Here is a 144179-nt window from a genome sequence, read left to right on the forward strand (position 1 = left end):
GATGATGCAGCTAGCTCAAAGCCGAAAGCACAGCTAGCAGCCAATGGTGCTGGTGGTGAACGACGAATCCGATGTTCTAAAGATCAACACACCATAGGAACCTGGAATGTAAGATCTATGAGCCAGGGCAAATTGGATGTGGTTATTGGGGAGATGTCAAGATTAAATATAGACATTTTGGGTGTCAGTGAACTGAAATGGACTGGAATGGGCCACTTCACATCAGATGACCACTAGATCTACTACTGTGGACAAGAGGACCACAGAAAAAATGGAGTAGCCTTCATAATTAATAATAAAGTGGCTAAAGCAGTGCTTGGATACAATCCAAAAAATGACAGAATGATCTCAATTCGAATTCAGGGTAAGCCATTTAACATCACAGTGATCCAAATATACGCCCCAACCACAGATGCTGAAGAAGCAGAAATAGATCAGTTCTATGAGGATCTGCAGCACCTACTGGATAGTACACCAAAAAAAGATGTTATTTTCATTACAGGAGACTGGAATGCTAAGGTGGGTAGTCAAACGACACCTGGAATTACAGGCAAGCATGGTCTGGGAGAATAAAATGAAGCAGGACATAGGCTGATAGAATTTTGCCAAGACAACTCACAGTGCATAACAAACACTCTCTTCCAACAACCTAAAAGACGACTTTATACATGGACTTCACCAGATGGTCAACACCGAAATCAGATTGACTACATCCTTTGTAGCCAAAGGTGGTGGACATCTATGCAGTTGGTAAAAACAAGACTGGAGCTGACTGTAGTTCAGATCACAAACTTCTTATTGCACAATTCAGAATCAGACTAAAGAGAATAGGGAAGACCCACAGATCAGGTAGATATGAGCTCACTAATATTCCTAATGAATATGCAGTGGAGGTGAAGAATAGATTTAAGGGACTAGATTTAGTAGATAGGGTCCCGGAAGAACTATGGACAGAAGTTCGCAATATTCTTCAGGAGGCAGCAACAAAAAACATCCCAAAGAAAAAGAAAACGAAGAAGGCAAGATGGCTGTCTGCTGAGCCACTGGAAGCAGCCCAAGAAAGAAGGAAACCAGAAATTTCCTATCAAGAGTGATAGGGGGAGATATGCCCAATTAAATGCAAAATTCCAGAGGTTAGCCAGAAGAGATAAGGAATTATTCTTAAACAAGCAATGCGTGGAAGCGGAAGAAGATAATAGAATAGGAAGGACAAGAGACCTCTTCCAGAAAATTAGAAACATCGGAGGTAAATTCCATGCAAAAATGGGTATGATCAAAAACAAAGATGGCAAGGACCTAACAGAAGCAGAAGAGATCAAGAAAAGGTGGCAAGAATATATGGAAGATCTGTACAGGAAGGATAATAATATCAGGGATAGATTTGACGGTGTGGTCAGTGAGTTAGAGTCAGACATCCTGAAGAGTGACGTTGAATGGGCCTTAAGAAGCATTGCTAATAACAAGGCAGCAGGAGATGACAGTATCCCAACTGAACTGTTTAAAATCTTGCAAGATGATGCTGTCAAGGTGATGCATGCCATATGCCAGCAAATTTGGAAAACACAAGAATGGCCAACAGATTGGAAAAGATCAACTTATATCCTCATACCAAAAAAGGGAAGCACCAAAGAATGTTCAAACTATCGAACAGTGGCACTTATTTCACATGCCAGTAAGGTAATGCTCAAGATCTTGCAAGCTGGTTCTAGAAAAGGCAGAGGAACTAGAGACCAAATTGCCAATATCCGCTGGATAATGGAGAAAGCCAGGGAGTTTCAGAAAAACATCTATTTCTGTTTTATTGACTATTCTAAAGCCTTTGATTGTATGGATCATAACAAATTGTGGCAAGTTCTTGGTGGTATGGGGATACCAAGTCATCTTGTCTGCCTCCTGAAGAATCTGTATAACGACCAAGTAGCAACGGTAAGAACAGACCACGGAACAACGGAGTGGTTTAAGATTGGGAAAGGAGTACAGCAGGGTTGTATACTCTCACCCTACCTATTCAACCTGTACGCAGAACACATCATGCGACATGCTGGGCTTGATGAAGCCAAGGCTGGAGTTAAAAACGCTGGAAGAAACATTAACAATCTCCGATATGCAGATGATACCACTTTGATGGCTGAAAGTGAGGAGGAGCTGAGGAACCTCATGACGAAGGTGAAAGAAGAAAGTGCAAAAGCTGGGTTGCAGTTAAACCTCAAAAACACCCAAGATTATGGCAACCAGCTTGATTGAGAACTGGCAAATAGAGGGAGAAAACGTGGAGGCAGTGACAGACTGTGTCTTTCTAGGCGCAAAGATTACTGCAGACGCTGACTGCAGCCAGGAAATCAGAAGACGTTTACTTCTTGGTTGGAGAGCAATGACAAATCTTGATAAAATAGTGAAGAGCAGAGACATCACACTGACAACAAAGGTCCGCATAGTTAAAGCAATGGTATTCCCCGTAGTAACCTATGGCTACCAGAGCTGGGCCATAAGGAATGCTGAGCGAAGGAAGACAGATGCTTTTGAACTGTGGTGCTGGAGGAAAATTCTGAGAGTGCCTTGGACTGCAAGAAGATCAAACCAGTCCATACTCCAGGAAATAAAGCCAGACTGCTCACTGGAGGGAAGGATATTAAAGGCAAAACTGAAGTATTTTGGCCACATCATGAGAAGACAGGATACCCTGGAGAAGATGCTGATGCTAGGGACAGTGGAAGGCAAAAGGAAGAGGGGCCGACCAAGGGCAAGATGGATGGATGATACTCTGCAGGTGACGGACTCGACCTTGGGGGAGCTGGGGGTGGCGACGGCCGACAGGAAGCTCTGGCATGAGCTGGTCCATGAGGTCACGAAGAGTCGGAAGCGACTGAGCGAATAAACAACAACAACTGGATACAAACATATACAGACATCTCGCGAAGTCTGAAAGTTGCCCACATGGCAAGATCTGGGCCTGGCCCCTTTGAAAAGTATTTGGGTGAGGCAACTGGGAGATGGGTATTTTAATGGCAGCTTAGATTCCAACAGTCTTCTCCAACCAGGTGCCCCCCAGATGCTGTGAATTGTAACTCCCTTCATTCTCAGCCAGCATGGCCAATGGCCAGTTGCTACTACAGTCCGGGGGCAAGTGGGGCTCTTTTTTTCTGCTTCTGTCTTTCCAGCTGACTGAGCATGAACTTTCAGAGTCCCGTACAAGCCCAAATATAATCAAAATGATTTCTAAAAACAGCTAAAATCAAATTAATAACACACAGTCGCACAATTGCAAGGAATAACACAGCCTTGAAAATAAGCCCCCAGAAACAACCAGCCCTGCAAAAAATGCCAAGTACCGCGCACACCTCGCAGCCTTATTTTAGCCAGGCCAACTTTTCCCCCACGTTTGGTTGCGTGGGGGCAATTTTTTCTTCCTGGAAGTAACTGAATGATTGGGCTATTTAAGCCCCCATCACCCCCATGCTGGCTGGGGGTGATGGGAGTCGCAGCCCCAGCACAGCTGGAGGGCGCCAGGTCGGGCAAGGCTGATGGGGGGCGGGCCTGGCCAAGCGAGGACCAGCCAGCTCTGCCCCGCTCTGCCCGGGCGTTGCTAAGGGAGGCCTCCTGCCGCGTCCACCAGGGAATCACTACGGGGGTGGTTGCTAGGGGCGGGGGCGCGCGTTGCTCAGCAGCGGTTGCCAGGGGGCGGCTCCGGATCCCTCCCCCGTCTCTCCTGGAACAGCTGGTCCTGTCGGGCTGTACCATTACGGCGAGCCGGGGGCGGGGAAGGAGAGAAAGAGAAGGCCGGGCTGGGGCGCCGCGGAGAAGGCGGAGCCGCAGCTTCGCGGCAGGCAGGGCTCCTCGACAGCGACGGCGCGGGGAAGCCGCCCGTGCCTGCGCGGGGCCCCTTCTCCCCCCCAGCTTTGGGGCGGTTGGTACGGCCCCCGTCCCCCGGCCCCCTCCCCGTCGGCTGGCCGGCGCTGGGCTGTCAGACAATGGCGCTGCTCCCCGCGCGGAGCCCCCTGCTTCTGCCCCCCGCCCGAAGGGGGCGCTCCAAGGCCCGGGGCGGGGCCCAGCTCAGCGTCAGGTGAGGGGAGGGGGCTTCTGAGCGGCAGGGAGGGCTGGTGGGGCGGGGGGGATTGAGGGGGAGACCCCTATGGGGCACATGTGGGAGGGAGATTGAGGGAGGGGCCTCTGTGGGGAAGATAGGGGGCGGGGACCCCTATGTTGAACATGTGAGGGGGAGATTTGGGGAGGGGGATCCCTATGGAGAAAATGGGGGAGGGGAAATAGGGGAGATTGAGGGAGGGGAGACCCCTGTGGAGAAAACCTGTGTGGGGAAATTGGGGAGGGAGACCTCTATGGGGGGGATGGGAGAGTTTGGGGGAGGGGGCTGCTGTGGGGATAATTTGGGGGGAGATTGGGAAGGGGCCCCTACGGCGAAGATGGAGGGGAGATTGGGGGGCTATGGGGAAGATGGGGGGGACTGAAGAGGTGGGATATGGGGAAAGACTCTATGGGGGATGTGGGGGGGGCTGTCCTGATGCAGATATGCAATGTGTGCACGCGCATTGGAGTGTTAACAAGGCTTGGGGTTAGTGGAGGGCTGGGTGGGGCTTCTGGGGGGATTAAGTGTAGATGAGCACTTGGGGGTATTTGATGAGAAAAGGAGGGGTTTGGGAGGGAGGGGTTGTGCGATGAAGTTTTAGGGTGCAGGGGGTTGCCCTGGTGCAGAATGTTTTGGGGTGGTAATAATGGGTGAGGGTGGGAGTACATGGGGGAGTTGAGGGTGGTAGGGTAAGATGGGGAAGGGGGCAGGTGTGGAAGGGGAGGGAGAGGGTGTCATGGGCGGAAGAAGGCCAGCGTGGTTCAGAACGTGCAGGGCAGGGGTGAGTAGTGGGGAGAGGGCTTGAGGGGCTTGTGGGAGTGCAGTGGCTGAGTGGAGGGCTTGGGCAGAAGCTGTGGGCTGAGGATTTAGCAGTCAAGGTGGGCATTGGCGCATGGGTGCAGGGGAGCGAAGCCTAGCAGGTAGGGGCTGGGACATGGCGTGCGTTGATCCTGAAGGGGTTGTGGGTGACAGGGGTAGAGTAGAATTCGGGGTTTGCCTCCACACAGAGTATACAGGGCAAGGATGGAGGTCCGAAGGGAGGTTGTGCAGGGAGTGGAGTATGGGTGGTGGGTGCATGAAGGGTTTGGAGCAGAAGCTTAGGGAGTGCAGGAAATAGGTGGGGAGTAGGGAGCATTGGGGGTTCCCGAGAGTGGGAAAAGTGGGTGCGAGTCTGGAAACGTTTATTAGTTTGCATTCTGCTCTCTCTGTGGGATTCAAGCTGGCGTCATGGCATTTCTTTTTAGAAACCAAATGACTAGTTAATTCCAGCCAAGGACACCTTAGAATGAAAAGTTCAGTGCTTGCTCGCCTAAGCATGCTTTGTGGAAACAGATCCCTCTGGTTATAATTCCAGCTCTACCAGGCAAGTAGTTTAGGATTGTAGGTCCAATTCGCTGTAGCCTGCCCTCCTCTCACAAAGTTTATTCAGAGGTCCAAGTCTTCCCAAGGCCCATCCTCTATGGGCATAAATAGTTGGGTTTGATCAAGAGGCTGGAGAGAAAAGGATAGTGTGATCAGCTGGGGATGTAAAGGTGTATTGAAATACAGGAATTATTGAAGGCAGGTAGTAGGATGAGGTGTCTCTGTAGGGTAAGGGGTGTTCTGTAGATGCTTTGGGACTCCACTGGCACTTTTCAGTGTTGGTCTAACAGATAAGGGCAGTGCCAGAGAAGAGGCTGAGAAAAGAACAGAGTCTTAAGACTGAACTGTGGATAGACAGCATGCAGTGCTGGAATCAAGAGTTGTGAGACTAAAGACTGAACCACTGAACAAGTGGTTCAAAGGCAAGGAGTGCTAAGAAGAGAGGCTGGTGTTGACGCACAGAATGCAGAGTCTCCTGAATGCCTAGAAATGTAATCCTGGCACCTCAGAATTGGAGCTATTTCCCATCCTTCTGATGAGGCACTTAGGGTAGATGAAATTTGGGGACATGTTGTTGAGCTGATAGAGGCTTTTTAGGCACAAGATGGCTTGTGAGAGATGAGAGGGTTGGATGGGCCAGTTTAGGACAGAGCAAGTTTGAAGTGTTTGCTTTGCAGGAAAGATTGAAGGAAAGATGGGCTTTAGGGTAGGATTCACTGGTATGAATAGGATGCAGCACGGATGGACTTGGGTAATGGCAGCTGTTTCTCCTTCATCATGGGGCTTGCTGTTGAGCAGTTGGTTGGGAGACAATGTTATGAACTGAAATACATTAGACAAATGAGGTATTTAATATACTCGCATAGAGGTGGTTGAAGCCCTGTACAATTGAGACGATACATTCAAGCCATTTAGAGAGAATAACATTGAATCAATAAATCTCAGATACCCTGCAACTTTAGATTCTAGAAATATGCAAAAAATATTTTCCATCAGTGTGTTCCATCGTGTGTTTGTATCGAGCATTCCTCCCTTTTCCTCGCAAATGCACCAGGCGAGAATGAGATGCTAATTCGTAAAGGGTGTGTGTGGTGCGTGTGTGCGCATGCCTCTTAAGTCCTCCAAGGCAGGCACAAAGAATAGCGGCCTTTCTGTTTGCGATGTATTTACACGGCTGTCTGTGTGAAGGTTAAATTCCTCTTCCTTGTGCAGTGGCAAATTAAATTAGTCACAAGTGAGTTGGGGGGGGATGACTGGGAGGAGGAATTAGGTGTGGGGCTGTGTGTTACAGCTGTTCATGTGGGAAAAAAAACACTGTTTTCAAATATTCCTGGGCAGTAATTATAAAGAATGCAATATTTGGGACCTGGAATTTGTTGTGAGTTCTGATGACTTAAGCATTTCTTGATTTTAAAAATAAAACAAATGGCTTCTAATGGAGCTTATTAGCTTGCAGGAATGAATGACCTTGGGAACTGAGCCGCTGTTTCAGAGCTACTTTGGGAATTTCATTCTTGAGAAACATCTGTAAGTGCTGAGCTCCATACCACATTTGCCCACAACTGTAACATCTCCTCTTAAAATGTCATCTGTTCACATTCTCCTACCAGCTCTCTTTGGCATTCCATTCCGATTTTTTTCCCATTCCTTGTTTAACTTAATGGTTCTTTTCAATTCAAATTGAGCAAGAGGGAGAAGAGAAGCAGTAGTTTCACTGCATACAGTGTACTTCCTGCATTGCTAAGCGATGCTTGCAAGATGCAAGTTACAAGTTACAGATACAAGTTTTGCACAGTGTGTGTGGAGGGGGTGGGACATTCCTCTGCTTTAAGGGGAGAACTATCCCAAGATAATGTTTTGTGTCTCTCCCAAGCACTTCAAAATGAGTGGGCTGATGCAGGGTGCTTGGAAGTTGAAACGCAAACTAGTAAAAGCCCTGGCTGTGTGTCAAAGGGAAGGAAAATAATGTTCAGTGTCCTCTAAATAAAAATTGCATAAACCCACAAAATGTGCAGCTCCCATGAAATACACACTGATATTTCTATATTTCCTCTTCAGTGACCATTTGAGCAGGAAGGATAGTAAAATGATTGCCATCGAGGGCAAGAGAGACACTTGGTGCCTAAGAGAACAATCCTATGGCCGCTAGACAGCCATAGGATATGTTTTTCCAGGAACTGACCTCGGAGCCCATGCTCTGAGGTCGGTTCCTGGAGAACCGACCTCCCCCCACTTCCGTGCTGCCCTGGAGGCAGCACGGAACAGCTCCATGCTTGCAAGAGGAGCACGGAGCGGCTGAAAAGGGGGGTTCCTGGAGGGCGTTCCAGGGCGTGGAGGGTGGAAATGCCTGTACAACACATCCAATGTGTCGTACAGCAGCCTCCTCCACCACTCTGCCCACCCGTGGCTAGACAGCTGTAATCAGCTGTCTAGTCGAAAATCCAGGGCAGGAGAAGTGTGGCAGGAACAATCCCCTGCGTTCTTCTCCTGCCCTGCATTGGATAGGCGGTCACCTAGCTGAATGGAATTGTGCCCTTAGTGGTGTGTCTCCTTCCTAAGCCATCCCTATCATCAGTTCCTGGAGACTCTTCCCTTACCCATTCTGCTTATTCCCATGATGTCAGGCTTGATTGAGTCTCCCTTCCCACATCTGCACTAGTGTGAAAGAACTCATATCTGTTGCAAGTCTTGGTGAGATAAAGTTAGTTGGCAGGTTGTGCTATATTTGATGGGGATGCCTGTGAAAATAACACCATTTGGGATGATGACTCATATAGGTGTGAGGGAAGTTGTACTTTCAGACTTATTATGTGAATCTCTCCAAATACATCTTCTGTGAGGATCTGTCCAGCCTGTGCAGCAAAGATTCTTTGGAAAGCTAGGTTTGAATAATCTGATGGGTTTTTACCATAAAGATGCATCTATGCAAATGTACTTGTGAGTAGTCCCATTGGCCTCTGTGGGTCTTATCTGCTTTATCTGGGTTGTGTGTGAGTGTCTGCTGAATGATTTGTAAACTTCCACCTACAGTGTGGAACTGGGAACAGGTAGTGAAATATTCTTGCATGAAGCTCTCGTGCTACAGGTCTACATGGTGTCTTGGCTCACTTGCTTGAGGTGCTGGAATAGGTGAACATAAGAAAAGCCCTGCTGGATCAGATGAAAAGCTTATTTAGTCCAGTATTCTGTCTCCTACAGTGGCTAACCAGGAGCTTCTAGGAAGACCCCAAGCAGGACATAAAGGCAATAGCTCTCTCCCACTGTTATTCCCCAGCAACGGGTAGCCAGAGGCATGCTGCCTCTGATCCTGAAAGTATTATATAGCCTTCATGACTAGTAGCCACTGATAGCCTTATCTAATCCCCCTTGAAATTTGTCCAAGTTGGTGGCCACCACCTCACCTTGTGGGAATGAATTCCGCAGTTTAACTATGTGCAATGTGAAGAAGCACTTCTGTTTGTCTGTCCTAAATCTCCTACCTTTCAGCTGCATGGGATGACCCCACTGGGTTCTAGTATTGTGAGAGAGGGAGAAAAACCTCTTTCCATTTTCTCCAAGCATGAATGGTTCTATAAGCCTCGATCAGGTCCTCCCACTTATTCACCTTTTTTTTTTAAAATAAGCCTTGAATGTTACAATCTTTCCTTGTAGGGGGGTTGCTCCAGTCCCCGGATTGGTTTGGTTGCCATTTTCTGCACCTTTTCTAGCTCTACAATATCCTTTTTGAGGTTAGGCAACCGTAAATGTAGATAGAATTCCAGATTATGATATTGGCAGTGTGGTTTTCAGTCCCTTTGCTACTGATCTCTAATATGGAATTTGCCTTTTTCACAGCTGTCTCACACTTGGTCGACATTTTCATTGAACTATCCACCATGACCTCAAGAACCCTTCGCCATCAGCTCAGCCCCTATCAGTATATATGTGACATTAGGGTTTTTTGCCCCAGTGCGTATTGCTTTACACTTGCTTACACTGTACCACATTTGCCATTTTATTGCCCATTCACTCCGTTTGGAGAGATTCCTGTGGAGCCCTTTGCAATCCCATTTTCATTTTTATTTCCTAAACGACTTGGTGTCATCAGCAAACCTGGCTACCTTGCATCTTCCAGATTGTTTTAAGGTTAAAAAGTTAAAAAGTACCGGTCCCACTCCAGGTCCGTGGACACCCTTTTGATATGTTCCCAACAGAGTGAGGCAGAGCAGCCGTGTATGTGTGCTGCCACTGTGAGAATCTATATTGGGCTTGTTCCGTTTGCACTTAAAGTATCTCTCCTTCAGACTGCCTACCACAGTTTTGGCACTAAATTGTGCTCTGAACATCAGGCCTATTCTGCTCTAGGTAGCCTCCCCCACCCCGACATATTAAGCCATTTGTTCAGATATGAAGAAAAAATCAAATATTGACAGTTCCCAGCCTTGCATCTCATGGAAATGTCCCTGAGGCCTACAGTGGTGTGGGAAACACAGCAACATGGTTGCTCCCATAAGGAAGCAGATTGTGTGTGCTTCCAGATGAGGCTTTTATTTTGCAGTTGCGCAGCCTCACTCACTGAGTTTTACAGGGGGTCCAGATGTCGCCTTCTACTTGCAACTCTCCCGTATTTTCCCACCACTCCTTCTGTCTTTTTTCTTTCCACAGAAAGTCTGTTAAGAAAGAAAAGACGGAATCGTCACACCATGCCTTTTGATTGTTAGCATTAGGAGACCTCCGCCTGGAAGCACCCTCTGGGGGTGGGGTGGGAGCTGGTGAGATGATTCCCTCCCATGGTTTTCGCTGTCATGTATCTTGGTGCAGTTTTTCTCTTGCTGTGTTTTTCTTCCCCCAGCCCCAAGTAATGTGCAGTCTTAACTTGGCATGAGAAGTACCCACAAACACACAGAGCACTCATTTTCATCCTGAGGTCCCAACGCCTGTGTGGCCAGTTCTCCCTGGCCACTGGTGCTGCGGTCTGTGTGCTGCTTGGCTGTCAGTCCCAACAAACACATTCTTTTGTGCTGTGCTTCCCACAGGATGCCGTTTCTGTGTAAACAGGAAGAGGAATGCCAGTGACTCTACACTCCTTCACACCGTGTGGCAGTTTATCCTATTGAATGACCAAACTTTTCAGTTAGGCTGGAAAAATCAGGCAGCCCCTTTCTTCCTCTGGTTTGTCTGTTTCAAGCTATTTCTGTTGGAATAATAGTGTTGTTTTCTGAATCTTATTTCATTACCCCAGTTGCAGATGAAATGAATAAATGAGACAAGCAGTTTTTGGAGAGGACCAAATATTGTCTACATTAGGGACCATGGGTTGCATATGTTCTCCAGCACACGTGTTGAGATCTTGGGTGCTTCCAAACAAGGCTTTTATAGCACCATCAGCCTGCCTCAGTTACAGAATTTTACAGAGGCCAGACATCATCTTCCACTTGTAACCCTTCCCTGTTTTCCCACTGCTGCTTCTGTCTTTTTAACTGCAGAAAATCTGTTAAAGCAGGGGTCCCCAACCCCCAGTCCACAGACTGGTACCGGTCCGTGGCCTGATAGCAGTGGGGCCACAGGGGTGTGCAAAACCCCCTCACCTTGGGTCTGCGCGGGGAGGCGATCCGTCCCTCCCCCCCCAGAAACCTGGCCGGCCCTGGCCAGCTCCACTCCGCAGCGAGTCCACAGAGTTGCCGGCCAGCTCCGGTCGCTGACAGACTTCCAGCCACTGGGACACAAATGGTGTCCGCATAGCGGATGCCATTTGCGTCCCTGTTCTTCAAGTAAATCTTTACATAGCCGATTACTGCAAAGAATAGGGACACAAATGGCATCGCCATTTGCGTCCCACCAGCCGGAAGTCCACCAGCGGAACCCCCCCCCCGCCTAGTCCGTGGAAAAATTGTCTTCCACGAGACCAGTCCCTGGTGCCAAAAAGGTTGGGGACCGCTGTGTTAAAGGAAAAAAAGACAATTATTTGTACAATGCCTTCTCATAGGTAGTGTGAGGAGCAAGGGAAGTACCCATTGCCTAAAAGGATAGGTGCCCTCACTGCTACTTTTGAGTGCCAAGAGCAGAGTGGTTGTGGGCAGGTCTGAAGAATGGTGGTCCAAACAGAGTTGGAGCTGAGACTATGCCACGGTAGCTAAAGCTTTGGCAGTGCTGTGGGGCACCATGATTGTGTCATCTGGGCAAAGCTTGGGTGCCATGTGGACTTAAAAAAAATTATACCCCACCTACTCTAACTGAAATTGTGAATGCTGTTTACAGTATATGTGAAATGTAGTAAAATAGGCAATTGAGCAGTTAAAGTCCCTTGCAGGCAGGGCTTCCTCACCCAAGCTGCCGATTATATCTCTTGTTGCTCCCAGTGGCAAGTGCAAGAAGTGTGGGAGGGAAGCAAAGGTGTTTGTAAGCCTTAGACCAGTCCTCTTTTGTTCCACCTTCTGCTTTGCTGCTCCATCTCTGGGTCAGAGAAATACCCCTGTCCCAGAAATGCTTCCCTAAGCTGTTAAGAATTCTTCACAGACTGGGACTTCCTCACCAGGCATCCGATGATGCCTCTCTGGCTCCTGGCTTCTGGTGGTGGACATAAGGAGATACTTGCTGCTGTTGGAAATATAGCCCTGTCCGCGTTGGGAAAACACCATTGTTCAAGTTGTATAGTCCAATCACGTTGCCCTGCAACTTGGGTAAAGCTGCAGCCTGGAACCGTCATAGTGCAGCTTTTGCTATAACTCTTTTCCTTGGATGTCTCTTCTCATGCCCTCGCCCACAAAAGTGTGATTCCAATTTACAACAGTCTGTTTCAGATACTTTGTCCTCAAGTCAAGGGAATAAGTTATTCAGTGCCGTCACGCTTCAGCTTCGCAAATAACAGAATAATAGTGAGTTGTGTACATATTGATCTAATGATTAGACATTGCAAACATAAGATAAGTTGCAGTCCCGAAGACTTCACAACTAATTTTGCATGTCTAGAATGGCTTTTGACATTTTTTCTTAACTGCAGGCCCCACATCATACAGCAGTCTGCCTTTTGAAAGCCATTCATGATGGCGATCTCCTGTTGATGGGGGAGAAGGTCCAGCTGGCCACACCCAAGCTACTGTTACTGTGGCTGATGAATGTGAATTGAATGATGGGCGTGACAATTTATGGTGACTGTTTTATTGGCTGCTCTTGCTCTTGCATACAAGTTTTTTTTCCTACTCAAGGGGTTGGTCATATGATCGTATTTGGTGTGTCTGTTTTAAACAGCAGTCATAGGAGGATTAGGATTGGAGCCGTGCCATGGGGGGAACCATTTTCCTCTGCACCACAGTCTCTAACCAAATCCCGCCCCCCGGAGCTGCTGCTGTTTTTTTTTTTTTTTTAAATAAAAATGCATTAAGTGCAATCATGCATTGAATGTAATGTGTCGTTTGACCCTCAGATGAATATTTCAACAAGAGAGTCCAAGTTGTATAGAATAATGGCTTGAGGGTTGCTGTTGTTTTAAAGAGGTGAAACGAACTAGAGGGCAGCCCAGGAGGATGGTACTGAAAATAACTGAGAACGTATTGGTGTGTTTCTTGTTGTCAGTGTTTCTTTACATACTTAACATAAGATAAAAGGTTTTGAGTGGGAACTGAGATGGCCTGCCTTTCGTTGTGGATTTTGGATGACAGATAGAAAAGCGTTTCCTCTTGAATACATTTTCCGAAACAAAAGTGGAGGCAGGGAGTGGGTGGAAGAGGAGAAATGCTACCATTTATTTTTGGCGAATGGCAGCTGTGAGGATGATGTTACCTGCAAGTTGAAACTGAAGAGCCATCTGCCTAGGCGCTTATTTAACTCCTCTTCACAATATGGCAAATGAGACCTGTTAAGGCAGGAGTATTCCTAAGCCAATTACTTTGGACTTGATGACAGCCAGTTTATCACCTGCTATCCCCTGGGTTGAGGTATCTCCTGATAAAACTGGGCATTTATTTTCCGTGAATCCATAAGGAGAAGATGCTGTTACATGTGCGGTTGCACAGTCACCATTGTATTTTGACACAGATACATGTGATTTTGCAGAGATCTTTGCATGCAGTTGTGTCCAGCCTGCCGTTACGTTCAAGGGTCTGTGGACCGGAGTATTAATCCTCTACTGGCATCGGAAGGGGAATGCAGCAGGATATCTCTAACTTCTTTCTAAAGCCACACACAGGGCAGCAGTTCTTTTCTGAATTGCCTTATTTATTAACATATCTTTAAGCAACCCTTCGTCAAATAGATATCAGGGCAGTAGGGCTGATGTCGAGGGTCCGCATGATCAGGCACCTGCCCAGGACCCTCAGCTTGTTAGGGAGCCCACTGCCAAGAGCCCCCTTGACCTGCTCCTCCTTTTCACTACTGCAGCCTTCTTGCTGATCCACCTCTTGCCCTGGCCCAGGGAGATGTGAAGAAACAAGCAAGCAAACAGCGGTGCTGGGGAGGAATAGTAGTAGCTGCCATGGCCTGCTTGCTCACAGGCTCTTTGTTTGGCAAACAAGCAGGTGGTAGCAGTGAGGAGCAGCAGCAGCAGCTGATGACAAGGGTGCTGAGGGAGTAGGCTCATTGAGTGAAGGGGGGGCATTGAGGATGCTTTGCCCAAGGGACCCACAAAACCTGGAGCTGATGTTGCGGGGGCAGCTCCAGCAAAATAGGACCAAAAATGGCCACAAGACCATAAAATACCAAAACAACTAAAATACAGTTGTAAAAACAACTTCAAGAAGGCAGTAAAATACAGTGGGACAGACTAGCATCTAAAATGCCCAGGCAAACAAACGTTTTAACCTGGTGCCGGAAGGATAGCTAAGCAGGTGCCAGCCGAATTTCTATGGAGAGGGTGTTCCACAGAAGGCTGTCTCCCTCCTTGACATGTATCGTGTGGAAGGTACTTTATGAACCTCCCTAGCAGGTCTTAAGACATGGGCAGGCTGGTCTAGGGAGAGGGACTGCAGCTCAGGGGTGGAGCACCTGTTTTGCATGCAGAAGGTCCCTGGTTCAATCCCCAGCAGCATCTCCAGGTAAAACTCCTGCCTGAAACCCTGGAGAGCCACTGCTGCTAGTCAGTGACGACAATAGTGGGCTAGATGGACCCACGGTCTGATTTAGTGTAAGGCAGCTTCCTATGTTCGTTTGAGAGGTGCTCCTTCAGGTATTTGGGTCCAGAGCCATTTAGACCTTTAAAGGTCAAAACCAGCACCTCTTATTGAGCCTGGAAGCAAATAGGCAATTGGTGCAGCTCCCTCAGGATCGGTGTAATGTGATCCCATCTGGTCACACTCATTAAGAGTCTGACAGCTGCATTCTGCGCTAGTTGAAGCTTCTGGATCATGTTCCAAGGGCAGCCCCATGTACAGTGCATTACAGTATCCAATCGGGAGGTTAGCAGAGCAAGAACTGCATGGCTAGATTATCTCTGTCCCTGAACAGTCGGAAGTGGCAAACTGGCCAAACTTGGTAAGAGGTACTCCAAGCTATCAAGGGTCTCCAGTCATGAGGCTAGGTCAAGGAGTACCCCCAGCCTACACACCTGTTCTCTCAGGAGGTGTGCAACCTCAGCTAGAACAGGCTGCATGCTCCATTCATAGACATAAGAGCCATCTACCCACAGCGTCTCAGTCATACCTCTTATTATTATTCTCATATTGCATCAGGATGATGGGGCAGTAAGGATGTTGTCATCCCTATGAATCCAGGATAATGGGGTGGGGAAAACACCACTGGCCTCAGGATCCTATCCCTTCCTGGAACTTCACTCCCCCTCTTCTAGTTGCCCATACCCCTTCCCTGAGGGGGGCACTCTACTGTCAAAGAAGCCCTGTAGTAAGGGATATATTTGGTGGCGATTGACCTAGTTTTGTAATGTACATTTGTTATTGTTACTTGTTAGAGCTATACATCTCTCATCACCCCTTGAATTTTTAAATAGGGTTTTTAAATTTAGGAAGTAACTAGGTCTTCAGTTCACAAGGAACTTCCCCATACTTAAAAGGGGGAAATAGAACATGGGAAAATTAAAACTTTCTGTAGACGTGGTGTGATGTTTTGTTTGTGAGCCTTTGAACCTTCTGGGATTTCCATTAGGTATTTTTCATTGAGAACAGAGGTCAGCCTGGATGGATTCTTGCATGTCCAGGCTTGCCTGTTTGACCACTTGGCATGCTTGTGGTCTGTTGACTGTATTACCTTGCATTGTGCTCTGCCCAGAGGGAATGCGTAGTGATTCAGACTTGGAATGAAACTCTTCTTGGAGTGCTCCAAGTGAAGTATGCCAGCACAATACTTTGCTGCTTGGTGTGGGTGGGGGCTCAGCATGAAACACAGTGTGCAAATGTGTCTTGGTGGCCCCACAATGGAGAAATTGTGTCTTGGTGGTAGCTACACTGCGTTCGTTATATCTGAAGCTGCATTGTGGAGTGCAGTGAATTGAGAGAAAGATGCTTTTGTTTCTAGCATGAGCAAAAATGGAAGGCGAGTAGGTCCAATTGATGGATACACTCAAGCAATTCGTGCAGAGAGCGATAGATGCAGAAATTGCAAAGAAAAAGTGAGTGGGCAGGCCACCCATAAGAGAGCATTTTGCAAAATCCTGTGGAAAAAACAAAGATGGATTTCTGCTACGTTTATGCAAGCACTGGCAGTGTTGGAACAGCTCACGCTTTATTGTCGGGGCAATCGGTTTCACCAAGCCCAGGTTCCATCAGCCTCGAATCCTTTTTAAGCATCACCTCTAACTCTGTCTCTTATTTCTCTTTTCAGCTGTAGCCGCCTTCGGCAAATTCAGAGCATTCTGACTCAGAGCAGCAAATCCCAGCCAGATGGAATACTGTGCATTTTGGGTAAATTCTTTTAGTTATTAATATGCCTTGACAGTTTTACTGAAATGTGCAAACTAGACTGAGAGGCCTGTGGAGCTTCAAAACTTTTTGAATATTCCCAGTACATAAGAGCTAGCTTGGTGTAGTGGTGAGAATGTTGGACTAGGGGCTGGGAAACCGGGGTTCTAGTCCCCACTCGGCCATGGAAGCTCACTGGGTGACTTTGGGCCAGTCACAGACTCTCAGCCCACCCTACCTCACAGGGTTGTTGTTGTGAGGATAAAGTGGAGAGGATGAGGAGGATAATGTAAGCTGCCTTGGGTTCCTTGCAAGAGGAAAAAAGGCGGGATATAAATGCAATGAATGAATGAATGAATGAATGCAGAAATATTGTGAGGAATGTGGCCCATCCATTAGCAGGCAGGAGTGTTTTAGTGAATTAAACATGGAGCCCCTTAGAAACAAATGGAAAGAAGAGTCCAAGAAGGCAGTCTTTAACCTGTGGTGGAGAGGGGCCTTATTAGATGTTTCAGAATCAACTATTTAAACCTGTAGCTAATGCAAAAGAAGTGTATGGTTTTTAGTATTTACTGGTCTTCTAAGAGGTATATTGAGGCAGGGCAAATGATGAGGAACTGTAGTTCAGTGGTTAGAGCCCCTGTGTTGCATGCAGGAGGTCCCAGGTAGTAGGTGATGGGAGAGACCCCTCTGCATAAAATCCTGAAGAGCTGCTGCTGGTGAGATGAGGCAACACTGAATTAGATGGACAAGGTAGTCTGACCAGCGTAAGGCAGCTGCCTGTGTTCCTAGGTGCAAGATAGAAATTGATGTTCCTAGGAGGAAGCCAACGGGTGTCTAACCACTCTTTATCTGTCTCTCGTTCCCCCCACCCACCTCCCACCCTGGGCTTGAAACTGGCTTTTCCTTATGACTCTTTTCTTTGCAGTTTGCCCAAGGAGAACAGTGTGGTGGAAATAAGTGTTTTGCTGCTTCATAGTGAGTAGGTCCCCAGATATGTTGCAATGTTTATATATACAAAAAAAAAAACCCACTCCTGGGCTGTCCCTAGTGCCTCTAGGTTATCTACAAACATTGCAGGGAGATAAGATACCATAGGAGATCTCTTCAAACCCTCCCTTAGTTGAGGGAGAAGCTCCTCCTGGCATTGAAGATGTTGCCATTGTCAACACTTCAGGAAATGCTCCCAAGTTTGGAATGCCTGACGAGGGCGACGCTCTGACTGCTGCTACTGCTCCCTCATGATATGCTTGCTGTAGGGCAAAGCCCTGGCTGCAGCATTCTTCACCCTGAGCATCGGGTCCTTTGAACTGTCCCTGCTAGTTCTCCTGGGCCTTCTGTTATGGCTTGGGTCCCATAGCTGGGATGGGACCCCTCTCCGTATTCTGACTTGTCTGGCTGCCATGAGCAGCAGAGTGAAGCTGGGTGCCTGTTCGTCCTGGCAGCCTGGCGCACCCTCATTTGTCCTACCAGCTTAAAGCAACACATGTTTACGATTTCTCCTAGAAGTGCCAGATCTACTTGACTTGTTCCTGCAGTCTTGCTTGATGGTCCAGTCCTCCAAGAATTGCAGGGTGATCAGGGGGTTTTGTGGGGAAGTAGCTTTGGGGATAGCCTGTAGCATATCTCAGTATAAGTGAGTACAACTGTCCTCTCAGACTCTGTGGCTAGGCCACGTGCTTTCGATGGGCCCTGGATCCATCCCATGCAGGCTGTACGCCCAGAGCATCCTTAGTTGCTGAGAGACTGATTCTGCAAAAGTAGAAAGAGTAACTCTTTTTTCTAAGAGTACTGAAGGCTGACAGTGCAGCTGACCTCCTTGGCTGTTCCTAAGAGATTTATCTCTAAATATGGAGGCAGGACTGACAAATTTCAAACAATCTGGTCATGCTTCCTGCATGGTTATGAGTAAGGCTGATGGTGAAGTGAGATGTGATGTGAGTTATACTTTTCTGTTTTTCTTTCTCTCTCTCATTTTCCCTTCCAAAGTGGATCATTGGAAGGCTTGTTTCTCTCTTTTCTTTCTTTATTTTGAGTTAGTAAGATTTATGTGCAAGCCTTTGTTGCATTTGATGTAAAGAGCCGTTGAGGACAGACCACATGAAAAGGCTATAGATAGGCTGGAAAAATGAGCATTAAATGAGTTGCAGCTTGGAAAAAAATGTGCATGGTTTTTCAGAGTCGCAAGCTGCTCACTATACTGGGCATGGGATATTATCCATCCCTGAGTCAAGGGGAAATCTTTGTGGTTAGGGAAATGAAAACAGAATAAGAAGCAATTTAGGAAGGCTTATGATGATGAGAAGAAACCTATCTGATTTTACAATATCCTGACATAGCAGTCTCGCTCTCTGTCTGGCCCATAGGCCTAGTGCGGCTGAGACATGGTCTGTCCTGTCCGGCCATGATGATTGATGCAGTTAGTGCCATTTCTGACTGGCTCTGGCTTTTTCATTGAAATCTCAGCCCTGCAGAAGGGCTGCAGTCTAGACCTTTGCCAGAAAGTTGGTGTCAGTTGGCTTAAATCAAAGTAAGAGAGACTTCTTGGATCCCTAAAGTTAAAACCACTGTGGATATGATAAGAGGCTGTGTGGAGACAGAAGTAAAACTCTTTGCCCAAAGAAATTCAGTGTGGTGAAACACAAATGTGTCTTCACAAGCTACATATATGATGTCTGGTTGGGGTGTGGGCAAGTGCTGCATGGAAAGACCACTTGTGAAAGACTACCTAAGGAACTGCATGACCAGTGTTAAATGACTTGGCTGTTCGGGTTATGGGAGGGGTGATAATCAGTCTGCTGCTGTCCTAGCCACACTTATGTGAGCACAAGCCCCATTGAACTCAGTGGGACTTGCTTCTGAGTAAGTGTGCATAGGATTGCAGCCAAAGTTTCTGGATTTGAAGAGAGCTGTTGACAGACTTGCCACTCCCCATGACCACAGGCATGTCTAGCTTCAATAATCTAAACAAATATATTACTAACATAAGCCCTATTATATACATAATGGCCTGGTTCCCATATCCCACATTTTACAAAATTGTCAGGGGAGAGACAAGCCAGAGGTCTGGGTTTGGACACAGTGCTAAGCAACCCATAGACAGAGTGTCCATGATTTTTTCAGCCGCTCCCGCTTGCAGCAGGAGCGATTGGACAGCATGCACCAGAGCACACTTCCTTGTTCAGGACAACCCACAATTAAAAGAAAGTGTGAACCAGGCCATTGCGTAGCAAAGATTCTTGTTCCTCAATAATGGCTTCTGGCAACCCTTCCCTTCTCCATATGAATAATGCTGGAATTGCCCATAGTGCTATACTGTAGCTTTCATACATTTCCATGATGGATGGAGGCCACACAGGTGATCAGAATTAATTTTCAAGGTTTGCATCCTCAGATCTGGATATTAAGATGCATGCAGACGTTGCTTAGGCCAGGGGAAATAGAAGTGCATGAGGAATCAGTTTAGGGGTCTCTTCCCTGTATTCCTGGAGGTGAGGATTGTGAGCTGCAGTATCAAGATGGGAGGAGCTCCTGGATGTACGACATCGATGGAAATGTAATTAAGACGAAGCTGTGTTGGCAACATAGCAAAAAGAGTGCTTGGCATATATATGTGGGAGTGTTTAATGGTAACTCCATTATATTCAAAGCTCTTAATTCTTTTATGATTTGGGGATTTTTCCCCTAAATTAAAAATTGCCAGGGGTAGGGGTGGGGGGAGGAAGATCAGCCAAGTGTCAACACTATTCCTGGGTCATGTGAATGAGCAGTATATAAATATTCTAAATTGTATGCTCTGCTTAACTTTACAAAGTACCCGAATGGCCTGGTTTTCTTTCTACAATTTCCCTGAGTTCCCAGATCTGGTCCATGCTTATAAATCTGGATTTGTTGGCCACCCCTGAGCTGTATCCCAGCATAACCCTGTGTGAAAGCTGAACTGAACAGTTACACCGGAAACCATGTCGTTAGAGCTGCAACCATAGTGAAGGCTGCCAGATGTTAACTGTGATCAGATCCTGTATGGCTTTAACCCTTTCTCAGGAAGCATGGGCTTGATGGGGCCTAATTATACATTTATGGTGGTAGGGATTACATATCTCAGATTTCTGTGTGATTGGTCCCATCTGAAACAAATTTGTGAATTTTAGCCCTTTTAATAAAGGCCCCTCAAATTATGCCTAATGTAGGATTGCTACAGTTCCAAGAAGCTACAAGGGAAACATTGAGCCAAGCTGGGAATGGGTTCTCTCTTTCCCTCGCCCCATGTGACATTTCTGCCCCCTTGCCTTTGTTTTTTCCCCAAAAGTTTGGTTTCTTTTTATCCCTTCCTTTTCTTTTCCTTGGAAAGATCTGCTGCTCTCTTCTGCCTTGTAGCTTCAGGGATAGGTTTTGCTTTAACCCCAGCTCTGAAGCAGAGCTGGGAAATAATTCAAGCATGTTGCCATCATCTTCAGAGTTTTAGGTTCTCAGGTAACCAGGTGCCTGGGATTTACCACTAGCCCTCATCAAAATGATTGCCAAGTTTCAAGCTAGTTATACTGCTCGCCTGTCGTGGATAATAATATGTTCTGGGTAACTTGGTATGGAGGTTTTGCAGTAATTGGTGGTTCTTTATTCCCTTTGGGCCACAAATTTAGATACATCAGTATATGTAGGCAAGCAGACTATTGGACCTATTTGTAAGGATGCTGTATTTCTGGGGTCCCTGGCATGGTGCCTGCAGACCTTGGCACCCACCAGGCTCCCTGCCCCTCCTGATTTTTAAGGTTCCTTAAGTTACTTTTCTTTTAGTCTCATCAGTTTGCCTTCTTGGAAATGGGCATCTTGTTACTGCCTATGTCCACCGCAGCAGCCATTTTGTGAATTGGAAGCCCTCCAATGGCAGCCATTTTGTGAGAATGCTTATGCACTGTCTCAAAATTCCAAATGTGCCCTTCGGCCCAAAAGGTTTGGGGACACCCTGCCATATTTGATGTTGGAGAGTGGTGTGTGTCTCCTCCTTGCAAGATGTGTGTCCACGGGGTGGACATGTGTGGTTTGACTGGCTTGTTTGAATGAATTATTTAGGCCAAATTTCGAAAATATTTCGTGCCTCAGTGATGTAACTTCTGAGCAAAAGTTGCAATGAAATCTAAGTAAACTAATATGTTCTGTAAGCATGGGTGGCCTTTAATCAATTGAGAACAATGATGGTTGTCCAAAATATTACCTTGGCTGCCATCCTAAAGCTCTTGGTAGAAGCTCTTATCTCCTTCTTCCCACCTTCCAGTTTAATGAGTAGCTTGTAAGCGTGACTGCCTCCCACCCCCAGGAGAGATGAAGCTTTAACAGTAGGGTGAAATATATCCTCCCCACCCACCCACCCTGCACTGTTTTGCTCCTGCTCTCCATTTATGATGCAGAAATGTGAAAGATAATGTTTAATCTGGAGTAAGAGCGTCACGGGTGGGACTAGCGCCCCTTTAGGTCGCTCTCCCAAAGCCTACAATTCTCATCGTGCCTCTCAGCAAGGCAGGCCTTTGGTATGATTTTTCTGATGGTTGCATCCTGCAAAGCTGAAGGTTATTTATTGGAAACCTGTCAACTCTCTCCTGCCATGACTCAGAGATTTGTTCCTTAATTCTTATGAGCTCGTGTTTTAATCACAAAGCTTGCTGCAGAAGGATTGGGTCGCCAGATTAGTTTATTAGGAACCTTCGATCAACAGCATATCAGTGAGAGAGAAATTGTATTTTAGAGACATATGTGGGAAGTGGAATTGCTAAGGAAGCACTCTCAAATCCTGCTGCTCTGCACTATGGTTTGGACAATCTGCAGTATCCCATTCTTCTCGCCCACCATATGGGGAATCAGGTCAGTGATTGGATGGGTAGCAAGTATTTAAACACAAGGATCCTGTGAATAACAAAAGCAAGAAGGAATGCATATTATGTCCTGTATATTGAAGTAGCAATTGATCAGAGAGGCTCGTTAATTGACATAGCTGTGAGATGGTGAGGTGTGAGTGTAGCCGAGTCAGGAGGGCAATGTACATAGAGAAATAAAAGGAAATAAGAGTGTTCAATATCATCTGCTACAATCGGTGGGCAGTATGAACCTTTCAGGTTGGCCAGGCCCGGTATAAATACTAGGAACCTGGCCTCCTGGCCTGATCTTCCCTGATCAGCAGAGCAAAACTTCTGCTTCTTGTGGCTCAGGTTCCTAGCCTGTCCAGGATACTGTTACCTGACAGTGATCATCCAGTGCCACTAGGAACTTCACATCCATCCCCTGTTCTTAAAGCCCAGCATCTAGTAATTGAGGAGAGAGGCTGCCATAATGGAGTGTCCCTTGGCTTCTAGCCACAGATAGGCCCCGTCTGAACTAGATTGGCCTTCAGAGAAGGAAGAGAGATCTGAGCACATAAGGAAACCAATTCCATGCTTCAACAGCAGCAACAAAAAAGAAGCAACAGTGGTTTAAACAAAGACTAAATATCTGGAATATGGGATGGGTTATTTATACACAAAGAAAGGATGTTAAGGTAGGGCTTGACCATCGTCTGTTGTGGGAGCAGCATTTTTTATCGTCCTATTCATCTGTTTCTGACACCATCTGTTGCTCAGTGTCCTCTGGGGCTCCCTAGTTGACCTTAGTTTCACAGTTCCCAATTCCACACTCATTCTTCAGATTAGTGTATCATAAAGGGATTTAAAACTGTTCCTCAATCGTTCCAAATCATGTGGTGGCCAGAGGTCATCTGGTATAAGCCATCCCTATCCTTTCTGGGCTAGTTTTGTGCTTTGTATGAGTGAATAGATGGTGCTCTTCTCATTAAGTTGCTTTATCAAGTCATTTCCACTAAAGCGGTCTGTGCTGTTTTAAAATTGTGTGTCTGTTCTAGTGTTCCCTTTCACCTCTTCTATCCCTCCTTTTGGCTCAGGGTCATCTATTATGAGAACCTCAGGGCTGGTACAAGTACTGCAGATACCCACAGGTAACCTGGAGGTTTGGCCAGGGTCTTGCTCCAAAAGAACTGTTTTTGTCATGACCAGGCATTCTGGGAATCTTGGTCATACGCAGTGGCTTGCTAGCTTCTTGCAGGTCTCTGACCAGCCCTCTTCTTTTCAGGGGCTGATTCCTGTTTCTCCACAGACATTGGAGGGCAGTTGGACAGTCTCACTTGAAGCCACTGGTGGAAATCCCCAAATTGCTTTGGATGCAAATTCAGTACCTTAAACAAGGAGATAATTGAAGAATATGAGATCTGTTCAGATGTGCATGAAGAAAAATATTAATTCCTAATGCAGAATTTTTTTCTCTGTACAAGGTGTCCCAACTGAATGCTCATGGATATGCTCAGCACCAGTTCTCATTATTGCAGTGGTTGGACAAATAGCCAGCTCAGTCACAGGAACGGTAGCTGACCATATACATAGTCATCCAGATAGCTGGTTACATTTGGCCTTGCAATTGTCTGCCCAGTGAAGTCTGAGCTGCTTACATGAACTGGAAATGTGTGGTCTAATTCGGGGTGGGCAGCATGTGGCCTGCAGGCCACATGCAACCCCCTCTGTCACTGAATTTGCTGTGCTGGCAGCAAAAAGCACCATGCTTTTGCAAGGAAAAATGACATGCGGAGAGTGTGTGCCTTGTTTGCAAGCAGAATTGCGCTCCCAGAAGGCTCCTGGAAGAAGCACAGTTCTGCTGCCAGTCAAGGTGCGGGCTCCCTGCATGTTCAGTTTCCTTGCAAAATTGTTGTGTTTTTTGCCACTAGGGCAGCAAATTTGGTGGCAATTGCAGCAGGGGTGGGCCAAAGTAGATTTTACATGAAAATACATGTAACTTTCACCTGTCTTAAAGGGGGGTGGGCCTTAACTATTTCCCCGATCAGTCATTTTCCCACTCAGAATTGCCTCCCGTAGCTGCTTTTCCCTCTGAAGGGGAAAAAGATGCATATACCAACAGATGGGAAAGCAGCCGCTGGGGGAGGTATTCTTGAGAATAAAAATTGTTGGCGGGGGGAAGGCTTATGCATGTCCCTCTACCCATGCTCTGCTCCAGGGTTGCTTTTGTTTGTTTGTTTTTAAATTGGAAATAAATTACATACATGGGTGCGTTACGACCCTTAGTTGAAAAAACGAATGACTCAGGCTGTCATGTACTTCATTTTCAATTGCATAACACTGTAATGTTCCAGATCCCATGTCAGAGTGGCTCATGTTAGAGTAACTCCAAGTAACTCAACTCCTGGAGTGGCTGAGAGCAAATGTTATCCTGCTAGTTTGGCAGCTGTAAAAAATATTTCTTGTCACCTTGGACGGACAGAAATATAGCTCCTAGTTAATCCAGATGTGTGTTCCTTGGCTATAGTACTTGGGTATGAAACAAATATGCTCCAGTCATGTGCGCAGTTCTCTGGGCTTGGAAATATGGTTGGATGGGTGGTCAAACTAGCAATATTTGGCCAGTCAAGTGTGACCACTGCTTCAGCCATGGTCAAATCGTTTAGAATGAAGAAATATCTCATTAGTTGTATTGATGCAGTGTCCTCAGTGCTTTCCAGCTTTAATATGATGTTCCCCTTAGTTATGGGTATCTGTGGGCATGCGTTTTGTCCTGCATGTTGTCCTGCCAATAAAAGAAGACTTCATTTTCTTTAAGTGTTGTTTCTTTTTTTACCCTTCAAGGTATATTGGGTGCCACCATTTGCTGCCAAAGCATAGAAGTCTTGGGAGGAGGCACAGAGTCCAGATGTCTTCATATTTTAGTCACTTCCTGAGTCCTAATGGGTCAGCCCAATGGGTTTTATTCTGTAATTGTTATGTTTTTGTTACATTTTAATGTGTTTTATTGTTTTTATTTGAAATTGTTTTGTAAGTCACCTTGAGTGCCATTTTTTGGTAGAAAAGCAGGGTATAAATCAAATAAATAAATAAAATCTTGAGATTTAGAATGAAATGGCAGGTAATGTTCTTTCCCCAGGATCTTACTGTGTGTATCTCCTTCTCCTGCAGGGATCGATAGCCGATATAATGAAGGCTGCCGGGAACTGGCAAACTATCTTCTTTTTGGCTTGTATAACCAGAACAATGAATTTGAAAGATCAGGGTTTCCTGAAGAAGTCCTTGATGGTAAGGAAAAGTAATGCTCTGTGCTACTTTTTAATATCACTCAATACTGGTGTTCCCATTTTGATAAAGCTTTTCCTGAATTTCTCACTGTGGTATAGGGAAGGAGGAGACGACATGGTATCTTGCTTATGTTGCTTCCCTGTAATATCCATGTGGAAAGCAATACAAAGCTTTTCGTGTGGGTTCTACAATCTCCAGGGCCAGGCCATAGAGCAGAAGTGCTAAAAGTGCAGCCCACCAAGCCATTTCTGGCAGTCCACCAGACCCCTGGCACCTGCTGCTTTGGGTTGGCACTTAGAAGCAAGGGATTCCCTTGGAAGCACTAGCACTGCCAAGGGAATCCCTTCCCTTATCTCTGATGAGAGATCAGATATAGCAACCGTGGGGGTACTGGGACAGGGAAGGAGTTGCAGCCTCCAGACCCTCCAGCACAACTGGATTTGGCCCTTGGGGCCAAAAAGGTTGTGCGCTGCTGCTGTCGAAGGTTACGGTGGGCAAGAGAGGAACATGCGAGAAGAGCCAGGTTCCTATTTTTGCTCAGTAGGCTTGTACGTTGAGCCGGGTCTTTTGTCCACCCAGAACTTATGAAGGAGTAATGGAGGAGAAGAATGCATTTCTGTTGCCCTTGGCTAACCATTGCCAACTCCAACACAAGGCCAGAAGGTGTGAACTTCCTTGAGTGACCAGCTTAAATTACCAGTTTAATTACCAGTGACCAGTTTATTAAATTCGGCGTTATTGGAACTTATCTCTTTATAATGTTTTAATTGTTTTAACATGGTGTTTTATTGTTTTATCCTTGCTGTTCACCACTCCAAAATCTTTTGATGTGGAGTGGTATATAAATATCGTAAATAAATTAATAAAAACCGCAGTCAGATTTGGGCCCCCGTGCACATCTCTGTAGACCACAGCTGCTTAGCCGTGAACTCCTTGGGTGGCCTTGGGGAAAGCTTCACGCAAGCTGGATGATTTTACACATGGTGGTGTGCACCTTTTTGTTTGTGGCTTTGCCTACACCTGTTTAGGAAAAATGCCCTTTTTCGCTTTGCCTCCTCTGTATTCAGGAGGGGAGGAGTCATAAGGACTTGAAGAACTGGTGCTTGAGTTGGCTTGCTGTTTCTTCCCTCCCCATCCCTTTTCCATTTTGTCTTTTAGACTGTAAGGGCAGGGACTGCCTTGGCTGTTATTTATGTATGCTGCTGTGGGAACCTTTTCAGCTGAGGAGCAGGGTACAGATGCCACCTGCTTCAGGGTTATATTATGAGGATAAACAGGTTTATTATGAGGATAAACAGGTTATCATTTAAAAAGTATTACTAACACTTGTTTTCAGATTGGTTGCTGTTCTCTAAAACCTTACTTCTTGCTCCTATAGATGTGATCCTACTAATAAAACCAGACAGCGTCCATCTGTATTGCAACCCTGTAAACTACAACTACCTTTTGCCATATGTAGCATTTTGGAAAAACTTGCATTTCCATTGCCTGACTGAAAATGAGGTGAGTGAAAGAGCAAGAAACTCATGAAGAGCAGTGTATGTCTGCAACAATCCATGTATGGCAATTTGGGCTTCCTGTGAAGGACTTTGTAACGATGGCAGGTCTCTTGCTCTTGTGGAATTGGTGTGATCTCTTCCAAGGGGATACTCGTGCAGTAGTCTGACAACAGTCACCCTGCTGTCAGATGGAACAAATTAAACACAGCTAAGAAATCAAAATTAAGATCTGCCTTACTTACAGCTTGACCCTCTGAGGGTGTTTGGACGATCGCGGGGGGGTCGGAGTGTGAGAAAGAAGCCATCGTGGCTTCTCCCCCTGTCCTGTGCATACCATGCATTCACCTATCATTTATATAATTACTTGCCTGCAGCACAGGTTGGCTTGACATCTGAACCCAGCATGCAGCGCGGCTGGCTTCGTGCCCACCCTGCAAACCCTACTGCAAGTTGTGGGTTGTAGGATGGGTATGGAGCTACCCCTGCTGCGCCAGGTTCAGACGAACGCCAACCCATGCTGCAACGCAGGTAATTATGTATACAATGGACGCTCAGGGGCGGAGGGAGAAGCCATGATAGCTTCTTCCCCCCCACGGTCATCCAAGCCTGGGACTATGCATGTTTACTTGGAAGTGCCACTGTGTTTGTTGAGGCTTCCTCCAAAGTAAGTCTGCGTAGGGGTGCAGCCTTAATCTTTGCTTTATATAATTTCTTTATCTTATTTTTAATCTGCCCAATAACGAAAGTTCTCCAGGGAATTACAAAAAGCTAAAAGAATAAAATACAATATAAAAAAGTGAGATATGTCAAGATGTTAGCTAAAAGCAAGGCATGCCAAGTCCCTTGCTTGCAGTTGGCTCACAGTACTTGCCATTTCAATGATTTTGTGATTAAAAAATAGAGTGCAAATTTTTGATTTTAAGGCTTGATCCAGTCTGATGCTCATGTTGCAATCTCCATATTGCTCTGTAGCTGTAGCCACAGGGCAAATGCATCCTATAAAAGTCAGTGGAGCATTCTCTTCCTTTGGTGGCTGCACCAAAATTCCCTGGTTGGTGCATTAGAGAGACCCGGATTTAGAATATCATGGCCTGCCAAAATAATCCCAGTGTGGCAGTTAAGCAGATGCTCTCCATCTGGAGATTAAATGACTTGCTTGGTGGACTAGCAAACTGGTAGCCTAGGAGTTGCTGAAAACCCTCTAGGGGTCTGTGTTGTCAGAAGAACAACCTGCTAATCTGTCATGGGGGATTTGTAAGAGAACCTTTCTGGAAGAAAACTATTGCAAAGTGCTCTGTGTGCATGCATGGGGTTCCTCATTGTGCCTGAATAGCATTCTGCTGCTCACAGAGAATGAGGAGGCCTTTGCATGGCCAGAGGTCCGCACATGCATAGCACCTCCTAGACTGTGGCACCAGTTGTTCTCCTCCTTAGCTTCAGAGGAAGGAGCTCCAGGCTTGCTGCAATTAGATTAAATGAAGAACCTCTTGCATAATTTTCAGTGCATTTGCCTTTGAAGTCTGATGATTCTGGATTGAATATGATTTATTGGAGACAGGGTCATTCACATTTGGTCCATTTGATGAAACCAGGTGTGTAGGCTTCAGGAGAGCCAGGATGTCATCCTCCTGAGTCTGCAGATGTTCTGCTACTCCTTGGATTATCCAGCCCTTAAGTGGAGTCTCCCTTGAAACTGGATAAAGCTGTTGATTGCTGGTGTTGTGCAATCTGGCTATGTCACCAGAGAATGATAACGCAGCAGTATCTGATTAGGCATGTTGTGCGTTCTGCTCCTCTGAGCTAGTGCTTCAGGTCTGTTCCTTGAACGTCATGGCAAGGAGGAGGGCCGTAGCTCAGTGGGACAGTGCTGGCTTTGCATGCGAAAGGTCCTAGGTTCAATTCCCGGCATCTCCAGGTAGGGCTGGAGGGGCTCCTACATGAAGCCTGGGAGAACTGCTGCCAGTCAGTCCACACCAACCTTCCCCAAGCTGATGCCCTCCAGATGTGTTGGACTGCAGCTCCCATAATTCCCAGCCAGCCTAGCCAATGGCTAGGAATTATGCTGGCTAGGAATTATGGGTGTTGAAGTCCAACACATCTGGAGGGCACCAGCTTGGGGAAGGCTGCCGTAGACATTACTGAGCTAGATGAACCTAAGGTCTGACTCCAGTATAAAGCAGCTTCCTGTGTGGCATGCAGAAGTGTTGCCAGGAGGCCCTGAGGAAGAATGGGATGTTCCTAGAAAAATAGCTGGTACTGAAGGAAGTGCTGAAGCACATTATAGACAAAGACATTGACTGTGGAAATTATGGACAGTGTATAGAGGCCAAGGGTGGGGACTCCTCGCTGCCATTTTGTCTTTGCCATGGCTTGTGAGCTCCTAAAAGGAGCAAAGAATTCTAAGCCACCTGAGTAAAAAAGCAGGGCAGGAAGGAAGGAAGGAAGGAAGGAAGGAAGGAGGTGGGCTTGTAGAGGAGCCTGGCCAGGCAGTAAAGAAGCCTCTCTTCACCCCAGACCACTGGGCACCTCTGGCTTGGAGAATGCAGAAGCCCAGCAAAGGAGAATACTTGTTGCACAAAAAAACAACTTGACATGCCCCTTCTCTCTCCCCACCCTTAAATTTTGGCTTGCGGTTGCCATCATCAAGGTATTTCTTCTTTGGCCAAGCGTACACGTTAGCATTTGTCTCTGTCTTTACAGGAAACCATTCTTTATCATAGTGTAATAGGTTGCCAGAAGGGGCTTTCTGGGAACGACTCACAGTCCGTCAGCTGCTTCCTTCTCCACTTCCAGCAGGCGGATGCCCTGAGCAGAGCTGCAAGTTGCTCTCTCCCCCTGCAACTTTATACTGAGATGATTAAAATCAGGTGGCTGTGTCAGTCCACTATAACAAAACGACTCTATGGGGTCCTATAAACCCAGCCATAGTTTCTTGTTTCTAAGTTCCTTTAAATCAGGGTTTCCACATTACACAAAGTTGACCTCTTGAAAGTGGGCAGGATCTATCTTCATTTTTATTTCAGAACAGAAGAAGTGCCGTGCTGGATCAGACCAAAAGTGCCTCTAGTCCAGCATTCTGTTTGCACAGTGTGGGAAACCCACAAGCAGGGCATGAGCGCAACAGCACCCTCCCGCCCATGTTACCCAGCAACTGGTGTACATGGGCATCCTGCCCCTGGTACTGGAGGCAGCACAGAGTCATCAGGACTAGTAGCCATCGATAGCCTTCCCCTCCATGAATTTGTCCAACCTTCTTTTAAAGCCATCGGAATTGGTAGCCATCGCTACACCTTGTGGTAGTGAATTCCGTGGTTTTACTGTGAGCTGTGTGAAGAAGTCCTTTGATCTGTCCTGAATCTTCCATCTTCATAGGATGACCCTGCTGGGTTCCAGTATGAGAGAGGGAGAAAAAATTGTCTCCCTACACACTTTATTTTGCAAGGCTTTGTTTGCGTGCCTCGCAGAAATGTTGTTGTTATTGTTATTTTGCTCCTTTTTTGTATGTCTCAAAATGAGCACCCATATTGGGTAGAACCAAGCTGATTGGTGGAGGGCAATGAAAATGTTTCTGCTGTGTCTCTTCTCCCACCTACACCCCCTTTCTGCACCACATGATTTTTCAAGTGGACAGACTGGATAATGAGAATGCCAGCACAATAAAAATGAGTTCTTTCAAGGGTTTTTGGCATCCATGAAATGGATATCCAGCATAGAAATAGACAGACGATTTAAGTGGAGAGCACTCGTGAAGAGTCTTGCAGCATTTCCCTGAAAATCAGAAATAGGCTCTTTGCCATTATACTTCTGAGTGCCAAGGCCCCTTTCTCTTAATATAACAACATTAACAAGGTCAGCAAAATAATTTCTTTCATATGGAACTAGGCAGTGTTCACAATGCAGTGCTTGAGCTTCTGAGTAGCCCAGACCTCTGAAGCTGGCTTTTACAAATGAAAATGCAGGGCTGGGTGAGGTTTTGCCTGCGAGCATGTCATTGAAGCCTTGTCTGCAGCTTGTTTTTCAGTCTTAAGTTAGAAATGGAGGAAGCTGTTTCAGACTGAACTAGAACAGAGTTGCGCTCAGAACTGAGGCCTCAAGTGATGGAGGCTGGCAGCCGTGGCTTTGAATCCATTTCTACCAACTTTGAATTGGCTGTGTGTATGCAGGCACCTCGTTCATAACTTCATCTTTTTGCATGCTCCAGGGAGCGCTCACAAAACTACTCCTGCTTCACCATACAGAATGTCAGCCCTGCTGTGTGTGGTATCAGCGTAAATGTGGTAATTTCAAGGGAAGGTAACCATGCTTGAAAGTCAGTGGGGACTGGCAGACAGTGGCTGCTGTGAGTTTAGAGAGTCATGTGTGGAATGACGCATGTATGGTGCTGTTGGGAGTGTTCAGACTGCTTCGTGTACGTTGTCATGGCTGTTCTTGCAATAACTGTGAGGCAGGTTGCTAGCCCCATATTGAGAGAGGTGCAGAATGAGTGTGGCTTGGTGAAGGCTCCCGAGTGAGTTCATGGCAGAGGCAAGTTGTGCACCAGGGGCTTCTTTGCAGCCCTAGCCACAACCACACCAGCTCTTAAGAAAAAAGGAGAGGGTGGGGGAGGCTTGAACTGAGCATGGATGGATTATTCTGCCTTCCCAAGCTGAGTGAGTAGGCTGCAATATGAGCATATGTCCTTCTACATTTTAAAATAGAGGTGCGTAACCAGTTGCTTCTGGACGACACCTCCCACTATTCACTATGTTACCTGGGGCTGATGGGAGTTGGAATCCAGCCACATCTGGAGGCAGGCTGCCCTTGTTTTAAAAGCTCTGACCAGAACCTGGTGGCTCAACTGTGCCTAAACCTCTGGCTTCTGAGAAGCTCCGGAGGTGCATAGCAGCAGAATGAAAAGCCCTTTACTGAGCCTCTTGGCCTATGTGGCAGAAGACGTCCACCTTTCCCCCTCCCCACTCTCGTGCCCATCGCTTCTATCTTAAAAGACTGTAATTCCTCTGGGCAGAGGCCCATGCCACTCTCGAGTGCTGTACAGCCACTGGCCCAGAGGTAATGCTACATGAATGTTAAATGGAATGGCCATGCACAACGGATCATAGGCTGGGGCCATGCATTGAGAGGCAGGATCATGGACTTAGGAGGGAGAAGATGGGTGAAACAGGGCTGTGGTTCAGGTGCAAATGAGACAGTAGATAGAAGGAACTGTGTCTTGTGCTATATGGAACTTTTGATATGCAGGGTTTTTTGGCTTATGAACTTGGACCGTTGCTGAATTAATATCTGCCTCATCAGAAGGGCAGACTCATTCTATTAGCTCTTTCCCTGGTACTAAGAGGCCTCTTGGGATTTCTGTGGAGTAAATGGATAGTGTAACTTGAGTACCCTAAAATGTAGGCTTTTCAAACACATAGACAGCAGTAATAAAATGGGTCTTGCACTGGCAGTATTAGGGCTTAAAGTCATAGTAACCCTGTTGGTATAATCATGTAAATGGAGCCACCACCACCACCACCACCTCTTTGTTTTCTGTTTGTTTCATCAGTATGAAGATGAAGAGGCAGCCGAGGAATTCAAAATTTCGAGCTTTGTAGATATGGTTCGTGACTGTAGTCGAATTGGTATTCCCTTCAGCTCGCAAGGTAGGTTTAAAGAAACCAACAACCCACAATTGAACTGCAGTAGTTTAAGCAAATGGAGCTATGCCACCAAAAGCTCATCTCTATGATCACCTCTTCTCTATAGACCAGCCTACCCCAACCTGGTGCCCTCCCAATGTGTTGGAGTGCAACTCCCATCATTCTCAGCCAGTATGGCCAACACATCTGGAAGGCACCAGGTTGGGGAGGGCTGGTCTATAGTTGTAAACTGGTGCAGACCAGTTAGAGTGATGGACTTGAGCTGAGGAGACCCAGGTTCAAATCCCTGCTCAGCCATGAAGCATTCTAGGTAACTTTGGTGCAGTCATGCTTTCTCAGTCTACCCTACCTCACAAGATTGCTAGGATAAAATGGGGATGGCGTATGTGACCCTGAGCTCCAGAGAAGGGGAGTGGGATACAATAAACTGCCATGGTTTACCAAGCCAAGATTCAAAGAACTCTAGGAACTGTAGTTTTCTGAGAAAACTTGAACAGGAGCCAGGATAGGCATGGAACCTGGGTTCAGTTTCTAATACAAAAGTGCCCTAAGAAAGTGATTTTAAAACTGTCCCCTGGTGAGAAGGGGGAATACAGTCTAAAATTAACAATTGAGACCATAGGCAGAGGAAATTGAGAGGATAGCTCCTACTTAGGGGGAGACAATAAAAAACACACTGTTTTTTCAGTCAAGCTCCCAAAGCGCTGGATTGTTATTGGATAAAAAGAGCTGTAGTAAAAGTAAAAATGGAGCTGGTCCCAAGAGTAGGGGGGAATCCTGGGAGAAGGCACTTTAGGGTTTTGCATATTGCAAGCAATCTGATCATGGTGCTTGCATCCTCCATGAACTCTAATAGGTAGGAAATGGTGTTCCTTAGCCATAATAACCAGGAAGAGGCCAGGATTAATTTTGACCTGCGTTCCATCAATTTAATTAGAGCGTGCTGCTTTTTTGCTTTTTTATGTGGGATTTTCCATTTGAATTTCTGAACAGATCTGAACAATTGAATTTCTGAACTATGTGTGATGAGGTGTTCACTTTAATGATCTTTCATAGGAAATCATTTGCGTGTTCCCTCTGAAAAGTGAGCAATTCGTGAGCATACACACACAAATAATTTGTGTTAATAGCAGTGTGAATGGTTAAAACACAAAAGACTGTCTGTATTTCACATGAGGGCTTCCTTCGTATAAATCCTCTTTTTGCGAGGAAAGAAGCGGCACCCTCCTTGTTATGCAGGTTTCCCTTTTTAGAACAGAAAAGATTGTACTCTGATTTCCTGTTAATGAAGCAAAGCCAGGATATAAAGCAGAACAATCTTGATTTGTTTTGCTGAGAATAACGCGCAGATGAACTGATGCAAGAAAGCTGCAACCCCCTTGTTTTTAATTCCTTTTTTTTTTTTTTTTAAGAATTTTTGAGCGAGAGCAGCATATTATAGTCACATCAGCTGTGGGTTTCCCAGCAACAGACTTTCCCTGGTGATCATCCTAGCCACGAGGCAGTGCAACTTAATCAGCCCCAATCCATTATTTTTTGGTTCTCAGAACAAGACCTTCCCTTGTTCTTTTGGTGAAATTGAGTAAAGAGAGCTGCTCTTTGTAATGATGTCAGAAGTGTACATTGACTTTATGTATGTGTATAGCCAGGAATACGGTTACTCTGTTGGAAGTGCAGATTTTTCCCCCCAAAGACATATGTGTAGTGATCTTCTCTTGTGAAGACAGCCTTCGCCAACCTGGTGCCCTTCAGATACGTTGGACTACAATTCCCATAATCTCCAGCTATGCTGGCTGGGAGATTATGGGAGTTGTAGTCCAACACATCTGGAGCGCACCAGATTGGGGAAGACTGATGTACCATTTGTGGTATGGGGCTCCTCTTTGCTATGTGTTAGCCTTTGGGATATACCTGAAACACTGATAGAAAATGCTTAATAAAAACAAAGTTAAAAAAAGACATTAGGCATCGTTGGCTTCAGAGTTAAGAATGTTCTAGTTCGATGGTTATTAAACCGTGGGCCTCAACCACTGGAATTGCATTTTCAAACGTTCTTTCAGACTGTGATGAAACTAAGAGGAAAATACTGTATGCCTTTCCCAGATCCAACAGATGGTGAATGAAGTACTCTATTACACTTGTGACTGACACTGAGTTGGTCTTAACTGACAAGACATCTCAATCCAGAATATGCACAAACTTAGTAGTGCCTTCCCAAGATCTAACAACATTTCTCCTTTCACTTGTTGCTCCACCCATTCAGTACAGCTGAATCAAAATGTGTAAAATCCATGTTTTATTTGAGAAGACTTGAAAAAGACTGTCAGTATGGCAGCCATACAGTAAAAACATATGGTTGACCATAGAGAACAAACAAACCAGAATGGTGGTCTATAATAAATTATTGCTATTCTTGTTTGTTGTTTATTCGTTCAGTCGCTTCCAACTCTTCGTGACTTCATGGACCAGCCCACACCAGAGCTTCCTGTCAGCCGTCGCCACCCCCAGCTCCCCCAAGGTCGAGTCCACCACTTCCAGAATATCATCCATCCATCTTGCCCTTGGTTGGCGCCTCTTCCTTTTGTCTTCCACTGTCCCTAGCATCAGCATCTTCTCCAGGGTATCCTGTCTTCTCATGATGTGGCCATAGTACTTCAGTTTTGCCTTTAATATCATTCTCTCAAGTGAGCAGTCTGGCTTTATTTCCTGGAGGATGGACTGGTTTGATCTTCTTGCAGTCCAAGGCGCACTCAGAATTTTCCTCCAACACCACAGTTCAAACACATCTATCTTCCTTCGCTCAGCCTTCCTTATGGCCCAGCTCTCGCAGCCATAGGTTACTACGGGGAATACCATTGCTTTAACTATGTGGACCTTTGTTGTCAGTGTGATGTCTCTGCTCTTAACTATTTTATCAAGATTTGTCATTGCTCTCTTCCCAAGAAGTAAGCATCTTCTGATTTCCTGGCTGCAGTCAGCTGCAGTAATCTTTGCGCCTAGAAAGACAAAGTCTGTCACTGCCTCCACGTTTTCTCCCTCTATTTGCCAGTTATCAGTCAAGCTGGTTTAACTGCAACCCAGCTTTTGCACTTTCTTCTTTCACCTTTGTCATAAGGTTCCTCAGCTCCTCCTCACTTTCAGCCATCAAAGTCTCTGCATATCTGAGATTGTTAATGTTTCTTCCAGCGATTTTAACTCCAGCCTTGGATTCATCAAGCCCAGCACGTTGCATGATGTGTTCTGCATACAGGTTGAATAGGTAAGGTGAGAGTATACAACCCTGCCGTACTCCTTTCCCAGTCTAAAACCAGTCGGTTGTTCTGTGGTCTGTTTTTACCGTTGCTACTTGGTCGTTATACAGATTCCTCAGGAGGCAGACAAGATGTCTTGGTATCCCCATACCACTAAGAACTTGCCGCAATTTGTTATGATCCACACAATCAAAGGCTTTAGAATAGTCAATAAAACAGAAATAGATGTTTTTCTGAAACTCCCTGGCTTTCTTCATTATCCAGCGGATATTGGCAGTTTGGTCTCTAGTTCCTCTGCCTTTTCTAAACCCAGCTTGTACATCTGGCAATTCTCGTTCCATGAATTGCTGGAGTCTGCCTTGCAAGATCTTGAGCATCCCCTTACTGGCATGTGAAATAAGTTCCACTGTTCAATAGTTTGAACATTCTTTAGTGTTTCCCTTTTCTGGTATGGGGATATAAGTTGATCTTTTCCAATCTATTGGCCATTCTTGTGTTTTCCAAATTTGCTGGCATATAGCATGCATCACTTTGACAGCATCATCTTGGAAGATTTTAAACAGTTCAGCTGGGATACTGTTGTCTCCTGCTGCCTTGTTATTAGCAATGCTTCTTAAGGCCCATTCAGCCTCACTCTTCAGGATGTCTGGCTCTAACTCACTGACCACACCGTTAGATCTATCCCCGATATTATTATCCTTCCTATACAGATCTTCCATATATTCTTGCCACCTTTTCTTGCTCTCTTCTGCTTCTGTTAGGTCCTTGCCATCTTTGTTTTTGATCATACCCATTTTGCCTGGAATTTGCCTCCGATGTTTCTAATTTTCTGGAAGAGTTCTCTTGTCCTTCTCTTCTTCCACTTCCGCGCATTGCTTGTTTAAAAATAATTCCTTTTCCCTTCTGGCTAACCTCTGGAATTTTGCATTTAATTGGGCATATTTCCCCCTATCACTGTTGCCTTTTGCTTTCCTTCTTTCTTGAGCTACTTCCAGTGTCTCAGCAGACAGCCATCTTGCCTTCTTCCTTTTCTTTTTCTTTGGGACATTTTTTGTTGCTGCCTCCTGAACAATGCTGTGAACTTCTGTCCATAGTTCTTCCGGGACCCTATCTACTAAATCTAGTCCCTTAAATCTATTCTTCACCTCCACTGCATATTTATTAGGAATATTAGTGAGCTCATATCTAACTGATCTGTGGGTCTTCCCTATTCTCTTTAGTCTGATTCTGAATTGTGCAATAAGAAGTTTGTGATCTGAACTACAGTCAGCTCCAGGTCTTGTTTTTACCAACTGCATAGATGTCCACCACCTTTGGCTACAAAGGATGTAGTCAATCTGATTTTGGTGTCGACCATCTGGTGAAGTCCATGTATAAAGTCGTCTTTTAGGTTGTTGGAAGAGAGTGTTTGTTATGCACTGTGAGTTGTCTTGGCAAAATTCTATCAGCCTATGTCCTGCTTCATTTTATTCTCCCAGACCATGCTTGCCTGTAATTCCAGGTGTCGTTTGACTACTCACCTTAACATTCCAGTCTCCTGTAATGAAAATAACATATCTTTTTGGTGTATTATCCAGTAGGTGCTGCAGATCCCCGTAGAACTGATCTATTTCTGCATCTTCAGCATCTGTGGTTGGGGCGTATATTTGGATCACTGTGATGTTAAATGGCTTACCCTGAATTCGAATTGAGATCATTCTGTCATTTTTTGGATTGTATCCTAGCTCTGCTTTAGCCACTTTATTATTAATTATGAAGGCTACTCCATTTCTTCTGTGGTCCTCTTGTCCACAGTAGTAGATCTGGTGGTCATCTGATGTGAAGTGACCCATTCCAGTCCATTTCAGTTCACTGACACCCAAAATGTCTATATTTAATCTTGACATCTCCCCAATAACCACATCCAATTTGCCCTGGCTCACAGATCTTACGTTCTAGGTTCCTATGGTGTGTTGATCTTTAGAATATCGGATTCGTCGTTCACCACCAGCACCGTCGGCTGCTAGCTGTCCTTGCAGCTTTGAGCTAGCTGCGTCATCACATCTGGGCTAGTTGAACTTATCCTCAGTTCCTCCCCAGTAGCATTTTGACCATCTTCTGACCTGGGAGTCCCATCTTCCGATGGTATACTGACATATCTCTGGTTAATACTGATCCATTTAGTTTTCATGGCAAGAATACTAGGGTGGGTCGCCGTTTCCTTCCCCAGGGATCATATTAGGCTGACCTTTCTGCCATGACCTTCCCGTCTTGGGTGTCCCTTCACAGTTTAGCTCATGACGACATTGAGGTACTCAAGCTTCAGCACCACGACAAGGTAACGATCTCCTTTGCTGGAGATTGCTACTCTAGCACATACTTAAAAGTTCTTTCTTGAAAAATCTGTATATTTTTTGTTTTAAAAGACAGGAACTTGGCAGGTGGCTGGACCTGGTGACCTTTGGGGGTACCTTCCACGTCTGATTCTGTTTTCTAACACATTTTTGAACCTCCTTTTTCTTAGCTTAGGGGAAACATTACTTGTTTGATTACTGTATTTATTTTAGCATACTTGAGCAGCAACTCCTTTAATTAAGAAGCATCTTGCATCTCAACTTTGATATCATCCTTCACATATACTCACACTTGCAAGTGCTAATCACAAGATTTTCTCTGCATATTGGTTCAGCAAAGTGGATAATTATTTTTCCTTGTACAAATGTATCTACTTGAATTTTATGTGCTGAAAAGTTGCATCCAAGGAACTTAAAATTAGTTTATTACAACCTAAAATGCTATAGAAACCCACAGAACTTGCAACAATAAGAGAATCCGCTCTGGATAATCCAAATAATTTCATTGATAAGTTCACAATGGTACCATTGCTTTACAAAAGCTGAGAAATTAAATACCGCCACCACCAATAAATGTTTGGTTTCTTCAGGTCACCTGCAGATATTTGACATGTTCATTGTCGAAAAGTGGCCAATCGTACAGGCCTTTGCCCTGGAAGGAATAGGCGGCGATGGCTTCTTTACGATGAAATATGAGGTAATGCATAAGGATTCCCTTGCTGAAAAATACCACTTTTCTCCCAGCTGTGGCTTATCAAGTGCTCCTGGAAAATGGACAAGAAGGTTGTGATGGAAGAGACCCAGCCTATCTTCTTTGCCCCCCAACGTTCCAGAACACCATGGCCTCCTTGATCCTAATGTGGTATTCCTTGTTTCAGACTCCATGCTCTAAAACCTCCTTGAGCTTCTCAAATTTTGATCTACCTCTTTGTAATGCAGGGGGGAGGGGGAACTTGTGGCCCTCCAGATGTCTTGACCTACAACTCCCACAGCCCTAGCCAACATATCCAGTGGTGAGGGATGATGGCAGTTGCAGCCCAAAACCTTGGAGGGCCAGAAGTTTCCTGGCCATGGTGTAATGTCTGGTTCATTCTTCCTGATCTGAGGAACCTTCTCTTGCTCTCTTTCAGTGTGTTTTTTACTCTTAAAGAGGATTACTGATTAATTTTGCAAGTTTGCTTAGTTTCCAAAATATCAGTAATGTTGATATTCTTTTTTTTCCCCAAATCGACCATCCCTTTTTAGCTCTCTCTAAGTATGGGGGCGGTGGGGGGAGAGAATAAAATAAATTAGGTTTTATTATTATGCTTCAAGATTGCTTTGTCACACTTGCATTTTATCTTAAATGTGAACCATCATGAAGGCCTTTGGTGGGTCTAAAAGGCAAGATATACATGTAATAGTTATCTTACCCAACTGCCAGGTGCTTACAGAGTGCTCAATAACACAATGGTGCCTCACCTTCATGGTACTATTATCCAGCCATAATGGCACATTGTTAACATTTGCAACTGAAAGGGGTGTGTGTGAATAGAGACTGTGTCACACACCACCGCACTTTTCCAAATGGAAAGCAAAGCAAATGGCTTCTCTTCATATGCTTTCTGTATTTCAGTAGGTCGAAACATTCCGGCATTGCTGACTGCTCAGTGTTAGGAAGAGCTCAGCACCCTCATGTTCCGGTTTCCAGTACTGCTCGAGAGTAGGAGGGATAAATCCCTTGTGCATTTGTACTCTTTACAAACTCTCTCCTCTTTCTGCAGTTAATGGATGTCAGTGTGGATCTGTGGAAAACTTACAGCAAAATGGATCCTGTTTCCTTGGAGAGTTTACTTTATGAGGTAATGTGACGGATATATTTTTGCCTTGTGAGTCAGTTTTCAGGAAGCAAACCCACAGCGTAGGATGAAATTTAGTTACATGTGCAATTAAGGGAGGAAAGCTGGTATTTTATGGTTCCTCATACCGTGGGTTTCGTCCTTCCCTTTTTAGCGTATTTTGAACTAGAATGACTTGCTGCGGAGCACCATTTTGTGACATGCGTAGAGCATTTTTTTCAAACTTTCTACTGTTGGGGAGACCTCATGCATTGTGGGATATATGGGGGCTGTTCTTGGCTGCAGTCAGTTCACACTGGCTGCTAACTAGACCTTTTGAACATCACTGTTGTCTTGTGTGAACTGAATGCCCTCCAGAACATACCCAGTGCTCCCCGATTACATGTACTGCAGGAGGAGATTGGTGGCGGTGGACAAGCTGTCTACGTAAAAACTTGTCCACTCATACTGATCTTATTGAGAATCCACTGGTAAGCATCCAGAGAACTCCCTGATTCCCTGGAATGCTCAATCATTCCCACATCCCATTTCGAGGCATTGGGCCAGTTCAGACGTCAGGATAAACCATGGTTCATCATGATGGGAATAAGCCGCAGTGAACCTTTGGCTTGTGCCCTCCCCCCTGCCCTCTCCTGGTGTGACTGTGAGGAGGAGATCAAAAACTTTCACTTCTGTGTTTTATTATCCACCACTGAGCATTCTCTCTGAACCCTAAACTCTGATTAATCTTAGCTGCTCTTTGTTTGAAACAAGCCCACTTCATAACTGACAGTTAAGGTTAAGAACGGTTTGTTGGGTTTGGACAAAACAGCAAGCTGCGGTTAATCCAAAATGGAAGCCAAAGCTCCCAATCTTGTGGCTGTACCTGAGAAGAGAGGGAGTGGGTATGCAAGTATGAGGCTCACTGTGCCTTGTTCCTGTCACAATGAACTACAGTTCATCATGGCGTCTAACCCCTGTGGTTTTTGCGCCATTTTTAGACAGCATGGGTAAAAGCCACCAGGATGTCTTTTTCGCAGCTCCTGTTGGAATCAATAGACCATGCAAGGAGGTGTCACCAGGGACTTGTCCCCTGTCGTTCTCAGAAGCCGATTGTGTGACTAAGCCCTTTACTTCCCTCCCACATATCGCAATAACCTTTTTTAAGGTTAGCATATGGGGATGCGTTGGAGTCTGATCTCTTGTGACTTGCTGGGTTGCACTTTTCCACCTCTTCAGTTCCGCGTGTGTGGTGGTCCGTGTGCTTTTCATTTCTTTTGTGAATCCAGATGCCTGCATGAACTCTTATTTCTGTATCTTAACAATCTGGGTCCTTTTGTATGGGAGCCTGGTAACAGCAGTTCAAAAGAAAGTTGAAAAATGGGCCTCGGCTGACACATAGTGGCCATCGGTGGAGTTGCCTAACAATGGCTTGCCCACTCTTTTGGCTTTAAAGAACAAATCCTGTCCTGCTCCCATAGAGCTCTTTTGGCACCTTAATTGCAGGCACCCACAACCGGCATGCAAAATGTAGCTGTGCAAAAATCGCAGACACATATTGGTTAGTGATAAGTGATGTGAGCTGCCTCCTTGCTCTGAAGCTTGTACCAGTTTGTTTTTTTAAGAATTCACATACACCTTCAAATGTGTGTTTAATTAGATTTCAGTGTATTGTTCAGTTGCTTTGAGTGTGTTTTTTATTATTCGATTTTTCTGCTGTGAGCCATTTTGTTTCAGTTTTTGGTTCTGTTGAGACTTCCAGAGTTTTAGGAAAGCTGGGGAATGCTGGGAGCTTTAGGACTGATTTCTGTCTAAACATGCATAGTATTGCACCATTAGTTGTATAACTCAATCCTTTCAGTCATGTAAAAATAGGATTTTACATCTGCAGTGTGCATACATTCCTAGCATTTGGTATGGCACTGATGGGGCCACCAATGCAAAGTGCAAAAGGCATCGGGATTGATGGCAGATGTGTTTCGCTTTTCTAGGATCTGATGACTTTTGAACATCAGTGGAGTAACTTCTTTGCCAGTTTTGACACTGAAATTCCTTTCATCCTGGAGCTGTCGGAGTCTCAGGCAGGGGAGGTATGTGTCTTATTATTACATGAAAGGGAAACTTTGTTTTCCATTTCTAATGTTTAATTCTTCACAGAGTTCATCAATATGCCAAATGGAACTAGTTGCATGGATGATTCCTTGAAATGACCCAGTTTCAAGCTTGTCCCATGCTTCATTGTGTAAGTCATTTCACATTCAGAAAAACTGGCTATGAATCTATCCAAGCAAAAACAGATAGGTTGCAACTCAGTGGAAATGTCCCTTGTGCAAGCAGTCACAGATCTTCTAGTTGGTCACAGGTATGTGGCATCCCAGAGCTAGGGCAAAAGGCAGTTTGAAGGGCATGGGTTCCCAGATCACTTGGGAAGAGAGAGCAGTACTTCAGAACCCACTACAAGGCTTGGATAGGTTTGGCAGCTTGCAGAGCCAGGCTGACTGTCTATAATGTAGACTTGGTTATAGACACTTAACTGTTCACTTATGGTAAGTAAAAACAGCTTCCAGGTGACTATGCAGGGAAACTTTACAAAATGTATTCTCTTTGCAGGCCAGTAATGTAATATCTGTAATATAAACTACTGATTATTGCTTTTGCAGGCTGCTGCTTATATAGAATTAGCATAGACACCATATATGTTGCAGCAAAATTGAGGAAGAGGGCTACCTCCCACTGTTGACTTTGTGGAGCTGAACATGTTGAGGTGGGCAGGGTGCTTCTCCTTGAGCCTAGCAAAGCTTTCCAGGAAGTTCTGCCGAATTCCTCTTCCAGGGGTTGGATCATCCAATCCTTTTTTTTTCTAGCTGGGGCTAGTTTTGTACTTAAATAGTTATATATCAAAATCAGATTGATTATGTCCTTTGCAGCCAAAGATGGAGAAGCTCTATACAGTCAGTAAAAACAAGACCTGGAGCTCACTGTGGCTCAGATCATGAGCTTCTTATTGCAAAATTTCGGCTTAAATTGAAGAACATAGGGAAAACCACTAAAGCAGAGCTTTCCAAACTTTTTGTGTTGGTGACACACTTTTTAGACATGCATCATTTCGTGACACGGTAACTCAGTTTTACTAGCAAACCGGAGGTTAAACTAACCCGTTATAAGAGATACGGACACATACATAAATTGTAATAACAAAATGTATGGGGATACAACATATATCATGAAAACCTTTCATTTATATTTTTAAAAATATATGATTTGTAAGATAATAACATACACTGTTGTCATTTATGAGTAACAGGATGTAAATATGTGCAAGAATTTTAAAAAGTTGAATAACACCAATAACTACTTACCATTTTAATGGGATGTATGAGGTTGATGGGATGAACACAGCTTTTCAATATTTGGTGGAATATTAGATAAAGACACTCGCATTTCGTCATCAAGCATTTTTAAGCTTCCACGTTTCAGTGTCTTTAAGTTTGCCATCGTTGAAAAGGATACTTCACAAATGTACGTAGTACAGAAGAATTTTTTACGCTTTTTTAGCTAGGTTTGGATGCATTTTTGAAATGTGAATCCAAAAGCTGTCTAAGTCACCCTGTTCATGCATCATTAACGGATTTCGATCATTTTTTATGTCAGCTAATTCTTCTTCAGTAACTGAAAAATTCCTCATTGCAGTGGAAAGAAATGGATTTCTGATCCAATCATAGTCTTGGATTTCAACATTTGGGAAGTAATGATGAACTTTCTCTCCAAGCAATGTTAAACGGTCAACAATTAGCGAGCTGATAATTGTTTTTACTTTCCTTTTCCAAATTGCTATTTTGTCTCTCATAGCACAAATTTTATCTACCGCTGTTAAGATATTTTCTCCTTTTCCTTGCATACTGGTGTTTATTTTATTCAAATGTTCAAATATGTCAGCAAGATATGCCAATTTTGTGCACCAAAGTTTGCTTTGAATTAGATCGCAGAATTCATTTTGCTGATTTTCCTCAAAAAGTTTAAGCATCATTTCCCTCAATTCATTTACACGACAAAGCACTCGACCTCTTGAGAGCCAACGAACTTCTGTGTGTAGTAGAAGCTTTTTAAACCTTGCCCCCATGTCTTCACAATTATGAGCAAATAATCTTGATTGAAGAGGTCTACTTTTAATGTAATTGACCATTTGAACCACTTTGTCCAAAACTTTTCTTAATTCATTTCCAATGGTTTGCGTGACTAGTGCTTCGCGATGTAAAAAGCAATGAGTAATTATAATATTTTCATTCTCTTTCTTTGCTAAAGCTATAAAACCTTTTGTTGAACCAACCATTGAGGGTGCGCCATCTGTGCATATTCCTACACAATTTAACCATTGCAAATTATTTTCCTTCATGAAGCAATCAAAAGTTTTAAATATATCTTCACCTCTAGTTCTTATTGGAAGTTCTAGACAACACAAGAATTGCTCAATAATTCTGTCAGTATGAATGAAGCGTATAAAAACCAATAATTGTGCTAACCCACTGACATCTGTTGCTTCATCTAATTGCAATGTAAAGATCATATTATCGTCTTGAAAAATATCCTTCATTTGCTGCTTAATGTCATCAGACATGTCTTGAATACGTCTTCCGATTGTGTTATCTGCCAAAGGGATTTTATTAACTTCTATCTCAAATTCGGGCCCAAACATTGTTCGAATAATAGCACAGCAAGATTCCTTTATGGTGGTTTCGGCAATAGCATGTGGGTCCTTGTTTTTGGCAATTATTTGAGCAACCAAGTAACTTACCTTTTGAGCTTTTTATGATGTCTTCATTCTCTTTGTGAATGATGCAGACTGCTTCTTTATAGATTTTGAAAGCTCAATAAAGTATCCTACTGGTTTTTCTGACAAATGACAGTGTTTTGAGGTAAAATGACGCTTTAATTTATTTGGTACCATACTTTCATTTGCAAGTATATCCCCACAAACTAAACACTGGGGACAAGGATTGTTTTCATTACCAGAAAATGTGAACCCCAGTTTCATACAATCTTTACTATATAAACAAGGCTTGGAAATTGTTCCTTTACACTTCTTACGTACTAATACAGACCATTCAACAGTTGATTCTTGCGTAGCTTCCTCTGTAGCCGCTACATTTTGTTCATTGCAAACGTCATCTTCACCAGCTTTCCTTTTCTTAATTAGAAAGGTATCCATTTTACGGGTAATTCAACTGCAATTTAATGAATAAATCTATGCAAATTTATTTCTAGGTTTTAACATTAACTAAATATGAAAATAACAGGACTGTTTTTAGTGCTTACCTTTCTCTGTTTTTTCTTATGAAAATAACAGCACCTGTGCTCCACTCCCACAGCGATAAAGTGAGATAAAGATAGGAATCAGGACCAGGAGAAAATGTGAAAAATAAACAAAATTAACTAAAGTATTTACAATACATATTAGGACACATAGGTCCAGGTAGGAGCTCAGCTGCAAAAACACATGAAGTAGAGAAGCAAAAGTCCAACAAAAATGGTGTAAATATATATGTCTCACTACAAGGCTATACTGCTTTAAATATTTGCAATGCCTATGTCCAGAGTACAGTTCTAGCACTCTCCGGTGGTACACTGCCAGTGGGTGGTTAATCCACAATTACAGCAGAGTAAAAATAAAAATAAATGGCAGAAATCAACTGAGCTCCATTCCAACTGGCCAAGATGGCGGACGGCCCGCTCGGTGCAGTCCCAGGTGGCGTTTCCACCTGTGTGCTACTTTGGCCTGGCCGCGCGGCAGCGCAGTGCAGAAGTCCGAAAGAAAGTCCGAAGGGCACGCCCGAAACCACGCAGGGCTGGTGGCCGCTGCCACTTCTCCGCGCCAGTGTCGGCCGAGCTCTGCTCCCAGGGCAGTGCCTCCCTTCCCCTCTCTTTGCCCCGCGCCTCTACCTTTCTGGGGAGCGCAGGCTCGAAGCTCCACACCTGCCCAGCACAGCCCTCCCTGCTCTGGGGGCGTCCAGTGGGCCGTTGTTCTCCCCCGCTGCCCTGCAGCTGCACCAAGGATGTGGGGAAGCCTCTCGCCCGAGCTGATTGCAAATTGCTTTACTAATTGGTCTGCTAACTTCAAATTCTCCACACTCCTCGTGCAGCCAGCGTTACCACACTCCTCGCCGTACCGCCAACACCGCCAATCACATGCGTCCTGCATCAAGACGCCACGTGATCCTAAAGCAGCTAATGTTAAAGCACCTAAGCCTTAGCAGCTAAGCTGCTTTAACATTAGCTGCTTTAGGAAGTTCCAGGGGAGGGACCAAGTGAAGCAAACGTGAGTAAGGAACTCCGCGGTGCCCTTCCGCACAATTTTCGCGCGACACACCTACACACTGCCGGCGACACACTAATGTGTCGCGACACACAGTTTGGAAAGCTCTGCACTAAAGCATTCAGGTATGACCTAAATCATATCCCTTATGAATATACAGTGGAGGTGAGGAATACATTTAAGGGATTAGACCTGATAGACAGAGTGCCTGAGGAACTATGGACAGAGGTCCGTAACATTGTTCAGGAGGCAGCAACTAAATCCATCCCAAAGAAAAATAAATGCAAGTAAGCAAAGTGGCTGTCTGGTGAGGCTTTACAAGTAGCTGAGGAAAGAAGGGAAGTGAAAAGCAAGGGAGAAAGGGGAAGATATATCCAGCTGAATGCAGACTTCCAGAGAATAGCAAGGAGAGACCTGAAGGCCTTCTTAAATGAACAATGCAAAGAAATTGAGGAAAACAATAGAATGGGAAAGACTAGAGATCTCTTCAAGAAAATCGGAGATCCCAAGGGAACATTTTCTGCAAAGACGGGCATGATAAAGGACAAAGAAGGCAGGGACCTAACAGAAGCAGATGAGATTAAGAAGAGGTGGCAAGAATACACAGAAGAACTATACAGGAAAGATCTGAATGTCCCTGATAGCCATGATAGTACAGTCACTGAACTTGAGCTGGACATCCTCGAGAGTGAAGTCAAGTGGGCCTTAGGAAGCATTAGTAACAACAAAGCTAGCGGAGATGACAGTATTCCAGCTGAGCTATGTAAGATCCTAAAAGATGATTCTGTTAAAGTGCTGCACTCAATATGCCAACAAATTTGGAACACTCAGCAGTGGCCACAAGACTGGAAAAGGTCAGTTTACATTCCAATTCCAAAGAAGGGCAACGCCAAAGAGTGTTGAAACTACCGTACAATTGCGCTCATTTCACATGCCAGCAAGGTGATGCTCAAAATTCTACAAGCTAGGCTTCAGCAGTATGTGAGCCGAGAACTACCGGAAGTACAAGCTGGGTTTTGAAGAGGCAGAGGAACTAGAGATGAAATCGCCAACATTCGCTGGATCATGAAGAAAGCAAGAGAATTCCAGAAAAATGTCTATTTCTGCTGCATTGACTACGCTAAAGCCTTTGATTGTGTGGGTCACAACAAACTCTGGCAAATTCTTGAAGAGATGGGAGTACCAGACCACCTTACCTGTCTCCTGAGAAACCTGTATGAGGGCCAAGAAGCAACAGTAAGAACCAGACATGGAACAACTGATTGGTTCAAAATTGGGAAAGGAGTACAACAAGGCTGCATATTGTCGCCCTGCTTATTTAACTTATATGCACAGTACATCATGAGAAATGCCGGGTTGGATGAATCACAGGTCAGAATTAAGATTGCTGGGAGAATTATCAACAACCTCCGATATGCAGACGATACCACCCTAATGGCAGAAAGCGAAGAGGATCTCAAGAGCCTCTTGTTGAGGGTGAAAGAGGAGAGTGCAAACGCTGGTTTGAAACTCAACATTAAAAAACGAAGATCATGGCATCTGTCCCCATCACTTCCTGGCATATAGAAGGGGAAGAGATGGAAGCAGTGACAGATTTTATTTTCTTGGGCTCCAAGATCACTGCAGACGGTGACTGTAGCCATGAAATTAGAAGATGCTTGCTCCTTGGGAGGAAAGCTATGGCAAACCTAGACAGCATAGTAAGAGGCAGAGACATCACCTTGTCGACAAAGGTCCGTATAATAAAGCTATGGTTTTCCCAGTAGCAACTATAAGGACTATAAGGAGCTGGACTCTAAGGAAGGCTGAGTGCAGAAGAATTGATGCTTTCGAACTGTGGTGCTGGAGAAGACTATTACGAGTCCTCTGGACTGCAAGGAGGTCAAATCAGTCCATCCTAAAGGAAATCAACCCTGGCTGCTCATTGGACGGACAGATACTGAAGCTGAAGCTCAAATATTTTGGCCACCTAATGTGAAAAGTCCCTGGAAAAGACCCTGATGCTGGGAAGGATTGAAGGCAAAAGGAGAAGGGGACGGCAGAGGATGAGATGGCTAGATAGCATCACCGATGCAATGAATATGAACTTGAGCACACTCGGGGAGAGGGTGGAGGACAGGAAGGCCTGGCGTGCTATTGTCCATGGTGTCACGAAGAGTCGGACATGACTTAACGACTGAACAACAACAAGTTCTATATGTGCCTGTACAAGAAGCACCCTATTAATTTATTTAAGCCTTTTGCCTTTTCCAGGCACCAAAAAGATATCTGGGTATGGAAGGGATTTAGTCTATTCTGGATTAGTGGGGGTCATTTACAGGAGTTACTGTCGGACAATTTCTAAGTGCAACATCCTACAAGCTCCATTTGCATGAGCTTTCCCCCAAAAGCAGTCAGCATTGGATGTGAATTTTCCTAGGCAGGGAAATAATGCAAACCTTAATTAAGTGTATATCTCAAGTTTGAAAAGCATACACTAAAACATAAACCACGTAAATTCCTTCTGTGTTTCAACCATTACCTTTTGCTAACATACTATGGAACACAAGCAAAACGATTCCGTGGGCATCTTAGCCTCATCATTACGTTGTGAACAGTTCTGCTAATTTTAATGAACTAGTTATGCTTGTCTCTTGACTTTGCCAAAACTAACTATAAGATCAAGACTGATGAAATACACCAGCTGATTGAGAGGATAGAATAATATTACATTGTCATAAAGAGCAAGCCTTCCTTCACCAAGGAGTCTAAAGAAAGTACCCTTTTAGGTATTAAGATCTGTAAACAGCATGTACATCTAATCATTTGATTGATCATCCATGAGCCACACGTGACTTATTTAAAGGTTATGCCATCAGTTGCCATACTTAATATTTCGATCAGTAATTATATAAATACAGGTTACCATAATATAGTTGGTGATTTAATTTCTGTTAGCTATCTTTGAATAATAAAGTGGGGATATAAACTTGTTGAAGAAAAGATATAATCTGTAATAGTATGTAGTGTAGCACTACATATTTCTGATGTCTCTTTGGTTTATTGTTGATCTTTTACAAGTTATTTTTAGCCACCGTGTTAAGATTATTTTTCAACGTTGGTATTCTTTTTTTAATATTTAATTTTCTACCATAGCCATTCCGAAGTTACTTCAGTCATGGAATGATCTCAAGCCATATAACAGACAACAGGTACTTTTACTTTTACAGGTTCCTATGCAAATACAGTGTAATATATTGCATGAAGCAAAGTGTGTAAAAATAATTCAAAGAGCAGGCAGTACTTTGTACCTATAATAATAAAAAATGTTGTGGTACAACTCTGATGAATACGCATTTGTTCCTCTAACCACTTCATCCTTGTTCCAGCAACAGCAAAAGAAGAGAGAGGGAAAATAACCATTAGCTTGATGATTCTAGAGTTTTTTTCTCCCCTACAAATAACCTCCAAGAATATTTTTACCTTTCCACTGACAACATTCCAGAGTACAATTATGATAACAACTGTGTCCCTATGTGCCTTCCCCAACCTGGTGCCCACCAGATATGTTGGAGTACAACTCCCATTATCCCCATCCCCTTCCTCATTCTCTTCCTCACAGATGCATGCAGACAGACCATGCTTGATGGAGATCGTGGGACTGTAGTCCAGCAAATCTGGAGGGCCCTTGTTGGCGAAGTCTGCCCTAGTCGATTGCTTTTAATGGGAAGGATCCAGTGGTGTCCAGCCATTAGTGCCATTTAAGCTGCCCTAGTGGAAACCAGTGCTTGTGCAATGTCAGTAGAGCTAGCACGACGGGTTTCCCTATGTGTCCATCTAGCCTCATATTAGGCCGGTTCGCACTATCAAAATTTTTCTCTTACCACCTTCTTACATGAGTATTTGAACTGGAGACACTTGGGATTAAACCTGGGGCCTTCTGCACTCAAAGTAGGTCCTCTACCACTGGAAGATGCTCTCTCCTTTGTTCAATTTGTGTATGTGTGTTTAAAAAAGCCTGAAAACTCTGTGCAAACTAAAGGTGATCCTGACACTTGAATGATTTATGCAAACGGAACTCTTTTTGCATGCTATCTCTGACTTAAAATAATTTATTTTGATATTAACGGGAGGGTCTAGGACACTGAGGCCTAGTCCTTAGCTACATGGTATGTTCAGCAGCACCTCTGGCTTCGGAAATCTTAATGGCCGTTGCTCGTGCATTTTTTAAGCCTAGCTTTGCAGTTCTAAAAGCTAGAAACTTGCACATTTATGTGCTCTCACTCTGAATATGAGCACATTCCATGCTCTTTCTGCTCTTCTGTGGAATCCTAGCATACACGCACCCTGGCAATTACTGTGAGCTGTACCATCCCTCCCCCAACAGTAAGGAAGCGAATGAATATTAACTTTGAACTTGTGTTCTCTGTTGTCATTGTAACGAAGTACAGACAGCGTTATCATTTTAAAATTCTGTTATGGTTCTCATTTAGAATGTATCAGCCCCTTGTTAACACTTCAGATAAAACTGTCCCCCGAAATCTGAGTTGGTGGTAACTTGTTTTTCATTGTGTGCGGGGTCAGCCCCAGCAGGCAGCCATTCGTACTGTTTGGCACCCATTCCTCAAAGGAGAACCTGAACTCTGGCAACTTCAATTTTCCCTCTGAGGGGCACCTGCTCCGCAGCACGGGCCTCAGTGGGAGCACTGCCAAGCACATGGTAAGCATAACTCCGTGTGAGTTTAATAAGCCCCTGTTAAAATAGCAATATAATACTGCCAGTCAGCAGGTCTGAGCTCAGAGTTCTTGAGATGTGAGAGGTTTCCTATGGAGAGGGACAGTGCTCCATGTGCACCCCGACTGCTGTGCTTCCCTCCACACAATCCTCAGTGGTGAAGCCATGCTCAGGTAGTCCGTGAGACTGTAGCCAGTATTGGTTATGCACATTACAGGCTGGGGCAGGAACAGCTTTCCTGCTGAGGTGACACTAGGTGTTCACTTAGGGCTGGGGTTGATGCAAGACGTTTTGCTGCCTCGAGCAGCAAAATCTGGCTGTTGTACCCCTGTCGCCTCTGTGACATTGCGAGAGATCCGAGGGCACTCCACTCAGCTGGCACCCTGCTTCATTGATTCCCCTAAACTTATTGCTTCCTTATTGCTCAAATTATTGATCAACTACTTGGGTTATTCATGCAGTCGCGCCTGCTCTGCATGGAATTATAATTCTTAGTTTCTCAGGGTGGCCAAAACCATAAGTGGAAGGGATTCCCTTCTTCCTCTCGTTGCTTCTGCTGCTTAAGGAGGGCAGGGGCAATGGCAGGGGCAAGAGCATGTGATGGTATGTGGAGACGAGAGAGCCCAACAGCAGACAAGGGAGCCAAGTGTCAGTGGGCCTGGCCAGGCAAGGAACTATGGGCCCTGTGAACATAACGTAAGACCAGCCCTGCTGATCAGACCAAAGTGGTTCCACCTTGACCCACCATCCTCATTCCCACAAGCACATGCTTCTGAGAAGCCCACAAGCAGGCTCTGTGTTCTCTGCGGATGAGCAGCTGGAATCTAGACTCAGAGGTGGGTGAGCAGCAGCCTTGAGTTCCGAGAGTCCAGTGAGAGGCAGGGGGCGGGGTGGGGCAGCATGCAGCTCAAGGAGCCCAGCATGAGGTGTCGGGCTTGCTCTATTGGGAAGTGGCAAGAGAGTTGCATGCAGAAACCTTCATCTTGGGGCTCAACAAATCACAGGTCCAGGTTAAATGAATGACAGGATAAAGTCCCAAGGAGCTATAGCCCCTCTGGTCCAGGGCCAGCTCCAGAGGGTGTCGGGCATGTACCAGAGCCCACCATGCCAGTTCTCACTTTACCTCAGCCTTCCCCAAACTGGGGTCCTCCAGTTGTTTTGGGCCACAACTCCCATTGGCCATGCTGGCTGGGGCTGGTGAGAGCTGAAGTTCAAAACAACTGGAGGGCCCCAGGTTGAGGAAGACTGTTTGACATGGGGATCCCAGGGAATTCAGAAGTGCAGTGTGAGAATGTTCAGTCTGTAAGCCTGCCTCCTCTTGGTTAAGTCAAACCACCGAGACCCTTCTAGCCTACAAATGACAGGTGTGGCTCTTGAGGATCTCACACAGAGGCCTTTTTCCCAGCTAAGTTCCCCGAGATCCTTTTGACCTGGAGATGGCGGACACTGAAGCTGGGATCTCGTGCATGGAAAAGCATGAGTTTTGTAATTGGGCTTGGAACCGCTCCCTGCAGGGAGCAGCTGCATGGAGCCACTGTATGGGGTAATACTTAGGGTGCAGAGTACAGAAGAATATCTGTGCTATCCACTGTCACTCACTTGCGTGTTTTGTGTTTACTGGCAACTAGGTAGTACAGTGTGTCTCTCCAAAGGGACCTCTGGCTTGCTCAAGGACCTATTTCTTTGGAGCCACTCACACTCCTTACCTTGGTAAGTCCAGCATTGATTGCTGTGTGTGTGTGTGTGTGTGTGTGTGTGTGTGTGTGTGTATTTGGCCTGCCTCATTCCTAGGGCTTGTGGTAGACTGCAGAATGTAAAAATACCAAGACAAAAACCAGGAGGACCAGTAATACTCAGGGGTTTAGATACCATAACCGTCTATGCGATGAGCCAGTGGAGAGCCAGTGTGGTGTAGTGGTGCAGTGTTGGACTGGGAGCCGGGAGATCTGGATTCTAGTCCCCACTCAGCCATGGAAGCTCACTGGGTGACTTCGGGCCAGTCACAGGCTCTCAGCCCAACCCACCTCACAGGGTTGTTGTTGTGAGGATAAAACGGGGGAGGAAGAGGATAATGTACACCACCTTGGGTTCCTTAAAGAGGAAAAATGGCGGGATATAAATATAATAAATAAATATGTGGGCCTTGCCCAAGCTGGGGCGCTCCAGATGTTTTGGACTACAGTTCCCAGCATTCCTGCCCACTGGCCATGCTGGCTGAGGCTGATGGGAGTTGAAGTCCAAGACTTCTGGAGGGCACTGGGTTGGGGAAGTCTGCTCTAAGTTATGTCCGTGTAAAGCCTGCAGTGTCCATCTTAAGTGAATTTGATTTTGTTTTGTGTATGTTCTCTTTGGGTTGAAGTAATTTGACAGATAGTGTAAAAATACAACAGAACACTCCTTTTATTTTATCCTGTGTAGTATTACAGCAGAGTGTCATTCCAAGGGAAGCATTCCAGAGGGGTGACCCAGCCAAGCCGGAAGTCCACAAATTCACTTCATGGGGCAAATGCCCCATGCCTGGTTCATGGGTGAGAAGGCTGCTCAGCGGCACACATCCCCTGTCCTGAGCTCTCCCTTGCACTGTGGTTTGGTGAAGCAGCAGGAGACTTCTTCCACTCTTCCTTACTTCCGCTAAACCACAGTGCAAGGGAGAGAACTCTGCCTCTGTCTTGAGCCCTCTGGATTTCTCACTTGCACTGGTGATGGAATAAAGTAAGAACGGCAAGAGTCTGTTCCCTTTGTTACCTCTTTTTACATGCCAGAGGAAATGAGATAAATGCCAGTCTCTCCCCTGAGGCCTTTGCACATGCCGGAGGACTTTGAGGAGAGAGGTGACTGGTGGTGAGTACAAATGGAGGATGGCTAGTAAGCTAAGCCAATATATTTGGGTGCTTGGTCAAGGCATTCCATGGCTTCCCTTTCCTGCTATAACTGAGACCCTGAAAGACTAAGGAAAGAGTTCCCACCTAGGGTGGCCACTTACACATCACCGTAAAAGATGATATGCACCACTAAAAAAGAGGACACAAATTTGCAAATGCTAATTTATATCTACAGATGCAGACTTAGCATCTAATTAGATATAACCACCAGTAGAGTTGTTGTTGTTTTTTAAGAAAAAGGCTTACAGCTGGCCACTCAACTGAGGGATTTGGTGTTGCCACACTTTACATCAGCGATAGGCAACTGTTCCCTAGTCCAGGATTTGCTTGATGGCAGGGAGGGGAAGTCTCTCCCAATTCATCAAACCAAAGGGGAGCCAGTCATGCTATTGACAAGTAGGTTCAGGGCAGACCAGAGGAAATTTCATATAGCATATAATTAAAGAATTCCTTCCCACAAGGTAAGATGATTGTTCCTTTTGCTGACTTCCGTATATTATTTTTAGGCAGTGTTATTTTAAGCTGTGTTTTATTGTTGGATTTTTTAAATGGATTGTTTTTAGTTCAAAGGGTTGTTTTAGTTATATGTTGTTTGTCCATATGTTTTATGTACATGGTTTTTAAACTTTGGGTATTGTATTTTAATGTTTTAACTTTTGTAAACCACCCAGAGAGCTTCGACCATGGGGTGGTATAGAAATATAATAAATAAAAAAGAATAATGATTGCTTTTTAAAATAAGATTGGGTAAATTCCTATAGCCTTGTGGCAAAACAAAACCTCCCCGTTCAGAGGCAGTATACATCAGAGTGGGGGTAGGTAATATGGTGCCCTCCAGCTGTTTCGTACTACAGCTTGCACAGTCCCTGACCGTTGGCCGTGCTGGCTGGGGCTGATGGAAGTTGTAATCCAAAACAGCTGGAGAACACTAGATCACCTGAACCTGATTAACACAAGCATCAAGCCTGGGCTTTTTAATTAAGCCCAGGATGTTAAGCCAACTGCCTGGGGGAACAGCAGAAGTTCACAGTACTGATTTGCTGGGTTGCATACTTGGAAGGATCATGAGCACTGATTTGCATGCAAAAAACAGGGGGGCTGAAAATAGGCAGAACCTACTTTTAACTGCCTCATACCTGAGCTTGGGGCATCTCACTGCTAATGCAAACTGAAGAACATGAGAGCTCTGCTGAATCAGACTAATTTGGTTCAGCATCCTGTTCCCAGAGTGGCCAACCAACTGCCTGTGGGAAGTGCACAGGCAGGAAGGACACGAGAGCAATAGCGACCACCCGTTCCTGTTCCAAGCGACTGGCATGCAGAGGCATACTGCCTCCAATAGTGTGTGTACTATATATCCCTCATGACTAGTAGCCACTGAGATCTTTCTCCTTATTTTCATTTCACTTGTGAGATGGAGTGTAAGGGCAGCATCTTTTACCACCCCGTGCTAGTGGAATGGGCCACTGATGAAACAGGAACTCGGGCTTCCTGAAAAAAATGGAAATGAACAGCAGCGCTTGTTTCCAGAATGGGACAGGTCAGTGAAGCCCCCAGAAGGGAGCTCCACTGACCTTCCCCATTCTGAAAACGAGTGTTGCTGTTTGTTACCGTGCTTATTTTAAGAACCGCTAGTTCCCATTGTGCTAGTGATCTGTATCTACAGATACAGATCCACAGAACTAGTGGAGGGGCAGCGCGTGTGCAGGGTACTGCCCTGAGTGTTTTTGTGTTAAGTCATTCGCAAAGGCATTAGGCACAGATGGACAACGGTGCAGCACAGGCTGTTCCTTTCTGCTCACTTGTCCTCTACCCCAAATGCCATCACCTCTCCTGGCCTCTTGTGTTCAACACGCACACAGTGCTGCTGTGCGTGTGCCGGTCCATCACGGCCTTTGTTGTCGCTGCTTGGGCCAGCACAGCCGGGGTGGCGGAGTGGGTGTCGCTGAGCAGCAGCTGAGTGGGTGAGAGCAAGGAGACCCCAGCTGTGCTGCAGCTCCAATTATCTGCTGCCTGGGTGACAAGGGGGTGTAAAAAAGAGTAAAATTGTAAAGTCTGTAGTGTAAAAAAAGAAAGGAAGGAAAGTAGAAATTTGATGTCTAGCAATCAGAGTATTAATGGATAATGCCACAAATAGTACAAAATAATTGTGCATAAAATATATGACCAATCTAAACATGATAGAATCCTGAAATAATAAAAGTCCTTCATGTTCATAACAGGCAATGATAATGAGATGGAAAAGAAAGCTGAACAAGTGTAAGTTTTCTCATTTTTCTGTTTATGCTGTCGTCTGTTCCAAGCTGTTCTTGGCCTATCATGTTAATACAGTTTACAGTATGTGCCAGTTTATTTTGCTCGTTATTCTTCAGTGAATAACGTTTTTCCTGCCTTCCAATCCATTGGGTTTGGTCCATGTCTAAAGTTTGGATGTTTCTAGCTTACCTGAGTGATACCATTCAGCTACCACATTCTTTTACTAACAATAATGAGATTCCAAACTCTACCACTGCTGTAGTCAGTTTTTGAAACCTTTGTAAAACTTTCTTGCTTGTCCTATAAAGCAATGCTGGGCTGCGTTAAATGAAAAGTCTAGTAACTAGGCTATAGTTCTTGGTTAAAATACCCATTAATCATCATAATTAGCATTGCATTTGCTTTATTTTCTAGTAAGCTGCTGTCTCAGATCTATGCTGCTGTCGTAGAGGCTGTCCTGGCTTCTATAGACTCCTTTTCAAAAACATCCAATACCACCAAGGTACTAATATTCCTTGTTACAACAGAAAGTTGGTTGCTCTCTCTCACTAGTGTCAAGTCAAGCTGATCTGTCAGTACATTAAGGGCTTAGAATAATAGGTTGCAAAAAAGATCCGCTCTGAAGCAAATTGGAGCCAAAGGACCCTGGATCCCTCTTCTTCAGTCTTAGACCTTGCGCCTTGCTAGCCTTCTTCTCAAGATGGCTTTCTCTCACCTGTGCATGTGGGTTTTTGCATGTTTGAGAAACAAGGCTGGGGCGCTTCACCGTCTCTGGAAGGAATAGAAGGGAGGGTGCTGATGCAGAATGATGAGAGCGGAGACCTCGAGGTGCACTGGAAATACTTCATTTTGAGTTGATGGGCATTTGCCAAACAGAGTGACCTTCTGTACTGTTACTTAAAGGACTCATCATTTCCCCTCCATGGGTGTGTTCAGACATCACGATAACCTCTGGTGGCTTAAGAAGTTACTCAAAGTAGCTGATTTTTTTAAATCTACAATGCCCTGCCACACGAGCAGGCTAATAAGCTGCTGTGAGTAGCTTATTAAGTTACTGTGTGTCATTTGACTCTCACACACACACTCACACACACACCCCTCCGCCTGTCCTGCTGCAGTCCTCCCGTCCTTGCTGTGGCGCTGTTTCACCTCTACAGTGCTGGAAGTTTGTAGGATCCAGACAAAACTTCATACACAGCCTCCCCCAGTCAGGAGGCACCATTGAAACCCTGCGCGATCACACACCAAGCAGCAAAAATCCTGAAAGGGGGGATGTGGTTATAAAACATTGGGGGTTTGCAGGATCGGGACCAAACTCCACACACAGCCTCTCCTACTCAGGAGGCACCCAATCCACCATCGAAACCCTGCATAGTTACCCTAGGGGGCGAAAATCCCAATGCACCAAAAAGGGGTGTGTGGCTAGAAAACCTTGGGGGTTTGCAGGATTGGGACCAAATGCCACACACAGCCTCTCCTGCTCGGGAGGCACCCGATCCACCATTAAACCCCTGTGCATTTGCTCCAGAGGAGCGGAAAAAACTCCATAGGCGCGAGAATAGACATGTCCTTGCCATAGCCAGCGATGTTTGGGCGGGCAGAAATGCACACTTCCATTTTATCACTAAAGCACTATAGTGCTTTAGCGATATTGAGAGTAAAAGTGTCTTTGTGATAAAACAGAGGTGCACATTTCTGTGGGGGGGCCCAGACGTTGCTGGCTACGGCAAGGACGCTTCTGTTCTCTATATTGTCGAAGTGCTATAGAGCTTTAGCAATAAAACAGAAGTGCGCATTTCCACCCCCTCCCCCCAAGACATTGCTGGCAGACATGACACTGCTGGCTTAGTGTCTTTAGTGTTCCCAAAGCTCAGAAGGAGCAGAGCGGCAACAAGTTTGACCACTGTTGCTGCAGGACTCAGTAGGTGACCAAAATATTCCTGTATTTTGGAGGACTCGATGGGGGGTTGGACTCGATGGCCTTGTAGGCCCCTTCCAACCCTACTATTCTATGATTCTATTCTATGAATAACCCACAGTGACCATCAGATGATACGATAACCCACGGTAGGTTAAATAAACCTTACTGCAGACCGTGGGTTATCTGTGTGGGTTATTTTGGTCGCGTAAGCCATCGTGGGTTAAAAATTTCCTAACAGATAACACGATAACCCATGATGGGTTAAATAAGCCATGATGGCTTATTTAACCCATTGTGGGTTATCGTGATGTCCAAACCCAGCCCTTGTTTCTGTTGCTTTAACCATTGTTCTATACAACCTTGGGTCTGAGGCAGCTTTTATGCCCAAGGTCCTGTACTCCATGCAGCCTCTTCCAGTCATGAAGCCATCATACGATGCAGCTAAGGCCCTCATCTAGACTTCTTTATAATGGACTATGGAAAGAGTAAGGCTAGCTCAGCTTCGATTAGTGGGCTTGTTAACTTTTTTTGAATGCCTTGCTCTGAAATAAATGTAATTCACAACTTTGTTTCATATGTAATTATATTATTAGAGTTGTTGAGGTGTAAAGTGGGCAGCTAAACCTGTCCAAGTGCCCTTTTGGGCCTTGGATACCAAGAATAATTAATTTCCCCCTGGGTTCTCATTACTCCTTGGTCAAACATGGTCTGACTTGGTTCTTTTTCCTCTCCACTTCTCTTTACAGGCAAAGGAAGTAGCAGAGCAAATGTTCTTCAGTATGCTTGATGCCTTTGAACTTACATACTTTAAAACTCCATTGTGGTATGTTGTGTTTTTTTTTAAGTTGAGCATTTGTTATTGGGCCATTCTCGTGGTCAGTCATTGCACATGGGGCTGATTTTTTTTTTAAAGTCTTGGGATGGCTGCCACATTTGCAAACTGTGCAACTGAGAGAGTGTCTTGCTTAAGTCCACAGCTCTGCTGCTCCAACTCAAAGCTCTATAAGGTTTTAGAGCTGATCCCTGCTGTTTACCAATTTTGGGGGATGCTTTTGTCTGTGAGCGTGTGTAACACATTTAGAGAAGTTGTGGAAGGCTTTGCCTGTCTTTCTCAGATATAGCTGCATCTGATATTTGAATCTATCAAGAAAAGGAAGTAGCTTTCATACCCATTTTGCATGCGTATGGTGCTGTATCTAGCAGGCCCAAAAGTTTACAAGAGATGCTTAAATTGTTGTGTGATTACAAGCTGCAGGTTTTCTTCTGGTTGTGAGTAATAAAGGGCCAGTTTGCATAAAATTCCTGCCCCCACCCCCTACTCTAAATCTTTAAGACATGTAGACAAGTGAAAAGAAAGTGTACGAAGGAGTTAGTTTTGGTGACTTTAAAGCAGTCAGGTTTGAGTAACACGCAGACTGGTGGACTAGCTTTGCGGTCTGTTTATGGATGCTGCTCTGACTCTTGTGTCATTATGAAGCCTTCAGTCACGTTTTTCTCTTTCATCTTCTCCCTTCTTCACCTTAGCCCAATCTGTGTGTTCCACAAGCAATTATGTATCTTGGCCATGATCTCAAATCACAGGAACTAACTTTCCTCATATTTATCTGCTAGTATGAGCAAGTACCTGTGTGATGTGGGCCAATTATAACCTCTCTCAGAATCTGTTCATTGTCGAGAGGATTCCTAGATGCAACCTGAATAGTATTCATGCCTATTCATGGCAGCAGATTAATAGTCCGGAGCGGTGCCTGTGGTATATACTTGGGATTGCATCAGTGTATTTCAGTGTGGTATTTTGCATGGATGGTTTTTTTTGGTAAATAAGTTTTTATTGTATTTTTCAGAACATAACAATACACTCAATAAATAATAACTTGAATACAACACATTTGAGTTGCATGAGTCTAGAATTCTGAAGATTATTTAAATGGATCGTTAACACATCTCTGAAAGAAGAGTAGAAGAGTTGCATGTTATGGGTTAGTTGGGGAGAAAATGCCTCGACTGATTCATTTTGTTAGGGGGCATAGCTTCAGGAGGAGGCTGTGAATTTTGAAGGGAGGAGGATGGGCTGCTTTGCTGCTGTTTTCCCATTTCAGCTTGCCCATTGCAAGCCTGTCTGGGGTTTGCGTGTGTGTCTTGTAAGAATAAATATGCAACTGGAACCCTGTCAGGGAGAAATAGCTTTTGGGTGGGATTTGGAGCAGAAAACAGCAGTATAGCACTCCGCTCTAGCTTTTGCACACAAAATCATGTCCCTTCAGAGGTCTCTGTCAACACATAACTAGCCTGTGAGTGCAGACAGTTTTACATGACTTTCTCTGCAACATGTCGTTTGCCCCTCCAATTGGCCTCTGAAGCAATGTCATTCATTCGAGGGCAAGCTCCCCCCCCCCCCCTTCAGTATCCCATTGTTTTTTTCTCCTTCTTCCTTACAGCACCAGAATAGATTTTCGGATTCAAGCTGTGAACAACCATGGAAGGTCAGTGCCTTTATCCTGCTCTTTCAGAGGAATGCAGTTTTTGTTTTAACAGACAGTTCAGAAAGATATACATTTCATCTTTAGTCTGTTCTCTTTGGCTTTAATAAAATTAAGTGGAGCAAAATGACAAAATGAATGCTGTACTTGTGTCGTGGTCTCTGTGGCTGCAAGATGGATAATTCCTTGAACTGCTCAGTCCAATAAGCTTCAACAGAACTACTATGGAATAGCAATATAATATTGCAGACAATATATAGTTGATTGCATAGAAATATGCTTGCTTAGTGGTTTCTGGATCTTAAGAAAGAATATTCATATCTTGAGATATTAGCAGTATTATATTGATTTGGATATGACAGCTGACATTGCCAGAGCACTTGGGGTATGTTATGTGAATGGCCTGTATTTGCACAATCCAGATAAGTCACAAGCCTTTTGCCCTTGCACATAGCCCTTTTGCTTTTCCCTTCAATGTGAGCCGTGATTAAACCAAGAAGCTTCTAATTAACCATAGTTTCCTGTTTCATTTGAACCAGGAAACTATGGTTACCAGCTTTGGAACAAGCCAAGATACTGTAACATGGTGTATTGCCCCGGCCATGGGCTTCGACCTCTTAATTTAGAGGTGCCAAGATAAAGGTGATAAATCAGACCCAGGTTTATTTACAAGGAGTACTTTATTGAGTAACTTACAGCATACAGGCGTACCCAATGGTTGGATCAGACAGCTTCTCTGAACCCAGAGCCATGCGGTACAGTGGGTCTTATACCATACATGTTAGCAATGAGGCAGCATGACAGCAGCAAGCACCCCCTAGCATTCATTCCCAGCATAGACTAACAGCACTTGGTTCTCAGCACAGCCACCTGTAGCTTAAAGGTAAACAAACTTCACTTCCCAGGCACATCTTGATTAGATGCTCTACTCATTAGTATGGAATGTGCTAGGCTGCGCTTTCGGCCCTTTGACTCATCTTTACATGCTCAGAGGCTTACTAGCAAGGGAATTGCACTAATAATGAACTTAAGCCAGGCATTATGGATCTCTAGGCCCCTCTAACACTACAGGTGACTTGGTTACACTCCTGAGGCCAATAAACATGGTTTGAAGTTGGTTTAATATTCTGGCTTGTTCCAGTGCTGATAACCATAGTTTCCCAGTTCAGATGAAACAGGAAACTATAGTTAATTGTTTGTATGAAGCTATGAGTGTCTATATGATCATCTGAGCTGGGCCAGTGTGTATGTATCTGCAACATTTTATATCTAGCCTTCCAGTCCTGAAGCTCCAGCAATGCAGCTTACAAACATACTTGGTTTAGAATTCAGCATTAGAATGATTTTAAAGAGTTGTAGAAATATATCAATATGATGGCATAATCAAAATATCTATATCTAGCAGCATAATATTAATGTATTCCAAAGCCTTCGTAAGCAGCCAGAAGGTGAGCAGTGACTGAGCCAGGTGGATCTTCCTTGGGAGGGCTTCCATAGTCATTTAAGATCTAGTATTTGCTGCTTAAAAGTTCACAACTCAAGTGCTTAGGGCCAGTTTATACCATCTGTTTTGATTGCATATGATGCTACCCAAGTGTCATATATGAAGTGGGAACTCTGCAGATCTACAATATTTGCTACTGCTTCTCAAGTCTGATGTCCATCATTGCAGTGGCACATTTTTAAGATACTACAATCACAAAATTGTCCTCAGGGAGTGACACACATGCACAGAGAACCCAATTCAGGTGAAGAACCTGTAAATCCATTCTCTGGGAATACATTTTTTCTCTTTCTTGTGTTGAAGTTTGCATTTTTAAAAAATCTGTCTTGTTGATGATGAATACTTGATGTCTGGTATTTGGGCTGCATCAGGCTGTAATGGAAGCCATCTAAAAACATGTTTCCCCCCCTCCCCCCAGAATTATTCCACTGGACAGTGAAGATAGCCTTTGTTTAGTGAAAACTGTGAGTAGAATTTAAGTAATATACTTTCTGTCAGCAAATATGTGTTTGCGTTTCTCACTGGAATGCCTTGAGGAGATACTGGCTGGTTCAGAAAGGATCAAGAGGTTCTCCAAAGTTGGTGAAGAGGGTAGGCCCAGTAAAAATGTTTCCTCCTGAAATTTTTGAGGGGAATGTAGACAAAAACTGGCATGTTGTAGATCTGAAATTTAGTTACTGCAACATTTGAACATTAAGCAAAGCTCCAGGGGAAACCATTTTGCTTCACTGTGCTGTTCTTAGTTCCTGGCCAGGCTGACAATCATTAAGGGCACAGTCCTTACATGTTTAGACAGAAGAAAGTCCTATAGCTCCCATGGCTGGCTGGGGAATGCTGAGAGTTTTAGGACTTATTTCCAATTAAACATGCAAGGATTGAGCCTTTAGTGGCCTTTTGTTAAGGGAGGGGCTGTTGCTCAGAGTTAGAGCACCTACTTTGCATGTGGAAGGTCCCAGATTCAATCTTTGACATTTCCAGTTTAAAAGGACCAGGTGGTAGGTGATGGGAGCAAGGCCCTGACCTGGCTCGCACAATTGCAGCATCGTTAACAAGTCACAGTGGCTTGCTAACCCCGCAGTGCATGCCAGCTGGGTGTCACTAATTACCCTTGCTGGCTCAGCTTGCTGTGTCATCCAAACCTGGACATCATGGTTTGTTTGGGGGGGCCAGCAACCCTTAAATAGCCCCTTGGTGGTGAGACACAGAAGAGCCCCCTCCAGTCAGAATAGATAGTGCTGGCCCAGATGGGCTAATGGTTTGGCTTGATAAAAGCCATCTTCGTTGATGGTAGCTTTTCCCTTATTGCAGAACAAAGAGAAAGGCAGCAGTTGCTTAACAACACAAAATATGCTGTAAAGCATCCAACTGTTACGTGTAACTATTTCAAAGGGGTATTTTGTTATACAGTAGGTAAAATTCAATTATGCAGTGTACAGCACAATAAGTTCATATACACAAAAAGAGTTGTTGTTGTTGTTGTTCAGTCGTTCAGTCGTGTCCGACTCTTCGTGACCCCATGGACCATGGCACGCCAGGCCTTCCTGTCCTCTGCTCTCTCCCGGAGTGTGCTCAAGTCCATATTCATTGCATCGGTGATGCTATCTAGCCATCCTAAACAATATTGTTCTTTACAGCATCGTACTTTCTTTTCACCACCAGACACATCCACAGCTGAGTGTCCTTTCGGCTTTGGCCCAGCCGCTTCACTCTTTCTGGCGCAAAAAGAGTAGGATACAATTAAACTTGGACTGAGCTTACAAAATGCACCGAAGGAGATAAATTCAAAGAATATACAAATCTAAGAATACATAGAATACAAGAATACATAGGCACTGGCATCCGGTAGCGTGCCCGTTTTGTGGAACTTCTTCAGATGTTATCCAATACTAATAGGAATACTTCCTCCATTAAGCTGTGAAAAACCATAGCCAATTCTAATGCAAAAATTTTATTGGTAACAAGCAGGTTAATAATCCCCATATAAAAGTTTGGAACACGTTTGGAAACATTTTTGCTTTAGTCATACCATTGTGAGTTGAAAAATCTTTGTACATTTATATGGGTATTATTGATCTGTTTGTTACCAATTGAATCCTTTTATTACAGTTGGCTATGATTTTGTATGGAGAGTGGCAATGTGACGGTGAAAATCTGAGTGGGAAATACTTGCAAGCATTATGCCTGGGCCGGAAAGCACTTGCCACAAGGAGACAGTCCAGGTGGCATCCCCAGGGCAAGCAAGACATGCCCTTGATGCACTAGTCGGGGGTGTCAAGGGCCGAATTGAATTTCAGAGAAACTCTTGGGGGCTGCATCCCAATGGTGGGTGAGGCCAAAGGCAAAGGGGGCAGAGCTAAAAATGCAAACCATACCAACGTATTTTAGTTAAAGCTCTTACTGCCAGTACCTAAGCCTTAGGAGAGGCGTTTCAACCTTTTAGAATAGGAAAAAACTGTGCAAAAGCTGGGAAACCACCAAATGATTGGTGGTTGGGAAAGGGGGAGGGGCCAGGGGAAGGGGAAGGGGTGTGGCCACCTGGGGAACTCCAGGGGGTCAGTTGGGATCCCAGCAGGGCTGGATTTGGCCCCCAAGCCTGAGGTCTCGGCACCCTTGCACAAGCACATGTTTGCAACATTTTATGCTATGCCCTCTCCGTCTGAAGCTGAATTCCTTCGGCCACTAAAATGCTGTGAACACTGTTCTCTTGAACTAGAAAATGCTGGGGATAAAACTGGGAGCTTGACCCAAGTTCTCTTGTCTCTTTTCACACCCTTTGCTGCAGGTGGCCATGACTGTACATGATATTCCAGACTTGCTTGGCGGAAGGGGCTGCCTGGGATCAGTAGTCTTCTCGGAATCATTCTTGGCATCACAGATTTTTGTGAAGGGAAAAGGTATTTGGGTGGTTTTAAATTTGCAGTGCAACCATGGGGGAAAACAGTTATCTGAATTACAAGTTCTGTTCCCTATTCCCTGGAGAAAGACCATTGTGAATCCTTACAGTGGTTTTATGCTTGCATTTAAGCAGTACAGGGAACCCTTCCTTATGTGCTCTAATCATAGGGTCGATTAGAAACATCTGCATGTCCCATAGAAAATCCTGGGAGGTGTGCTGCTTAAAGGCGGAATATAGTCACAGACAGTGGAGGCTGGTGGCTCTGATGTCAGTGGGATGGTGAATCGCTCCTTTAGAGTTCTGACGGGTTCTGACTTGAAACCCAGAGCAGATTCACTGCCCCGTTGACATCAGAGCCACCCCACCCCGTCTCAGACACTGCTGTGTCTACGTTAGCCCCTTTTGGTACCTAGTATATTGACCCTGCTCACCCTTCACCTCTGCTGGCCTGCCAAAGGCTGCTCATGGAGGCTTAGGGAGCCCCTCTCCCTTCTTTTGGAAGCCTGTACAAGCCAAGAGGGGATTCTACCCGCATGCTACCTCATTAAGAGGCTAACATGTAAACCAGTCCAAAGAGAGGCCTGCATCTTCTTTGCATGGGTCTGATCCAAGGTTGTTCTCTGAAATTACAGGAAGGAGGAATACATTTAGAGGGTCACACTGTACAGAGAAATTTAAGCATAGTAGCTTTGTACTTATCACTATTAAAAGTGTTGCTTTGAAGCAGACTACCAGGAGCTTGGCAACCACACCGTAGCTGACTTGTTTTGCTTTACTGCAGATGGCAGCATGAACACAGAAACCAGCCACATCATTCTCACCGCAGCTATCCCACGATCAGTTTCTTGGCTGGTAAGTGTAGCTCAGTTCTCTTCAAAGGCCCTTTTTTTCTTTTTAAAAAGGTGAATGCAGAAGACTGATTGCAGAACTGTTTTTGTGAGCCTGCCAAAATAAGGAAAAAACACAGGAAAAAACACAGGAAAAAATAAGGAAAAAACACAGCCCTCTTGTTGCTGCTCCAAGTGCAACTGAAACAAAGGAAAGGCAGGATGCTATATTAGAATTCTTACTCTGATATTGTGGTGGGAAAAACAGATCAAATAAGAATGAGGAGAGCCGTGTTAAAGTTTGCTGTGCCTGCGTTCATCCAAGTTGTGTGAGCGTTTGTCTGGTAGAAAACAAAATGGTGAGGAGCACAAGGTGGGAAGACGCTTCAGCAGGAAGTGTGAGAAAAAGAAACTGTGTGCCGTGTGTTTCCTATTCGTAGATACAGGCAAATGTGGTTAGTTGGGAAGTCTGCTTTAGCCGAATGCATTTTATTTTATCAAACAGCTTTTTCAAAAGCCAGCTCTCTTCAGACATTACTTGTGTACCTACAAACAACCTCTGTGTGATGCTTTAGGTAGTTTGGAAATATCTGTGGCTTGTAATAACCTTTTCCTTAGCTTCTCTCAAAATGATACTTTCACACGGAGTCAATTGCCAGAGTTACCTTAACCTTAATGCATGTAAAACCAAATGTCTAATTTGAAAATATTGATACCATGGAGGTACCCATCCTGTATCCTCTAACAACTTCTTACCCCCCATTGAGCAAAATTCCCTAAACTAACACATTTCTCATGTCTAATTACTGACACTAGAGGCAAGATTTGAGGACTTCTCCTTATATTTAAAGCAAGATTTCAGTATTTGTTCTGGAATTACTTGTGACCTTATTTCGTTTGTCACTAACCTTTTTGTTATTATGCTCATCCATTGGAGAACATATATGCAGAACGTCTATTTCTCAAGCCAAGAAGCTCAACTAAAATGATTGGTGGTTTTGGTTATAGGTTGAGGATAACGAAGTGAAGCTGTCAGAGAAGGCCCAGCAAATCTTGAAGGTTTGTCATGCGACTCAGCCTGTTAATTAAGCTGGACGTAGTGCCAATGTTTTCTTTCAAAGTCTAACACTGTAAGACTGGGCAGTGTTAAGTGCAATTTCAGAGAACATTAAGGGTGCAATTTTATGCATGTTTAGATAGAAAAAAGCCCTGCAACTCCCAGCATTCCCCAGCCAGCATAAGATTGTGCTCGAAGCAGTGTGATATTGTCAGTTTCTGTCTGGATATTAGGCTTCTTCTCCCCCAACACTTATTTGGAGATTTTGTTGTTCAAGGAGAAATATGGTTTACATGCATAACGAGAAGTGTAAAAACTTCTAGTGAGTTCTAACTTGTCCTCTGTTGGGGTAAACCAGGCTTCCTCAGCCTGGTGCCCTCTAGATGTGTTGGGCTACAACTCCTATCAACCCCAGCTAACATGGGTATTGGTCATGCTGGCTGGAGATGATGGGAGTTGACGTCCAACACATCTGGAGGGCACCAGGTTAGAGAAGGCTGGCAAAGAGGGTCATCTTTCAGTGCACAACATGTTTCAAATCTAGACATCAAAGAATTTGTGGAATTTTGTCTCAAAGCAACTATTGCTGCAAGGCTGTCTTAAAGCAACCTGAGTTTACAGTACAACTCCACTAATAAATTCAGACCTCGTAATCCATGATGCTACATTTTGCAGTTCTTTGCAAACAAGTATGCATATAAATTCAGTAATTGCCCTATCAATTTCTGGTTTATTTAGGATAGTGTAGATGGGACCCCACACACACCTTCCCGGTTATCTGAATAAAAGATGTTAGGCAGCTTTCCTCCTATTCAAGAGGAAGCATTTCCCAGCAGGTCTCAGAGTAATAGGGTGCAATTTGGATTTGCTCATATATGTAAAGCAGTGTTCTCCAAATGTTTTGCAGCTTTTGATGCTTTTTCTACCCCCCCCCCCCAACACATATTTATGGGGCTGTTTAGCTTAGAAAAAAGGGGAGTAAGGGGAGATGTAATAAAGGCATAGAAAATTATGCATGGGGTGAACTCTGTCATAATACTAGAATCCAGTGGGGTTGTCCCATAATGCTGAATGGTAAGAAATTCAGGACAGATAAAAGGAAGGACTTCTTCACACTGTGCATAGTTAAACTTTGGAATTTGTTACCCCCAAATGTAGTGATGACCACCAACCTGGATGGCTTTAAAAGGGGATTGGACAAATTCCTGGAGGGGAAGGCTATCAATGGCTACTAGCCATAGTGGCTATATCTCCAGTATCAGAAGCAGTATGCCTCTCAGTACCAGTCCTGGGAGAGCAGGAGCGAGCGGGAGGATGTGACTGTTGTTTGTGGGTAATCATATGCATACAGCCTGCTTCTGAATGCAAAGATCTGTGACATGCAGCATTAGCATTACAAGAGGAATAGAACAGAGTATGTCTAGCCTCCTCCTCAAAAACATGAAAACAAAGGAGCAGCTCTTCCTGAGCCACTGTCTTCTCAAGTGACATGGGATGATGGAATAGGGCAAGGGGCATTGATCCCCCCCTCCCCTGACAAGTCCTGCCTGATGAAGGAGGAAGACACCACTAGCTTCAGGATGCTATACCAGCTGAAGGGCACCATCCTATGCATGTTTAGACAGAGAAAAGGTGCACAGCTCCCAGTATGCCCCAGCCAACCATGCCTTTAGACTGGTGCCCCACACCCCTTAAGGGGTGGGGCACCCCATTGTCTTGAGAACCACTGGTTGTAGGGTTTAAGTCAGAACAGACATAGATTTCATTGTTTGCTCAGGGACGGATCACAGCTCAGTGGGAGAGCATGCCAAAGGTCCTATGTTCAATCCCTACCATCTCCCATTAAATTTTAGATCACATTGCAAGTGATGGGAAAGAACTCTATCTGGAGAGGTTCTGCCAGGACAATACTAAGCTAGATGGACAAATTGTCTGATTTGGTACAAGGCCACTTCCTGTGTTTCCAGGGGCTGTTGTGAACCAACTTCAGCAGATTGGGATAGTGCCTTGAAACGTACTTGGTCTGCTTCAGAAACTCTGTTGCCATTGTTTGACCTTGCAAAACTCACCTTGTTTAGGAAGAAGAATCTTTTCTGGGCACTCTCCTGACTGGAGGCGATGGAGCCTATATTTCTTCTAGCAACTCTCTGTGTAGGCCAGAAGAAGGTGAGTAACCTGTCCACTGGTACAGATGCATTAATGTGCAAAAACATTAAGGGAGTTGCACATGCACACCAATGCTCAGCTTTGATTTGAAATTTCCCTTCCGTTGTGATTCCTTCCCACAATACAAAAGTTCTGTTTTGAAGGTTCACAATTTTGTTCATATTGAAGAATTTACTTTTTGACTAAAATATGATGGCCAGGATTCAGAGAACCCCATAACTAGCTTCAGTTGCCCAAAGATACCTTGGATGGACGTATGTGTGTGTGTTTTTGGACAGCAGCAGCAGCACCCCCCACCCAACTCCACTTTGCTGTACAGCAAACTTCTTTTGAAAGTGGAGAGTTTCAAAAGCAATGTTTCACATGGCATTAGGAAGGGCCTGCTGTTGAAAACCAAGGGAGGTGGTAAATGCCATTGGCATGCTGGAAACAGTTCTTTGAACCTGGTCAGTGTTTCTATCTAGTGCTTCTTAATGCTGGAGAAATTGGTTTTGGTTGTCTTCTGCATCTGTTACATGATGGGAAGCCTTTCAGATAAAATCTCCTTGATACGTTTGTTTCTTTTTCTCCAGGGCTAAACTGCCTTCGGCTTCCAACTCAACATCTTGCATTGCCTGCCACTCATGGTGATATTTCCTTGGGGCAGCAACTCAGTCCCATGGATCAGTAGAGCCGCTGTACAGTTGAGCAGTGAAAACTCCCAGGGTCCTTTAACCCTGAATCTGTCAGCCATGCCACGCTGGCGCTCTGGGTTGAATTTGCCTCCCACTGGTATACTGCCTGCCCTACTCTGACAGGGCCTTTTTGCTCAAGTAGTCACATAAGCAATCCCATTTTATCCATAAGAGGGCAGGAATTTCAGATAACTCAATACTGTGCATGGGTTACAAGCCTTACTTCATCATGTTTGGTTTAAAAGTCAACTGTTGAAATAGAAATGCAACTGTGCCTGTTCATACCTTTGTTCCAAAAGACTACTTCCTCAAGATAAATTTTGAGATAATACCCTGCACATACACTTGAAAGGTTGTTAATTCCTGTGGTTTTAAGAATGAAGGTAAATTTTTGAGATATTTTTTTTTTCAAAGAAAAAAGAGAACAAAATATATTTTTCAGTGTCTCCTCACACCTAGCATGAAAGTGATGCACAGCTACAGGAAAAAAGCCATCTTTTCTCTGGTTACTTTTCTGTGGCTGCATCTCATATTCAACATCTGTGGCATCATTTTACAAGCATGAGTAACCATAAAAAGAATTTCACATCGTGGTAGCACCATTACCCTTAAAGTTATGAGTATTTATTGGCCCAGTGTCTGATGAGCTCTTTTTTTGTTTTTTACATTTCATCACCGAGAGGATTTTTTTAAGGCAGAAGAGCTGTGTTGGATTGTGAAATACATCCACCTCTCAGGTCTTGGCTTGTAGGGCTGCACTAAGTAGGGGAAGCCATATTTTGTTCCTATGTCTGCTCAGTTCATGTATGAAGCAGCTGAGAGGACCCTTGCTGTTCGGCCCAATGCTGGAAGTGTGTTGTAACGTAGTACAGGAGGGTTCAAACCCTCATCCACATAACCTTTATTTATGTTAAAAGATTATCCCCCGCCTCAGTCACATCCCCCTCTTCATATATGAACAGAGCAGATGTGAATAAACAAATGGGATTGCCTTTATCACATGTAGTTCGGCCTTGTACTCTTCTTGCAAAGGTGATCAATATTGTGCATGATCCTTCCTACATTACAGCAGGGGTGTGGAACTTCAGAGGGTCCACTTTTGGCCTCCCGGACCCCACTGGGGATCACACATATGCACACACTCACCACTGCTGAAATCACTGCTGCGCAGCTGAATTTCGGTGGAGCAGCGGTGGCAAATAGCTGCCTTTCCCCTTTATAACATGGCTTCTCAGCCACCAAAATTCAGCAGTGGCACTTGGGGGTGGGCTGGGGAGCACAAAACAGGCCAAGGGGCCACATGCAGTCCATGGGCTGTGCGTTGCCCACCCCTGTATTACAACAGAGCCAGTGTGGTGTAGTGGCTAGAGTGTTGGAGTGGGAGTCAGGAGATCTCGGTTCTAGTCCCCACTTGGCCACGGAAGCTCACTGGGTGACTTTGGGCCAGTCGCAGACTCTCAGCCCAACCCACCTCACAGGGTTGTTGTGAGGAGGAGGAAGCTTATGTATGCCGCCTTGGGTTCCTTAAGGAGGAAAAAAGGCAGGATATAAATGTAATAAATAAAGTAAATAAACATGACTCCACAAAGGGTTCACCTATTTACTTCTGTAGAAGAATGTTAAACTCTGCATGGAGCATCTGATATCTCCCTTTCCTTTGCAGGTAAACTCTATTTCTTTTCTGAGGGCCTTCTCTTTTGCCATCCCCACTATGGAAGCATTACCATCTCCAAGACCCACATGACATCCATCAGGTTCTACGATGGAGTAAGTGCGTCATCTGTTCCACACTTGGCTCTTACCGGAACTGCTCCACAAGAGCAGAGGAAACCTTCTCTCACCTTCCCTTGCAACACCCCAATCCAAAGTTCTGTGGGGCGGCACTGTGCCCCTACAGCTCAGCATTTGGGAAGGCTGTCCCACATACCCAAAGTATTCCTAAACACTGGGTTTTCTTTGCTTTTTTATCTCTATCCTATCAAATCTTGCATACAAAATCGGATGATGCATATCATCTGTGTGATCACGAAGAGCATCGGAGGAAGCCTTGCCAGTTGTTTCATGACCTGCAGACTGCCATCTAGCAGCAACCTGGAAGGGGGCCTTCTCCGTGGTGGCATCCACCTTATGCAATGCCCTGATATTCAGGAGGCGGCAACTATGGCATATTTTAGGTGCCTGTTAAAGACCCATCTCTTTACCCAAGCCATCCCTGAATTACTGTGCTGCCCAGTTAGTGTTATTAATTCTTGGGCTTTTAGCTTTTGTTTTAAATATTTCAGACATTTTAACAGATGACTTTTTGTATTTGCTATTTCATTTTTTTCATTTCTGTACTGCTGAATAGCCAGAGTTCTCTGAGCACTTCACAAAAATTAACAACCCAAATGGTTGTGATGTATTTTAACCTCTGATTCTGTAAACCACTTAGAGTTGTCTTTAGATGTGGTAAGCAATATATAAATTGATTAACTAAAATAAATTATAACAGTTGAAGTAAATGTTTAATAAAAAATAATCTATTGAAGCATATGCAAGATGGCAGAAAAACCCTGGCAGTGGCATTATTCTCCATGGGCTGTGTCAATCAGATACACAAACGTACCACATCTCAGGGCCCTTTCCTCCTCCCCTTCCTCCTCCCAGCCCATGTTACCTCCCTGAGAGAGAGCTTGCTGTATATCTCAATCTGGAATCCTGGTTTCAGTTCCATTATAACTTTGGTGAGTCTTAGGTGAAGTTAATGTGGCTGCCAGAGAACTGCTTAACCATGATTAAGGTTCACAGATGGGATTCATGCCCCAGAAGGAAGAGGCTGAAGTCATGGCTGCAGTGAGTGCATGATCCCTCATCTTGTACCCAATTAGCAATTGGGAGCATTAAATTGGCAGACACCAGATGTGCTCAAGGGGGGGGGGGCAGGGAGAGACTGCATATTCTTCCTTCTTAAGTCTTTGATTATATCTCTGCTTCACAGACTGCAAAAGCATTTGGTGTAGCTGTGGTTTATTATATATGAATAACAATGCATAATAGAGGGGGGCGGTTGCTTTGGTTAAATTTGAAAAGAACTGAAGCCAAAGGCCCTGAGCATCCCTTTTTCATTCCTCCCCTGCCTGACCGCTCCCTTTGTAGTTTTGCAAGCTGTGTTTGGGCCCTGACCTTCCTTCTATTGTTTGGCTTCAAGACACCCAGCTTCTATAAACCACTGGCTATTTATAGGGCCTTGGCTATCACTTCTGAACCACTGCCAGGTATTCTGTGCAAAGCAAAAAACCTTGAAAGAGAATTTATATTGTTCCACTGGCCTGGCAAGGCATGAAGCTGGAGAGCTAAAAATAACACACATGAGACGAGTGGTGGTGACTGCTGGGGACATCTGTAATGTAGCAATAATACAGATATACAGGAAAAGATAAGCATTTTAATCGCCAAGTCAATAAGCATATGGGGCTGTTTTCTATAATCAGCCTATTTTCTTACATTAACAATTTCCGTTGATAGCCATGCAGGAAAAGTGGGCTATTGTGGAAGCGGCAGTATTTGAAGTTTGTGCACCTTGCTGCTATGTGCTAAAATTCGGTTTACAGCTGGGGCTCTCAAGCTCTGGGATGCTGAGAACCATATCTGTTAACCTTTGATAAGGACTCTTAGGAACCTTATCAATTTTACTTTTAGATGGATGAGATGTGTGTCAATTTCATACCTGCTTCTCTCCAGAGCTACTCTGGCCCCATTCAGACATGACATAACCTTGGTCAAATAAGCCATAGTTTTAGACCAAGAAACTGGCATTGTGCCTGCACATTCTCTGCTCTCTGATCTTGGTTTACAGTCAGAGATTAAAGTTTTCCAGATTGGATTTAATAGAAAACTGTGGTTTAACAAACCCTGGAAGTTTTGCATGATGGTGCATGAGAGAAGGGAGGCAAGAAGGGGACCTTTAAGTGAGCCTTGGTGGGGAACATAGTCCAGTTCTGAAGCATCCTTAACCTACCATAGACCAGCAACACAGCTCGTTTCTGTATGCCTCCACCTAAATGTCTCTCGAAAGCGTGGCTTTTGAAATGCTTGGTGACCTATGGAAAAGGATGTTCATGGAGTTGAGTTTTTAGATACAGTAGAGATTTTTGGAAGAGAGAGAATTCTTGGGCACACAGTCCAGTTGTCTGTGTTCTGAAGTTTCAGTGATTATCTTAAAGGCGCTCTCTCTCCTTTCCTGCTTTCTAGGACTCCACCAGTGTTGTTGCAGCTCTCCTTATAGACTACAAAAGTTCCCTGCTTGCTCACTTGCCTGTCCAGTTTCATACCCCAAGCAACTCTCTGATGATCGGGCTTTTCCCAAAGTCAAAGCTTTATAAAGCTTTCTACTCACAGGTGATGTTATTAAGTGATCTTCTGCCCATATGCAAAAATGCCCTTTTGCTTTTGCATGCAGTAGACAGTGTATGTAACAGATAGCAATTAGTGTGTGGTGATGATGCCCTGACTGCCCACGCTCCCTTACCTGGAGAGAAACACATTTGTTTTCTCTGATATAAATGAGTGATAAACTCTTTTTGTCACTGGTTGTTGTTGTTTTTGTTCTTCTTTGCAGCTGGACTTGTTCGATGAGTTCACACATTCATGTTCACCACTCAGTGAATGCCGCATGAAGTAATTAATTTGCAGGTGTGGAGCAGTGTTTGTATTGCCTCAGACTCTTCAGTGGGGGCAGTTTTATACATCCAGCTATAATTGATAAGCTTTGTAGTGAGTGTGTGATGTGTGTAACAGGAGACAACTACGGAGGACAGGCAACTTTTTGTATTGCATGAAAGGAACTTTAAGTTATATTGTTTAACCAAAAATCATGATCATCATAAAATAAAAATGGCTAACAAATCAACTGCAGTAAAATCTGATTTAAAAGGTCAGGAGTTATTAATCCATCAAAGCCCACCTCAGTTACTACTGACGAAAAAGAAGTTGGTTAGTATTGTGCCCAAGGAGCCAGATATTAAATTTCTACAAACATTGGCCTAGTTCACACATGACAACAACTCATGGGTTGTTTAAATCATGGGCTGTCAGGGCTGCGAGCGAGGGAACAAGCGCACCGACTCCTGTGCACTTGCCACTTCCATTTTGAAACAGCTTTGATGTGACATCCAAACCTAGCATTCTGGGTTGTTTAGTGTTAAACAACCTAGAGTTTAACCCAACAATAACCTATGGTTTGTTGTTGGGTTAAACTCTGGGTTGCTTAACCCAACAACAACCCAGAATGCTGGGTTTGGACGTCGCATCAAACAACCCAGGAATGCTGGAGCGTTCCTGGGTTGTTGATGAAAGCTGATTGAAAGTGGGAGCACCACACATATGGGAGGCAGTGTGCTCACTCTCTTGCCTATGGCCCCATCAATTCATGGGTTAAACACCCCATGAATTGGCATTATGTGCAAACCAGGTCTCTTTATCGTTCACTCCATTAGCTTCCTTCGGTGTAGTCTTCCTTCAACTTCCATGCCATGAACTGCAAATTTGGCAACTCTCAGGATAATAACTGATGAAGCTAACTTGCCTTAGGCATGTTGTCTGAATGGAAGAAGCCAGCTGGCAAATTTGCAATGATGATTTTTCTTATATCAATGGAATAGTGACAAACATTCTCTGCTGCCTTTGCTCCCCAGTACAGAGCTGTTCCACTTGGATTTTACACCAACTCCCCTCCAGATATAGTGGGAAAGCAGCAGTGGATCAGAGAGTAAAGTACATTTTGGATCAGAGAGTAAACAGGGTTAAATATACTGGGCTGATCTAGGAAAGGGCCCACAAGGGCTTCCAAGCATGGAGTTGTGAAATCAGCTTCCCATCCTGCCTTTCCAACCTGCCCCCAAGCCTGCCCATTGGGCAAGCATCCTCCGACTCTTTTCCTCCGGTCGACTCCATGCTGTGCTCTGCTGCTGTTGTCCTAAAGATGACTGCCATGCTGCCACATGGTACTGGACATGGTACTGTGCATGCTGTGTGCAATAGCATCATGAGATGAGATGGCTAGGAATGAGGGAACCGCTGCCTCCCAGAGCAGTAGGTGAGTGGACAGGTGATAGCACTGCAGGAGAAGGTTGCCACTTTGACTGATGGAGCCATAGATAGTCATGGCAATTGTGGTTTAGGATAACCACCCCAAAACAAGCTGATCTCCAGGGGTGTAAGCCGTGCAGTAAGATGACCCTGTTCTCACGATTAATAATTTAACGACTGTTCGTTACAGGTAAAGGATTCTCAAACATGATCGTGCTAATGCTAATAGAAAACAGCTAATTTTCCTAGCTATTAAACAGAATATTTAAAGTGGTCCAAGTACATTTGGTTTCCCTTTCTTAGTATTGGGATTTATGATCAAAGATGTCATCAGGCCCTGGCTATTCTGCGAAGTGTAGTTCAATATTTTTAAATGACTTGGGTAGAGAGGATTTTTAATTAAAATTTTAATAACCCTCATCTCAAGAACCCTCTTGATAACCATCATGGTGATTCACCTTCCGGAACTAATACTATCTTGAATGGAGTTATTAACAATAGTTATGCAATATTAAATTGTGCCATTTGGATTTTATTCTTTATTGTAGGTTTGCTCTGTCTGGCAACAACGGGGAAATTCAGGAATAACTTTAAAGATGACCCAAGATGCCTGCCTGCCTGCAGAACAAGAGAGATTGTGAGCTGATGGGTCTTCCCTCCACTGTAGAATTGCATGAGACAAATGGGACTGGCAACAACATGTTGCAGCGTAGAGTGCTCCTGTTCAGGAAGCAGCCAGCCAGCCAAGCCCTTTTCACGGATATGCCATTCCACCTCCCCCAGCTTTTCAGTTATTCTGTCAGCATTCTGTGCCCACTGAGCTTGCTCAGTCTTCATTGCTACTTTGGCTTTCCCCCATCCTTAGTGGGGTGCTTTCCTAATGATTTTTTTTACTTCTGCAAACCTGGGGGTTCCCCCAAGCTTGCAACTGTCTCCCTCTTTGTGTGACCAGTGCAGTTTTGACTGCATAAGGATCCACCCTCAGAGAATGAATTTGCCATTGTATAGAGCAGGGGTGGGCAAGAGCCCTTGGAGGCCACCTGTGCAGCTTTCTGGGGGTGCCCTGGTCTCCCCCCCAGTCCCCCCTGCTGTTGTTGCTGCTGCCACCACACCTGGCGCATGAGGGGAGTCATCCCCATGTGCCCCGTTTCCAGCAAAATCAGCTCCCGACACCCCTCACCCTTTTCCCCAGCAGAATCGGCGATATACATCAGGATATGAGGATATACATAAGAAACTTAAAATGGGCCTCATGTTTCGGTTTGGGACTCAGACATGTGTCCTGGCTCTGAAAAGGTTGAAGGCCAACAGTCCTGAACTACTGGTCACCATGTGGTGGATTGGGACCCACAGCTGGGTTGCAGCCTGAACCGAAGTTGGTCACTCCAGCAGTGTCACAACCAGATTGAAAATGAAGGAGTGAAACAGGGAAAGCTGGACTGGGAGAGAGGAGGGTAGAGATACCGTTGTGGTGAAGAGCTTAAAAAAGTACAGGGTGTACAAAGCAGCAGGATGGCCTTCCGTGCAAGTCTCATTGAAAAGAGTGGGAGATTCCCCATGGGGTCTGCACAGGAGACTTTCCTGCTGGACTGCATTCCTGGTCTCACATTACAGGTTGCGAAAAGTGGGTTTGGGACGGAGTCTAAGAAACAGTGGTCGTGCAGTTTTGCAATTATGCATGTTGACTGCAAAGAAACCGAGAGTGTTTTTAAATCAGAGCAGTGGTTTGAATGTGCATCCCTATTCTAGGCATTCCAGCATGCAGAAACTGTTCAATGTCTTGTCCTGTCCCCCTGGGGAAAGATGGAACCAGCTAAGAATATCTACAAGCCTCCCAGATCTGGAAAGGTGAGGCTTTTCAAAAGAGGTCTTTGTGCTCAGCCAAGGACAAATTACCCCATGGAATAATTGTGAAAGTGTCTCTTCCACGTATGGGGAAGGGAGACAGATCAGATACTAGTTTAATTCTTTGATTTGGAGGGAGCTTTTAACCACAGTTTTCCCATTCAGTCATTATGGGGAAGTGTGATTTTAAGAAACCAAGATAGCTTCTCCGATTCCAGGTGCATGAAGGGACGAGGGGAGCTCGAGGTGGGATCTCATGGATGTACAGCTCATTCCTAGTCTGAAAAATGATGCCTTATTAGACTAGGATTGTTCCATCTGAACTGGACCTCAGTTGGATTCTCAGCGTGTGTGTGTGTGTGTGTGTGTGTGTGTGTGTTACTGGACAGTTAGATTCCCTACTGGGCTGTCATACAGGCCTTCAGAGATCCCCACCCCCACCCCACCCCGAAAATGAAGTACCCCATGTGATAGCAAACAGCTATGTCCTGTCTTACTCCTCCAAAGATTTCTGCAACACTTTACGGTCAGCAGTGTAAGCTGTGAGCCAGTGATGAGAGCCCATCTGCCAATGTTGTTGCAGCAATCCCAAGCCATTCCTGATAATGAGGCTGAGAATGAGAAGGTAAGGCAGTCAATAGGAGACATGCACCATTTTTGTTTTAAAGGTAATTTGTTCACTGTAGCCTTTTTTTGTTTCTGAAGCTGCTTAACCAAGGTAACTTGATGGCAATGTTCTTGTTGTATTTGAAGTTGTCTGTCATTTCTTCATTGCCTTTAAATTTGGCTTTTTTTGTTCTTGAAGGACTATATTGCTTGAAAACCTAACCTGCAAAACACTTCTAAAAAATGAGAGTACTGTGGGGGAGTTCTTGGAAAGCACAGGAACTGCCTGCAATTTTAAAGGGTGCTTTGAAACGCTGAGGGAGAATATTCAGCAGAGGACCAAATGTGTGACACATTTCCGAGTTTGAAATGTCCCCATGGTGGTGCTTGTTGGGTGTAAGATTCCTGGGGAGCTTCTTTGGTGCGGGCTTCTGCCAAGTGCCACCTTTTAGCTCCTGTAAAAACTGACAGTGCAGTAACAATAGCAATAATGTAATCTAGCTCTTCCTTCTTTTTTGAGGTGGTGATCACCATCTTAACAGGTCTTCCAGGTTGCCGGTCAAGTGATCTCTCTTCTTTCCTGGTCACTTTTAACAAAGAATATGGAAGGTTAGTAGAGCTTTATGTGTGTGTTTTTCTACACGGATGACTGATGTATATTTGGTGAGAGAGAAGCCCTGGGTGGTCTACAATTTAGTGGCCTGACTTCTCTCCAAGTACGTTAGTTGCCCTTAGAGATCTCTCTGCCTTGGGTCCAGGTCTTATGGCAGCCCTACAGAAGTTACTATGTGGTGCGCCCAACTGATTGCTTCAGTTTCAATATGTTGAAATGTTTCAGCATTGAAAATAGGTTGGCTGCTTCTAGGACAGTTTTTCCTTTTCGTCTTTTTAAAAAAGGTGGAGGGAGAGTGTGATGCAAACAATACAGCTGTAAAGCAGGGGTGGGCAAGCTGTAGGCCTCAGCCTCATTTCATGTGACCCTCTGCAAGCGATCAGTTCAGTCCTCTGTTAAGAGCAGTGGAGGCTGGTGGCTCCAATGTCACTGGGGTGGTGAATCCGCTCTGGGTTTCAGTTAGAACCAGTCAGAACTCTAAAGGAGCTCTTCACGGTGCTTGAATAGCTCCTTTAGAGTTCTGGCTGAAAACACCTTGGAAGCACCTTGGATAGCTCCTTTAGAGTTCTGACTGAAACCCGGAGCGGATACACTGCCCCAGTGACATCAGAGCCACCAGCCTCCACTGGGCAAGAGGGATGTGTTCCTTCGCCAGCAGCCCACTCAGTGGGGTGGAAGGGGGAGAGAAAGAGAAGGGTGGCTCCACTCACCTTTGGCTCTGACCCTGGCCAGCCCCAGCATGCGGCCCCCAACAGATTACCGCTGAGGGAATGCAGCCCCCAACCGAAACAAGGTTGCCCTCCCATGGTATAAAGAAGCCAGAAGTAGCTGACTTCATTCTGTCTGTGATATGTTTCAGGTGGCTTGTTTATCGTCAAACCATGGACAGCCCTGAATGTTTCAGCGCAGCCCACTTCCAGAAGTACCTGGCGAGTGTTCTCGAATCCCAGCACAACCGCAGTGCCCGTCCCTCGGCTTACCATAGGAAGAAAATGAGGCTGCTGGTGGTTCTGCAAGGGTAAGAGACTCCTTGGTGCTTCAAGATGTGTGTGATATTTTGCTTGAAAGTTGTCTCCTTCATCTTGCTGTTGTAAGATAAGTTTGGCCCCAAATCTGAATTCGCGTGCTATGCAGTAGGTGGTAATACGCTCTAACCAAAAAAAGTGTTAAACATCTGTGTAAAACCAGCTAATACTTCGTAGGTTGAGAGCAGTAAAAAGCCACTTGATGATCTGTGTTAAGACTCATATTGTCATAAGAGGCACCTTGGTGTTGTTTCAGGATGGTTAGATGCCCGGCCCTTTCACTACGAACTTGTGCATTGTAAAAGAACAAATACAAAGAACAAGTTAACTAAGTCTATGTCTGAAAGAAAATATATTTTTATAACCTTACAATGCAAGATATTAAGATATATGTCTGCCTTAATAAGTAACAGGCTTTTAATGTGTGTGGAAACAAAGGTGGGGGTAATTACAGGTGGCCCCAAGATACCAAGTGAAGCTCTCTGCCTTCTTCATGCTTGACAGCAGGCTCCCATCCAGTGCATTTTATTTGACAAGGTAACACAATACAGAAAAGGCCTTGGCAAACGTTGTTTGTGTCTTGGGTGGAGTACCATAAAAACCGTCTCCAAGGGAAGTGCTGTTTACTTCAAGGGAGTTATGGCCCAAGAATGGAAGTCTTAAATAATACCGCAAGGCATTTCCATTCACATTATCAGTAGTGAAGTGAAAGTATACTTTGCCTGCCTAGTTTTGTTAAACATAAAACAAGCTTTGAAAAGGCATTTGAAAAAGCTGTTTGCAGCAACTAAAATAGTAACCATTGGCATTTTGTGAATGACATTAATATAATGGAAACCAGGAAAGCCAACCGGTCACGAGCTTTTGTCCTTTTTGTTACTGTGCAATGCAAGTGTATTGACATGGTTGACATGCAGTCAAGAACAATGTGGGGTCATGGCCTGATTAAAGGATCTCCTCCTTTGGTTCCATTTGCTTGAGAAGACATATAGTCCTCCTCTCAGAGGAGGTCAGGCAAGCCAGCAACCATACCCCATTCGCCAAAGGGTGGACTCAATATGAAAAAAACACAGCATTGCTATTAATTCACTGCCTGTCTGCCTCATCTCTCACTCTGCCTGGCACCTGAGGGAAGAGCAACTTGAGAACATCACAAGAGCCCTGCTGGTTGAGGCCAAGGATCTGGGCCAGTCGCATGCCTTCAGGATGTTCACAAGGATGCAACGGTTCTCCCCTGCTGTGCATCTGACATTCAAATATGGAGGTTCCATTTAGCAATTGTAGCAAATAACTGATGGCTCTTTCTTCTCTGAATGTATCTAATCTTTTTTTTAAAAGCTTTTAAAGATAGTGGCCATCAATAAATTCCACAAGTTAAATATACATTGATGGTAAACTAACTCCTTTTGTCAGTCCTGAATGGACTGCCAGTCGGATTTATTGGGTGGCCCCAAATTCTAGCATTATGAGAGGAGGGTGTGTGTGTTTCTTCTCTCCTCCCTGCTGCCCCCAGTCTTGCCACATGGTTCATCATTTTCTAAACATCTGGTGGAACAACTTTAACTGGGCCTGCAGCTGGACTGCCTGTTTCTATCTGTTCTTCTCCCTAACACTAACCAAGACTTACCTTGTCCTTGCATGCCTGGAACAACCTCCCCTTTGGTCTCAACTTTAGTTCCTTAGATGAAGCTTCTGTTTACCAGCTCTTCTGCCAGCACCAAACTCGTGCCCCACATCTCCCTGTACTCATCTCTCTATCTCCTGAGCCATCTGTGACTTGCCTGAAGATGGTACATTGTAAGCCCTCTTTGGCTGGACCATCGCACTCCCAGAGGCTGTTCTTTGGGGGCAGTGCACAGCATGCTGTGTGTGCAGAACAAACCTTTGCCTTAATACCTGTCATGGACCGACAACGCTCTGTTCTGTGAGTGGAAAGAAAAATAGGAAAAATCGTGTTCTTTTTGCCCTTCCCTTTCTATAACCTTTCTGCTGCCACAAAGGTTGAAACCGTTTTTCCTTTGTCTGCCTCCACCAAACCAGCCTTAAAACTCTCTGGGTCCCAGCTTTTTACTTTAGATGGCATGGGGGTTGGCTATTAGACTTGAGGTGAGTAACTCAAAGGAGAAGAGACCACATGGTTTCAAACAACAGAGTTTAATGTTTTACTGGAAAAATGTCAATAGGAAAAAGTTTTAAAAACCTGAGTGGATACACACGTACACATACATTCATGTGTGTACACACACACACACACACAAGCAGTACGGTAATAAACAACCAGGGATAAATGCATACCATTAACCTAGCTAGACTGTGTATCTATTTTATCCCAGTCTCTTATCTGAGCAATACCTTACTCTCATTGGTCCATCTTCAGCAGTTCTGATGCTTCTTTTCCTCAAGGACTCTGACTTTCTTTCTTTCCTTCCTTCCCCCGACCCCTCTCTCCTTCTCTGCCGTTCTGATTAGGCTTTTATCTCTTAAAAGTTTTTTCCACTCCCAACTCCCTCCAGTCAAGAGGGTAGTCTCTTGTTCATTTCTGCAAACTAAGTTTCTATTTCCTGAGTTTAAAACTTTTCTCTCTCTTCCTCTCACTTTCTGTTGAATATCATAATCTTCTGGCTTCCTGAGCAAAACACACTGACTTCTACATTGTGGCTAAACTTTTAGTTTTTTGGTTGAAACTGACTTCACGCACTCCAGCACAGACACACTTATAACCCCATAATATCCTAAAACCAACTAAATACAAAGATGGAGGATGGTTCTGTTCCTTCATAGTACCTAATGAAGCCCAAGCCTCATCCTCCTTTGTTTCAGGGCTTGATCTGGCACATAACTTTTGTAGCTAGATTTTACTTGCTTGGTTCACATGTAAGCATCCATAACAAAGATTCTTGAGAGCATAAAGATTATAGTTTTAACAAAGTGTTCCCCTTGTGCAGCTGCTTGATCTCAGTGGGGGCAGGGGAGGGCAAAATTCCCTTGCAGAAATTGCTAGAGCAGTGCCAATTTTTTCTGCCCAGGGAACTGGACGATGAGTGCTTTCTCAGAATTGTAACTCACCGTGTCTGCATACGCATGCCCCCCGCCCCTCCGCTGGCAACAGCATAGTTGCTGTGCTGCCCTGTCACTTCACAACTCTTTGCTTTGTGTTCCCTGCAGATATACGGATGTGATTGACGTTGTACAGGCCCTTCAGACTCACTCAGATGCTGACGTGAAGGCCTCTTTTGTCATCGGAGCAGTCACTATTTGCATAGAGCCACTTAGCTGCTATATGGAACACAGGTATGCTTTTGATATCCCTGCACTTACAGTGTGGGAGCTTGTTCTCCGTATATGCTCATGTTGCCATGCCCAGGGAGACTGGTTCTCTTCAACTACATTGGAAGTCTAAAGTTCTGCAACCATGGAAGCCAAATCCTGCAAGCTTGCTTGATTAGATCAGAAAAGTTAAATCTATTTCTGCAAGGGAGAGTAGCAAGGAGTAGCTTGGATGATTAATAGGTCTGTACTTGGTCATCTCAGAAGTGAACGCTGAGCAGGTTCAAGAAAAGCCTCTTGGCAGGTGGTCCTAGATTATGTAGGACACAGGTGTGGAGGATGGGAAAGGAAATGCGCAGCCCAACTCATCAAATATCTGCAGGGGGCAACACCAAGCCAAATGTCAAATGCTTTAAATGGCACAATGCAAGTGCTTTCTGAAGGTGTTTAGGTTTGCCCATCTCAACTGCTGACCTTCACCAAAAAAACTCTGGATGAGTTAGTAAAAAGTGGAGCTGCTTGCAGGCAGCAGTGTAGACTGTAGACTGACAGATGGTTGCAGGCGTGTGCTGCAGCACCCAACTGCCAGCCCCTTGGGAGCTATGTTTAAACTTTGTAAAATTGACCCTGCCACTCGGAGATGCCAGTTTTGCTCTGGCCCAATTTCATGACACATGAAACTACACTTGTGGTCCTGGGAGGCTCTGTTATAAGAATAGCAAGCTCTGGTTTCTGTACAAGGATACTAGCAAGGCGAGAGACTTTTTCCTGAACCAGCGTCTGAAAGGAGATCTTGGAGGAGTGTGTTGTGTCTAAATGGGTTGGGGCCAGAATATCTGAAGGAATGTCTCCACCCACATGTAGCTGTTCAGGCCTTAGGTCATTCTGGGGGCCCCGTCTCCAGCTGCCTCCACCGAAGGAAACTAGGCAGGTAGCTACAAGGGAGAGGGCCTTCTCAGCTGTGGTGCTCCGTTGATGGGATGTCGTCCCCAAGGAGGCTCACCTGGCACCTGCACTGTTATCTTTTCGGTGCCAGGTGAGGACCTTACTTTTCTCCCAGACATTTTCAATTTCATGGTTCCTTTTATATATTTTACAATATTTACATCATTTTTCTTGTGATGGTTGTTGTTTTTTGTAGTACTTTATTCTTTTGTTGTTGTTGTTGTTCAGTCCTTCAGTCGTGTCCAACTCTTCGTGACCCCATGGGCCATAGCACGCCAGGCCTTCCTGTCCTGCGCTCTCTCCCGGAGCGTGCTCAGGTTCATATTCATCGCATCGGTGATGCTATCTAGCCATCTCATCCTCTGCCGTCCCCTTCTCCTTTTGCCTTCACTCTTTCCCAGCATCAGGGTCTTTTCCAGAGAGTTTTCTCTTTGCATTAGGTGGCCAAAATATTTGAGCTTCAGCTTCAGAATCTGTCCTTCCAATGAGCAGTCAGGGTGGATTTCCTTCAGGATGGACTGATTAGACCTCCTTGCAGTCCAGGGGACGTGTAAGGGTCTTCTCCAGCACTTCTCCAGCACTTTATTCTTTTACCTTTATGTAATTCACCCAGAGAACATTTGTTGTTGTTGTTATTTATTTCATATATATACCGCTCAATAGCCAAAGCTCTCTGGGTGGTTCACAACAATTCACAAATGAAATACAGCATTAAAAAAATTAAAATATACGAAAAGTACAACAATTTAAACAGCTAAATTGTTGCAGTTGGGCAGATGTAAAAAAAATACAATAAATTGGAGTCATCCATTACACTCCCATTACTTGGTGGATGAAACATTTAGTGAATTATCTGCAAGCGATGTAAGAGAGATAGGGGGAACAGGATCTGTGCCCACAAGTGGCTAGTCTTAAGGGCTGCAGCATATTGAATTTCCTTTTATGTATCACACAGAGCCACAAGCACAGCAGCTGCTTTTTCCACTTGGGTGTCATTGACTTTCCTGCAATTTTTTCCATCTTGTGGTTTTAGCAATGGCTGGCAGCTGCTGTCGCAGTGGTTATGTCCCCCCCCCCCCCAGTTTCTCAGAATGGGTCAGAGCTGCTCCTTGGAAGCTCTTAAGACACTTGCTGGGAAGTGGGCAGAAGAGGCTGCTGCCTTGTGAATCTCTTAGGAGCTACTCACCGGAGACAGGCCTGACAGCATCTTAAGAAATGTACAAAGAAATGTGTGAATCAGAGCGAGAAACGGGGAGGAAGTAAAATAGCCTTCTTAAGTTTATAGGAAGTGTGTATTATATATATATTACTTGTATAATACACTCTCCAGTATTCTGTCATGTTGCAGTGGCTAAAGCAAGTCCCAGCCAGGAGTCTTTGGATTATTTTTACGGTCCACCCTGAGGAAAAAGATGCGCAGCAACTGACCTGATGCTGACCACTCTAACTTACTCGAGCGCATGCCTGCTTCTAGCAGTTCAGAATATTACGATTCAAAATGATGGGGGGGGGGGGGGACAGGCACCTGGAGGTAGTGAGCCAAAAGGGAGCCAAGGGTGGCCTGGGCCCAGCTGCTGGAAACATCCCCAGTTCATTCCCCATTGAAACGGAGGGCATTTTGCATAAGAGCACAGCTGGTCTCATTCTGTTTCCCTTGCTCTTGCGTGGGGCTTGGAAGGAGAGGAGTTTACGGGCTCAGTCCAGTTACTTAAGAACAGCATGTTGCTCTGGCACGAAGGAGGATCTTCTGGGCTAAGCTGCTGTGATGCCTTGGGATGATGGGAGTTGCAGTCCAACCCTTCTCGAGGGCACCAGGCTGGGGATGACTGCCCCAGGGAGTGGCCACGTCACATCCTACAGCAGAAAGGTCCTGGCACTTCCCCTGCAGAGAGCAGTTCCACTGTACAGGGAGTGGGCATGTCTCATCCTACGGCAGAAAAGTCCCAGCACTTCCAGTGCAGGTCAGAGGCACGGAAGAGGGCATTCACATGATTATGCATATGCCTCCCGTGAAGCCAGTATTTCTTCCAGGTAATTTATATTGTCATCAGAAGTATAGTGGTTTGGTCACCACACTTCGCTTCAGCTTTAGGCTGTGTGTTCAGATTCTGCCTTCTCTGTTCCAGGATCAACCCTTTGTGTCAGGAATGAATCTGAGTGTGTGGAGATGTCTGGCAGCTCAGATTCAGAATGGGAACAGCCAGAACGGGGGGAGGCACCCTCCCTAGCGAGCTCAGATACAGCGAGACTTCCTTCCCAAGACCATGACAGACAGATGGCTCAGCCTGAACGCCTCCCCCCCTTTCCTTCTCCATGAGAACTCAGGTTTCAGAGGAGGAGGAGAGTGAGGGGCGTGACTTGAGGGATGCTAGGGTCTGATGCAGAGCGAAGGCAGATAGAGGCGGGGCGGAGATGCTCCACCAGCTTGGCCACTCGTGAAAGCCAGCATAGGAGGGAGTCGCCCTAGGGGAGAGGCATCCCTGCGAAGCTAGTCTGGCCAAGAAGTTCTTGCCCAGACTTCTGGCAACTTCCACTTTGGCTCCTCCCTTGATATTGGCAGATGTGTGGATTAGCCATTTCATTGCAGTCTGAGAGTTTCCTAAAATCTGCATTTGTAAAGAAGCTAGTCGTTAACTAATAAAGTAGTGAGCCTGAACCCTTGTTTCCTGGAGTGTGTTGATTGTGAAGGGGGAGGAGGAAGGAACATGACACTTTGGGGTGTGTGTGTGTGTGTGTGTGTGTGTTTGGGGGGGGGGGAGATTCAGAGCTCAGTCGTAGAGCATCTGCTTTGCATGTGGAAGGTCCCCATTTTGATCCCTGGCATCTCAGTAGTAAAGGACCTCCCTGGGAAATAACCTTGCTTGAGGCCCTGGAGAGATAATCATGAGCTTGATAGACCAGTGATCTAACTCTGTGTAGCCATATAGGTTTGGAAGCATAGCAAACATGATTCCTGCCTGTATCTCTGAAGTTCTTGACGCTAACATCAACGTGTGTGTGTGTGTGTGTGTGTGCGCGCGCGCACACACGTGTGCATGCTCACACACGCATTTGTATTTTGCAGGTTTCTCTTCCCCAAGTTCCTGGACCAGTGTTCACAAGGTAAATGCACTTTAAAACCATCTTGTGGGAATAGCATTGTACACCTCCAAGACAGCCTTCCCCCAGTCTGGTACCAGCCAGATGTTTCAGGTGGCAACGCACATGATTCCCAGCCAGCATGGTTATTAGCCATGGAGTTGCCATCCAACACATCTGGAGGGTGCCAGGTTAGAGAAGGCAGCTTTGAGGTGCCCTGAGGAGACTGTGAAGGATATTGAGAGCCAGGGATATAGCAGAGTTCCAGAAAATGGGAAAGACTGGGGAAGAAATAGATTTTTTTGTTTTAAAACATGTTTCCTACCATACAGTTACAGCATACAACCCACACCATTAAACCTAGGCCGAGTCCCTGCAGACTGGAAGAAGAGAGAAGCCAGTGCTCTCCCCTTGGTCCCTCCCGTTTGTGCACCTTGCACATGAAGGCCCCAAGCGTAAAAGAAGAGAGTGCCCCCAACATCTCCATCCTTAAGAGCAAAGCACTGACTTCTGCTTCTTTTGTTTCCCACTAGCCAAGTGACAGCGGTAACTTGGTTAAGATGTGCTCCCCAGGGTCAGACATGGTGCTGCTGTAATGGAAGTAGGTTGCACTCAATCGATTACTCACCTTTCCAGAGCAGCTGCAAGAATCGACAAGATCCCGTAACCCCTTAAGGGCCATTTCTGACATGTTGATGGGCTCGTCCAAATGCACTTCACAGCAAAAGTCTTTAGTTTGCCAATAACTGAAAGGTTTGCAAGGAAACTGAGAGTTCTTACATGAAGACTACTGTAAAACCAAGTAAAACGGAGAGTTTTGTGTTATCTTAAGGATGAATTTATTATGGCATTTGGTTGTTTTTGCTGCAGCAGGCTAACATCACCCGGAGCGGCTGGGTGACCGGCCAGATGGGCGATTAAGAAGTTTAATAAATAAATAAAATAAACAAAGCTATTCCTCTGGAAAAAGTTGCAATTCAAGTACAACCCACATTATGAATTGTTATAATTGGGAGTGGGGAGGTTTCTCTGTTATTAATATCTCTGGATCCACCACTATGAAGAGCAGAGTGTTGAACCTCATGCAGACTGAGGGCTGAATTCCCTTTTAGAGAAGGCTTTGGGGGCTGCGTTCCAGTGGTGGGTGGTGCCAAAGGCAAGAGGGGAGGGACCCAAAACACCAGCACAGTTTAGCTTAAAGCTCTACCTGCCAGTAACTAAGCCTGAGGTAGGGATGCTGGAGGAATTCAAGACAGACTAAAATGAGCTTGGATTTCTAAGAATCTAACCTGCAGAATCTGCTGCAGACCGACCTCCTCAGTCCGTGCTGAGTCCATGGACCTCTGGATCTTTTTCTTTACTTTCCCGAAATATACGTATATTTATTCATAGGAAAATACGCAATTTTTTTCTGAGACTGGTAAATATACATGGGGAAAGGTTGAATGGAATGGGGGACAATACACCAAATGTTATGTACTGTGTAAATTGTTGAGAACCTTCTTACAAAATTATTTGCATATTTTTCCGCACAGTGAAAAATTGAATCTGTCTGTGAACAGATGATGGAACAAAAGGTGCCTGGCAATCCACGAAATGCAAACGGGTGTGGGTTTTACACAGTCTGGCCACCCCTAGCCTGGGGAGAGGCATCTCCATCTTTTAGAATGGGGGAGAAACTGCTGAAAGCTGGGAAACCACCAAATGACTGGAAGTTAGGGGAAAGAGGGTGGAGCCAGGGAAAGGGGGCATGGCCTTCTGGGGAACCCAGGCAGGCTGGACTTGGTCCCTGGGCCAGAGGGGGTTATCCTGTTTTATCCTTTCAATAAGTCTGAGGGTGGCTGGTCCAAGGTCACCAAGTAGGTTTCATGTCTGAGCAGTGATTTGAACCCAGGCCTCCCCTGTCCAAGGCACTCTGTCCACTGCACCACACAGAAAGGGCACTGTTTCTGCCCATCAGACAGCTAAAACAGAGATCCAGCAAGAGAGCAGAGGCTGGAAAATTAGTAGCAATGGAAGGAGTCAAATAGCAACATAGAGAGCCAGTGACATGAGTCTTTGTTAGCTCACAAAAAGCTTTAATAAGTGGCTCCTGAACAGAGGCTTGAAGGACAAGCGGGTGGCAGCCTGACAAACAGACGATGTTGACAAGTGACAGGAGAGCTAGATTGCTGTGTGGGAGCAGCTTCAGGGAGGGGAGTCGGGCGGCATTTAAACAGACACGTCACAGCCTTGTCCTACACGACATGACTTGATTTATTGTTTGAAGCTCAAGCTTTTAGTTCCTGAGGTAGTCCAATAAAATGTACTTTCATTTTTTGTCTTGCAATCGTCCTGTACTGCATCCGGGAAGTAGGCAATAGTGAGCTCCTGAGAGATGGAAAGTGGAGAAATGTATTTCAGAAGGGGATGGAAAAGCAAGTCCTCCCTCCCCATGGGCCACCCCGGTAATCCTTCATAACCTGGTCCATGCAGACGTGGAAAATAATTAAATGTGGCCGGCCCAGGGGTGTCGGAAGGAGAGAGCAAGGCAAATGCATGATGAGCCAAGAACCGGAATGTCTCCAAATGTCAGCAAAGCATCCTGCAGTGCAGGCACTACCCTTGTTAATGTTTAGTGTTAATCTATTATGCCTTTCTCTTTTAGTCCTCTTAAGTTACTTGTTTTAACACCTCAAAGCACATGGCAGTGAGTTCCATCAGTTGGACAAAAAAGTATTTCTTTTGCTTGTTCAAACTGTGTCTCGTGTTTGAACGTCTTCCATTACCACCTGTTAAGTGGTCATGGCAGTGTCTGTTATGGTCTAGAAAAGTATTGTCTTTTAAGTGGGAGATCTTAAAGCAGGAGTTCTCAATTTTTTGTGTGGTAAGCATCACCCATTAAAGAGAGCCACCTTTTGAGCCTCCCCATCATGTGCAAGCAAGATCTAATGTGAGGAGTTTGTCTGGTTTCACTTATTTTTGTCTTTGCTGTGGGGGAAAGCAGAATAACATGGGGTGATGAGGAGTGCTAAACACAGGTCATCCCTGAACATGTTTTTAGCCCCCCTAGTGGGAGTAAAACAGTTCACTTTCCCCCCACCCCCACAAAATATAAAGGATTGCTCCTATAGCTTCCAAAAGTGACCTTCAGCATAATAGGCCAGGAGGGCAGTTTCCTGTCTTTATCCCACCCTAGGAAGAGTCTGCTTTATACCTGAGGTCATTTTGTTCTCAAGGCAAAGCATAATCACTGGTGAATGCTTCGTTTTAAATGGTTGGCCAATTTTTCTTTGCAGGTATGGTGAGCAATGTGGTCTTCACAAGCCATACTGCCGAGCAGAGGAACCCACTCCTCCTTCAGCTCCAAAACCTCGTCCGAGCTGCAAACCCGGCTGTTTCATTTATCTTGGCAGAAAACGGGGTTGTGACTAGGTAACACTGATGTTTCCCTGTTCTCTGTAGCACAGTGATAGCTTCTTCTAGCAAAGGAGAGAGAATCCTGTTCTTGTTTGGTTTTTCACATAGGAATAAAAAATGTGAGAAATCTCATATACTCTGTCTTAGCTTCTATTTTGCGGGCTGCTGATGGTATGTTGACCTTGTCCATATTGTCATTTATTCTTCCCCCAGAAAGCATTCTGAGACTGTGATTCACCAAGGATTTTGCATCAGGCTGATACATGTCTGAAAGCTGCAATCAACCTTTCTTTACGGGGCTGAGGGAAAGGGGGTTAAAACGTTTTGGGTCTTCGAAAGAAGAAAATGGCTCCTAGGCTTTGGAGAACTTTTTGTGCCTCCAGAATTAGGAAAACCACAAGCCAAATAGAGCCCATAACAAAGTTAAGATTGCAAACCAGAAAGCACCCAGATCTGCATAACTTTGAGTGGAAGGGTGGGGAGCAAAATATCGCAGATGCTTTGGGCAACATGAAAGTAAGCTTAAAGGTGGCTGTTTGCAGTACATAAAATCTTTGCCCCTCTCCCACTAGGAATGAAGATATTGAGCTAATTCTCTCTGAAAACAGTTTTTCGAACCCGCAGATGCTAAGAACTCGCTACTTAACATATCCTGGCTGGCAAGTATCTCCTTTTGGCAATATATTCAAGGGCAATATCTTTTAATAAACATGAACTTTATTTCCCTATCCATTTAATCTCTCCAACTAAATCACTTTGTTAATGAAATGCTGTGATGAGGTTCTCTGATAAATTTGTTTAGTCACCCTTCTGCTGTCCTGCTCCATTTTTTAATTAAAAGATTTAGCCTAATCTGGAAAGTTCTGTATAACTTAGAACAGGAAGGGAACCTTAAAGGCCACCTGATCCATCCTCTTACAGTGTTGCTTTAAAGCCTTTTACAGCTTGGGACCAGGTTATCTGAGGCACTGTCTTAAGTTGTACAGTCCTGCCCATATGCTAAGAGCTACTTCGTGGGTCCTTCCTGAGTGCTTACCATTAAGGTGATTGGGGTACATTAGAGACAGGGGCTTCTCAGTGGTGGCCCCAAATCTTTGGAACTCCCTTCCAATCAACCAAAGCTTTGCCCGTCCTTGAAGATCTTCCTCTCCAAGGCTGTCTTTGATATATTCCATATGTCAGCAGAACAGCTTCATAAGTAATTCCTGGACATCTGTTTTGATGTGATCACCTTGTTTCTCACTTCTTCTGTACATTGCTTTGGGAGGTGTAGTTCTACGAGAAGCTTAAAAACGCTTAAATTAATCAATTAATTAACTAGCACAAATAGTTCTGAAACTGGAGATTTTTCAATTTCTCAAAGGGGCAGAGGAGTGTTTGGCAAAGCTCCACTTGATTAGCTCCTGCAGGTTTTCTGTGAGGAAATAAAGGAATGAGGAACATCCTTGTGCTTGGCAGAGATGGAGGATAGATAAAGGATGGACCTAGTGGTGGTAGGGATGGGTGGAAGAAAGGAAAATGAATACTTGGAAACCAGCTCATAATTGGGAGACATTCATGAGCCAAGAGGGAAATGTTGAGGTAGGGGCAAGGAGAACCACCTCTAGATTGGGAGGAGGGGGGAATACATTGCAGGAGCCCGGGATCCTTGACATATTTGACCTCCATTAACTTTCCTATCATCTAACATGGATCTACTGGATGCAGTGTCTCTGTTAGTGCCAGCAATCCTTGTATCAGTGTGCAGACCACGCTTGTATAATATAATGAGGGCAATTATGGGCATAGCTGTCCTCACCACCTTTGAATGCATTGCCACTCCAATCATAGGTTTTTAACCTCCTTTTGTTAACATATATGTGATCAAACAAATCCACCTTTATTCTGAGTCAGACGGTTCGTCCACTTAGTCTGGCATTGTCTACTCTGACACTTTCTCCAAGGTATTTGAAAGTCCCACTTGCCAAGATCTTTTAATGGAGATGCAGAGGTCTGAATCTGAGACCTGCTATGTGCAAATCATATGCTCTACCATGGGGCTCTGACCCATCTCCTCCCCCTTTCCCCCTGGTCATGCACATTAAGACTCGTAGAGAAAATAATGTTAGAATTACTCCTTGGTTTGGCATCCCAAGTTAGGTGTGGTCTTCACGCTGAGGCCTAACTAAAGTCCAGTTGAGTGAAATTACTGCTGTTTATGTCTTCCATATAATATATATATTTCATGCCACTAAAAAAAAGTGTATTGTGCTCGAATTTTAAAGAAGACAAAATTTGCACTCCTGTTGTCCTGCTTGTGGGTTTCCTGTGGGCACCTGGTTGTGAACAGAATGCTGGACTAGATGATGGACTGTCTGATGTTCTAAATCCCGAAAGATTTTATTAGTTTTAATTTGATTCCTCATCTAGGCCCAGAAGAGGTTTTTTCCTTCCCTAGGACATAGGAAGGTTTCCCCACACACACAGACACACACATCCTTCAGATTTGTTTTACCTGCTCCCAGCTATTTCTGTCCTTGAAACCTTTGGTATTGTTCGATATGCCTGTTGAGGGAAAGCAGAAAAACTCAGTTTATTGCATTGATCATCATTGAACAATGGATAGGAGTGGCCTGAGTTTGGAGAAGTGATGAATAACTGAGCATGTTGCTGTTTTTCAGGTATGAAGGCAAATTTCGAGCAGGTTCAGTCTTTCCCCCGATGGTTCAGATCTGTGTGTGGTTTAACCGTCCTTTGGAGAAAATGCGATTTGTGGCCAAATGTAAAGGTAAGAAGCAATTTCATAAGTAGCATGGAGATCAATTCTAACATGGCCTTTTCTCTCTGAAATTGCCAGCAAATACCATTTTGTGGCTGGAGACACCCCCCCCCCCCATCCTTCCGGTATACTTGATGTCTTCTTCACAAACTTGCACCTGTTCACAGTTTTTACTCACCAAACTCTCGAAGTCTGCAACCACAAACCTTCCTGTCATGTGCGCAGAACAAATTCTATAGATGAAGGGAAGGGCTCGTTTTTTGCCAAACTCAGTTTGCCACATCGCGTCCAACTGTGAAGTTGAGGAGTGGGGACAGACTGGAGCCCAGTGAGAACCTCAGCTTCCATTTTTAGGGAGAGCAACTCTTCTAGCACTCATGGATATAAAGAGGGGCTTAAAAAGATGTGGACAAGACCTCTTTGAAATTTCAAATGGGAGCAGGAGGTTTTTAGTCGAGTTTCCTGTGTTGTTTCCAGTGTCCTGAGCAGCTTCCCCTCAAGGCTGGATCCATGAGCGTGTGTGTGCGCGCACGCGTGTTGGGGGGAGTGGGCTCTTGACAAACTGCCCTCTAACTTCAGCCAACTGGGAATTCACCATTTAAAATTTCCTGCCACAACCCAGAGCACCTGACCTGGGGCACTGCAGGAAATGTTAAAACTTGCAGACGCTTGTGTGTCCTAGAATGCCAGCAGCCACCCAAGGGTGCTGAGAATGGGTCTACTTCTCCTCCTGTCCTGTGAGTAGCAGCAGTAGAATAAGTTATGCAAAACATGGGCATAAAATGAATACATTTGCATAAATTTATACAGATTTTAGAGCTTGGCTTTTCCTGGCACAGAATCTTGTTGTTTTTCTGCCTTTCAGTTTGAATTTTTTACGGAATGCCCATCTTGTCCCTGACAAATAAGCATAGGTGTAGTGCTTTGTAATCTTCTGAGTAGATGCATTAGCTTGCTATAATTCTTGCAGCAACCCTGTAAGGTAGATCAGCATTAATCTCATATTGCAGATGGGGGTGCTGAGACTCTGCTTGCTCACAACCACCGAGCAGCTTGATGGCTGAGGAGATGTTTGAACTGGAGCCTTGATGACCCATAGCTCAGTCTCTTAGCTACTATGCTGTAAGACTTATCTGTCAAGCCGCTGAGAGTGGGTAGTCTGGGTGTGGGGGTGGAGAGAGAGAGGGAGAACCGAGGGTCTGTTGAATTTGTTAGGGAGCATGAGTAGATGCTGTGAGAATGAACCTTATAGCTGTGCAGTGCTTGGAAACACCACCTCAAACAATGGGGCTTTCCACAAACATTGCTTGAACTTGCCTCCACTGCCATGAGAGCTAGAAACCCTTTCAAACAGAGATGAGATTCTTGGGACCTCAGTTTCTCCACCAGGTGCTCCATTTTAGCATGAAATCCCAAACTGAATAACTCAACCTTCCCTGAGATTCCCTGGACTACAATTCCCATCACCACCAGCCAGCAAGCCCAATGCCCCTACTGCCTGGAGATGATGGGAGTTGTAGTCCAACACATCTGGGGGGCAGTAGGTTGGGGAAGGCCAGAATAGGTCTACCTATATACTGTAAATATACCTTGTGATTGTTATTCTGTTGTGCTTTTAGTCTGTTTATTTTATTATTATTTTAATCAAGTTTTATTATAAATGTTTAGTTCCTACGATTGTAAGCCACCTTAAATGCCGTTTTCTTGGTAGAAAGCTGGGTTACAAATCAAATAAATAAATTGTATTGTTTTGTATAAACAAATATCTACCATGAAATTATTTGCATTAAATCTCTGCCTTACTGATGTGACCTCACTCATTTATTTGATCCTAGAGGATCCTTTTTAAAAATAATTGGTCTTTTTCAAAAGAAACCACCTGCTGCTTCTATCCTTGAAGTACAGGCCTGGTTAAGCATCTGAGAAGGGTTATCCTTCTTGTAACACTGAAGTCATCCATGTAACTCGCTTTTCCAGTACTATATAGCCTGTACAGAATGAAGTCTAGAGGGAAATATGTATTGTAAATTGACCTTTGGGTTTCTCACAGCTCCCATGCTGATGGACTAATTTCAGTGTGTGTGTTTTGCATTTTCAAACAGCATTGAAGTCCTCCAATAAGCCAAGTCCTTTCTCTGGAAACATATACCACATTTTGGGCAAAGTTAAGTTTTCAGGTGAGCTTCCCCCCCCCCCCCCACTTTCTATCTCGATCTTTTCAAACTTTATTTGTCTGAGGAAATATGTACAGTCATCATGCTTGTGCCAATAATGCCCAGTGAATTGCAGAGAGCCTCTGTGTGGGCCTGCGCATATTTGCCTCTTCAAAATAAACCAATCAATCAATACTGAAAGTTGCACTCCTGAAATTAAAAGGGCAGGTCGTTTTAAAGGGGAAGGAGGGTCATATGACTATACCAGCCTCCCCCCTCCCCACCAACCTAGTGCCCTCCAGATATTTTGGACCACAACTCCCATCAGCCCCAGCCAGCATGACCAGTGGTCAGATATGATGGGAGCTGTAGTCCAAAACATCTGGAGGACACCACATTGGGGAAGGCTGGAATATCTGAAGCAGCTATATAGGGCTTCAGGCTTTTGGTCCATTTTGCCCTTCTCAAAGTACTGCAACTGATAGCAGCAGCAACAGTTGCAAAACCTCCAAACTGGAAGTGCCGGGATCCACCCTCCTGAGACCTGGTGCATGCAAAGCGAGCCCATTGGACCCAGCAAGTGGACCGTGTCCTTGCCAGTGCTTCAGTAGGCAAGTTTAGATATGCATACAATTCCAGCGTCCTTGATTATATCACAACCTTTTATTATTTCTTTTCCTTTTGCCCTAGAGTTCTAGATTAATACAAAAACAGCATTACACACTTGCTAGTTATATGACTGGGGCTGCTAGAGTTCTTTATGCAAAGGTTTTGCATAAAGGACTCTAATGCCTAATGTGGGAAGATGGATTGCAAAATGTATGGGATTATTACGGTGTCATGGCTAAATTATCTAATCACATAAGACTGCAAGAAAAAAAGATGCAAATAGAATAACTGCACCTTCTGCAAATCTAACACTCTGTCCAGGACCCTAAGTTCCTGTGAGTGGAACTCCACTCCTGGCATACTCCCTGTGGCAGAAGCAATTTTTGCCAGTTCCCCTGACACCCACTGTGCCCTCTGAAAATCTGCTCCCGGAGGGTTGGGGGGCTCTCCGGAAGAGAATAGGAAGTGGTGCTGATGGCTGCAGGAGCAAGGGGAACCAGTGAAAATGTCCCCCCACATACACATGCACACACCGCTTCCCATTACACCAGCACAGATCTTTAATCCAGTGAAGTCCCTGGATTAAAGTCCCTTCTGTGAACACAGGGAGGCCTCCTGTTCATGGAAGGGGAGCTCAGGATCCCAGGCTACGTATACCAGTTGTTTTGGAATGTCGTGCAGTTTCTGTGGCTGCATCCCCTGAAAATGATTCTCTCTCTAGTTTGGATTACTAATTTCTTGTTTATCTTGTTGTATAGATTTACCCTTTTTCTTTTAAGAACTCTGCTTAAGTTGAGAGTTGATGGACTTCATTATTTTTACCTTTTTTTGTTACTGTAAAAAAGTAATTATTGTGTTTTATATTTATGAAGTTATATTATGTGTGCGTGCATGTGTATGTAGATATCAGTATAGATATTGATGTCGATGCAGATATCATTATAGGTATAATTTTTTTGTAATAAAGAATGTGTGTTTTTATTTTAAAAAGTGAGATAGGAAACTTGGCAAATAAAAACTTGGTTCATGTGGCTACTGAGACTTGTATCCCATTAGGGTGCAATTTAAGCACTCCTCATCCAAATGAAACGTCGATGCTAAATGCCCCCTTCTGTTCTTCTGCCACAGATTCTGATCGGATGATAGAAGTCTGTCACAACGCCATTTCCAACTCATTAAGCCTGGTGCCTGTTCAGGAGGGGCCAACTCCACCTCCTCCTGATTCAAGAAGTGACAGCCGAGACCGCGGTGGCCCTCAGGAGTGCTTCCTGGTCTTCGTTGGCTGCTCCCTCAAAGAAGACGACATCAAAGACTGGCTGAGGCAAACGGCAAAGCAGGTGTGTGTCCTAAGCAGGGCTTTGGGGGGCTTCTCCCTGTTCATTACTTGAAAGGCTGTCTCTGCGATCAGCAGCATTTTGGGTTCAGCTAGGTTTGCAGAAAACCTTGTTGATACCCTCCCAGGCTATGCTTTGAGTAGCAAACACTGGGGAGGCTGCTGCTTCTGTTACCTGTGGCATTGGACCGGCCACTGGTGGAAACAGAATGTTGGACTAGTTTGAAGGTGGCAGCCACATGCAGCTCCCCTGATCTTTTGTGCAGCCCCCACTGACCTTTCCACCATCGCCACCATGGTGACCCCCACCCGCCCTACGATTTTGCTTGAAAACAAGATGTGTGAGGAGAGCACACCTTGTTTGGAAACAGAATTGTGCTCCCAGAAGCCTCCTGGGAGCACGGTTTTGCTTCCATACAAGGGTCATGCTTCCTGTGTGCCTTGTTTTCAAGCAAAATTGCAGCTTTATTTTTTGCTGCTGCCCCACTGAATTTCAGGGGCAAGTTTGGCAGGGGGGGATGTCGTCCTCAGATGTTGCCCGCCCCGGACTGGCTTGACCCACCTTGGTCTAATCCTTGTGCTTAGCTTGTCTGATCTTAATTCTTAGCCAAACATGTTCACAGATGCCAATCTCAATGGGCACCTTACTTCCCAGAAGGTGCAGCTCTGTATTGTTCCATGTGAGAACTGAGAGACTTGAATACATGAAGCGAATCAGAAATACTAACCTGTTGGTAACGTAGGAGTTGGGTCCAAAGTGCAGCATTTCTCAATGGGAAGCTGAGGGGAGGGTCTATAGTTCTGTGGTAGAGCACTTGCTTTCTGTGCACAAGATCCCAGGTTCGATCCCCAGCATCTCCAGGTAGGGCTAGAAAAGAATCCAGCCTGAAACCCTGGAGATCCACTGCTGCCAGTCAATGTTGACAATACTGGGCTAGATGGACCAAGGGTCTGACTTTGTATAAGGTAGCTTCGTATGTTCCTGTTTTTACATTTTCAACCAAAGCGTGTTCATGAAAACTCAATGCACCAAAAAAGTGATTCCACAACCCGCACAGTATTATCTAACTACCCCGATACTGGTTGTTCTTTAACTAGGGATGTATGGAATGCACCAGGAAATTTCAGTAGACTTACCAACACATTCTTTTATCCAAGGAAAGGAACCTCCCAATCCCCCTTGAATTTTGCATCTTCAGCTCTAAGTGAAATCCCTCCCTGCCTCTTGCACAAATCCCAGACTGTGTGTAGAGCTAGGGCAATGCTGTGGAGAAGGTGTGGCTGTCCAGATATTCTGCTGCAGCGTCCATCAGCCCTAGCCAGCATAGCCAGTGGTGAGGGATGATGGGAGTTGCAGTCCATCATCTGGAGGGCCACATAGTCTTCCCAGCTGTAGAGTCAATAGAGCAAAATAACAAATAACCTCCCAGCTGTGGAAATTCCATGCTCCATTCTCTAAAGATGATTCTCCATTCTAATGAGAATATCCTACAGAATCCTGTTTGCACAGTTTTTCCCCTAGTAACTTAAAGTCAATGTGCGTTACATCCTGTAACACAGTATAGACTAAGAGTCAAAAGACAATCCCAACTACATCGCAGATGCTGAACTTCAGAGCTCCATGTGCCCCATGCTCTCTTGAAGTCTCTCAAATAAAAGACAAGGGGGAAATTATCTGATGTGCCTTGAGTAGTTCCTCATGCGTGGCTTGTTTATTCTGGATACCCAGTTTTTCACAGTGCTGTGATCGTCAAACAGCAGCACTTCTTTTCACCCGTGTGGAATCTTTGGGGGCTTTTATGCATGAATCCTCCCTGCAAATTAAACTGAACTATTGTATGAGCTCTGAATCCCACCAGGCAGCCCTTTACCTGTTCGCTTATCCTGAGGTGAGGTGAGAGTCCTAATCATCCAGAGATGATCTCCCTTAGCTTCATCCTGCAGGTTCTTGTTGACACCTTTGATGATCTACACCAGCCTTTCCTACCCTCATGCCCTCCAGATGTGTTGGACTACAACTCCCAGCATGTTATCGTCAAACACATCTGGAGGGCACCAGGTTGGGAAAGGCTGATCTACCCCATTGGTGGACGATCTTATTTGCAACTGTGCCACAAGACAAAATCAATAGCATAAGGTGATCCACATGTGCAAGCCCATGGGGTGATTTTCCTTCTGACCTAGTGAGCCAGAGAAGCAGCGGCTGGGGCAAAATGAGCTGGAGGTTTTCTGCTGTAACCAAGTCCCACGGGTGCCCTGCTCCTGTCCACGAGTGCCACAACTCCCTGCTGCCTCTGCCACAGGCTGGCAACCTGTGTTCTCCATGGTCATGACTGGAGGGATACCTTCAGCGTATCTCTTAGTGCAGGGGCAGGCAGAAGGTAGACCTTAGGCTGTTTTGGACTTCCTCCCAGAAACCCCTGCCAGCATCGCCAGTGGTCAAGAATGCTGGGAGTTGAAGCCCAAAGGATCTGGGGATCTACTTTCTCCCCACCCCTGTCTTAGTGTATGTAAGCCTTAACTCCTGGCACAACTGCATATATTGTGGCAGCCAAGAATCACTGCAAATTCATACTTTTATATGCTTGGCTATCCCTTTGGCCACCATGTCAGACTTAAAAGAGTTTAAAGTGGTTAGCTGCTGGCTTGGATTTAAAGTGTGCATAGATCTGCCTGTGGTGGCAAAATAGAGCCTCCTTGTTCAGAGGAAGCGTACCACTGACCAACCATTGCTGGGGGTCAAAACAGCAAGGCAGAGCTATTGCCTTTCTGCTCTGCTTGTTGACATTGTGGAAACATCTGATGGGCTGCTGTGGAGAACCGGATGCTTGACTAGATGAACCTTTGGTCTAATCAGGACACCCCTTATGTCCGTACATGATTAATCTGGAATCCAGGTGCCTTTGCATACAATTCTTTTTAGTATACATTCCTCTGCCTGGCCATGTGAGGGCTGAAAGGGAGGGGGGTGACAGGAAGGTCTGAAGAACACTGGCATTTGGGCTCACTTGAACATGAGTAGAACCCACCACACAGTGGGGAGCCCTGATAAAGCAGGATTGCAGACTGTGTGGATTCTCCTTGCATTCACGTGAATGAGAAGCCCCCTTCAGACTTCCAGGCTCAACATGGGAAGGTCAGGGACAGAGCCTTCTAGTTACAAGGTTCTGGGAACTGTAAACTCCTCCTCTACACTGTGTGCAGTTCTGTTGCTCAAATTGAGGACAGGAATGGGTGGGATCAAATCATAAGGTCTCCTTCTGTCTCTCTCTCTTGGTGGTTGTTTCATAGTAGAGCTCTCACCCTTCCCCACAGTTTTCATGCACGCACACACACACACACACACACACACACACGCGCGCGCGCGCGCATGAATCAACCCAATTTGCACATAAAGGATAAAATTATTTAGAAGCATGACATTTTAAAAACAGTTTAAAATTCATAAACAGCATTTGTAACACCACCACAGTCTAGCAGCTGTGATTCAGATAATTAGTGTTTCTCAGTTCTACATGTCGCTTGAAAATGAATATCTAGAATTGTAATCAGATTCAAAGCTTGATTGCTACACGCTTGATGTATGTCAGATCCTTTAAAAATGAATTCTGCTTTCAAGTGTGTGTGTGTTTCACTGGGACACACTGTATAAAATAACTTCATTTTAACTTCTCCATACATTCAGTGGGAACTATCTAAAGGATGCTGGGTCCTGTCTTAAGTTGGTCCAAGTACTAGGTTTTTGCTCAGTGGCCCTGGGTTCAAATAACTGCTCAGTTGTAAAGCCACTTGGGTGCCACCCCCTCACCCTCATTTTCCCCACTGGGAAAATATGAGTAAGGACATTGCTAAGACTGTTATGGAGCACTTCTTACATAAAGGCTGCAGTCCCACACAAAAGCACTGCTGAAGTCATGGGAGTTTAGGTGTGTGCAGGTCCGCCACCTCAAAGAGCTATACAAATATTAGCAGCGATAAGAAACTTGTCAATTCTTTCAAATAAGGTTTTGTCAGAACTGCTTCCAGTAAAGTTGGGGAGAAGGCCCCAGAAATGAACCTGGAAGTCTGTAGCCAGAAGCAAAGCCCTCCATTGCGAAGACTGGCAAGCGAACCTGACCTGAAAGCTGCAGTGGTTAATTTTTGTTGTTGCTCTTCTGAGTAAATGCAAATTCTATTAGATAAAACCACAGAAAATATCACTCTTATATATATTTCATGTTTATATTCCTACTCAAAATATTCTAAACTTATATAAATATAAACCTATTTCAATTCACAAGATTCTCAATAAATTGTATGCTTGTATAGTGATTGTTGGAAAATGGAGGCCATTTTTCAATAGAACTCTTATTTCTCTGTCTGCCTTCCCTTATTCTGGTGATATTTGTTAGTATCAACATGTTGACCAGCCGCCCCCAACGTGGTGCCCTCCAGATGGATTGGTCAGCAACTCGCATCATTTCAATTGGCCACACTGGCTGGGCATGATGGGAATTGCATTCCACCACCATAGCGGGTACCAAGTCAGGGCAGGCTGACGTAGACCATGTCCCATGCTCTCAGCAGCCATTCTCAAAGGAGAGGTGGCCTTTCTGTTTCCCTCCACAACTGACTGCCATTCTAGCTGCAGTTAACAGAGACATAATCCTTTCCATATCCTCTTGATAAACCTTAGCATTACCAAATGAAATAATCAGGAGAACAGATATGCTGAATGTCCTGTCACTTCTCTGATCCAATTTCCACTTCCTTCCTTGTCTGTCTTAAATTTGCCATGGTGTCCCATTCGAGGCATTGAACTGGGCTTTTCTGGTGTCTCCCTCCAAATGCAGAAACCGCAGAGGAAAGCTCTGAAAACCCGGGGCATGCTGACCTCGCAGGAGATCAAGAGCATCCACGTAAGCATGAGCCATTTGGCTTGGAAGGCATCTTTCTTCTTCAGAGGCAGGAGGGCAGCCTGCTCAGGTGATGCGTCCCCCAACTCACTGCGAAGGCTGAGCAGCAGGGGGACAAGAGAGGACATGAGGCAGCCTCACAGTCGCTCCTCATCCCCAGCCGTAACCGTTATTCAGTAGAATCAGTACACATAATTGCTTTTTGTTCCACTCATCCCTTGCTATTCTTTTCTCCTCTTCCTGTGTTGTCTTCCTTACTGCCAATTTTGGGGAAAAAAAAGTGCATGGGGGGGGGGAGGTGTTGATTCACTGTCAATTTCCTAAGCTGTGTTGATTAATGGTGCTGTATTAGCGCTCTTTGTTTCTCCATAACACCATCCAAATACTAAAGTTCTCTGTCTTAAAGGGCCAGTGGTTGACATGACTGTAGAAATATTAAGGCTGAAGAATAAAAGGCTTTCACCCGTGAAGGCATTAGGAATAATTTGACCAAGTCTTTAAAATGTTGTTGGCAAGAAGGGCTTATTAATAGTTCCAGCACCTGTGTTAAGGTCTAGATGTGTTTCTTGCTGAGGCTCCTGCATGCACAAAAGATGAGGTGGGCCAGTGAGAGCCAGAAGAGCAAGGTTGGCCTGTCCCTCCGCATGCTACCTATGCTGGATGATAAGATAAGTTGCAATAGTAGGAAATGTTCCCATCACTGCAACAAGTGGGAAAGCTCCCAGTTCTGCTTCTTGGGCAGTGATCCCCAAACTGGAGGAGGGAGGGGGTTGCAGGACACCAGAAAGGGGGCGAAGTCCCTGGGGCACGTGGAACCTTCCCCCACCCCATCGCCACCTGAGCTGTTTTAAAATGGCTCTGCAAAAGAGTTCCTTAGTTGGGCACCGTAGCTTCGCTGTGCTTGGTTTTTCTGGATTTGGACTGGCCCCATGGGCAGTTCTGACACAGACACCTGAAATACGAGTGCACATACCTGCAAGCAGGGACTGGCTCTGAGAAATACATTTTTTGCCTTGAATGCAGGTGAAGCGTCACTTAGATCCCCTTCCAGCTGGCTACTTCTACAATGGGACACAGTTCGTGAATTTCTTTGGAGACAAGATGGATTATCATCCATGTATCCTTTTTCAAAACAAAACAAAAAGTATTGTTTTGTGTATTTTGCAGCCTGGTGTTCAGTTTTCCAGACACTTCAAAGCTGCAACGAGGATAATACATACCATGTCTCAAGTGAGCTGGGCAAGGGTAGGCAGCTGCCTAGGGTGGCACAATATATAGGGGCTGCAATATACATCTTGCCATGTGAGCGTATCCACCCTTGGGCAGCAGCTGGTGCCTGCATGGGAAAGCCTCTGTAAGCGCGGTTGCATCTTCTTCTGTGGTGCTGGGTCTACAGCCCCTGCTGGCAACCCACTACTTACTTTAAACCTGCTGGCTTGTTTGTGACAGACTCCAGCATGCTGTAAATCTTCTAGCAAGACCAGAAACATCTGGCTTAGGTCAGACTTAGGACAACCATGTCGGGGGATCTCAGGCCATTCGTCCATCTAGCCCAGTATTGCCTCCTGTGACTGGCATCGGCTCTCCAACCAGAGGTTCCTCCCATCACCTGCAGCTGGACCATTTTAAGTGGAGCTGCCAGGGATTGAACCTGGGACCTCCTGCATCCAAAGTATGCACTCTGCCACCCAGCTCGGAGATACAAATCCAGATCCATGTGCCTACAAGCTCTGCCATGCTCTTGTGCAGCTCCTGTTCATTTCAGCAAGGGTTGCACAGGAGAAATTCCCATCAGTTGGGTCCTGCGTTATAAACAGTTTAGGGATGGGATACCATTTTGGATTTTTCACTTCAGGCATCACTTTGGGCCATCCTTATGAAGCTACCTGAAGTTAGACTTGATTTTAAGTCCTGTCCTGTCTTGTCTTGGGGTGATTTCCACAACTAGAAGGATTTCTTCTCCTTATTAGTTTTACACCAGTAATGGACCAGTTCATGAATGACTACTTGGAGGAAGCAAACCGCGAGATTGAAAAGTACAACAGAGAGCTGGAGGAACAGGAGTACCATGACCTTTTTGAACAGAAGACCTAAGTGTGGTGCCCGTCAGCATTATTAAGGAGGCGCAGAAACATTGTCAAATCCTAAACCAATTGTCAGTGACCAAGAAATGCTTTTTATCCTTGCTGGCTAACAGGAAAGTAGGAAAGTGAAATAATCAGTTTTCAGTTGGTCTTTTAATATTTAGGCTCTATTCACGTAAAGTTGGCATCTTTTAAAAGAACCTGGTACCTGTCCTAGCAGCATTTATGTGCTGGTACATTTCCGCATTAAGGTTGAATTCTGTGACCTAGAATTCACTGGCTTATAGTGGAAATATGGTGTAGGCTTTTTGTGTTTTAAAATAATTTACAAAGCCATATTTCCTAGGTTGTGAAGCTGGTCCTGAATGTGGTTCTTCTGATGTCCCACAAATGCCCTTGTTTGTGTTTAAATTTAGGGGGGGAAATATTCCAGTTCATAGTGCACTTGTGTGTCAGCATACAAGTTCAGTGTGTTTCTAAAGCGAGAAATAGGGAACACACAGTTCTTGAGAGCTGCTCCGAAACAACGTGATTGATTTTGAAGGTGTTCCTAAAGTGAGAAATTGGGGAACACGTCTGCTCTTGAGAGCCAGTCTTAACCAACATGGTGGTTTGGGGTGGTGTTCCTAAAGCAAGAAATGGGGGAACACGTATGCTCTTGAGAGCCAGTCTTAACCAACGTGGTGGTTTGTGGTGGTGTTCCTAAAGCGAGAAGTGGGGGAACACGTCTGCTCTTGAGAGCCAGTCTTAACCAACATGGTGGTTTGGGGTGGTGTTCCTAAAGCAAGAAATGGGGGAACACGTCTGCTCTTGAGAGCCAGTCTTAACCAACATGGTGGTTTGGGGTGGTGTTCCTAAAGCGAGAAATGGGGGAACACGTCTGCTCTTGAGAGCCAGTCTTAACCAACATGGTGGTTTGGGGTGGTGTTCCTAAAGCAAGAAATGGGGGAACACGTATGCTCTTGAGAGCCAGTCTTAACCAACATGGTGGTTTGGGGTGGTGTTCCTAAAGCGAGAAATGGGGGAACACGTATGTCCTTGAGACCTAATCTTAACCTACATGGTGGCTTGGGGTGGTGTTCCTAAAGCGAGAAATGGGGGAACAAGTATGCTCTTGAGAGCCAGTCTTAACCAACATGGTGGTTTGGGGTGGTGTTCCTAAAGCAAGAAATGGGGGAACACGTATGCTCTTGAGAGCCAGTCTTAACCAACGTGGTGGTTTGTGGTGGTGTTCCTAAAGCGAGAAGTGGGGGAACACGTCTGCTCTTGAGAGCCAGTCTTAACCAACATGGTGGTTTGGGGTGGTGTTCCTAAAGCAAGAAATGGGGGAACACGTCTGCTCTTGAGAGCCAGTCTTAACCAACATGGTGGTTTGGGGTGGTGTTCCTAAAGCGAGAAATGGGGGAACACGTCTGCTCTTGAGAGCCAGTCTTAACCAACATGGTGGTTTGGGGTGGTGTTCCTAAAGCAAGAAATGGGGGAACACGTATGCTCTTGAGAGCCAGTCTTAACCAACATGGTGGTTTGGGGTGGTGTTCCTAAAGCGAGAAATGGGGGAACACGTATGTCCTTGAGACCTAATCTTAACCTACATGGTGGCTTGGGGTGGTGTTCCTAAAGCGAGAAATGGGGGAACACGTATGCTCTTGAGAGCCAGTCTTAACCAACATGGTGGTTTGGGGTGGTGTTCCTAAAGCGAGAAGTGGGGGAACACATATGTTCTTGAGAGCCAGTCTTAACCAACATGGTGGTTTGGGGTGGTGTTCCTAAAGCGAGAAATGGGGGGAACACGTATGCTCTTGAGAGCCAGTCTTAACCAACATGGTAGTTTGGGGTGGTGTTCCTAAAGTGAGAAATGGGGGAACACGTATGTCCTTGAGACCTAATCTTAACCAACATGGTGGTTTGGGGTGGTGTTCCTAAAGCGAGAAATGGGGGAACACGTATGCTCTTGAGAGCCAGTCTTAACCAACATGGTGGTTTGGGGTGGTGTTCCTAAAGCGAGAAATGGGGGAACACGTATGTCCTTGAGACCTAATCTTAACCAACATGTTGGTTTGGGGTGGTGTTCCTAAAGCGAGAAATGGGGGAACACGTATGCTCTTGAGAGCCAGTCTTAACCAACATGGTGGTTTGGGGTGGTGTTCCTAAAGCGAGAAATGGGGGAACACATATGTCCTTGAGACCTAATCTTAACCAACATGGTGGTTTGGGGTGGTGTTCCTAAAGCGAGAAATGGGGGAACACATACGCTTTTGAGAGCCAGTCTTAACCAACATGGTGGTTTGGGGTGGTGTTCCTAAAGCGAGAAATGGGGGAACACATATGTCCTTGAGACCTAATCTTAACCAACATGGTGGTTTAGGGTGGTGTTCCTAAAGCGAGAAGTGGGGGAACACATATGCTCTTGAGAGCCAGTCTTAACCAACATGGTGGTTTGGGGTGGTGTTCCTAAAGCGAGAAATGGGGAACACGTATGTCCTTGAGACCTAATCTTAACCAACATGGTGGTTTGGGGTGGTGTTCCTAAAGCGAGAAATGGGGGAACACGTATGCTCTTGAGAGCCAGTCTTAACCAACATGGTGGTTTGGGGTGGTGTTCCTAAAGCGAGAAGTGGGGGAACACACAGAAGTTCTTGAGAGCTGCTCCTAACCAACATGGTGGATTTTGGAAGTGTTCCTAAAGCGAGAAATGGGGAACATTGGTATGCTCCTGAGAGCTGCTCATAACCAATATGGTGGTTTCAAGGCATGTCTGAAGGGGCACTTGGTAGTACACTTAGAAACTTTGTCACTTATTCTCTGAGCTATCCATTCTAAAGTAATTTCTCCTGGAAGAAACTTCACTTGGTGCCACTTGATGTTGGCCAAGTCTTACTTGGTTATCTTGCATACCTTTTTTTATATAGCAGGTTGAGCGATGTATCCTGGGACACTGCACCTGAAATGGGGTACATGGCTCCTGATGTTAGAAAAGGTTGTTTCTTTTTCAAATGTGATGCGTCTTAACTGAAGGACTTGGAGAGGGGTCTGCCTTGTTGTGCACTTCCTCAAAACATTGGAGCTTCATTTCTAGCAGTCCTTGTTACTTCAGCTCTGTGCTGTAGGTGTCTGCCTGTGGCTGATGGTCTTAATGATGATTTTCTAGCCCTCCTGAAGAATCTGAGAACCAACAGATTCTGTTGTTGCTGGCCAAATGTGCATATACACTGTAGTATACACGTAGTATACACATGTGCATATACACTGTAGTAAGAGTTTATTGAAGAAAAGCCTCCTTGTAACAACGTCAAAAGTAATGAAGTTTCAGGAAGTTTGGGCTCATAGGCAAAGTTCCCTTCATGACAGTCTATTTCTGTACTTGAGTGTTAAGAATTGGTGTAAGGGAGCGGCCAGTAAATGTTCAAAGATGCACATCTTTGCAGCGTTTGGTAAATGTAGAACTGATTCTGGGCCAGATTCATTTGGAACTGGTTAGGGCATTAAGTGTCTACAGCTCTGTGGCAGGATTGTGCCTACCCAGATGCACCAGGTGTATGCAGGGGTGGACAACTTTGGGAGGCCTGGAGGCCATTTTTGCCCTCCCCTCTGGCTGCATCCCCCGCTTCCTGGTGCCGAAAATTGTGAAAATAATAATAAAAAAGAAATGAAACAAAATTATGACCGGCGCCTCTATGGAATACTTTAAACGTCAAAACTAGCTTGTTTTCAAGCTAATTTTTACTCTTTTACCACTGCGTTGCAGCTCAAGATGTCATTTTGTTTGAAAAAAAAGTTTGAAAAATTCATTTTTTTCCCTCCAAATTTTAGGGAATGGTGGGAGTCGTATGCAGCCCGTGGGCACATGCAGCCCACCTCTGGTGTAACGTTTGCATATGACTTCTGTGTGTGGGCCTGAATGTACAGCCATTCCCTGAACTTTACATGGGCTAATTCCTGCGTGGTTTGGACCTGTGTGCATTGGCTTCATGTAGGCATTTATGCCCAACACATGGACGTCAGATGGGCCTCAGGGTGGGACTCTTGTGCCCAGCGGTTGGGACAATATGATCCTACGCCTTAGTTGTGTGGCAATGCTACACCCTTAGTCTAACTAGAACTAGCCCCTAGACGTTATATCAGACCTCAAGCCGCATATCGCGTTCCCTGTTTCTGATGGGGCATGAGAAGCTGGGACTTGTAGATCTCACCAACCATGGGAATAGTGCAATCCAGATGGAGCCCTGGAGATGCCGCCATGCAAGCAAATCATGCAGCCTGGCCATGCGGTGCCTGCATACGTTGCTACTCTGATGTGGAGCTCAAACCACACGGGAGCGGCTGTTTGGTGGCTATCTCATTGCTACAGTAACATCTCAGAAGCTGGAGAATGGGATTTCCACCTGGAATACGTGCATCTTGTACTTCCAGTGATTCAAAGTCCCACCTCCTGAAAGGCATTTTTAAAACTCGAGTAGAAAAATGGGAGTGTCAAAGAAGCCAACTTGCCCAACCCAAAATAATAGGAATAAGGCTAAACTCCTAAGGCTGAGCCTATGACATCATAAAACCTGGATGCTTTATTGAGGAGATAAACCCTTATCTTTTTTCAGGCATAAGAATATGGCTGAAATTTCAAATTGATCATACAAGTAGGAAGACTTATTGGTAATGTATTGTGCCTCTCCCGCTGAGGACAACTGGCTGTTGGCTCTGTGGCTTCCAGATGATGCTTCCTTGGGAAAGAGCCCCAGCTTAGAATTCTAGGTGGTGCAGCTTAGAAGGTGAATGTTTTAAGATGGTTTCATAACAACTGTAAAAAAAATAAAGGTTAGTGTTGCACTCCGTAGGACATTCAATAAGGGATAGTGTGATTTCCTTAAAACTGAAAGCCAGCTGTTTGTGACTAAAAATATATTAAGCTTTCTGTGGGGTAGAAACACCCATATTACAGGTAATAGAGCGTCCTTATCAGGATTGTGAATTTATCTATGCATGGTTGTACCTTAGTTACTCTTAAAATATACTGATAGTGCCTGGTAGGATAAATGTAGTTAGCAATTAATTTTGAAGGAGCAGTTGGTGTGTTAATGCTAAGTCACTTTGGCTATAACATGAAAATACAAGGTATGCTCTTCCAATGGCACAGTTATTTTTAATATGGCTTCTGCAACAAGCATGGGGACTCTCACCCGACAGTACTCCGTACAGTCTCAAACAGAAATTCAGTTGCTTGCCTGTGCTCAGTCCTAAGTCGTGTCTCCAGGAAAAAAATGTGTCTTCCTAGGAGCTACTGCGCAGGCTGGTGTGGCTGTGTTGTACGGAGTGGCCATGGGCCTGCCCTATATAGAGTCTCATGTCAAGAGCGTGCCGTGTAGCTTCCTGCATCCATGATGCTCCTCCATTAGAGGTTTCCCATTTGGAAGCTGCCCTTGTCCGTGAAGGGGAAGCCATCACGGGCTGGAGGGCTCTCTGTGAGCATCAGAGCTCTGGCAGAAGTCTTTGGGTCAGGGCCAGAATATTGCCCAGTCACAAGCAAGACTTGCTAGCTGAGAATAATTCCAGCAATTGCCCTGGTTCCTGGAGGTAGCAGGGCATCCATCCCTTTGCTGCTCTCGATCCCACCCATTAAAAGTCCAAATTTCTCACATGCTCACTCTAGATTTGTATTTCCAGTGACAAAGCAGATCTGGCCAAAACCCTTTTGTTGCCAATTTTCACCAGGAATCCCAGAGTAGCGTGTTGTGACACTTTGCATGGTGAAATGCCAGAGAGAGTACCTAAGTTTGAGCCACATCTTGATTGCAGAAGCCACACCATAACGGTGACCTCTGGAGGTATCCGGAAGGGTATCTCAAAACATACTGGGCATTATCTATGGGGAACTTTACTTTCTCACAAGGCTCCCTTAGACGTCCATGTGGGTTCCTGGTGGATTGTGCCAGAGGCATTGGGGGGAAGGAGGGAGTATTTCCAGCCAGCATCATTTAGTGGAAACCCCTTATTGCTCCTTTTGTTTGTTTGTTTTTAGCATAGATTGTCTAATGATCTGCAAAAGCCATATATCTAGAAATAACCACATTGCTACAGAGCGTCAGAGGAAGTTGAGACAAATAACAGCTTAGGTGCTTTGCCTCAGCTTCTTCATCGCTAACGGTATAGGTTTGAAGTGCAATTTTTATTAAATAGGTGAAGAGATTGTAGCTTACTTGGCTCCGCTTAACTCTGAAACTTACGAAACCGTGGTCTGTGCAGGTCCTGAAAAGCAGACCCCTAGGGCTGTTTTAAGTGTGGCCTTTTTCAATCATGAAAATCCCTTTGGCAACAGACCTGCCTAGCATCATATGCCCTGGGCTGCCCCTGGAATGTGCCTTTGGATGGTCCCATGCCCTGCAGTGCGACATTTGGCAACTGCACGTCAGGAGACAGCACTGTCTGGCGCCTGCATTGGCAATCCTTGCAGAGGGTCTCTTTTAGGACATGCCTCGTGGCAGCTGCCGTCTTATGGGGAGCAGCTCTCAACACAGACCAAGCAACTTTTACCGTGCCACCATAGCTCTTTTTCCTTGGCCGTCTCTAGTGGTGTGCAGAAAGAAAGCTCAAATCACCTATTGAGCCTCTGCATGTGAACAGTTACATGCAGGTTGATAAACACCATGTGGAATGATTCAAACAGCCCTTTATATATTTAGCCACAGAAGATGCACTGGGCCCAAGTGCAGAGGTCCCTTTTTTCGACTGTTGAAAAAGCACAAGGGACCTTTTGGCCTGAACCCCATGCGGAGGGCCCGATCCCTTGTTTCAGAGCATTTGCTCCCTGTTATACAGACAGCCTGTGAACTGACAAGGGCCGCTGTCAGACCTCGTGTGGGCGGTGGGGTCTGCAGAGCATGCCCGCGGGTTCATATGCTCCTCCCTGTCTCTGGGTCGCTTCCTGAGACACCGAATTGGGTGTCCAGGGAGCTGGCAGGAGGGCGTGCCCTAGTCAGCCCCCGTGACCTCCGTTGGTCACTGGATGGGCCTCTTGGGGTCCATTTTGCTGTGAATTGTAATTAGGCAAGTGGGCAGCAATAACCAAGCAGGAGTGAGGGGTATCCCTCCCTCCATTTGGTTGCACAGCTGAGTCAGAGTTTTAGCAGAGAGCCTCAAGAAAGGCATGGTAGAGAGAGATTTATATGCCATACTGCATGCAAAGTGAGAACAATAACCATGTGAAACTATGAAGGCCTTTCACCATCCTGGTACGATTTTGACGTATTATATTTTGGTATGGACAAATTGTTTTGATTACCTCAGCTTTGTTAATGTTTAACTGTGATTTTTTTTTTTTCTAAATGTAGGGCGGGGGCGGGGGGAATAAAATAGCCAAAATACTGAAACTGTGACAATAGGATCCTGTTCAAGTCATATTAGTGCCTTGTTTACGGCGCCGTCAATACGCTACGCAAATTGTTCAAGCTGACGATGTCGCGGTTCCTAGTGCTTACGCCCTCGTTTGAAGGGAGAAAACCATTTTGGTGAAAGGACTCTAAACCTAGTGAAGAATATTTAGCGTACATGGTTAAGTTCTGTTTTTGTGTCTCTTTAAAAAATAATAAACTCTTTGAGGACTAAAAAATGGAGAAATACTTGATCTTGCCAGTTTTGAAAGCAATTGCTGATTTCATTTAGGAATTGCTTCAAGGAGCTGGCAGCATTTTTATAAACGGTGGGATGGGGGGCTACATTTTTTTTACAAGAGGGGGAAACTTGCATTGCTAATAAATATCTAGTTTTGACAATTTTAAGCTACTGTAAAACACAAAAAAGCACCATTTCTAGCTGCAAATATTCCAAATCAGAAGTGCCATTACACTGTTCTTTACACTGCTGCTGTTGAGTGAGCATGGCAGCAGTGTCAAGAGTTCAAGCATTCCTCGTCTTTTGTGGAAGTGCATAAATGAGTCCTCAAGGGGTTTCTGTGCTTGCTGACCTTCCCATTAGCAGCTTGTGTGGTTTCATATCACCTGAGAATGAGTGTGGTCAGAAGTTGCTGAAGTTATATGGCGGGGAGGGAGGGAGGGGTGATGATAAACTTGGGGAAGAGAACACTTGAAATCCAAACTGTGCTGTTCTGGTGGATGTTACAACAAAACACAGGGATGCCGCTGAAAATGGCAGTCCCATGTTGAGTTTCCTCCTCTTGTAACTTGCAGTTCAACCTAGTGCATCGGCACTGGGACACAAGTTAAGTTGAACTAGAAGCTGCAGAGGGAGGAACTCAGCATTTATGGCGTCAGCCTTGTGGGGTTTTATTTGAAACTTCTAGCTCCACCACTGAGGATGTCAGGCAGGGGGCTCTTGCCCAATTCCCTTTCGTTCCAACAGGGCTTGAGAAGGAGAACTTCCCTCTGGATCGTTCTTCATATTCTCTGCAAATGCAGAAGTTTTATGGGGTTCCTGTAGAATGCCTGATGGCAGCACAATTGGGATTGGCAAATTTAAGTGTTCCCCCATGTTTTTTTCTTCTGAGATTTCTTTTTCCTGAATTTTGCACAGCTAATAAGCTCTGGAATACCACTGGGTGTTCTTGAAAGGGAACATTGTAACTAGCATAGAGAGGGGAGAAAACGATGTAAACTGTGAGTTGTTAGAACTGCGTTGCTAAACCTAATTTTAGATGGTTAAAAATGTACCTCAGAAAACTAGTAAGAAACTGCTTTGTCCTTTACCCAGTTGTGAAAGGCTCATATAACGAATCTCCTTTTTTTTTTTTGCCAGGTGCCAAAATTAATTTTTCATACTAGTTTTCAACACGTTAATGTTTGCAACGTTCAGTAAAATGTGTTATTTTTACAAACTCTACTGTAACTTCAGTTAAACTGAAATGTGTGATTGAAGCTTTTTTGCTTATTTGTATTTATTACACTACTTGATTCAGTAAATATATAAAAGTACCTTTCCCTTTATTTTTGTATTATTTTACACATTTATATCTGCTGTTTGTGATTATTATTTTTTACACTTGTAACTTGGATGCCATTCTAAAAACAAATAAATTATATCCATCTGTTGAATTCGGCCAGTTTTTTGTCTGTGTGAATGAAGATTAGCTCGCTTGCTTGAGTCATCTTGTGCTAATTTCCTCTGCAAATAGCTTTTTATGAGTTGTGCCTGCTCTATGCCAGTGGCCTACCGTGGGGTCGATTGTGTAGGATGAAGTGTAGCAGACCAGTGAGTGGACAATTCTGCCTCTTTTGAGCTCCTACATATGAATTTATTTTGTTTATTAACTGCATTTATTTACTGCCCAATAGCTGAAACTCTCTGGGTGGTTCTTATGATAAAGGTTAACATAATAAAATACACAAATATCATAAAGCATAGTATGCGAACTTAAAGAAATTAGAACAGCCACAGAATAAAATCAAGGGAAAGAACAACAAAGGACAACAGCGGTGCAAGGATCTAAAACCACCTTTTTTAAATTGAGACTAAACCGCCTGGGAGAAGACACGGCCTGCACCTGGCTCCAAAAACCACACAACATGGGCTCTCTGGGGAGGACATTTGATGACCAGGATGCAACCACTGAAAAGGTCCCTCTAGTAGCACCACCTGCGTCACCTGATTTGATGGGGACACCACAGAAGATCCTAGGGTCTGGGTAGGTATATACGGAAGGAGACCCTCCTTCAGGTAGCCAGCCCCAATCCAGTGAGGGCTTTAAAGGTTAATACCAACACCTTGAATTGGGCCTGGAAATGGACTGGCAGCCAGTGCTGGTGGCCAAGCAGTGGCATGACCTAATCCAGTCGTCCAGTCTCAGTTAACAGTCCTGCTGCCCTAATTTGGTCTCACCGACGTTTCCAGGCTGTTTTCCAAGGCAGCCCCGTGTACAATGCCTTGCAGTCATCCAGCTGGGAGCTGAGCGGAGCATGGATAACTGTAGCAACGTGAACATACCCCGCAATAAACGTGGCATTAAGGTGTGTCAGAACTCTTCTTCACTGCCGTTCTCCGCGGGAGCATATTGGCCTGACAGTAGCAGGCCACCATGTGTGCCAAGCTGGAGGGGAAAATCACATGTGCAAATAGATGCTGTGCGCAAAATGCTTCCGAATTGTGGCCCATGGCCACGCGACCTTTTAGAAAGGGTAGGAGAGGAGGGGTGCTCACAGGATTTCAGCTTAAAAGAAAAGTCTGCTGCACAATTAGGCTATAGCTCAGGGTCCTTTAACTATGAGTTGCTTCAAGTGCTGCTACCTGGCCTTGTTCTCTGCCTATCACCACTCATCAAAGTTATATTTTATTCTACCCCAGCCTTACCTAACCTGGGCTTACCTAACCTCCAGATGCCCTGGACTGCACTTCCCATTGCTAGGTGGGGTGATGAGGGCTGTAGTCCAACCCATATGGAGGGCCCCAAGCTGAGGAGGGCTGGGCTAGTCTGGCCAAGATGCGACTCTGCAGCTAGAAATGGAGCATCAAGCTTGATGCTCTCCAGGGTGACCCCCACACACGCTCCCCTGGCGCGTCCCCATTGTTTCGGTGGAAGCAGGAAAGCCACATTTAGTGGTCTCCTTACGGAGGTGAACGGGCTGCTTGCCCTGGTGGCTGGCAAAGCCATCTTTGCTCAGAGCTTCCTTATCTCCTGTGCGGGAGTGATGAGCTGCCAAGGCCGACGTTGAAATCCTGCTGCTGCAATTGCTGCTAAGTTGCAGAGAGAAATAATGAGGTGCTAATAAGGCAGATCAGGCGAGAGTGAGGTGTGTGTGCGTGCGCGCGCAGGGAAGACCTTGACTGGAGACATCCCACCACCACCACCTACCGCAGTTGATGATAGCACCATCGCTAGCTATGGCGGGGGTGGGGAATGTGTGGCCCTCCAGCTGTTGCTGGACTGCAAGTCCCATCAGCGCTAGCCAGCACAGCCAATAGGGAGGGAGCTGCTGTCCAACATCCCCTAGAGGGCCGGATGTTCCCATTCCTGACCATGGTACGTGTGCTCTTCCTCTGTTATCTCAGTGATCTCTCCAGGCAGATGTTTCCTTGGGGTCAGGAGGGGATTATCATACCGTAGTAGGATTGGAAGGGGCCTATAAAACCATCGAGTCCAACCCCCTTAGATTAGATGTGGAACTGTCTGAAGACTGACTCCGCTGCCAAGTAATGTTTCCTTTTGTGTTGGAATCAGGTTTTGGTGGGAGTCTCCTCAAAGAGAGGAGGGAAGAGAGAGAATCCTGTGCTGATAGTCACTGTGCACGTGCGAACTGCGCATTGGCTTATAGGGGCAGGATCGTACCGGCTGGCTGAGTCCTCTCACAATGCCCCATCTCCAGGTCCAGTCTGCACAGAAGGTGATCTGAACAGGGCTCCTGTCCCCTTGGAAAACGGCATGAGCCACGCCCCAGGGTTGGAGCCCCCACGCACCGCCCTCAGTGCTTGGAGGCCAGGGGTGCGTGAGTGTGGCAACGGGACGGTGCCACCGAACAGAACCCTGACCTGCCACTCACACATGCAGCCGTACGTGCTCTGCATCCATCTGCACAGACCTTTGAAGGAGTTGTTTTCTCTCTTCTCTGACAGGCACGTCAAGTTGGGCAGCTTTTGAGAGGAGCGGGAGGCAATTACCGCCGTATCTGTTTAATTGCTTCATGTTGGCAGGAAGGAATAACCAACGATGTCAGTTCTGCTCTTCTGCATAGTTTTCTCTGTCTATTACAGCTTCATCACTTCTAGGAAGCTGCTCCTCATACTGAGGATTGGAGGCACCTGAGGGGAAGGGCCGTAGGGAGCTCCGTGGTGGAGCCCCTGCTTGGCATGCAGAAGTTCCCAATTTCAATCCCTGGTCTCTCTAGTGGAAAGGATCAGGTAGCAGAGCTGATGAAAAACCTCTTTCTGACTGAGATCTGTCATGCTGCAGTAAGTGTAGAGTAGGGGTTTGCAAACTGGTGCCCTCCAGATGTTTTGAACTACAACTCCCATAATAATGACCATTCTGACTGGGGTTTATGGGAGTTGTTGTTAAGTCAGCTGGAAGGCACCAGGTTGCCTACCCAGGTTTAGGCAATACTGAGCTAGATGGACCTGAATGGTCCATCTAGTCCACAGTAGCTTCTTATCCTCCGTGGTCCGCATCCCACGCCTGTGTAAGCCTCCTCACTTCTAAAGCCCCCTGAAGTCTCTTCCACTGACTTTATTAGCCCCTTTCACACACTCATTGAATGTGGAGGTTGATGGTTCATCTGGATGTGTAAACAGCATATCCGTGTCTTCATCTGAATAGGTAAAGAGCCTAGATATGTACAAAAGGTAACCCTGCAAAAGGCAGGATCCCTGATTTTACAGAGCCTATCGCCTTACATTTGTATGTTCATAAGAAGAGCCCTGCTGGATCAGACCAATCTAGTCCAGCATTCTGTTCTACTGTGACCAACCAGTTGCCTGTGGGAAGCCCACAAGTAGGACGTGAGTGCAACAGCACCCACTTGTGTGTGTTCCCCAGCAGCAACTGGTATTGAGAAGCATACAGCCTCTGATAGCCATCATGACTAGTAGACACCGATAGTCTTATCCTCCATGAGTCCGTCTTCTCTGTTCAGACTGTGCTAAATATGGGCGATGGGGAGTGGGGAAAGCAGCCCCACAAAGCTTTCAAATAATGTGTGTGATTTTCCCATCCCAAAGGGGCTGGGTGCTGTGTTCAGCCTACTGCTATTCCATTCTGGAATTGTTGCAAGCCCAGAACATGAGGTTTACAAACGATACATAAAAATGAGAAGTCAAAGGTATTATAGGTCCCTGTAAAGGGGCACAAATGCTTAATCAGCAATGGAGATTCAAAAAAGTCAGTAACGCTTAAAAAAAAAATCAATTACAGGAGATGTCTAATTTAACTGAAAACCCTTAAGAGTTGAAAAAATATTGACCTGGTTTGCATGACACAAAAAGCCACATGGTGGGTTGTCTTGACGTTTGAACCCAGTATGGTTTCTGCAGGGTGGCTTATTTTTCACAAATAAGCCACTGCAAGAACCCATGGCTTGTTGTTGGATTGTTCAGGGTGATTTCTTTCATGTTGGTTTGTTGTGATGTCAGAATCCGGCACAGTGGCTTCAGTGTGGCTTGTTGGAAAGGGCTACTGAGGCACTTGGCGTGGAGAAAAACCATGCCGCTCCTAGTTATCTTGATAGTGTCGGCACCATCCTCCATCATCCCTTGTCAATGTCCTCCGCCCTGAGCTCCTATACGTCGAGAAGAAATGACACCAGAGAGTATCTTGAATGCATTTGCAGTCTTCTTTTAAATTATTTGTTTATTTTTGGTCTTGGACAAGTGTGTAGATGCGAAAGTCCACTGCTATGAAATTCGTGTAATTTTCCCCTCAGCTTTACTGCTCTGCCATGAAATTTGCATATTTTTCGCAATCTGCCTCACTGTTCTATAACCCACATGTATATCTGACAGCTAAAAATGAAGACCAGTGGAGGGAAGTGATGAGCACAAAAGGGCAGGCGCACGGGGGTGGGAGTGGGAAACTGCGTAGCAGCTTTTGGGTTGAGTGTAATTATTGTGGGAGTATATGAAGCAGCCTTTGTGTTCACCAGCAAGGTAGGATGAAATTTACAAGGACATTGACAAGAGGGGGATATCCCTGCGCTGGGCTAAACAGCAGACAAGCGCTCTTGTGCACATGCACAAGAACTGTAAAAATATTTTTATTAAAAAAAAGGTTGCAAATGTGTTACCGCATTCATAACTGCTCAGAAAATTAATCCCATCTGGCGATCTGATGCAAGGGGGGGGAGTTTCCCTCAGGAGCTGGCAACCCCAGTGGACTAATTGCAGAAAGGGTGCTGATGTAGGGACCAAGGAAACAAGGAGTTCTGCTGCAAAGGCGCCTGGGCTATATGCCGGGAGCCAGCAGGAGGACTGAGGCAGGAAAGACGCCACATCAAGCCACAGAGCACCCAATCTTCTATCAGGTTAGTGAGCAAACAACCCACGGTGGCTTATTCTCAGGGTGGCTTAGCATGACAGGCAAACTTGCCCATTGAATAGGGAAAGCTTTAATGTAACAGCATCTCAAAGCAAGGGGTTTAGTTCTTTTTGGGCACAGTCCTATGGGCTCTGCCCTCACTGGATGGACGCCTCCATTACTGAATATCTGGCAGTGCACATTCTGAATTACAAACAGTACTAAGAAGGCTGTTTGTATTGTTTTAGAATGTTTGTTTAATGGTATTAAATGGCACATTGGCAAATATCAACCTACCCAGTCACCAAGATCATCAGAGGGCATGCCTCTGGTGGTTCTGCATGGACCTATGGCCTGATTGGAGTCTACCCAGAGAAGAGCCTTCAGTGTGGTGGCCCCCATTCTATGGAACTCCCTGCCTCTGGAGGTCAGACCAACACTGTGATGGTTCCGGCACCTCCTGAAAACGTCTTTATTTCAAGAAGCTTCCTTGACTGACCAGCCACGGTTTTTACTGGTGTTTTTTAAAAAGATTTTTAACATGGAGTTTTATTCTTTTATCTTGTTTTTTATCGTTTATTGTTCACTGCTCCAGAATCTGTCTAGACACGGAGTGGTATATAAATGTTGTGTGTAAGTAAATAAGTAAATAAATAAATAAGAACTGTATATGGTCCAAATTGGGGTTCTCCCCAACGTTATCATTCTGTCTCTGTCTGTTTAGAGATTTAGTAACACTGGATCATCATTCCCTGATTTTCAGTGTTGCAGCTATGGCTGGCCCTTGGCACCAAGTCCAGGACAAGGGGATGCAGGCAGATGGGCACCCAGAGAGGCAAGGATGAGGGCATCAGTGCCACAGAAGCGCACTCTGGTGTATCCCTGTTGTCGTGATGGTGCTACGATGGAATGCAAAATTGCACATGCACAGGGTATTCGCCATCTTGGGCTCCTAGGAGGAAAGGTGGGATATAAACGTAACAGATGAAAGGAATCTTCTATCAGGGCTGGCAAACAGCGTTAATGTAGTTAGTGTTCTAAAGTGTCAGGAATACAGAAGCAGTTGTGAAGCACAGAATGGCGACGTGGGGTGGGCTGGAGAGAAATGTGAGTTGTATGCTTCGCAACTGAAGTAATACACATGACTGTCTATGACACCGTTACGTCCGGGCTCTAAAATTACCTAGTTGCACTGCTGCTTGTTTTAGGGGGAGGTTCTGACAAGTTGTTGTTGTTGTTGTTGTTCAGTCGTGTCCGACTCTTCGTGACCCCATGGACCATAGCACGCCAGGCCTTCCTGTCCTGCGTTCTCTCCCGGAGCGTGCTCAAGTTCATATTCATTGCATCCGTGATGCTATCTAGCCATCTCATCCTCTGCCGTCCCCTTCTCCTTTTGCCTTCAGTTTTTCCCAGCATCAGGGTCTTTTCCAGGGAGTTTTCTCTTCGCATTAGGTGGCCAAAATATTGGAGCTTCAGCTTCATTATCTGTCCTTCCAATGAGCACTCAGGGTTGATTTCCTTTAGGATGGACTGATTTGACCTCCTTGCAGTCCAGGGGACTCGTAAGAGTCTTCTCCAGCACCACAGTTCGAAAGCATCAATTCTTCGGCGCTCAGCCTTCCTTATAGTCCAGCTCTCACAGCCATACATTACTACTGGGAAAACCATAGCTTTGATTAGACGGACCTTTGTCGGCAAGGTGATGTCTCTGCTTCTTATTATGCTGTCTAGGTTGGCCATAGCTTTCCTCCCAAGGAGCAAGCGTCTTTTAATTTCATGGCTACAGTCACCATCTGCAGTGATCTTGGAGCCCAAGAAAGTAAAATCTGTCACTGCTTCCATTTCTTCCCCTTCTATATGCCAGGAAGTGATAGGGCCAGATGCCATGATCTTAGTTTTTTTAATGTTGAGTTTCAAACCAGCTTTTGCACTCTCCTCTTTCACCCTCAACAAGAGGCTCTTGAGATCCTCTTCGCTTTCTGCCATTAGGGTGGTATCGTCTGCATATCGGAGGTTGTTGATAATTCTCCCGGCAATCTTAATTCCAACCTCTGATTCATCCAACCCGGCATTTCTCATGATGTACTCTGCATATAAGTTAAATAAGCAGGGTGACAATATGCAGCCTTGTCGTACTCCTTTCCCAATTTTGAACCAATCGGTTGTTCCATGTCTGGTTCTTACTGTTGCTTCTTGACCCTCGTACAGGTTTCTCAGGAGACAGGTAAGGTGGTCTGGTACTCCCATCACTTTCAGAATTTGCCACAGTTTGTTGTGATCCACACAATCAAAGGCTTTAGCGTAGTCAATGAAGCAGAAATAGACGTTTTTCTGGAATTCTCTTGCTTTCTCCATGATGCAGCGAATGTTGGCGATTTGATCTCTAGTTCCTCTGCCTCTTCTAAACCCAGCTTGTACTTCCGGTAGTTCTCGGTTCGCATACTGCTGAAGCCTAGCTTGTAGGATTTTGAGCATCACCTTGCTGGCATGTGAAATGAGCGCAATTGTGCGGTAGTTTGAACACTCTTTGGCGTTGCCCTTCTTTGGAATTGGAATGTAAACTGACCTTTTCCACTCTTGTGGCCACTGTTGAGTGTTCCAGATTTGTTGGCATATTGAATGCAGCACTTTAACAGCATCATCTTTTAGGATTTTAAATAACTCGGCTGGAAGACTGTCATCTCCGCTAGCTTTGTTGTTACTAATGCTTCCTAAGGCCCACTTGACTTCACTCTCTAGGATGTCCGGCTCAAGTTCAGTGACTGCACTATCATGGCTATCAGGGACATTCAGATCTTTCCTGTATAGTTCTTCTGTGTATTCTTGCCACCTCTTCTTAATCTCATCTGCTTCTGTTAGGTCCCTGCCTTCTTTGTCCTTTATCATGCCCGTCTTTGCACAAAACGTTCCCTTGAGATCTCCAATTTTCTTGAAGAGATCTCTAGTCTTTCCCATTCTGTTGTTTTCCTCGATTTCTTTGCATTGTTCATTTAAGAAGGCCTTCTTGTCTCTCCTTGCTATTCTCTGGAACTCTGCATTCAGTTGGGTATATCTTCCCCTTTCTTCCTTGCTTTTCGCTTCCCTTCTTTCTTCAGCTACTTGTAAAGCCTCATCAGACAGCCACTTGGCTTTCTTGCATTTCTTTTTCTTTGGGACGGATTTCGTTGCTGCCTCCTGAACAATGTTACGGACCTCCGTCCATAGTTCCTCAGGCACTCTGTCTATCAGGTCTAATCCCTGAAATCTATTCCTCACCTCCACTGTATATTCATCAGGGATATGATTTAGGTCATACCTGAACGGTTTAGTGGTTTTCCCGACGTTCTTCAATTTAAGCCGAAATTTTGCAAGAAGCAGCTCATGATCTGAGCCACAGTCAGCTCCAGGTCTTGTTTTTACTGACTGTATGGCGCTTCTCCATCTTTGGCTGCAAAGGACATAATCAATCTGATTTCGATATTGACCATCTGGTGACGTCCATGTGTAGAGTCGCCTCTTGTGCTGTTGGAAAAGAGTGTTTGCTATGATCAGCATGTTCTCTTGGCAAAACTCTATTAGCTTTTGTCCTGCTTCATTTTGTACACCAAGGCCATGCCTGCCTGTTATCCCGGTGATTTCTTGACTTCCTACTTTAGCATTCCGATCCCCTATGATAAAGAGGACATCTTTTTTTGGTGTTAGTTCTAGAAGGTGTTGTAGGTCTTCATAGAACCAATCAACCTCAGCTTCTTCGGCCTCAGTGGTTGGGGCATAGACTTGAATTACTGTGATGTTGAATGGTTTGCCTTGGATTCGTACTGAGATCATTCTATCATTTTTAAGATTGTACCCCAGTACTGCTTTTCCCACCCTTTTGTTGACTATGAGTGCTACTCCATTTCTTCTAAGGGATTCTTGCCCACAATAGTAGATATGATGGTCACCTGAATTAAATTCGCCCATGCCTGTCCATTTTAGTTCGCTGATTCCCAAGATGTCGATGTTCAATCTTGCCATCTCATGTTTGACCACCTCCAGCTTACCTTGATTCATTGATCTGACATTCCAGGTTCCTAAACAATATTGTTCTTTACAGCATCGGATTTTCTTTTCACCGCCAGACACATCCACAGCTGAGTGTCCTTTCGGGTTTGGCCCAGCCGCTTCACTCTTTCTGGCGCTACTTGGAAATACCCTCTGCTCTTCCCCAGTAGCATATTGGACACCTTCCGACCTGAGGGGCTCATCTTCCGGCGTCATCTCTTTTAGCCTTGTGATACGTTCCATGGGGTTTTCTTGGCAAGAATACTGGAGTGGGTTGCCATTTCCTTCTCCAGTGGACCACATTTTGTCAGAACTCTCTGCCATGACCTGTCCGTCTTGGGTGGCCCTGCACGGCATAGCTTATGGCTTCACTGAGTTACGCAAGCCCCTTTGCCACAACAAGGCAGTGATCCATGAAGGGGTCTGACAAGTTACTCACCCCATTTTGGAAAACAGATTTGATCTGCAAAGATAATCACGTCTGACCCTCAGGGAAATAGGTTTGCTGCTAGGCGCTTACTTAAGGGTTAAGGATTGAAGAATTTTACATGCAACTGGAAGGGAGGGAATATGCAGTCAGATCCCTGATGTGTGGGTCATGTGCTTTCATTTTGGAACCACCACCACCCCACGCCCCCGGGTATCAGGTTCTAGTTTAGCAAGTGTACATGACTCTGTTTTCTAGGTCTGTTGTTCAGTCGTGTCCGACTCTTCGTGACCCCATGGCCCATAGCACGTCAGGCCTTCCTGTCTCCGCTCTCTCCTGGAGTGTGCTCAAGTTCATATTCATTGCATCCATCTGCAATCTCATATCATGTTCTAGTGTATTGGAATATGGGGTGTGTGTGTGTGTGTGTGTGTGTGTATGAGAGAGAGAGAGAGAGAGAGAGGTGTTGGTTCAAAGACACAGCTTTATTGGCAGATGCAAATTTTGTACAAACAATAGTTATAGAGTTGTCCGAATTCCTAGCAATAAATATGTTCCCTTTCTTCAGCTGGAAGATTGCAGGGATCTCTTTAACGCCTACTGGAGGGGCAGACTTTGGTAAGCAGCATGTATAATAAAATGGGGGAAATATTCAAAGGGCCCAATCCTGTGCATGTTTAGACAGAAAAAAGTGTTACAACTCCCAGCATCCATACTGACTGGGGCATGCTGGGAGTTGTAGGACTTTTTTCTGTCTAAACATGCATAGGATTGGGCCCTACATTTTCAGTGTTTAAATATGACAAGCTTAGTTAGCACAGTGCGGGACAAATTCTTCACTTCTTACCTAACTATGGAAGCTACATGCAAAGAGAGCAGCTTTTGCTATGGCATTCTGCTTTCTTTCTTTCTTTCTTTCTTTCTTTCTTTCTTTCTTTCTTTCTCTCTCTCTCTCTCTCTCTCTCTCTCTCTCTCTCTTTCTTTCTTTCTTTCAGTATTATATACCATTTTTTCAGGCAAAGCAAGAAAGAATCGATACACGAGGGGCTCTTTTCTGTTTTCTCCCTCCCCTCCCCTCCCCTCCCCTCAGGACAAGGTGGTCCTCAGACCTGTGATGGCAGCTGAGGGGTGGAAGGAGCAAAGCTGACAAGTTCTGATAACTAACATACTGGTGAGAGTGGTGGATAGTTCTTTGCATACAGACTGAAAGAGCAACAGAGCAAAATTGGGATCACCACCAAGGTTATTGTTAGGCATTGAAAAGATTTGGGGCCTGAGCCCAAATGATGCTAATCTGCATAAAATTTGCATATGCTAATTTATATCTAGATATGCAAATTTGGAAAGCATTACTAGGATTTATTTAAATTTCACCGAAGGCAAAGTCATCAATTAATTTCTCATCCAAATCACTTGAAATGAAATAAATTCTTCCATTAATTTGCTCTCTACTCCAGTCATCCCACATCAGTAGTACTTCTTCAATTAAAAATAATCTGCAATGGTGTGAAAAAATGCAAAAAAGAATGTGGCTGGTAGGTTTTTTCATAAGTGCTCTCTCTCCCCCCCGCATAAAAATGGCAACTTCTTTTGCACCAAAATGAGGTTTCAAAAATTGCCTTAGGGTTCTAAGGAATACATCTACACTTAAACTATGGAATTTACTATGACATGATGCAGTGTTGGACACCAACTTGGATGGCTTTAAAAGCAGATTAGCTACCAATGGCTAATAGCCATGATGGCTACATATTGCCTCCTGTGTCAGAGGCAGTATGTCTCTGTATACCAGTTGCTGGGGTGGGAGGGTGCCACTGAGCTCACATCCTGCTTGTGGGGCAGCTGGCTGGACAGCGTGCAAATAGAATGCTGGTCTAGATAGGCCTTTGGTCTGATCCAGCAGGGCTCTTCTGACATTCTTAACTTCTAAGGAGATAGTAGCCAGCAGCTGCATTCTTTGTATGGCATGTTATGTGAAACTGAGCAGAGGCGCCCTGAGCATGTTCTGATGGCCTTATTGGAGCACATGCTGCTCCCTAAATGAGAGGAAGATCAGGCACAGCACCGCTGGAGGCTTCCCTGAAAACAGAAGAAATACAAGCAGTTATGAGGGGTATGAAATCACATAAGGTTCTGGGACCTAAACGGATAGTCTCTAAAGAAGGGGATATCCCTTCTGTCAGCCAGAAGCACAGCTCATGGGCAAATGCCAACCTTTCCCAACCTGGTGCCCTCCAGCTGTGTTGGAGTGCAACTCCCATCATTGGCAGCCAGCATGGGCATATGAGATAGGGCCTTCTCGGTCTTGGCACCTAAACTTTGGAATCTCTACCCCACCCCATTGGAAGGCCCATTTAGCTCCTCCTTTGCTCATCTTTCACCCGGCAACAAAGATTTGGATGCCTTAGGTCTCAATTATGGTCAATTTTGTTATTTGTTTATTTTTGGGTTGTAGAACTGCTGGTAACTGAATGCAATTATTTGTATCATTGGCTTGTGGTTTTACCATGTTTTAGTTTCATTATTTGTTTTTAGCACTGCTTTTACATTAGCTGCCATGTGGGGGGGGGTATTGAAATGGAAGGTGGTCTACATTTTTAAAAATATGTAAATAAACCAGTCTCCAGAAAGAGCATGCCTTGACAGCACAAATGCAGCAGCAGTAACCTAGATTTGGCTAGAGCATCTACACCAGCAATCTAGGACTGTTTTGAAGGTGATAAGACACATCTGCACCTTGATACAATTGCATATCAAAAACTAAAAGGATTTAAATGTTGTGACATGAATAAATTGAGGGAGAAACACAACAGAAAATCAAATGTCACAGCCAGTATTATCCAATCAATGGAGTCAGAAAAACCTTAGTAGCAATTTCAGTCTCTATGCAAGATCTCAATATGCTGTTCATTCGGCAGAAAACTGTGCATCTATTGTATCGGGCACCTGAGAGATTTAGATGGAAGGGGCTTGCTTTGTGTGGCCAATGCTGGGGGTGAGGGCTTTTTGGACAGCAAATTATTTCATACACTCAAACCCTTTGGGGACAGGATATATTTGGTTTTGAGTGCAAAGTGTCTCTCCCCTTTTCAGATAGTAATCTTGGGGTACATTCCTACCTGTACACTGTACAGGAACCCCAGAGGGCCGAACTGGAATCCAGGCAGGCTGGATTTCGCCTGCAGGCATAAGGTTCAACAAACCTGCCTGTACGATATAGAACAGGGGTGGGGAACTTCTTTCAGCCCAAGGGGCACATTCAGTTTTGGAGAAGCTTTCAGGGGCCACTTTCCAGCATATGGTAGCTTAAATACCACCATGTGGTAGCATAAAGCTCTGGCTGCCAGCAACAAAGCCTTAGGAGAGGCATTTCAGCCTTTCAGAATGGGGCGGGGGGAGAATGGCACAAATGCTGGGAAGCCTCCAAACGATCGGTCACTGGGGGAAAGGGATGCAGCCCTCTGGGGTGCCCCAGAGGGCTAGATTTGTTCCCCAGGTCTGAGGTTCCTGGTATAGAAGGTATTGGAGCACATATGATGGGGGCTGAGCAGTACAATTTGGCTGCTCCAATGATGTATAGAGCTGGGATGAATGGCTGGGGGTGTGTGGGGTGGAGCAGCAGAAGGAAAACACCCATGGCATCCTCCCCCCATGGCATCCTCCCCCCATGGCATCCTCCCCCCATGGCATCCTCCCCCCATGGCATCCTCCCCCCATGGCATCCTCCCCCCATGGCATCTTTCCCCCATGGCATCTTTCCCCCATGGCATCTTTCCCCCATGGCATCCTCCCCCTGGTGTTTTTCTCCTAGCTGAGCTCACATCTGGTACTGGAGCCCAGCTGGGAGGAGAAGTTACATCAAGAGAGCTGTATGGTGCTAAGATGCCGACATGGGGGAAGGTTCTGCATCCCTCCTCCACCTGGCCCCTTGGCTCTAAAACAGCCTGCCCACGCCCCACTGCTTTTCTGCTGTCATCCTTTGACCCTTAGCTTAAGTTGATATTCGCACTTTGCTCAAAAGTGAGCAGAATCTTGCTTCACCAACAGAAGGGATCATGGGTCATCCAGGTGGTGGAATCAGCTGCCCATGAAACAGAGGTCTATCAACAAAGGGGACAGGCTGGCTGGTTTTTGCAAAATTTGGAACAGGTTTCCCTCATTGAGGTGGTATACTTCATCTCAGATTTTGAATGTTTAGTCATGTCTGTCGGCTGTAAACACATACTTGAGCTTGCCTGTAAATCCATTGATTCCACATAAGAACATAAGAGCCCTGCTGGATCAGACCAAGGGTCCATCTAGTCCAGCATTCCTTTCACGCAGTGGCCAACCAGCTGTTGACCAGGGACCCACAAGCAGGGCATGAGTGCAACAGCACCCTCCCACCCATGTTCCCCAGAAACCAGTGTGCATAGGCTCACTACCTCTGGTACTGGAGGTAGCACATAGCCATCAAGACTAGTAGCCATGGATAGCCTCCTCCTCCAGGAATTTGTCCACCCCCCTTTTAAAGCCATCCAAACTGGTGGCCATCGCTACATCCTGTAGTAGTGAATTCCATAGTTTAACTGGTGGGAGCGGGGAAAGGAAAGGTGCTCTGATTTGTTTAGTGATTTATTGAGTGATAAAATGCAATACATATTAAATAAATGTAAGAAAATGCCCTTGGAAGAGTAGTGTCTGTCTCCAGCCCCTGACTGCCTTTGAGGAGAACCGTCTGGAAGAGAACGGTTCCAGTTGAAAAGGTCATGGTCCTTCTGCCTGTGATTCCTGACCAAGAGAGGAGTGTGGGGCTCAAGCAGGAGCCTGCAGGGCAAGGCAGCACCTGGGAGAGCTCCTAGGGAGCCTCTTATGCTTCAGTCCAGAGGCGGCCTCCGAGGCTCCACCCTTCCCACAAAATGGAAGCCTTAAAGGGCCAGGCCTCTGGCCTGGAACCCAGCACTCCTCCGTCTCTCTGAGAGCTCTTGCCATGTGCTTTGCCAGCATTGGCACGCTGGCTCCATGGACTATGGAGCCCTTGGAGAAGGGTGTGCTGGCTCAGTGCTGGAGCTAGGCTCAGGGGCTGCAGCTATTGGTCTGGGCCCAGGGATCTCCAGCATTTCGCACTCAGGAGGTTCTGGCATCTCGAACTCAGGGGCGTACGGTCCTGCTAGGGATGTCGGAGAAATCTGAATGGAACCGAAAGAGTTTGGGTTTTTATGACTCTGACCCACGGGTTCTGCGGCGGACCAGCTTTATTTTATTTATTTATTTATTTATTATTGCATTTATATCCCGCCTTTATTCCTCTTGCAAGGAACCCAAGGCGGCTTACACAATCCTCCTCCATTTTATCCTCACAACAACAACCCTGTGAGGTGGGCTGGGCTGAGAGTCTGTGACTGGCCCAAAGTCACCCAGTGAGCTTCCATGGCCGAGTGGGGACTAGAACCCGGATCTCCCGGCTCCCAGTCCAGCACTCGAACCACTACACTACACTGGCTCTTTTGCACTAACTTTTTGCACTGGCTTTTCCCCTGTTGGGCAGATTCTGCAGACTTGTGGACCAGTTTTCTAACTTTCCCAAATTATGTGCAGATTTTGACATCAAAAAAATATGCAAAATAAAAAATTCCGCCCGAAACTGTGCATTTCCCCCATAGGTTAAAGCATAAAAATGTGCAGTTCGAGGGAATTTGCCCATTTTCGCATGAATGCGAATTTGTGCAAATTCAGAAGCAACCCTCCCCTGATTGCATCGATGGGTGGACGACGGAGTGAAAGGCACCTGACAATCCCCGCAAAACACAGACAGGTCGGATTTTACGCAGTCCGTCCATCCCTAAGTCCTGCAGTGGTGCTCAGGCTCAGAGCCTTCTCATCAGCAGCACTGGCCCGGCAGCCTCTGAGTCGATGTCCAGTTCACTGCTGGGCTCTGGGGTCACGTCAATCTGTTATGGCTCCAGGTTTTTGAGGGTCCTTGGGCAAGACGCTCTCAATGGAGCCACACAGTGAGTCTCCCTTCACATTGCCACCGTCACCAGCTGCTCTTGCTCCTTGTCCTCTAACTCATAACTGTTACCACTTCCTTGCTTGGCAGGCAGAGAGCCAGGGAGCACGCGGGCGGGGGCCTCTCCTGCTCCTCCTCCTTCCCGCCACCACCCTTGTCTGGGCCAGAGCAAGAGGCAGCTGAACAAGGAGATTCACAAGCAGATGGCTGGCCACTGTGAGAACAGAGTGATGGACGAGACAGGCCTTTGGGCTGATCTGGCAGGGCTCTTCTTAGGTTGCAAAGATGAAGATGAGAAGCAGATCCACAGGGCTGGGGTGGGAGCCCTCAGACAATGTCCAACAATGCTGACCCCTGATGCTGGCCCTGATGGCAATGATGGACTTCTGCGTGCAAAGCAAGTGCTCAACAATCCAGCCCCGTCTCCTCTACCCAAACAAAATTCATGGAATGCCGGAGATCGTCAGGACATTTTAAGGTCCCCAGTACGGTAACCCTAGCAAAGTTTGACTGGGGAGAATGGGGCCATGTTCCCCAACGCTCAACACGCGGTCAGCCATTGCTGCTGAGACATCCTTCAACGGACTGTGGCACATGTGTGAGGACACCAGCTACACTCGTGATGGAAATTGTGTTGGTCTGTTGGACCTCTGATGCACCTGGACTCGGAATGTGACCCCAGACAGACTCCTAGCAATATGCATTGCACTAGAAGGATCAGTATGTATTCATTCACTCATTTACTGTTTATAGGCCACTTTTGCATATGTTCCAAGCATGCATGCATACATACATACATACATACATACATATATATAACAGTAACAGTAGACAGCAAATTTTAAATCACTAAAACCAACACTATTCAAACCACAACAAAACAACCACCAGCTAAAAAACCCCACTCAACTTTTCATTAGCTGGCAGCATACAGTAACCAGAAAGGCCACAAGCCTGGCAATAATAATAATAATAATAATAATAATAATAATAATACATGCCTCCTTTAAAAAAAGAAGGCTGGAACTTCCCAGCACATTCCACAGAAGCTCATTCCACAACCTGAAAGCTACTGCTGTAAAAGTCCTGATTCTAGTTTCTGAGGAGTGTATCTTCTGTGATGAAGGATGCAAGGCTTAATGTTTTAGAACACAGCCAGCCTGAGGGCTGACAACAGAGAGAGGTGGCCTCTGAGGTATGAAGGGCCACGAAGGGCCTTAAAGCTTAGCGCCAGCCCCCGAACTGTGCTCGAAGGCAACCAAGACAACTGGGGCAAACAGCATGAATCATGTGCTCATTGACGTGCACAGCAGCATTTTGTGCCGGTTGGGGCTTCCGGATCATCTTCAAGGGCAGCCCCGTGTACAGCACGTTACAGTGATCAAGCCCAGAATTTACAAAGGGTGTGGCTGAACTTACCAAGGTCATTCTGGTATAAAAGGAGAAAGCAGCTACACATCGGCTGCCGTTGCTAGAGCGCCCCCTGGCCTGCATAGATAAGCTGCCTCTTAAAAAGGGGGATTTGGTCCAGGGGCACCCCAGGCTCTGAAACCTGTTCAGACAAGACAAAAAGCAAGCAGTCCTGGGACACCTTGAAAGACTAAGGGTGCAGTCCTATGCACGTTTAGACAGCATGGCTGGCTGGGGAATGCTGGGAGTTGTGGGACTTTTTTCTGTCTAAACACGCATAGGGTTGCATCCTAAGAAACACTTTGGGGTGTAAGCTTTTTGTGGTCTGGAAGCCACCACATCACACGCATCACAGCTGCATCCAACGAAGCAGGCTGTGGCCCGCAAAAACCTTTGCTGCAATGAATTTGTTCCTCAGGTGGTTACACACACGCGTGCGCGCGCGCGCGCGCACACACACACACACACACACACACACACACCACCTCCAGCAGCACTCTGCTGAAACAGACTAGGTCGGCTTCCCAGCTGCAGCCTGTCCTGAGAGAGTAGGCAAATCCCCCAGTCCCCAAGGATTCCCCAGCAACATCACCTCCATCTTGTCTGGATTTCCCTCATTTGGAAAATCGCCACTCTTTTGCCGCCACTGCACTGCTGAATTTTGGCAGCAGAATCAGTGGTGCAGCGACCATTTTGACAGTCGCCAGGAGGGCCCAGGTGCCCTCCTGGCACCCAACACGAAGGGCTTGGCTTCCTGTTGGTGGGGCTGGGGCAGTGTGGAGAGCTACAGTCATGGATCCCATGGAGGCAAGAACGTCTACAGCCATAAAACTGAGAAATCAATGGTACGAAGTCCAAGAAGCAGTCATTTCTCAATAGAAAAGTTCTGGAAGAAAAGCCAGCCAGAAATTTCCCCTCATTCGAAATGTGAGTGGGGAACAGTTGTGGTCCCTGTGTGGTGAGGGACTGTCTTGTCTGCACATGCTCAGAGATACTCTCATCTTTGTTATTCCAGGGCTGAGTCTTGAAAGAAGAGAGAGGCTACAGGATTAAATTCAATTAGAGACCTATCCACAGTGCCCATCTCTCCAGCAGGGAACTTCAGGGTCGGGTGGATAGTTCTTTCTTGAGAGCCCTCCAGGTCCAAGAACTCCTGGTTGATTTTACCCTGAAGAGTCCCCTGATGCAGACGAGCTCCCTCCCACATCAAACAAGAGGGCGACACCCATGCTTGGGGACTCACGAGAGGATTTGACCGCTACCTTGAGCCTTGTTCCAGCCAGGCCGGTGTACACCTCTCCCTCCCACACTTTGTTCTTCCCTCGCTTCAGCTCCATCCTTGAATGCCCAACCACGTGAGCACTGTAGGCCTCGGGCATCTTGATCCGGAATCTCACCCAGCTTTTCTCTTGTAGGACTCCAGTTCTGGGCTGTAGAAGGACACACCCCTTTCTCCACAAGCTGTAGACCCTTGGAAAGGGCAGCCACCGTGGGTTGGTGAAGCAGCGGACGACGTAATCGCAGACGTGGGTGAATTCTTTGCCCTCAGCGTTCCTTCCGTACAAGCCTACCTTGTAGAGTCCTGATTCAGGGAGCAGGATGGAAACGCTGACCTTGTTCTCCAGGTGGGTGACCAAGATGTATCGTTCCATTGGGTATGCTTGGTTCATCATTTTGTCCTTGCCCAAAGTGGCAGTGACTTCAAAGCCCGTCGGCATGTGGAAAGTGATATTGCACCGTCCCTTTTGGGTATTGATAATGGGGGCAGTGTGGCTAGGGTTGGAGAGCCCTCTCCACTGGGAGTTGATCCCTGTCCCGCAGTGGGTGCTGAGGCCCAACGGGAAGAGTTCATTGTGGTTGATGGGGCCAGAGCAGCATATGAGGAAGTTAGCTGCATTCTTGAACTCATCCTCACCGAGCCCCTTGACAAATACTGAGAGTCTGTAATAGCCCATGAAAGGGCAAAGAATATGGCAACTGAGTTTCTCCTCTTCTGCTTGAGAAACCAGGCACTTCCTGCTCAAAGAGGCGTCTAAGTCTTGATGAACCAACTCGTATGTTGCTAGCAGAGGCCTTTGAGTCTGCAAGACCAGCTTCAGTGTCCCTGTGGTGGCGACAGTCAAATCGCCTTCCCAGTTACAGCCCCCGATCCCAAACTCTCTTGCCTTCGGATGTAGCCCCCAGAATGGGAAGGGATTTACCGGTAATTCCTCTTGGCCACTTGGTTCCAGACACTCAATCTGATGGGAACACACCCAAGTATACGGCTTCCAAGAATTTGAAGGGCGAGCAAAGATCTGCAGATCAAAGAGGCCCTTGGTAGATGGGAAGACTTTGAGAACCATGCTGTTCTCAGATATGGTCAGCATCCCATGAGTCTGGCCGATGTCTTCTTTGCTGTCGTCATGGCAAAACTTCAAGAGCTGGTAAGTGAACTCTGTTGAAGTGGTGCTTGCTAAAGACACAGTTGCTTCCCCTTGGTCTGAAAAGAGAGAGATGAGGGAAGGCGTCATTTTAGCTCAAGTAGTGTGGGGAAATCCTCAGCTTATCTCCAGTCCCGTTGTGTGTGGCCTTTGTTATCTTCGATCAGAGATAGCTTGGGGATTCTTCTCCCTCCAGGGCGCAGGGCTTTGGGAGGGGGAGGGGCTTTGGGCAGGCAGTGTGCGGGGACCATGGAGGGTGCTCAGTCCTCCACAGACTGAGCACCCTCCATTGGGCCCCCGTACAGGTCAGATTAGGGTGTGAGTTGGAGGTTGCCCTCCCCTGCCATAGAGCACCATAGTACAGCAGAGAGTTATGTCAGGGCCTTTTTGAAGGCAGGACCAAAACTGTGCAACTTCCTCCCTGGGGAAGCTCACTCTGCCACCTTTCAGCTTACGGACTAGGTGAAGGCCGCACTTTCCCCAAGGGCTCTGGCAGCCTCTGAGCAAACGCTCTCTTAGTTCATGCTTCGGTTTTGCTGCGACACCTTCATTTTCTTCATTGTTTCGGTACATATTTAGATTTTAAATTTGTGAGCTGCCTCAAAGAACTTTTCTTTTAGTTCAAATGGCAGGATATAAATATTTTAAATTAAATAATGAAGGATGTGTCCCTCTGCCCAACACTCCATTTTGTGCCTTCACAACTACAGCACATTCCTGTAGCATCATTTCAACTGTGCTTCACACAAGACACTCATCTTGATCAACAGCCCTGTAAGTCAGCATTTCCCTGGCTGGGGATACTGGGAGTTGTATTCCAGCACATATGGAAGGTGCCAGGTTGGCAAGGTCTGCTGTAAGTATTATTATCATTATGTTGCAGGAAGCAGAGGCTGAGGTGGAGAGAATAGTGGCTTGCCAAAGGCCGCCTCATGGTTAAAATGAAATTTGAAGGAGGGGATCTCTTAGCTTCTGTGCTACGCCAACTCTTGAGAAAAATGGAGAGCAAACTGATCTGCTGTCTGGTATTTTGCCATCCTCTGCACCAGAAACAAGAAGAAGATGGCAAATCCCAGAGGCCTATTCAGCACCACAGTGTGCTAGGAGCTGTACAAATCACGGAAGTAATTTGGATCACACCAATGAATTAACAGGATGCATGCCCAGCTCCTGCTATTGTGTCCTGGACATAGATGGCCAGTCACTCTAGCCTGGCCTTCCCCAACCTGGTGCTCACCAGATGTTTTAGATCACAGCTCCCAGAATCCCTGACCACCAGCCATGTTGGCTGGAGCTGATGGGAGCTGTAGTCCTAAACATCTGGAGGGCACCAGGTTGGAGAAGGCTATTCTAGCCAATTAACCTAAAGCTAACATAGATAGAACTATGGGGTTGGACTCAATGGTCTTATAGGCCCCTTCCAACGCTACCATTCTATGACTATCCTATGAGAACCTTGATTATTCAGGGGCTCCCTTTCTCACTTTCAGTTTCTTAACCTCTGATTAATTCATTGACTGGGTAGAAAAATGGGGATATAAAGTGAATTGGTGGGTTGTTATATTGGCTGTGTTCACATCTAATGCTAAGCTATGGTTTATGTTAATCATGGTTTGTTGTTTTGGCCATGAAAATTGTCTTGCAAATGAGCAAACAAACCATGGCTTTCCCCACCTGCTATTTCTGGTTTGTTTCTTTCCTGCCTGTTTTGCCAGCCTTCAGAGTGGTTTCATTTTCAGATTGTTTTTGCTGGGTGCCTCTGTTTCAGGGTGGACAGCAGCACAAACAAGCCAGGGGTAAGGCATGGTTCTGAGTGAAGACATTATGACAAGCCGTGGTTTAAATAAGCCAGATTTTGTAAGGCAACAACAAACGATGGCCTCTATTTGCAGTTTGTAGCTGGTTAACAAACCATGGCTTGTTTGTGGGGATGGGTTCAGACACAATAACAAGCCAGATTTCAACAAACCGCACCATGGCTTAGCATTATGTGCAAACCAGGTGACTGCGATATTGACTCAAACAAAAAATCTGTGTACATATTCATGATGCTTGCTTTCCCAAACTGGGAATATGGGTGTCCTCCACATAGTACGGTTACCCTGCTTATTTCACTGGAGGGAGTCTATCTCTGCATGCCTTTATGCCCACAGATCAGCTTTCTCCATTGAAATGGGTGGGGAACACACAGACACACCTTTCTCGTGCAGGAGACCGATCTGAGCAGATATGGATTTCTGGCTCCAAAAGCGTTTCCTAAAACAACAGCATCTTTCTCCGTGGGATTAAAACACTGTCAAAGCAATCCAAAGGTTCCCTACTTCGAACTTACCCGTTCGAAGCAAAGACGTATCCGGAGAGAGGAGGGTGAGCTGCAACTTAAAAAACTCGGGTGTTTTGAAAACTCTCCCTTCAAAAACCTCCAGCGAGATGGGAGGCTGGATGAGCTGCCATTCTGGCTCGTCGGGCCAGTGACTCTCAAGGAAAGCTTCTGGGTTGGTGAGGAAGAAAAAATCATCGTGCCTGTGAGGGGAAGGGAAAGAGGACATAGGGTAAAGTTCTCCTCAACAGACAAGACGAACTACATTCATGGCTCCTGAATGTCACAAAAGGCTGGTGCAAATGTATTGGGGCTGATAATGAGGCTACATTTTAAATAGGGATGGGCAACACATGGCATGCGGCCCCCGCTGGCCCCCAAAAAGAAACCATTGCAACATTGCATTCCTCAGCAGATGAATATGTCTGTTCCCCTAAGGTAGAATATTTGAAAACTACAGATTTAAAGGAATGAGTGAACTCGCCTTGAGAATCTAAACGTGAATATGAGAGTCCCATAAAAACATCAGATTTTATCCCACCCTCTTCTAGGCCTTGTTTTCTCCTCCTACACATTCAAAACACCACCAAAGCACCCCCCCCCCACTCCAGGTGTTTCCAAATGAGGCTGTTACTGTGCAATCGTCCTGCCTCAGTCACTGAATATTATGTTGTCTTAAAATTGTAGCCCTCCAATATTTTCTCACCGCTTCCCTCTCTCTCTCTCTCTCTCTCTCTCTTCTTTTTTTAACCAGAAGAAGGGTGCAGTCCTATGCATGTTTAGCTGGAGAAAAGTCCTATAACTCCCAGCATGGCTGCCTGGGGAATGCTGGGAGTTGTAGGACCTTTTTCTGTCTAAAGACGCATAGGATTGTGCCCTAAATCAGTTAAGACAGAAAAGATGGGATAGTTGCAAATTCCTTTTGACTGTTAGCGTTTGGAGCCCTCCATCTGGAAGTTGGGAGGTCAAAGAAATCTGCGATGGAATCAAATGAGTTCAGATTTCTATCAATCTGACCTGAGGATTCCGCACTGGACCAGCTTTAGTCCAGTTGCACAGATTCCATGGAGTTGCGGACTGTTTTTTACTTTCTGGAATTTTATGCAGATTTAGTCGTAGAAAAATACATAAAATAAAAATACACTGGCCTAAAATGCACATTTCCCCTACAGGCCAAAGCACAAAGATACACATTTTGGGGGGATTCGCACATTTTCACAAATGCAAATTTCCAAAAATCCAGGAAATTGGAAAAGTCTGATTCCATCAATGGGCAGAGGATGGAATGAAAAGCACCTGACAATCCATGAAACATAGACGAATCTCACAAAATCCATACATCCCTATCGGGGAGCTCCGGCCCTCTCTTACAGACACACACACACCAAAGCACGTTTGTGCTATGTAACATGATTAGATGCTACGAATGCCATACTGTTTCCATTATTTAGTATTGGCCAGAAAGTGACAAGTCCATAATGCCTCTAATGGAAAATAATTTAACACGGTTAATAATTTTTGAAGCAAGTCATTATTTGCTTTCAGGCTGAAATGTGCTGTGGTAATTACATCTAGAAGCCACCTAATAAACCCACCGAGGACCAAGGGATCAATCAAATGGTGACTCAGCTATCTAATTAAAACAGGGGAGGGACGTTTGTCTGTCAGTCAGTCCAATCTGGAGCTCTTTCCAAGTGTTAAAGGACAGCGCGCTGGCTGACCTGCTTGCACCCTTCCAGGGAAGCACATCGCTCAGCGGTAGAGCAGCACCTGCTTTCAATAAAGAAGGTTCCAGGTTCAGTCCTCAGCATCTCCAGGAAGGGCTGGAAAGAATCTTGCCTGGAACAAGATTCAGGCAGTGTCCGACTGGGTCATTCCGCTGACGCAAATGACCTTGCGCTAACGGAATCTAGGTTCTGAACTATGGGCAAGAGAAGAAAACTAAAGTTAGGTTTGCGCAAGTGCGGTTGCGCACGCAGTTGCGCGTTATCCTTCTGCAACCTGTGGTGCAACTGTTGTGCATTCTGCTTAGGGATTGTATTATATTTAGTGGTGTATAGATATCGCAAATACATAAATGGGTCACACAAGAGTTATGTGCAACTGTTTGCACAACTGGCTGCACAACTTGACCAGAATCACAGAACGCACAACCCTGAGGAGAGGTCTTCCCGTGGCTTTTAGCCCTGATAGCTAGGAAGGGAACCTCCATGTCTAGAGGCAGGATCACTCCAAACAACTGAGGACAAACAACAAGGAACAGCTATCTTTGTAATGTCCTGTTTGTGATTATCAGGCTGCTCACTAGTTGGAGACTAGGCTAGATGGACTTTTGGTCTAATCCTGAAAGGCAATTCTTATCTTAAGGCCCAAAACTTTATTCCTTTATATCAGGGCTGCAGAATATGAGACTGGGGGTGGGGGGGATCTGGCCCTCCTGGAGTCTCAGTGAAGCCCACCAAGGTTCCCCAGATGGCCACGCCCCCTTTCCCCCAACCACTGATCGTTTGGTGGTTTCCTGGCTTTTGCACAGTGTGAAGGTTCGAGGCCTATAGAGGCAAAGGGAAAAAAAGGCCAAGTTTAGAGGCCTGGAGTTTTCTTTTGGGAGGGGGTAACCCTGAGAGGAATAGCTCCATTTCTCCCGTTAAGTGTCAGTTTCATTTCCCCAGTTCAGTTTTATTTCTTCGGGTTTGAAGCAGTACTTTTGGTTTTGAGGGAACAGGGTATATAAAGAGAGCGAGAGAGCCAGTGAGAGCAGAGAGTCAGCCAGAGCCTGAAGTGAGGGCAGAGCCTGAAGAGTGAGCAGGAAGAAGCAGCCTAGCTGTGTAAGGACAGCTAGGGTAAAGGAACTTGCGTTTTGCAACTTTTATTTTTTTTAAGCACTTTTGTATCACTCACCTCTACTGTGTAAGTACATACCTTTATTTCTGATTTGCTTGTTTTAATTGACCAGTAAACTGTTGTGGGTAAACCCTGTGCCTACAGTGTCAGTCATCCCATGTCTACAGCCAAAACCCCACGTTACTGGGAAGGGGAAGTTTAAAAGAAGGAAGGCGGGACTCTTAAGGCGGCAAGAGATCCTTAAGGAGTTGCTCAGGGGGCCCAGGTCATAAGGGGAACCTTGACAACAGTTTCCCCCACATTCTAAAAGGCTGCAACGCTTCCCCTAAGACTTAGTGACGGGCAGTAAGAGCTTTATGCTACAAGATGGTGGCATTTTTGGCCCTGCCCCTCTTGCCTTTGGCCCCACCCACCCCTGGAATGCGGCCCCCAAGAACTTCTCCAAAATTGAATCCAGCCCTTGTTTTGTATTATATACAAAACACCCTTGTTTTGCATGTAATTTAGTTGTATACCTAAGTGTAAATGTGACAAACAAAAACATGTATATCCTGGAGACACACTTAACAGAGAGTCGGGATGGGCTGTGTTTCCCTGCTTGAATGCACACTCAGCAAGCACCTGCTTTGCATGCAGAAAGTCCCCAGTTCAGTCCCTGGGATCTCCAAGTTGGGTTAGGAAAAGAATCCAGCCTGGAACTGGAGAACTGGAGAGCTGCTGCTGCCAGTCAGTGTCAACAGTACTGGGCTAGATGGACCCAGGGTCTGACTCAGTATGAGGCAGCTTCCTGTGTTCCTATTTATTGTATGAAATGGCCCATAGAGAGCCATTGGATAGGTCTAACAGCAGCTACTCATCATGACAGCTAGATGGTACCTCCAGCTTTAGATGCAGTCTATCTCTAGGTTCCAGTTGCTGGGAGGGGGAAAAGTGGAGATGGGCTGTTGCCTCCGAGCCCGGCTTGTGGACTTCCCAAGGGCATCTGTTTGGCCACTCGTGCAAAAAGAGGCCCAAATTCGATGTACTATTAGCAGAAGAACGTGCTTCTCTGCCTTTTCCCATTGTGCAAGTGCCAGCGGACCACTTTGTAAAGCTAAGATCTGCAAGTGGCTGTGCAAGCAGAACTTAACTGAATTCTCCCTTTGCACATGGTTCATAGCTTGGTTTCCGTTGACACAACGTCGTTATGTGACCCCTGAGCAGATAACTCACCCCTGCTTACTATGATTATCATTTGTTCAAAAGTAACACTTTTGAATGGAATTCATTCTTGTGAGAGCATATTTACTATTGCTAACCTTTATCATTAAGAGACATTTCTGAATTGCAGTTACACTTGCGAGGTAGATGTAAATTATTTATGTTTACTATCATTATTATTTGTTAAAATGACACAATTTTGAGCTGTATTCATTTCTGTATGGTAGAGTCACGCCATTTGCATTCCTGAAGACAGGTAATCACAAATTATGATTTGAGACTCTGTGTTTGCAGCGCTGTGTCTACGTTCTTTCTTGTAATTACTTGTATTGGATGTTACCACACTTGGTTGTACTTTCCCGCCATGAATGGTCGTACATCTACTTGAGACCTTGTGCTTTTACTTGCCGTGGCAAGTTCTGTACATGTACCTACGTTTGTAATATATATCAAACATATTCTGATCTTGAGTTTCATCGGCTTTTTGCCATAATTGTTGGTCTGTTGACTCGTTTGGCGATTCTTATTGAGGTCTCCCCTCCTTTTTGCTTCAGACCATTGGATACAGCCCATAAGAGCCCTGCTGGACTGGACAAACCCTTGGTCTGATTCAGGAGGGCTTGTCTTACGTTCCCTATATCTGGGATCTAGAATGGAGAAGCAGAAAAGCATCTCACCTGGGGAGGAACAATCTCTTCTCTACATCCACTAGGCCAGCCCCCCAGCAGGCATCCAGCAGGAACCACTGGGCTTCCAGCTCCACTGCATTCCACATGTGGTTGGATTTCTTTTGCAGGCAGCGTTGGCCTTTGCTGTATCCAGCACCTCTCCCATATCCTGAGACTTCAACACAGGCCAAGCCTGCTTCCCTGGAAGGACGGATTCACAAGATGAATGTAAGCTGGGCAGTTGATGATGTAAGGAACTGAGGAACAACCCCTCGCATAAGGAGGGCTCATCAGATAAAACAACGATGGTGGCCTGAAGTGCTTCTTTGGGCTGAGCCGCCAGGTGCTGACCATAGCACAGTGCTTCTTATTTTCCTCCCAGACCTTTATATAATAGGCCAGAGGTGTTGAATTTCAGGCCCGTGGGCCGAATACGGCCTACCTAGGTTCCCAATCTGGGCCTCCCCAGAGGGCCACGCCCCTTTCCCATGACCACCGATCATTTAGTGGTTTCCCGACATTTGCTTAGTCCCCCCCCCCAATTCTAAGAGGTTGAAATGCCTCTCCTCAGGCGGCAAGAGCTTGAAGCTGCAATGTGCTGGCACTTGGCGGTGTGTTCTGGGGTATTTCCCCCCTTTTCCTTTGGCCCTGCCCGCCAGTGGAATGCAGCCCCCGGGAGCAGCTTCTCTGACTCGGAACCTGGGCCTTGGGATGAAAGAGGTTCAACCCCCCTGTAATAGAGCCTGGCCAATCACGGCTAGAGGGACGTGCAACCCATCCGGAGTTTGAGGACGGATCTTGCTGTTCTGCTTTCTGACTGAGGGAGTGAGGCCTGGGGGTGAAGAGACTTGTGTTTACACCGCTTTGACTGGCCTGCTATGGTCTTGTATTACAAGAGACCCCATATGTCCCAAAGAGAGGATATTTCCATGTGCACCTGGTATGCCAGAGCCCATACCACACAGGCTTTGGCCTCCAGTGTTGCCGTTCTCCTGTGAGTGTGGCTCTATGCAGACATTGGTTTGAACAATCAACCACTGATATTTTCTTCACACAACCAATTGCCCGAAGTGCATTTGCCCGAACATTTGCTTAAGTTGCACAGATGTGATTCAAGAGCAGCGTCTGACATTTTGGTTCCCCCCACTTCCCCACTGTGTTGCATTCTGGGATGGTAGTGTTTGAGTTTGGAGGCCACCAAACTCAAATACTATCATCCCAGTAGTATTTGAGTTTGGTGGGCTCTCCAAATATTCTCACCTTTGGTTGTTGGGTAAGCTGGACATTTGCCCTTGCTAGTAGGTTCCTCATCAAATTGTTCCCACCAGTAAGTGTGCAAGGAGCTCACCTTTGGTTTGTGTTATTGCTTTGGGACAGTGAGCGTTCAGCAAATGCTGAAATGCATGTATGCCACAAATGAAACTAAGGGTCAAAGCAAGGCATTTTCTATGGGAAGATTATAATTCTGAAACCTGGATTTTGGAGATGGAATTTGGGCAGCGTGTGAATGATAGCACTGAATTATCACTGTGTTTACATTAGCCTTCCCCAACCTGGTGCCCTCCAGATGCATTGGACTACAACTCCCATAATCCCCAGCCAGCATGGCCAGTGGCCCCCCAGTGATGGGGGTGTAGTCCAGTGCATCTGAAGGGCATCAGACCGGGGAAGACAAGATTACATCCATATTCTTCCAGCAGAACCTGAAATCCTTGAGAGCTTGAATCTTTAAATTTTACACACAGATTTGCCGAGTTACAGCTGGGGATGTATGAGAATTTTGTTTGAGCTTGAAAATCATCAGAACTTGCCCAATTTGCATACCTCATGTGAATGGGAGTGCTTTTTTTTTCTAAGCTCACATATTAACAAACTTGTGACTGCATTTGAAAAATGTGCATTTTTTTTTAATGCACACTTTGAAATGTGCACTTTTCAAAAATTATATATTTTTACACTCTAGTCAAAGTAGGGAAAGCACACACTTTTGAAAAATGCATACAGAAATACACACTTTCCCCATTTGAAATGTGCACTTGAAAAGAAAAACCAGTCGCAAAACAGGAATGAGGCGACGTGAGTGTCAAAGTGGTGTTTGGGAAATCGTAGCGAACTCGCGCATCCCTGGTTCTCCAGATCCTCGCTACAATTAATCCAAACCACACCTGTCTCGATGCAGAGCGGTGTCGAGGCCTGCAGCTTTCAGAGGACGTGCTGCAGAGAACATTCCTTCTGTTAAAAGGTGAGTAGAAATGATGAGACATGCCACCCTTCTCTAACCAGCTGGGGTGAACTAAGCACACACTTCTCACTGGCTGCAGCTGCAGAGCGCAGGGAGCTGCTTCTTGAGAGGAGCGGGCAGCACAAATACATGGAATCCTAGAGTAGTAGGGTTGGGAGGGGCCTAAGAGGCCATCGAGCCCAACCCCCTGCTCAAGGCAGGAATCCAAATCAGAGCATCCCTGACAGGTGGCTGTCCTCGTCTTGAATGCCTCCAGTGTGGGAGAGCCCACCACCTCCCTAGGTCATTGGTTCCATTGTCGTATTGCTCTGACAGTCAGGAAGTTTTTCCTGATGTTCAGCCGGAATCTGGCTTCCTGTCACTTGAGCCCATGATTCCATGTCCTGCACTCTGGGAAGATCGAGAAGAGATCCTGGCCTTCCTCTCTGTGACAACCTTTCAAGTACTTGAAGAGCGCTATCCTATCTCCCCTCAGTCTTCTCTTCTCAAGGCTAAACATGCCCAGTTCCTTCAGTCTCTGTTCATAGGGCTTTGTTTCCAGTCTTCTGATCATCCTTGTTGCCCTCCTCTGAACCCTCTCCAGCTTGTCTGCATCCTTCTTAAAGTGCGGTGCCTAGAACTGGACACAGTACTCCAGAGTGCTGAGTAAAGGGGACACGTTGATTTTAATCCCGCCACCCCCCTGCCCGCTTCAGGGTAGTGCCTTGTGTGCATTTAAGACGCGCACGTAATAGAGATGTCCAAGGTTGCTCCTCCTCAGCTTCAGAGTTCACGTCCTCTGCGGTCGTCTCCCAAGATTTTTTCTTGTGAGACAGGGGTGGGCAACGTCGGTGGCTCCAGGGGCCAATTTTCCCCTCCCAGAATCCACTGGGGCTGCACCCATCCCCACGGCTGCCAGTTTTGTCACTGAAAAGGCATGGAGTGACGGAGGCATATTTACGCTGTATACATCCTCTGTTAAGTTTCTGTAGTTACTTGTAGGAAGTAGTGCCGGCTGTCCACCCTGAGCTTAAGGAACAGGTTGAGATGCAATAAGAAGAAAAAGAAAAACATACTTGCACATTTCACGACATAGATGGGCGTATCCCGAGCACACGCCTCTCCCAGTCTGGAGGACTTGTTCAGGGCTGTGGATCTTCTCCGATAACCCCAGGAAGCCATCCACATCATATTCTATATATGAGAGTAAAACCACACCGTTGCTCTTTAACTATAACCTTTGGTGCCCACCTACGCTGTCTGTTCTTCAGTCACCATCCTGCATCCAGCCCAGTGACTAGGGTGGGCTTCTCAAGCTGCATGCCAGGGCCCATGTGCCTGTGACTTGAGTGGAACCCTCACTGGCTGCAAGAAACAAATTCATGACATCCTTCAAGGCTCTGGTGAAGCTGTGAAGATGCCTCCTTCCTGTTAGCCTCCTCCAGATAGGTAATTCTGCTGCCCTATAGGCAGATAGACCAACCTTCATAGTGGGAGTGGCTGAGCTGCACGACCCAATCACACCCAATGCAAAGGCATGGCGGAATGATTTGTCCTCAGTGGAGGCCCCCCGCCACATCTCTGTGTGAGTTGATGCTCTGTGATACTTCCTGGTACAAGAGTCAAGTGTGCCTCTCATTTTAATGCAGAGAAATGGTGTGGTGTAGCCATCAGAAAATTGGGGAACACTGAAATATAATGGGCAGATATGGAGAAGGACAGCAGGAAGCTTGCAGCTTTAATTAAATTCCACAAAAGATGGAATTCTGGCCAATGCAAGCTTCTCATGCAGTTCAGGAATAAGAAGAAGACTGCTTATCAAGCTAAAGACTTACACTCTGAGATCAACATTTAGAGGCCCTCCTTGTCTGCCTGCCTGTCAGAGCAATGAGGCTGATGAACATGAGGGATAGGGTCTTCTCGGTAGCAGCCCCCCAATTATGTAACTCTGTTCCAACTGATGTCTGTTAGGCCCCATCATTCCAGGCGTTCAAGGGGGCCCTAAATGCTTATTTATTTACCTTGGCCTATAATTGACTCAGGACTTTCTTGTGTATATGGTTATCTGGTCTTAATTGTTTTATTGTTTTTTATAATTGTTTTATGGTTTTGTATGCCACCTTGGGAGGGTTTTTCCTAAAAAGTGGCTTACAAAACTTTGCAGACAAACAACTAAAGCCTGCTGTGTCTTCTCTGATCCTCCCGTCTAAAGATACCCATCCATGTCCTGGGGATGGCGGATCCCCTGCCTGCTTTTCTCCTGGCTCTGGCCAAATGAACAATGAAAAAATACTTACTGATATTGTGGCACAACCACATCCATATGGCTCGAACCTTCTCCAGCTGGCTTTTGGCGCTCTCGGTAATCAGTGGAACGATGGTCTGGACAGACAACAGATGCTGCTGGGGTTTCAGCTAGTGAAAATAGCATGGAGTG

The 144179-nt window shown here is 45.5% G+C and overlaps 2 protein-coding genes across 2 annotated transcripts in view; one reads left to right on the forward strand and one right to left on the reverse strand.

The window, feature by feature from the left end:
• Positions 1 to 3714: 3714 nt before the first annotated feature.
• Positions 3715 to 109117, forward strand: DNAAF9 (dynein axonemal assembly factor 9). Its single transcript, XM_084855307.1, has 39 exons — positions 3715 to 4060; positions 16190 to 16269; positions 25266 to 25382; positions 26761 to 26885; positions 32424 to 32520; positions 38692 to 38798; positions 39865 to 39942; positions 41910 to 42008; positions 49364 to 49419; positions 50792 to 50927; positions 52571 to 52652; positions 56047 to 56083; positions 56495 to 56582; positions 58748 to 58824; positions 60440 to 60484; positions 62404 to 62449; positions 64768 to 64879; positions 65663 to 65733; positions 66717 to 66767; positions 68844 to 68931; positions 71269 to 71372; positions 73836 to 73982; positions 76220 to 76308; positions 77421 to 77519; positions 78024 to 78141; positions 78643 to 78731; positions 79595 to 79753; positions 82926 to 83051; positions 87037 to 87074; positions 90329 to 90464; positions 91022 to 91108; positions 93110 to 93216; positions 95310 to 95384; positions 97098 to 97306; positions 102135 to 102200; positions 103221 to 103314; positions 104179 to 104873; positions 105407 to 106801; positions 106957 to 109117. Exons 1-37 carry the CDS (start codon positions 3969 to 3971, stop codon positions 104289 to 104291), a joined length of 3540 nt encoding a protein of 1179 aa, XP_084711433.1. The 5' UTR covers positions 3715 to 3968; the 3' UTR covers positions 104292 to 104873; positions 105407 to 106801; positions 106957 to 109117.
• Positions 109118 to 131232: 22115 nt separating this feature from the next.
• Positions 131233 to 144179, reverse strand: part of LOC146343567 (kyphoscoliosis peptidase-like) — a 14198-nt gene continuing 1251 nt past the window's right edge. The window contains exons 2-6 of the mRNA XM_084860187.1: positions 144040 to 144157; positions 142819 to 142936; positions 139531 to 139722; positions 134825 to 135015; positions 131233 to 132551 (exon numbers count right to left, since the gene is read on the reverse strand). Coding sequence (XP_084716313.1) covers positions 131233 to 132551; positions 134825 to 135015; positions 139531 to 139722; positions 142819 to 142936; positions 144040 to 144157 — 1938 coding nt within the window. The remainder of the gene's footprint in view (positions 132552 to 134824; positions 135016 to 139530; positions 139723 to 142818; positions 142937 to 144039; positions 144158 to 144179) is intronic.

This window comes from Heloderma suspectum, chromosome 5 (assembly GCF_057233095.1).
Source record: "Heloderma suspectum isolate Gila_16-S chromosome 5, 16-S_ref, whole genome shotgun sequence".
Classification (NCBI taxonomy): Eukaryota; Metazoa; Chordata; class Lepidosauria; order Squamata; family Helodermatidae; genus Heloderma; species Heloderma suspectum.

Excerpts from the sequence above, each read along its gene's own strand:
- DNAAF9 (XM_084855307.1), top strand. The coding sequence starts at position 3,969 with ATGGCGCTGCTCCCCGCGCGGAGCCCCCTGCTTCTGCCCCCCGCCCGA. Across the intron at positions 76,309-77,420 it reads CCTGCAGAACAAGAGAGATT|GCATTCCAGCATGCAGAAAC; the intron begins GTGAGCTGATGG and ends TCCCTATTCTAG. Across the intron at positions 90,465-91,021 it reads GAAAACGGGGTTGTGACTAG|GAATGAAGATATTGAGCTAA; the intron begins GTAACACTGATG and ends CTCTCCCACTAG.